The sequence below is a fragment of the Stegostoma tigrinum genome, chromosome 13, assembly GCF_030684315.1.
Source record: "Stegostoma tigrinum isolate sSteTig4 chromosome 13, sSteTig4.hap1, whole genome shotgun sequence".
NCBI lineage: Eukaryota > Metazoa > Chordata > Chondrichthyes > Orectolobiformes > Stegostomatidae > Stegostoma > Stegostoma tigrinum.
Window position 1 is genome coordinate 55,570,890 of NC_081366.1, and position 144,179 is coordinate 55,715,068.

At 44.9% G+C, this 144,179-nt stretch overlaps 1 protein-coding gene across 2 annotated transcripts; it reads right to left on the reverse strand.

The window, feature by feature from the left end:
- Positions 1 to 46,525: 46,525 nt before the first annotated feature.
- bod1 (biorientation of chromosomes in cell division 1) lies at positions 46,526 to 98,433 on the reverse strand. 2 transcript variants are annotated; one of them, XM_048543353.2, is made up of 4 exons: positions 98,298 to 98,433; positions 63,556 to 63,680; positions 53,655 to 53,842; positions 46,526 to 52,317 (listed from the first exon to the last, which is right to left on the reverse strand). In XM_048543353.2, the coding sequence occupies exons 1-4, from the start codon at positions 98,415 to 98,417 to the stop codon at positions 52,286 to 52,288; spliced, it is 465 nt and encodes a 154-aa protein (XP_048399310.1). In that variant the 5' UTR covers positions 98,418 to 98,433; the 3' UTR covers positions 46,526 to 52,285. The 2 variants fall into 2 exon arrangements, with proteins under 2 accessions (XP_048399310.1, XP_048399311.1); XM_048543354.2 differs by having other exon boundaries at positions 53,643 to 53,842.
- Between the last annotated feature and the right edge of the window lie 45,746 nt (positions 98,434 to 144,179).

Sequence of the window (144,179 nt, forward strand, 5' to 3'; positions counted from 1 at the left end):
GTGAGTTTTCAAGAAGGAGATAGGTATAGCCCTTGTGGCTAAAGGGATCAGGTGATATGGGGAGAGGGTGGGATTAGGGTATGGAGCTCAATGATCGACCATGATCATCATGAATGACGGAGTAGGCTGAGGGGCTCGATTGGCCTAATCCTGCACTATTTCCAATTTTTCTATGTAACATTAAGTGTGGCAGACAACAGACTCTGGGAGCTGGGTGCAATGACAGAGTTAGAGTCAGTTTGAAGTAGCCTAGAGAACATAGTGGCACTTATCACTGCAGAACATAAATGGTCATTAACCTTATTATGACTCTGCTGCATGTCTCTATGCAGATCTCACATCTCTATATTTTTGGGAGCAATGCAATAATGAAATACAAACTGTGGACAAAACAATATTCTACCATGTCTGTGATTGATTTAGCAACTTGTGGCGAATATACATCTATCCAACTCATGGTTGCCACTTAATTCACCAGTAATGTAGTTTTCTTTTGGAAATAGAACTTTTGAGAAAATGGACTTCACAATGGCAGTAATAATCACAATCAACAGTGAAAAACAGCTCACTGATCAGTTGACAGTATGTGCCAAAGTGGTTAGATCTGTCATATCTTGAGTGGATTTCAAAGTTGATGGGATGCAGATCAGATTGCCTCACAATGTTCTCCATCATATTTTGGCTCTAGGGCTTTAGAAACTATACATTATCACATTTTGTGTTTTTAGAACATGCAAAGGAGTCCCTAATCATTGTGAGATATTGCATTATCTCCAGTTCTTTTTTATATTTTGATCCTGGAGAAAAGAAATTTCTTTTAAGACAGTAGCTAACAGCTTTTCTTTAAGCAAGGAGTCAGCTACTGTGAATTTGAAAATTGATTTACCTTAATTTTCCACCTCATATTATGTGAAATGAGGTTTGCTCTTAGTGATTTTTATCGTTGGTCATGTAAGTGGCAGGTGAATAATTATTAAGTAGATTTTAATGGTAGAATATGGAAAAGCTACCTTGGCTTTATATTTTTTCCCAAAACAATTTTGTCATACCAATCCTAACATGGAAAACTACATAATCTGAAGGCACTCAATAAACAGTACTGAAGGCCATCCAAGAGACCTGTGTCAACTCATTCCAGCATTGAGCAAAAGTAGAAAGTATATACAGAGAAAAAAACAACAAAAAAAATCCAGTCAGGAAATAAATTTTGATTTTAGAATATTTGTCAAAATTAGGAAGATAGAATCTACCAAATGATAATTTGCTTTAACAACACTGTTACAGCCAGTTCACGAGAGAGATTCAGCCTCTCTCTTTTTAACCTCTTGGCTGGTCGCAACAAATTATCAAAATTTCTTTCCACGTTTAAATTAAAACACAGTTCATTAGAAAATGAGGGAGCTGATCACCAAGATTTTCTTGAGTGAATGAAAAAGAAACTTCATTATCTACTAATCCTGATGAAACTAATGAAAATACAGCATCAAGCATTTGCACAAGCACAGGTAATCGGTTCAAATTTAGAATTAGGTATTCTTTGTCACATGCACTCCTGTACAAAAGAACAGGACTATAATGAAAAGTGTTCTTACTTTCCATCAATTGCCCAGACTCAGTTTCCATAGGATAACATTTACTTAGTTTCTATATTTTTATAACAAAAGTTAACTATGATAACATTTACTTAGTTAACTTTTGTTATAAAAATATTTGTATATAAAAATAAACTCTTACTGTCTGTTTTTATATTTCTAGTTAGCTTTCTCTTGCATATTTAATTTTTCTCTCCACATTAATTTTTTTTAGATTTTCTTCTTTTTTTATATTTTGCCCAGTCTTTTGATCAACCAAACATTACTGAATTATTTATTAGCGCTCTATGTTTGATACCATCTTTAAAACTTTCCAGTTAACCACACGTGACAGCAATCCTCCTTGCACAGCTTCTTTCTTATTGGAAAATATCTATTGTGTCCTGAAATATCCCTTTAAATGTGTGCCTGTACATTTCCAATGATATATCCTTAAATTTATTTGCTAATTTAGTTCATGCCCTCATAATTGCCTTTATTTAAGTCTAAAATAAAAGAGTTGGACACACTCTCCTCTTCTATAAAGTGAAAATGCAGACGCTTCCACTGAACACAATTCATTGGTACAATTAAAATTTCTCTTATCTTGTAAAATGAACAAAGAGTTTCTGATACTCATGAAACTGCCATTTTTTTGATCTGATAAAAATTGATCAAACAGAAAAGTAATGCCACAGTTTCTATTACATGGCTATGGTAAGACAAAAAGAGTCAGCTTTTGGTGGCTATGAATATCAAATGCTGTCCAACTACCTCTATAACTTCTTAGACATTTCACTCACCTTCAGTTGTACGAGTTGCTGGCCTTCACCACAAAATGGGAACAAATGTGTGCAGCTCCTTCTTCCATCTCCAATTGCAAGGGATGGAACAAAATCACCAAGGGCAATACCGGCACCAACTGCCTTCTCCTCAGTTGTTTGCCCATCCATATGACCGAAAGGACTGGCAGCAATTCCAGCTGGAAAGTGAGGAGAGCCCACAAGAGAGCTGACAGGAAGAGAATGAATTTTCTAAACATGTTTGAACACCAGTGCCTCAGGAGGGTCACTCCCACAGCTTAAGGCTGTACACTGGTAGCCCCATGAAAAACCTGCTTCCGAGTAGTCTAGGTGGGCACGAAATGTCTGTGGATGATAAACTGTCTCTTGCTGGATGATTTTGGTTGCAGCAGTTATTCTCCTCTTCCCTCTACAAAAATCTTTTCCCTTTGCAGCCCCTCCAATCCTGCAGCAATGTTTTCAGGCAGAAGTGAACAGCCTTCCGAGGTTCCCTCTCCACTCTCAGAGTTGTTACTGCTTTTAAAAATTCAAGTTAACAGATATTATGATTGCTTCAGCAAGTACTCTTTCTTTTGAAAGCCTAACAATATCATCTTCCCTGCCTCATTACACTGATTGGCCAAAAAAACTGGAAGGCAGAGTGCTAATACTTCAGCTCATTTGAAAAGCCTCAGCACAGCCCACAAACTAATCAACAAATTCCTGAACTCCTAACAGTCCTTGATAAAACAATGAAAAAGTAAGAGCTTTCCTCTCACCTAAATAATTAGCGTTGTAAAGTCCATTTGCCTTCAATCAAAACATCAAACATTGCCTTCATTGTCAGCTGGGGTCAACTTCTGACCTAGACAACTGGCATCAAGTGTTAACTGTAATGATGGAACATTTTCAATAAGTAGGATAAGAATGATTTATTATATGAGGCCAAGAAAGTTTCCAGAATACTTTTTACTTTGGAAAAAGCATATAGCGCAGTTGATGTCTTCCTAATGAAGACTTATTGATTAAATGCAGCATTAAGCAATATAATCTGAAACTGATTAAATGGGTTTTCTGGGTGGCCCTACTTCAATATTCTACAAAAAATAGAATGTCTGGCAAAAAGAGTGAAAATAAAGATTATGCAATCAAAAATTCCTTATTGTCCTTGACCAGTCAGCTTCTTAACCTGGGAACACAGTTGTTTCAAGCTTGACTTGTATTCTCAGTAGCAGCTGAAGTGTAGGTATTTTGAGTTCTCAGTGAAAGGTTGTTTTCCTAATTTGCTTTTTCACTGGGCGCTAAATTCTAAAACAATGAGAGAAACAGGCAAGGAGAGAGTGGTGGATCTTGTTGCCTCAAATTCATATTTCTTTCCCTTTGCATTCCTACAGAAAAGTTACTGTTGAAATACAGTTCTGTTTGAATTCTGGTGTATAGCTCCATTGTCTTTCCAAGCTGGTAGGTGAGCCTTTTATCTCACAATATGAGAAATTATCAAACATGTATGAGCTTAACAGTAGATGTGAATGCCTGGACACTGTCTCAGTTGCCTGGTTTTGATATTTTTTAAATATAAATGGTCATTTTAATACAGACCGTTTTGTTTATTCAACTTGGGTCTCCTAAAGTTTGCCTTAATTTGTGGTCATGTGATTGAAGAAGCTACTTCCTTTTAAAAAAAATTAGTCTCTGAAATGTCTCAAGCATAAGAATAAAACGAGGGAAGATAAATGTAAATATTATTTTGTTTACATAAAGCAGGGTCGTGTGTATTTATATATGTAGTGGCTAGTATGCACAGTGCAACACACTGAAACCTGAGAGCTGATCTCACAGCGGTTTCCTGTGTATCTCTTATCATAGTCAAGATTATTTATGGAAAAGATTTCCAGTAACAGGATCATTTCTAATAGCGGATATACTTTTCTGAGTCTTGCAAGCAGGGGCTAGTTCAGCACTATCTGGAGGGTGCCAATTATCAATGCAAGAGTAGGAGATGTTGTTTGATATAATCTGCCCGTCATTGGGATGTACAGATATCTAGTGCCATCAGTTGCAGTGTGATGCTAGGTATGTACGCCATTGAATCAACCGAGGCTGAACATTATGCAATCAGCAACAAACATCACTTTTGATCTCATGATAGAGAGAAGATCTCTGTTGAAGCAGTTGAAGATGGTTGGGCCCAGCACATTATTGTGAAGAAGTCCTGTAGAGTTGACCTGGGCTGAAATGATTGGCCTTCAACAACCGTAACCACTTTCCTTTGTGCCAAGTATGACTTCCAGCAAGAGGAGTTTTCTTCACATTTCTATTGACTCTAGTTATGCTGTGCTACCTTTATGCCATAAAAACAGAAATTGCTAGAGAAACTCAACAGGTCCGGTAGCATCTGTGGAGAGAAAATACAGTTAACATGTCGTGTCGAGCTGCCCTTCTTTGGATTTGGAACTCCTTTATATCATACTCAACCAAACTTCACGCCAAGGACAGTCAATCTGACATAACTTTGAAGTTCAGCTTTTTCATTCATCTCTGGACTGAATGATGTTTAGAATTCAGTGGCCCTGGTAAAATGTAATATTAGTGAGCAGGCTACTACTTTGCAAATGCCACTCGACAGCATTGCTGATGATACATTTCACCTTTGCTGATGATGGAGAGTAGACTGCGCTGGCAGTAATTAACCTGATTGGATTTATTCTGTATCTTGTGGACAAACATGTCCAGGCTATTTTTCACATTATCAGGTAGACCTCAGTGCTGTAGCTGTGTTGGAACAGCTTGGCTAGGCCATGGCAAGTTCTGGAGCATAGGTCATTTACACTTTTGCTGGAATACAGCCTTTCCAATATCCAGTACCTTCAGTCATTTCTTGACATCTCATGGATTAGACTGGAATTGGCTGAAAATAGAACATAGAACAGTACTGCACAGGAACCGGCCCTTCAGCCCGCAACTAGAATGATACCATTCTAAACTAATCCCATCTGCCTCCACATGGTCCATATCCCTCCATTCCCTGCCTGTTCAAATGGCAGTCTAAATGCCTCTTAAACTTTACTAATGTATCTGTTTTGACTGCCCCCCAGCAGCATGTTCCAGGCACTTGCCATTTTCTATGTAACAAACTTGTCTCGCATATCTCCCATAAACATTTCCTCATGCAACTTAAACCTATATCCCCTTGTATTCAACATTTCCATCTTTTGAAAAAGACTTTGACTATCGACCCAATCCATTTGTCTCGTAATTTATATATTTCCACCTAATCAAAAATGAACTGCACACAATACTCCAAATGTAGCGTAGCTAAAGTCTTATACAGCTGCAACGTGACTTGTTAACTTTTATGCTCAATGTCCTTACCAATGTAAACACGCATGCCATATGCTTTCATTACCACATTATTCACAATCAGGAAGCCATGCACTTGGACTCCAAGATCCCTTTGTATCTCAATGCTCCTAGGGGTCATGCCTTTTACTACACACTTTCCTTTTGCATGTGACCTCCAAAAATGAATCACCTCACCTTGTCTGGATTAAATTACATCTGCCACTTCTCCTGCTGTATCCTTTGTTAACCCTCCTCACTAGCCATTATTCTACGAATTTTCACTTCGTCAGCAGACTTATTGATTAGACCACATATATTTTCACCTAAGTTTGTAATATATATATTACAAACAACAAATGTCCCAGCACTGATCCTTGCAGGTTCAAATCAAATCAAATCGGAAGACCACTGGTCACAGACCTCGAGTCAGAAAATCACCCTCCATAGGTGCCTCCTATGACCTAGCCAATTTGTATCCAATTTGTCAACTTATCATGGATCCCATGCAACTTAATTTTCTGGACACGCCTACCATGAGCAACCTGGTCAAATGTTTTATTGTCTACATGTCCATGTAGACAACGTCCACTTCCCTACTCTCATCGATCGCCTTCATCACTTCCTCAAAAAAACTCGATCAAGCATGTGAGACAAGAACTCCCTGCACAAAGCCATGATGATCTTCCCTAAAAAGTTATTTTTTTCTCCAAATGCAAGTAAACCCTGTCATATGATTCTTCTCTAATAATTACCATACCACTAACGTAAGACTCACTCATCTATAATTTCCTGAATTATTCCTATTGCCCTTCTTAAACAAAGAAACAATGTCGATTATTCTATAAAGAGGATACACAGGACTCTGTCAGGGCTCTAGCAGTCTCCTCCCTGGCTGCCTTTAGTATCCTAGGATATATTCCATCAGGCCCTGGCAATTTATCTACCTTAATATTCTTTAAGTCAGTCAACAACCCTCCTCCTTAATACCAACATGCCCCAGAATATTAACACACCACTCGTTAAACATACCACTATTGATGTCTTCCCTCTTGGTGAATACCAACGTGAAGGACCTCACCCACTTCCTCTGGCTCCATGCATAAATTCCCTCCTTTGTCCTTGAATGGGCCTACTCTTTCCCTAGTTACCCTCTTTCTCCTATTATATGTGTAAAATGCTTTGAGATTCTTCTTAATCCTACTTGCCAAATGCACGTCATGGATCCTTTTACCCTCCTAATTTACTGTGATAAGTTCTTTTCTGTCTCCTTTATATTCCTCAAGAGCTTTGTTTGATTTCCTAAACCTTGTGCATGCTTCAGTTTTCTTTTTGACTAAGCTTTCTGGATGCACTAGACAAATTCTGCCTCATCTAAGCCCTTGGCACTAAGGGAGTTCAAATCAATGTCAGGGAAGTTAAAGTCACCCACTGCAGCAACTCTGTTGTTTTTACATCTTTCCATGACTTGCCTACATATTTATTCCTTTATCTCACACTGGGTATTAGGAGGCCTAAAGTATAATCCCATCATGGTGATTGTACCTTACTTATTCCTGAGTACTCCAAGGTGTCCCCACTTAGAACAGCCATTACATTATCCTTAATCTGTAATGCAACACTCCTGTCCCTTTCAAATCCTTCTCTATCATGCCTGAAACAACTAAACCCTGGAATGTTGAACTGCCAGTCCTGCTCTACTTCAACCAAATTTCTGTAATGACTACCAAATCGTGGACCCGGGTTCAATTCCAGCCTTGGGCAACTGTCTGTGTGTGGAGTTTGCACATTCTCCCCGTGTCTGTGTGGGTTTCCTTTGGGTGCTCTGGTTTCCTCCCACTGTCCAAAGATGTGCAGGCTAGGTGGTTTGGCCATGCTAAATTGCCCATAGTGTTCAGGGGTGTGTGGGTTATAGCAGGATGGGTCTGGGTGGGATGCATCAAGGGGCGGTGTGGACTTGTTGTGCCGAAGGGCCTGCTTCCACACTGTAGGGAATCTAATCTAATCTAATCGTAGTCACATATACCAATTTAGACACTTAGTTCATCTGCCTTATCTTTTATACTGTTTGCATTAAAATAAATGCACCTCAGGCTTGCCAGTCTCACTAGCTTCTTCAAATTAGACTTAATTGACCTAACCTCTACCTTTTCCTCAAATACTCCATTTGCTGACCTTCTGCTCTGCTTCCCATCCCCCTGCCACTGTAGTTTAAATCCTTCTAAGCAGCCCTAGCAAATCTACCTGCAAGGATAGTTTAGTGCAACTTGTCCTTGTACTAGTTTATCCTGCTCTGTAAGAGATACAGATATCTGAAACCATTCCTCCTACACTTGCTCTTTAGAACAAGAAAACAAAGAACAAAGAAAATTACAGCACAGGAACAGGCCCTTTGGCAGCACCGATCCAGATCCTCTATCTAAACCTGTAGCCTATTTTCCAAGGACCTGTATCCCTCTGCTCCCTGCCCATTTATGTATCTTTCTAGATACATCTTAAATGACACTATCGTGCCCACTTCTACCACCTCTGCTGGCAACGTATCCCAGGCACCCACCACCCTCTGCTTTGCCACGTATTCATTTGTATTGTCTTGCTATTTCTGGCCTGACCAACAAATGGAACTGGAAGTAATCCTGAGGTTACAGCCTTCAAAGCCCTGCTGTGCAACTTCCTACCTACCTCCCAGAACTTCCTTTGCAGGCCCTCATCTGTCTTCCAGTTTGTGTAGTTGTTATCAATATGGACCACAACCACTGGCTGCTCACCCTCCCTTTTCAGAATGTCCTGTGCCTGCTCAGAGACATCCTTGACCCTGGCACCAGGGAGGCAACACACCATCCTCGAGTCTCACTTGTAGCCTCAGAAATGCCCATCTGTGCCCCTGAATATACAGTTCCCTGCTCACCGACACTTTGACCCTTCCTGCTGTACAACAGTGCCAGCCATGATACCACTAACCTGCCTACTGCTGCTGCTATCCCCTGAAAGGCCATTTCCTCCAAAGTATCCAAAACTGTATATGTGTTTGAGAAGGGAATAGCCACAGAGGACTCCTGCACTGCTTGTCCACGTTTACTCATCTTTCTGCTGGCCACCCAACTCTTCTCTGTCCGTGTTGTCCTTACTGGTGGTGAGATAATGTGCTATCCATAACATTCTCAGCCTCAGGGATGTTCCATAATGAATCCACCCACAGCTCCAAGTGCTGCATGTGGCAAATGAGGAACATCAGCTAAACACATTTTCTACATAGATAGTCACCATGAACATTGGAAGTGTTCCTGATTCACCACTTTTTTTTGCAGGGGTAGCATTTCATGGGACTGCGTTCTCCTGCCGTTTTGAACCATAACAGTTACAAACAATAAACTAGGAACAATTTACACAACCTAATCCACTGCTCACCAAAAGTAGATTTCTCACTCTTGTTCTCTGTTCCTAACAAACTACACATCAAAAAAACAGTACTTTACCCTCAATATCCCTCAAGACACTACTCACTCAGTGTCTAGATCTGGTACCTGAGCAGTGAATCCTACATCTTATTTTGAGAGTGACATCATGTCCAGAGGTCCACCCCGGATTCTGCTCCGCTGTACTCCCATTCACCCTTACATTCCCCTCCAGGGTGACTCTGTCCTGTTCCCGATCACCCCAGGTTCTCTCAGCTCTGTTTCCTGTATTGCCGCTGCTGTACTGTGAACTGCATCTATAATTTGGGGACCTCAGAAAGAGGCCAGAATGGATCACCCACTTGACACTTATGATTGAATATGGATCTAAAGTCTTCAGCCTTAGCTTTTGCACTGATATGCTGGGCCTTCTCATCATTAAGAATGGAAATGATTGTCAGGCCTCCTCTTACTGTTAGTTGTTTAATTGTCCATGACCTATCTTAACTGGATGTAACAGAATTTCAGAACTTAGATCAGATCCATTGGTTATGGGATCAATTAGCTATGTCTTTTGCATGCAAACAGTCCTGTGTTTATACCACTGCTAGATTGACAACTCATTTTCAGGTGTGCCTGATGCTGCTGCTGGCACATCCTCATGCATTCTTTGTTGAACCAGGGTTGATTCCCTAGCTTGACAGTAACGGTAGAATGGGGGCGATATGTCAGTTACATGAGGTTACAGATAGTGGCTGAAAACAATTATGCTGCACTTGGTAACGCATTATACCTCGTGGACAGCTAATTTTGTATTGCTAGATCTGTTCAAAGTCTGTTCCATTTTGCATGTGGTGATGGCACACAACAGGCTTGAGAGTATCCTCAACCTGAGATAGGACTTCATCTTCGCAATGATTGTATGGTTGTCGTTCCTACTAGTACTATCATAGAAGCATTTCTGACTGAGACTTGACATCGTCTTCATCGATCTAAGTTTTCCCTGTTTCGGTGATGATGCACCATCTGCTGCAGAACCAGTCCATCAGCTATATCCTTTAGGGTAGACATCATTATTACAGCATATAAAACAATCTCCATTTTTATCAGTTTGGTTCCCGTGATGAAAGGGCTGCAATCCAAAAGCTCACGGTTTCAAATAAACCTGTCGGATTATAACGTGGTGTTGTGTGACTTCTGCTTCTGTTCAAGTCTAGGCAAGCATTTTTCAAACAGACAAAAAGAGTCAGTGTGCAAAGGCTCAAATATTAAAATTCCCGGCTTCAAAGATGTTTGGTTTTTGAACAATTCCATTTCCGAACAGCTGGATTTAGAAGAGTGTTTCTGTGTATATAGTAGTGAGATGAAGAAGGCTAACGAGACTCAAAAAGTTAACTCTGCTTTCACTCCATAGTTTACCAGACCTGCTGAGTTTTCCCTACAATTGTGTTTTTGTATGACAATTAAGTCCATTGGAACATTTCCATGAATTTTTTGCAGAATCACCCCAAATCAACCAGCAACACCATACGCGACCAGGTACTCAATGTTTAATCACTTCTGCTGTGTTCTTGGACTTATTACAATATTTAATTAAGGAATATTTTAATGTATCACTTGACGCTAGTTTTCCAGCACTTGTGAGATTTTGATGAATCCTAAAAATTCTGTAAAAACAGCTTGTCCCTGATCAGTGATAAACTTCATGGAAAATTCTGGAGAAATGCAAAAACATGACTCACATTTAAACAGTATCATAAGCTAATCAGATTTCAGTCAGAGAATGATTCAGCACAGAAAGAGGCAATTCGGCCAATTATACCTGTACAAGCCAACAAAATGTGAGGCTGGATGAACACAGCAGGCCAAGCAGCATCTCAGTAGCACAAAAGCTGACGTTTCGGGCCTAGACCCTTCATCAGAGAGGGGGATGGGGTGAGGGTTCTGGAATAAATAGGGAGAGAGGGGGAGGTGGACCGAAGATGGAGAGAAAAGAAGATGGGTGGAGAGAGTATAGGTGGGGAGGTAGGGAGGGGATAGGTCAGTCCAGGGAAGACGGACAGGTCAAGGAGGTGGGAAGAGGTTAGTAGGTAGATGGGGATGTGGCTTGGGGTGGGAGGAAGGGATGGGTGAGAGGAAGAACAGGTTAGGGAGGCAGAGACAGGTTGGACTGGTTTTGGGATGCAGTGGGTGGAGGGGAAGAGCTGGGCTGGTTGTGTGGTGCAGTGGGGGGAGGGGACGAACTGGGCTGGTTTAGGGATGCAGTTGGGGAAGGGGATATTTTGAAACTGGTGAAGTCCACATTGATACCATTAGGCTGCAGGGTTCCCTGGCGGAATATGAGTTGCTGTTCCTGCAACCTTCGGGTGGCATCATTGTGGCACTGCAGGAGGCCCATGATGGACATGTCATCTAAAGAATGGGAGGGGGAGTGGAAATGGTTTGCGACTGGGAGGTGCAGTAGTTTGTTGCGAACTGAGCGGAGGTGTTCTGCAAAGCGGTCTCCAAGCCTCCGCTTGGTTTCCCCAATGTAGAGGAAGCCACACCGGGTACAGTGGATGCAGTATACCACATTGGCAGATGTGCAGGTGAACCTCTGCTTAATGTGGAATGTCATCTTGGGGCCTGGGATGGGGGTGAGGGGGGAGGTGTGGGGGCAAGTGTAGCATTTCCTGCGGTTGCAGGGGAAGGTGCCGGGTGTGGTGGGGTTGGAGGGCAGTGCAGAGCTTACAAGGGAGTCACGGAGAGAGTGGTCTCTCCGGAAAGCAGACAGGGGTGGGGATGGAAAAATGTCTTGGGTGGTGGGGTCGGATTGTAGATGGCGGAAGTGTCGGAGGATCCCCACCACACCCGGCACCTTCCCCTGCAACCGCAGGAAATGCTACACTTGCCCCCACACCTCCCCCCTCACCCCCATCCCAGGCCCCAAGATGACATTCCACATTAAGCAGAGGTTCACCTGCACATCTGCCAATGTGGTATACTGCATCCACTGTACCCGGTGTGGCTTCCTCTACATTGGGGAAACCAAGCGGAGGCTTGGAGACCGCTTTGCAGAACACCTCCGCTCAGTTCGCAACAAACTACTGCACCTCCCAGTCGCAAACCATTTCCACTCCCCCTCCCATTCTTTAGATGACATGTCCATCATGGGCCTCCTGCAGTGCCACAATGATGCCACCCGAAGGTTGCAGGAACAGCAACTCATATTCCGCCTGGGAACCCTGCAGCCTAATGGTATCAATGTGGACTTCACCAGTTTCAAAATCTCCCCTTCCCCAACTGCATCCCTAAACCAGCCCAGCTCTTCCCCCCCACCCACTGCATCCCAAAGCCAGTCCAACCTGTCTCTGCCTCCCTAACCTGTTCTTCCTCTCACCCATCCCTTCCTCCCACCCCAAGCCACACCCCCATCTACCTACTAACCTCATCCCAACTCCTTGACCTGTCCGTTTTCCCTGGACTGACCTATCCCCTCCCTACCTCCCCACCTATACTCTCTCCACCCATCTTCTTTTCTCTCCATCTTCGGTCCGCCTCCCCCTCTCTCCCTATTTATTCCAGAACCCTCACCCCATCCCCCTCTCTGAAGAAGGGTCTAGGCCCGAAACGTCAGCTTTTGTGCTCCTGAGATGCTGCTTGGCCTGCTGTGTTCATCCAGCATCACATTTTGTTGTCTTGGATTCTCCAGCATCTGCAGTTCCCATTATCTCTGATACCTGTACAAGCACCTTTTATAGAACCATCTCCAATGAATCCAACTTCCCTCACATTTTTTGAATTCATTCACAGGATGAGGACCAAGCCTGCATTTATTGCCCTTCTCTAATTACCCACGGGGTGCAATTTAAGAGTCAACCACATTGCTTTCAGTCTAGAGTCAGATGTAGTCCAGACCAGGAAAGGATGATAGTTTCCTTTCCTTAATGACATTAGTGAACCAGATGAGTTTTTAAAACAACTGACAATGGCTTCCTAATCATCATTAGAATTTCAGTTACAGATTTTTATTTCATTGAATCCAAATTCCACCAGATTCAAACCTAGGTCTCCAAGATATTACTTGGATCTCTGTACTAACAGTCTGGCAATAATGCTGCTAGGCCACCATCTCCCCTAACCTTCCCTCTGGCCTTGTAAAATTTTGTCAACTTCAATATTCATCCAGTTCCATTTTGAATATTTTTATCAGATGCATTCAACCCTGTCAAGCAATACATTCCATGTCAGAACCTTTTGGACAAAAGAGAATTTTCCTCATGTTTCTTTTTGCATCACCTTAAATTATTGCAGAACAGTTTTTAAATTATTTATATGCAAAAATAAAATCAATGACTTTTGAACAACTCGTTCAATACCCTAGAACCTTTTACATTCTACGGAGAACAAGTCCATCTTCTCCAGATAACAAAACAAAATACTGCAGAAATCTAAAACAGACAAAGGAGAAGTGCTGGAGAAATTCAGCAGGTCTGTCAACATCTGTGGAGAGAGAAAAGCGGTTAACTTTTCCCATCTGAAATGACTTGCTTGTACTAGGACATGAATCATCAACTGTTTCTGCCACATCTGTTGAATTTCTCGAGCATTTTCTGATTTTATTTCCAACTTCTCAGACTCTCCACATAACTGAAGTCCCCTTCCCCAGCACTATCCCAGCAAACCCATCTGGCCCTTCTCCAAGACTTGTAGAACATAGAACATAGAACATAGAACAGTACAGCACAGAACAGGCCCTTCAGCCCACGATGTTGTGCTGACCATTGATCCTCATGTATGCACCCTCAAATTTCTGTGACCATATGCATGTCCAGCAGTCTCTTAAATGTCCCCAATGACCTTGCTTCCACAACTGCTGCTGGCAACGCATTCCATGCTCTCACAACTCTGTGTAAAGAACCTGCCTCTGACATCCCCTCTATACTTTCCTCCAACCAGCTTAAAACTATGACCCCTCGTGTTAGCCATTTCTGCCCTGGGCAATAGCCTCTGGCTATCAACTCTATCTATGCCTCTCATTATCTTGTATACCTCAATTAGGTCCCCTCTCCTCCTCCTTTTCTCCAATGAAAAAAGTCCGAGCTCAGTCAACCTCTCATCGTAAGATAAGCCCTCCAGTCCAGGCAGCATCCTGGTAAACCACCTCTGAACCCTCTCCAAAGCATCCACATCTTTCCTATAATAGGGCGACCAGAACTGGACGCAGTATTCCAAGTACGGTCTAACCAAAGTTTTATAGAGCTGCAACAAGATCTCACGACTCTTAAACTCAATCCCCCTGTTAATGAAAGCCAAAACACCATATGCTTTCTTAACAACCCTGTCCGCTTGGGTGGCCATTTTAAGGGATCTATGTATCTGCACACCAAGATCCCTGTGTTCCTCCACACTGCCAAGAATCCAATCCTTACTTGTACATTCTGTTCATACTGCAATGCCCAGATTGAATATGATAGACCACTGTCTCATATGAGTTTAGATAGCGCCCTTGCTTTTGTGTTCTATCAATCCCTATATTAGTAGATCTAAAATTCTTATAGCTTCTTAACTCATTCTAAACCCATTCCGTCAGCTTCAAAGTTTTTTCCAAAATATACCTAGGGTCTGTTGTACAATCAGGTCATACTTTACTGCATTAAATTTAATTGCCCACATTTCTGTTATTTTTACCATTTCAGTCTATGTCTTTCTTAAGTATATTATTAATCTCCTCATTTTAATGTTACATTTATATGTTTTGAAACATTGGCAAGGTATGAAATTATGTCCAACATATCCAAGTCAAGATTATTGACAGCAATAATAAAACAGCATGAACCTTCATAATCACATTCCAAGCCCACTGTATAATTCCTTCCAGTTTGAAAAATATGTGTGCTACTACTGTCCACTCTGTCACATAGCCAATTTTAAATCCGCGCTGACTTAATCCATGCTTCTTAATTTGATGGGCTCTAACGTCGCTAGCGAGTTTATTATGGGGTATTTCATCAAACAAATTTTGAAACTTTTACATATCAGCTATGCTACCCTCTCTAACATTTTTCATTATTTTATCGAAGACTTGATCATGCCAGTCAAATGAAAATACAAACAAGGAACAAGAGTAGGCCCTCTTGTCCCCTTGAGCCTGTACTGCCATTCAATAAGATCCCTGTTGATAGAAGTTAAATGTCAACTCTACATTCCTGCATATCCCGATAATCTTTCATCCCTTTAGTAATCAAGAATCTGCACATTTATTTTAACAAACCCGTACTGACTTTTATTCATTATATCCAGACCCCCTCTCCATGAAGATACCCCTTTCACATAGGTAGGACAAATGTATGCTCATCAACACACTCAAAACCAGATCTGCTATCGTCACCTTGTCAGGTCTAGTCAAGTCAGTCGCTCCTGTTAGTATTCTGAGCATCTTTTTTTGAATGATCTCTCATGTTGTGCACTATTTATTTGTAAGTTAAAATAACAAAGTACTACCTTGTGAATTGAACTAGATATTCACATCTTTTGTACATCTGCTTCTTCAATCTCTCCAAAGACAGTCTTAGTAGCAAGTCATGAATCAATAAGTCACTTTATTTCACAGTGAAATGAACATATAAAACGGCCATTAAGAAGGCACTCATTTAATTCAAACCAGTACAACCAACCTTTGTGTAGTAATATAAAGAACACATCATGCTTTCCAATGTCAATGAGTCATATATCTTGAATTAAACAAAATGACTTCAAAATGTGTTCCTGCATTTCTAACATCTTAACCACTGCTATATTTAGGAACTGTAAACAAGGGAATTAGAATCACAGAGCCATACAGCATGAAAATGGACCTTTCAGTTCAATTTGTCCATGCTGGCCAGGATTCATAAACTGAACTAGTCCTTAGCTCAATTGGCTGGATAGTTGGTTTGTAATGTGGAGTGATGCCAACAAATGGGTTCAATTGCCACACAGCTGAGGTTACTATTAGGACTCTTCACCTCAAATTCTCCCCTCACCTAAGGAATGGTATCCTCAGGTTAAACCACCACCAGTCACCTCTCTCTAATGAAAGAGCAGCCTATGATAGGATTATGATGGCTTTGCTTTTTACTGAAGGAGGCATTGCCTTTTAGATGAAATAAATTGTCTTAGGTGAATATGAAGAAACTCCATGTCCCAGCTATGATAGGCAGTGGCCAACTTCTGTCCACAGTCCTGGACCATATTAATCACTCATCTAGCATCAATATCTAGTCAATAACACGTTGTTGTTTGTTGATCTAACTGTGCACAAAATTGACTGCATCTTTTCTGAAAACACTTTAAGATGTCATGAGTTTATTAAAGGTGCTAAATAAATGAATGTATTTCTTTATTTGTCACCACGACGGTACTCAGAGCTGTTTCTCATAAAATTTCATTGATTGTCTGTGGCAGTATCTTTCTCTATCTGAGCTCTTGGCTGAAAAGGAATAAAATATATTTCAACGCAACAAGTATGAGATGCTGGAGATCTGAAAAACAAACTGAGTTCCAAAGTAGTCATATTGCATTTGAAATGTTAACACTTCCTCTCTCACCACAGAAACAACTAGACCTGCTGAGTTTCTCCAGTCATTTCTGTGCATAAGAATAAAATTTGTATTAAAAACTAGAAGAAGAAAGTATTTTTTTCGCACTAAAGAGGGTCAAAAATAATTGCCAAACCATGACACCATGGAAGTTGTTTTATTCTCTATTATTTGATGGGATAGTGTAGGGGGATGGGCTTAGATTAGTTCACAGGTCGGCGCAACATCGAAGGCCGAAGGGCCTGTTCTGCGCTGTATTGTTCTATGTTCTATTTCAGTCAGATTCAGGAAATGTGGAGGAAATCACAAGTGAGGACAGCAAGAACTGCAAATGCTGGAGTCAGAGTCAATACAGTGTGGAGTTGGAGGAATACAACAGATCAGGCAGCATCAGAGGAGCAGGAAAGTTGACGTTTCGGGTTTACACCCTTCATCATTTCTCAGAAGTGAGGATACTTTACTAAGCAATCTCTATGGGAGAATTTCTTCTTTCCCAAAAAGCAATCTAAATCAAGGGCCAAGTCAACTTGGTGTGTATCAGGTGATGTTAGCAAGCAGTTAGAAACCAATTAAATTGAACTGTATTCGCACAGCAAACCAGGAAGAAAGCTTTATAAAAGTCAAAAGAACTGGGGATGCTGTAAATTAGGATCAAAAACAAATTTGCTGGATAAGCTCAGCAGGTCTGGCAGCATCTGTGAAGGAGAAAACAAAATTAATGTTTCGGGCCTGGTGACCCTTCCTCAGAACTGATTGTGGCTAGGAAAATGTCAGTTTATATGTAGAAAATAGGCAGGTGGGCAGGGTATGGAGTAAACGATAGGGTAGAGCCTGAAGAGAGAGAAAGACAGTTAGGCAGACAAAGGAGTTGCTAACGATGAGGCTGGGAGGGTGAGTAGTTGTTCATAGGGACTATTAGTGACTAACAACAGGGAGTGTATAATGGCAGGCTATGTGGTAACAAGGCCTAGTGTGTGGGGTAGAAGGGCTGGGGCATGGGAGAGCTTAGGCCCTAAAATTATTGAACTCAGTAAGGAGTCCAGAGGTCTGTAGGGTCCCCAAGTGGAACATGAGGTGTTGTTCCTCCAGCTTGCGTTGGGCTTCACTGCAACACTGTAGCAAGCCAGAGACAGAGATCTTGGCCAGGGAACAGGGTGGTGCATTAAAGTGGCAGGCAACAGGTAGTTCAGGGTCTTTTTTGCGAGCAGAACCTAGATGTTCTGCAAAGAGATTGCCAAGTCTACGCTTTGTTTGCCCAGTGTAGAGGAGACAACATTGAACATAGAACATAGAAAAGTACAGCACAGTACAGGCCCTTTGGCCCACGATGTTGTGCTGTGGAATATTCCTAATCCAAAAATAAAATAACCTAACCCACATTCCCCTCAATTCACTGCTGTCCATGTGCATGTCCAGCAGTCACTTAAATGTCACTAATGACTCTGCTTCCACGACTACTACTGGCAAATTATTCCATGCGCTCACAACTCTCTGGGTGAAGAACCTCCCTCTGACATCTCCTCTATACCCTCCTCCTAACACCTTAAAACTATGACCCCTCGTGGCAGTCAATCCTGCCCTGGGGAAAAGTCTCTGGCTATCGACTCTATCCATGCCTCTCATTACCTTGTACACCTTGATCAGGTCACCTCTCTTCCTCCTTCTCTCCAGAGAGAAAAGTCCGAGCTCAGTCAACCGCTCCTCGTAAGACAAGCCCTCCAGTCCAGGCAGCATCCTGGTAAATCTCCTTTGCACCCTCTACAAAGCCTCCACATCTTTCCTATAATAGGGCGACCAGAACTGGACACAATATTCCAAGTGTGGTCTCATCGGGGTTTTGTAGAGATGCAGCATAACCTCGTGGCTCTTAAACTCGATCCCCCTGTTAATGAAAGCCAAAACACCATATGCTTTCATAACAACCTTATCCACCTGAGTGGCAACTTTGAAGGAGCTATGCACTTGAACACCAAGATCCCGCTGTTCCTCCGCACTGCCGAGAATCCTGCCTTTAATCCTATATTCAGCATTTAAGTTTGACCTTCCAAAATGCATCACTTCGCATTTATCCAGGTTGAACTCCATCTGCCATTTCACAGCCCAGCTCTGCATTCTGTCAATGTCTTGCTGAAGCCTGCAATAGCCCTCGATACTATCAACGGCACCTCCAACCTTTGTGCCATCAGCAAACATACTAACCCACCCCTCAACCTCCTCATCCAAGTCATTTATAAAAACTACAAACAGCAGAGGCCCAAGAACAGAGCGCTGCGAGACACCACTCAGCACTGACCTCCAGGCAGAATACTTACCATCTACAACCACTCTCTGCCTCCTGTCAGCCACCAATTCTGAATCTAGACAGCCAAATCACCCTGTACCCCATACCTCCTGACTTTATGAATGAATTGTGTGCAGTGAATGCAGTAGACTAGATTCTGGGAAGTGCAGGTGAATTGTTGCTTCACCTGGAAGGTATGCTTGGGCCCTTGAATACTAGGGAGGGAGGAGGTAAATGGGCAGGTGTTGCACATTCGCCGGTTACAGGGGAAGGTGCCATAGGGTTGAGGGAGGGTGTTGGGCATAAAAGAAGTGTGGACCAGGGTGTCCTAGAGGGAATGGTCCCTGCAGAAGGCAGGCAAGGGAGGGGAGGGGAATATGTGTCTGGTGGTGGCGTCTCACTGGAGGTGGCGGAAATGGTGTCTGATGATCTTCTGGATGTGGTTGCTGGTTGGATGGTAGGTAAGGATAAGGGGAACCCTATCGCTGTTGCGGGAGGGAAGAGAAGGGGTGAGGGCAGTAGTGAGGGAGACCGGTCAGACCTGGTTGAGGGCCCTGTTGACAATGGAGCTGGGGAATTCTCGGTCGAGGAAGAAGGCGAACATTTCAGAGGCTCCCTTGTCGAAGTTGGCCTCATGAACATATGTGACAGAGACGGAGGAACTGAGAGAATGGGATGGAGCCTTTCTAGGAAGTGGGGTGTGAGGATGTATAGTCAAGGTAGTTGTGAGAGTCAGTGAGTTTGTGATGGATATTAGTGGCCAGTCTGTCCCCAGAAATAGAAACAGAAATATCGAGGAAAGGAAGAGTCAGAGATAGACCAGGTGAAAGTGAGGACAGGATGAAACTGGAGGTGAAATTGATTAAGTTTTCTAATTCCAGATGAGAGAGGGAAGCAGCACCGATGATATCATCGATGTATCGGAGAAAGTGTTGTGGGTGTGTGGGAATAGGACTTGAACAAGGAATGTTCCACGTACGCCACAAAGAAACAGGCATAACTAGGGCCCATGGGGGTACCCCTCTTACCTGAAGAAAATGACAGGAGTTGAAAGAGAAGTTGTTGAGAGTGAGGACAAGCTCAGCCAAGCGGAGGAGGGTGGTGGTGGGTGGGCATGGTTCAGGTCTTTGCTCCAGGAAGAAGCAGAGAGCCCTAAGACCCACCTAGTGGGAAATTGATGTGTAAAAGGATTGGGATGTGTAAAGAGGAGGTGGTTGGAGCCAGTAAACTGAAAGTTTTGAAACCAGCATAGGTAGGAAGCCTGATGAAGGGTCTAGGCCCAAAACGTCAGCTTTTGTGCTCCTGAGATGCTGCTGGGCCTACTGTGTTCATCCAGCCTCACATTTTATTATATAGGTAGGAAGAGATGAGTTCTGTGGAGCAGGAAACAATGGGTCTGCCCGGACAGTCCTGTTTGTGGATTTTTGGCAGGAGGTAGAAACGAGCTGTGTGGGGTTGGGGAACTATTAGCATGGAAGTGGAGGGAAGGAGATCACCGGATGAAATGAGATCCATAACCATAGTGGATACAATGGCTTGATGTGCCATAGTGGGGTCATGGTCCATGGGAAGGGAGGAGGAGGTATCGAAGAGCTGGTGCACAGCGTCTGCCAGGTAGAGGTCAGTACTCCCGACTACAACAGCACCACCCTTATTGGCAGGCTTAAATGACAAAGTCAGGGTTAGACCTGAGTGCATGGAGTGCAGTCAGTTCAGAGGGAGATAGGTTAGAATGTTGAGAGGGGCAGTGAAATTAAGGCAACTAATGTCACGCCAACTGTTCTCAATGAAAAGATTGAGTGCAGGTAACAGGCCGGAGGGAAGGGTCCAGGTGGATGGAGAGAGTTGGAGTTGGGCAAAGGGATGGAGAGTGGCCTCTTGTCCAAAGAAACGAGCAAAGAGGCAAAGATGGCGGAAGAAGAGTTCGGCATCACGTCATGCCCAAAATTTGTTATGGTGAGGACAGAGAGGAATAAAGCTGAGGGCTTTGCTGAGTATGGAGTGTTCAGCATCGGAGTGCAAAAGGTTAGGATGAATGGTGAACACCCGACAGCAGGTACGGGGAATTGGGGTAGGGAATAAAGTCAGAGGGAAGGTGAGGAGAGGTAGGTTCCAGAGGGTCATGGGTATTTTTGAGTTTTTGCATCTTGTGGGCTTTGATACCTGAAAGGAAAAGAAAAAGTTTTTGTTAGCGCGACGGATGAGCCGGAGGATGAAGTGAACTGCGGAGTGGTGCAGCGCTGAGCCAGTTTGTTGCGATGCTGTTGGAGAGAAATGTTGAGTGTGCATGTAGTGCTGCATAGCACTGAGTGTGGATCTCAGGATGCGGTGAGAGCAGCTGTCTGTGGAACATTGAACAGCTTAGAAATATCTGTCATCCTGGGAGGATTCAAAACACGAAGAAGAAAGCTTTGTATGGTGAGGAAGGAGATACCACATCCATAATGAGACCCAGCCGGAGCGAGTAAATAGTTCAGGGAATTTAGAGGCAATGTGTAAATAGAACTAGTAAATCTTTCTTTTCTCTATTTTTAAAGTTTAGTCTTGCAGTGAAAAGGTTAAAAATGTCAACTGAGGGATAGTAATCTGTCAATTACCTGAAGCTTGACTAGGGTCTTAATTACTTTGAAGCTTAACTAATGTGAGTCAGCTTCACAGCTCAGTTCATGAAAGTGCATGATTAGGAAGCTTCACACTGTCACGAAGAAGAGATTATGTTGGGAATGGGACACAGCTTGAGTGAGTACATAGATTGGGGAAGGGAAAAGAGGAGCTTTTTTTAAAAAAGACCATAGTTTGTGAAGTTTTTTTTAATTAAAGGATAAATTTGAGCCCAGAATCAGGAACCCAACATAAAAGGTGAAATCACAGAAAAAGCATAAGTTCATTGGTTAGAGATAGCCACTAATTTGACTATCTATTATACGTTACTTTCAGATTGAATGTAAATAAGGGGAATATTTACAGGTTAGTTAAGAAGCAAGTAGTTAAAACTGAAATATTAGACCAGATGTTGTCTTTAAATTGCATGATGTGGTGTGACAGCACTATAGCTATAAGAGGTGTATTCTATCCTTTTTGTTTTTGAAGAAAGGTTTCAAGCAATGAGCTGTCTCTATAGAGAGGTCATTTAAAAAAAAACTGCTTGTGAGGCCTTGGGGTTTTTTAAAAAGTTGGAAAAACAGAAGTAGCCTGAAGTCAGGGGCAATCTCCCATACAGCCAGGATTTTTTGTTTTACTTTTCAGTAGCAGCTGCTGTGATGTTGAAGCAAGGTTTGGAAGCTGCAGTACTTCCTGCTACATTCTCTCAGGATTTTCTCTTGATGGTTTTCCTCCCTGACTGGAGAATTGCCTTTGAGACAGTCTATTTTTCTAGCTTGCCTTTGTCAAAAATGTGTTTATGGGAAGTTGCAATATTGGAACAGTTACTGTTAAGTAGTTAAATAATCTATTATTCTGTTAAGTTTTCTAACAGTTAGGTTATCCAATTTATGTTTTCTTCTGTTGTACTTTAACCATTTTAACTTTGAACAAAGTGTGTTTTGCTTCAAATCTGGTAGTTTGATGAATCAAATTGTATCTGGAATGCAACACCTTGCACTTCCTTTAAAGGAAGAAAAAGTTAGGTTTTAGGCTATCCTCTGAATATATTTTAAGGGGGTTTGTTCTGGCCCATAAAAGTTGGCCAGTCTGTAATAAGTATTGGTTACTTGAAAAACTACAGCTCAGAGTTGTTGAGCTGGTGTCTGAGCTTCAAACACTGCAACACATCAGGAAAGGCGAGAGTTACCTGGATACCGTTTCAAGAGACAGTCGCTTCCCTTAGATGAGATTAATTTGGTCAGTGGTCAGGAGTAGTATGATATGATTACCAGTAAGGTAGGTAGAGGAATCCAGGAGGTACTACTGAAGGAGCCTGTCTGATAGGTTTGAGATTCTTGATCCCAATGTGGATGAGTAGAGGCCATAGGGAGGATGAGCAAATTGACCATAGCACTGTGGTACAAGGAGTCATTTGATTGGGGGAAGAAAGGAGAAATGTAGTTGTAATCAGTGATAATATAGCCAGGGGAATAGACACTGTTCTGTGTCCAGGATCGAGAGTCCCAAGGGTTGTGTTGCCTGCTTGGTGCCCAGGTTCAGGATATCTCATCAGGGCCATGGGACCACACAAGATCAGAATTGGGCCATTTAGCCCATAGAATCTGCTTTGTCATTCAATCATAGCTGATTATGTTTCTCAACCCCAGCCTCCTGTCTCTTCCCTGTAACCCTTGATCTTCTTGCCGATCAAGAACCTATCAACTTCTGTCATAAATATACACAAGAACTTGGTTTCTCTGTGGCAGTAAGTTTTACAGAATACTTGTTCTTTGTTGAACAAATTCCTCTTCATCTCAGTTTTAAAGGGTCATCACTGCACTCTATTCCCAGAGTTATCACAAAAGTTAAAGATGCTATAGAAGTACACAAGATTCTCCAATTTCTGTCTTTTAGATCTAGGTTGATAGAAAGCATGGACCAGGTTTCTCTACTTACAAGAATGACTGCCTATTATAAATTAGCAGATTCAAACTACAGCTAAACAATTACAAACTGTTGGCATTCTACTAGTTAAAACTCTAATTGCTTTCTAAAGTTTCTCTCTACACAAATAGTCACAAAATGATGGGTGTTATGGGAAGAAGGAAAGATTGGGAAGACAGTTCAGTTATCACTATCCATAGGGTTTGCAGATCAGAATATTGCCTTTTGATCCTTCTTCCCCTAATATTTATTTGCAGGAGGCACAGGGCATATTTGTAAATGTCTTTGATTCAATTGAAAGCCTTGGCTCTTAAATTGGAAGTGGAAATAAATCAGCCATCTTAAACTGGTGGCACGCTGGCTCAGTGGTTAGCACTGCTGCCTCACAGCATGAGGGACCTGGGTTTGATTCCACCCTTGGGTGATTAGCTGTGTGGAGTTTGCATGTTCTCCTTGTGGGTTTCTTCCAGGTGCTCTGGTTTCTTCCCACAGTCTAAAGACGTGCAGATTAGGTGGATTGGCTGTGCTAAATTTTACATCGTGCTCAGGGATGTGCAGATTAGGTGCTTTATAGGGGGATGAGTCCAGAGTGAGATGCTCTGAGGGTTGGTGTGGACTTGATAGGCCGAAGGGCCTGTTTCTACACTGTGGGGAGTCTATCATCTTTATTGCAGAGAAAAGGAATGGCTCCTGTATTAGTGGATCTCTGATAGCTCCTACCTTGAACATTCACATTCCAAAATATTCAGCTGTCTGGGACCCAATAAAATAGTTAACATACTAGAGGTCTTTGTCACTGGTCTGTGGATTAATGATCAGTTATCAATCAGCTACATGTTGCTAGTCAAAGCTCTATTTGTATAAATCCCTTAACTCCAGCTTGTCTGCAAACTAGGCTTCCACTATTGCTTAAACAAACAGCTTTGTAAATAGTACTTATGACAGTCAGGTTACTTGTTTCTTAACAAGGGCGGCAATCCTTGAACAATACTCAATTTTTAAAATGGTTCTTTTCCCATTACAGAACACTATCAAAAATACAGAAAACTAAAAAATATGATTTTTTTAGTGGCATATCATCAAATTCCTTCTGGAAGTGCATGTATTGTAAGTCTACAGGCTTGCTTTATGCACACTGCATGCTACTTCTTCAAAGAACTCTGATAAATTGGACAAGCATGATTTCCCTTTCTTATAACTAAGCTGACATTTTACAATTATCTGAAGTTTTAGGTGTGCAGTTATAAACCTCCTTAATGAACTGTGAACCTTCTACTCCCCACTCCCACAACCGACATCAAGCAGTTAACTGGCATATAGTTTCCTGTTTTCTGCCTCCCTCTCCTGAATTGAGGAGTTATACTTATTATGTTCTAGTCTGATAGAAACTAGCTTGAATTTTGGGAAATTAATACTGACACAACCGTTACCTCATCGGCTACTTCTTTTAAGATCCCAAGCTGAAGTCCATCAGGCCTCAGTAACCTCTTAAACTGCAGCTACATCAGGCTGTTTAGTATCATGTCCCTAATGACTATTATTATGCCATTATTCTTATTCCCTAACTCTTCTGATTTTCAGTTATTATCCTCTATCTGAAGGTAAGTGCAAAATATTTGCTTACTTTATCCATTTCCTTTGTATCTACTATTGATTCTCCACTCTAAAAGATTAACAATCATTTTGCATACTTTCATTTTTCTTTTCAAACACATGGTGAAATTCTTTCAGTTTTAGTATTTCTAGCTAGCTTTCTCTGTTTCTCATTACTTTATCCTGATTAATCTTTTAGTTATCCTTAGTTTATATTCACCCATCTTTGCACAAGTATATTCTTTAATCTCTAAGTATAATACTTTCCTTAACTTGTTTCATTGACCCATGAAGAGTGAATCCTCCCCTAGCATTATTTTCTTTATAGTACGAGTGTATTGTGGGTATTATAAAATATGTTTTTAAATGTGTGGCACTGTTTCTCTACGAATCTATTCCTTAGCGTACTATTACAGCTCACTTTAAATTTAAAATTTTGAACAATGAAGCAAATGATTATTTTATCATCATCTTAATAGAATGAAAAAAGAGACCTTTAAAACAAGGAAGGATTTTTTTTTAAATGTGGATTTTTTACTATTGAGAATGTGATGGAAAACTAACTTTGTTTGTTGACTAGAACCATCAAGGGCTTTTAGAATTAATTATAAGATTAGTACACTGTCAAACGCCCAGTTATTCTTCATTCAACTAGGTGCATCTTCTCCCAATGGTTTTTACAGTAACACTAAGAATACAAAAACTGGAGATTCACACCAAATCGTGATTGCATGGAATGCACCACTTCTGGCATCCTCTCCAGTTATAGTATCCTATGGAAGTTCACAGATTCACTGACAATGATTTTCAAATTGTAGTGTTAATGTGCCTCACTGTTGTTCAAATTCCCAAAGATTACTGGCTGTTTCAGTGGACTAAAGATAACATAAGCTCTTGGCTTGCCTGTCATAATGAGAGCAAACTCCAGGTCCATTTATAATAAGAGGTGTTCCAAAGAATTAATCAATGCAACAATTATTGGTCCAACTTTTCCGTGAGTGACAATCACTACATCTGCTCCTGCGTTTGTACACTATAACTGTGCCTTGCATTTCTGACCAGGACTTCCAAACTTGACCTCTTCAGAAGTGCACAGCATACTTGATACTGAATTCCTTCCTTGTAGTAAAGGATCATCGGGGGAAACCATGTGCGAATGATGTATGTGGTTAAGTGTGAAGGCTAGCAGGATAACGTGCCAGCCAAGTTACATTGTAAGATGGCAGAGTGGTGAGATTAGGTCAGGATAGAGGAATGAAGTGGGTATGGAGAGTTCAGGCTTGAATCGTCAGTGTTATCAGGGTAAGTGGGTCAGGGGAATTGCTGGTTTGGCGAGCATTGGGTGTTTGATGTAGTTGGATGTGGAATCATTAGAGAGTCAAGAGGATCAGTTGTATAGTTATCCAGGAGTTAGGCATGGCTTTAATCTGCCCAACATTTGCTGCATAACTATTCCAGTTTGGAGTTCCAATCTCTCCCAAGTCTGTCTCTAACTCAGAACTGAAAATATTTTCACAGACCTTCAGGAGCTGGCAAAATGCCCATTAGTATTTTAAACTTCCTGGACAATTCCAAAGGAATCTCCAACTATCTGAGAACAGAAAACAGTGAAGGTGACAGCCTAATGAGAATGACAGCCTAGTGAGAAAATTCATAAAGCAGAAGTACAAAGGGATCTGGGAGTGTTGGTTCAGGATTCTCTAAAGGTTAACTTGCAGGTAGAGTCTGTGATTAAGAAGGCAAATGTGATGTTGTTGTTTATCTCAAGAGAGTTGGAATATAAAAGCAGTGATGTGCTTCTGAGACTTTATAAAGCTCTAGATAGGCCCCATTTAGAATACTGTGTCCAATTTTGGGCCCTATACCTCAGGAAGGATATACTGGCGCTGGAGCGTGACCAGCAGAGATTCACACGGAAGATCCCTGGAACGGTAGGTTTAACGTACGATGAAAGGCTGAGGATCCTGGGATTGTATTCATTAGAATTTAGAAGGTTGATGGGAGATCTAATAGAAATTTACTTTCTATTTACTTATTTACTTTCTAAATTTACTTAATAGAAACTAGAAAGGGTGGACACTGGGAAGTTATTTCCATTAGGCGGGGAGACTAGGACATGTGGGCATAGCCTTAGAATTAGAGGGGATAAATTTAAAAAGGAAATGAGCAGACATTTCTTCAGCCAGAAAGTGGTGGGTCTGTGGAATTCATTGCCACAGAGCGCAGTGGAGGCCAGGACATTAAATGTCTTCGAGACAGAGATTGATAAATTCTTGACCTCGCAAGGAATTAAGGGCTATGGGGAGGGTGCAGGGAAGTGGAGTCGAAATGCCCATCAGCCATGATTAAATCGCAGAGTGGACTCAATGGACCGAATGGCCTTACTTCCACTCCTATGTCTTATGGTCTAATGGATTATCATTGCAGAAACCAAGGAAACATTGCAGTGACCTGGGTTTGAATCCCATCATGGCAGATGATGGAATTTGAATTCATTTTTTTAAATATCTGGATTTAAGCATCTAATGACCATGAATCCATTGATAAATGTTGCAAAAAAACCCATCTGGTTCACCGGCATACTTTTTATATCCTTATCTACGCTGCCCTACATCCGATTCCAGATCCAAAGCAATGTGGTTGATTCTTAACTGGCCTCTGGGAAATTAGGGATAGGCAATAAATGCTGGCCTGGTTGGCAAGGCCCTCATCCCATGAAGGAATTTAGAAAAATATCTGAGCTGTGGAATTTGCATGGTGGCAAACAACTCAGCTTTTGTACAAAAATATAATGTTATTTATGTAAAGTGCAAACTACCATTGTTTTCTGTCAGAACTTAAAATCTTTACTTATCGAGTGTATGTTTATTGAATTTGGAGAAGCTTTGATCTCCATTCTCTCCGATTTCCCTCTAAGGAAAGTTTTTATGATGTAAATACATGTCTCCCAAAGCACCACCCTATCAAAATGCACAGTTACTTCAAAGCAAATGCAAATTAAATACCTTCAAACAGAACAAAAGATACTTATGACTTTTACATTGCATAAGCATAAGCAAATGCTTTACCCTTGGTCCAACATAGTTGAAAGGGTATGTATCTGTATTTATGAGGGATGGAGAAAAGTACGTACATTCCAACTGTCAAGATGGTACAGTTTAATAATCCCTACCTTTTCGGAAATGTGTGCTTGCTGTTTCATGTTGTGGAATCCATCATTCCAGAGCTTTCCATAACCAGGGAACTGCAGCATTTTTTAAAAACAAAAGCATCAGAAAACACTTTCATAGCATCTCCAAAAAAGTCTGGACATCAACTAGACACTGAATTAATCACATCTCTTTGTAAAGGTTCTACAGGGCAGTTCTCGGACAATCTTAACATAAGATTATGTCATCCTAGTAAAACTTCATTGCAACATTTTTAAAGATGGGTATAACCTTGAATGTGCTAATGAAATGTACTTTACAAGTTGGATGTATACTGGTGTGTAATCACTGACATTTAGTGCTTTCCAAATGTGGTTAAATTCTATTTTAAGGCTCTCCACATTGAACTAAAAAGCACCGAGCCAAAACCTATATTGGAGTAGATTTTTTAAAAATGCTTTAGTTCAATTTTGTTTCAAATTTCTGATACTTAGTTTTACAAAATCAAGCTCATCTTCATTTGATCTCAATGAAAGATGACAGCTTGTACAAATTTATATAAATTGGCTGCCATTTATATTAGTTAGCGACCACTTGTCTGAAAGCAAGTGCAATGTGAACAGTCGAGAGTAATAATTTGTACGTCAGAATGTGAGATACATATTTGATTCTCAGAAAACATTTTCTCGTGAAATGTATCAATTAATTCATTACAAAGTGTATTGTTAGGGCATTTACGAAAGGATGCAATGTGATGCAATTGCAGCATGCCCATCTTGGGGCCAGAAGCTTTGCGCTTGAATCCCACATTGGGACTTGGTGACTATGGAAGATGCATTCCTAACATCACAATAGATTGATTAACAGCTAATAAATCCTTCCAACATAGCAGGTGCTGAAAGCAAGTGAGTTTCCTAATCAGTCATATTGCAGAACTTTGCCAATAAGCTTGAACCAATCCAATAGAAACCTTTGATCCAATCCTTGGACACTCAAATGAGAGAAAAGACAAAGCAAATCTATAGTAGTTTGATAGAAACCTACTGTTGTGAATTATGATACATGGTAGATACCAGGCAATAATATAGTCGTTATTCATCTATCAATTTATTTCCCTGCATGATTTTTTTCCCCAAAGTGACTTACTTCAGTTCTGAAAGCAGGACGCCCTGTTTAAGAATTCTCCACAATGGCCCCAATAAGCCAGTAAGCTTCTTTATTGTGGCCGTCCTTTTTAAGAATCATCAGTCAACTTCCCTCCAGCAAGGAGGCTCTGCTTGTTGAAGCACTCTAATAACAGGGTAATCATGTGCTCACAAAAACTTGTTACAACTGTGCCAAGCCTATTTGAATGGCATGCAGCCTACAGGTACATTTAATTTAATGTCAAGGCTTCATTTAATTTGCCTCTGTAGTTCACTCGTGGGTAGAACAGAAAGCATAACATGCTGGAGACAAGTTGTGGCTGAAAGCTCAGTTCAGCAATTCATACTAAAATAAATGATTTGAAAGTATGAGGGTGTATCTTGCATTCCTGAATAAATGATTTATTGCAGTCCTAATATTTTTGTAATTGATACTGGACATAATTTTCCAGCAATTAACTGAAGATTATCATTCAATAAATCTGCAGTAATTACAGTTGAACCCTTTGTATGAATGCCCTTGGATTGCTGTTGTCAGAACAAAGCCCAATTTAAAGCCTGAGTAAAACCTTCAAGGTACAAGAGTTACAAATAAATATCAACTACCAGGGAGGAAAATAACATAATTTAGTCGCAGAATTCAAAGCAACATGACCATTGTTTGTTGTTAATTTACATTGTTACCTCCATGCTATTCATTACTGTCATTGTGCACGGGTTTATTAAAATTTATATTTTTAAAGATTGGAATGGCTTTTAAATGTGCATAAATTTTATTGCAATGCCTTCCACAGAAATTTTGGTTTGAATTTTTGTCCCAGGTCAGAAGCAGCTCTGTGGCTCAGCGGGTCGTGCTGCTGCTTCACAGGGCCAGAGAAGCATTAGGTTTGATTCCTCCCTTGGGAGACCGTCTCTGTGGTATTTGCATATTCTCACTGTGCCTGTGTGCACCCCCCCACCCCGGGTACTCCAGCCACACTCCAAAAATGTGCAGACTAGGTGGATTGGCCATAATAAAATGCATGTTGTCTCCAGGGATTTGTAGACTACTTCGATTAGCCATGGGAAATGTAGGGTTATAGGCTAGGGCAGGGTCTGGGTGGTATGTTCTTTGGAGGATTGTTGTTGAGATGATGGGCCGAGTAGCCTGCTTCCACGCTGTAGGGTTTCTATCGTCCTATGAAGTGCAGGGTTGGCAGAACTCCTAGCTCTGCAAATCAGAAATGGAAAAACATGCCTAAAAGTTTAAATTTTTGTTTCCTTGGGTGAAATGGGAGTCGGGACCACTGACAGTGGAAAGAGTTTGGCGACTGCTAGGTGGGGAGGCAGAATTGGCAAAAGGACAGCCTTGTGGCACTTAGCACTTTATTGCAGCTATCAGAAAAACAGTATAAAAGTAAACATGAACTTCTGCACTCTGCCACTCACTTCCCCATCCATGCTAAGCTACGCACCTTTACACAACCACCATAATTTCTTTCACCTTGTGCTAAACTATTTCTCTCTAGCCACCCCACGGCAATGAGTGTGCGAAGTGTAATTCTCCACATTTGGGTGGGAGGATGAACTCTAAGGAGGAAGCAATGATATTTCTGTGTAACTTGGACAAGTTGACTGAGCAAATGTCTGGCAAATGGAGTACAATGTGGATAAATGAGGCTATCCATGTTGATAGCAAAGCCAGCAAGATGGATTATTTTCTGAACAGTGATAGATTGGGAAAGGGGGTGGTGTAATCTCACACCAGTCACTGAAAACAAGCATGAAGGTGTAGTAAGTGGTGAAGAAGGTGCATTGTACTGTATGGTGTCTCAGTGATTAGCACTGCTGACTCAGCATTAGAGGCCTAGGTTCGATTCCACCCTTGGGCAACTGTCTGTGTGGAGTGTGCACATTGACCCCATGTCTGCGTGGGTTTCTCCTGGGTGCTCCGGTTTCCTCCCAAAGCCCAAAGATGCGCAGGCTCGGTGGATTGGCCATGCTAAATTGTTTAGGGATGTGTAGATTAGGTAGATTTTAGGGGGATCAGTTTAGATGAATTTCTGAGGGTTGGTGTGGACTAGTTGGGCCAAACAGCCTGTTTCCACAGTGTAGGAACTTTATGGAACATTAATCTTCTTTGCGAGAGAATTTTAGTACAGAAACAAGGATGCCTTCCTGTAATTGTAGAGGGTCTTTGAGACTACACTTGAGTGTTGTGTGTAGTTTTGGTCTCTTATCTGAGAAGGATGTTCCTGCTATGGAGAAATTGCAACAGAGACTTACCAGACAGATTCCTGGGATGGCAGGACTGCTGTATGACAAGAAACTGGTTTGGTTAGGATTATGTTTATTAGAGTTCAGAAGAATGAGGGTGAAATCTCATAGAAACTTAACATTCCAACAAGACTAGACAGGGTAAATGCAGGAAGGATGATCCTAATGACCAGGGAGTCCAGACCAGGTGTCAGTATAAGGATATGGGATAGGCCACTTAGGACTGAGATGAGGAGAATTTCCTTTACCGAGAGTGGTGAGCCTATGGAATTCTGAATGTTTTGGTCGCAGTGTCTCTGTTTTCATGAAGGAGTTAGTTAGGAGTTCTTAGGACTAATGGGATCAAAGCGCATGGAATAGAAGAAGGAACAGGGTACTGAATAAGATGATCAGCCACAGCCATATTACCTGTTCTTAAAGAAATTGCCTATGGGAATCTGGTCTTCATATCGATATTTGTAGGAATATGCTAAGGTCCTGCTTTCACTTTCAATAATCCTATGCAATTCACTAACACTCTCTGTTACATGATTATTCAAAAACTCCTATTGGTCCAAAGGTACTAATTTAATTAAATGCTGAAGTTTGCCTACCATCTGACATGTGTAACCTGTTTTACGGAACTGAACCACATTCTTATGAAGTCGTGGCTATGTAAAATACCCGTTTCTTTGCCTTGTCTTCTGTATTTCTTTGTGTCATATCAGAGGAGTTTCACATGCTACTCAAAATATTTTCAGATGATATCACAAAACTGCAGATTCTGGTGATCTGAACAAAAACACAAATTGCTGGAGAAACTTAGGAAGTCTGGCAGCATCTGTGGAGGGAAAACATGCAATGTTTCGAGTCAGGTAACCCTTGTTCAGAACTAGGCCTGAATGTTAATGATTTTCTACCTACAGATGATGCCAGACCTCCTGCGTTTCTTTAGCAATTTCTTATAACGGTACTGCCCAGAAATCATTCAATGGACAATTTTTCATTCTTCATCTACAGATCTGTTAGACAGCAAGAACTGCAGATGCTGGCAGTTGATATAGCCTAGAGCTGGAGGAAGACAGCAGGTCAGGCAGCTTCAGAGGAGCAGGTGAGTCGATGTTTCAGGTCTAGGCTCTTCCTGATGAATATGCTGTGACAAAGAGTCTAGGCCTGAAACGTTGACTCTCCTGCTCCTCTGCTGCCTGCCCTGCTGTGTTCCTCCAGCTCCATACTGTATTGAATACAGATCTGTGAGGTTGTCTCCACATACTCATTAGTAGTATGCTCTGATATAATAACACTCATTGGCAATCCTTCAGCTAACTTATTTAAATTTGAATCTGCTTCCTGGGTCTCTGTTGGCACAGGCATTTCAAATGCTTTTTTGAACTATCCTCGTTCTAAAATAGAACATTTAATTACTCTAACATGTGCTTGAAGTATCATTGTGACTTATGATGATGGATTTTGTTTAGTCATTTGGTCTGGTCACTACCGTAAGGTGGGCCAGAAATCCCAATCAGTTTTTGGACATACCCTGGACTGAACTTCTCCCTTGAAAGAGTTTTTATGGGAATTATAGTATATTAGATTAAAGTCACTGGGACTCCAGGAACCAGGGCTGCAATTGAGCCAGGAAAAGGCTGGCTAGAACAGACCGGGGGATATACACACCCAGGGGCAGATGTCTAGGACCGGGACTAGCTAAGTGAAACCAGAAGAAAAAACTTCTTAATGATTCAGCTAATACAATGCAAGCCGGTCTAAAGAAAATAAACAACCTCTACAATTTCAGACCCTTTGGAGCCGACACAGGTATCAACCTAGAGATAATGAGAACTGCACTGTGCTCCTAAGATACTCCTTGGCCTGCTGAGTTCATCCAGCTCCACACTTTGTTATAACAGGTATCAACCCATTCACTTCCAAATCAGTGCTCAGGCACAAAAGTTACTGAACATTCCATGCCATTGTGTTATGTGACACCTGTTTCACCTTGGAACCTGGAGAATCTGAGATAAGGTGTAGAGCTGGACAAGCACAGCAGGCCAAACGGTATCATAGGAGCAGAAAAGCTGATGTTTCGGGCCTAGACCCATCAGAAATGGGGGAGGGGAAGGGGGTTCTGAAATAAATAAGGAGGGGGTGAGGCAGATAGAAGGTGGATAGAGGAGAAGATAGGTGGAGTTGCAGTGGGAGAGAGATCCACTGAGGGTTTTTGTTTTGGAGGGAGGAGGGTAACTTCTTCAGGGTAGGCATCCTTAGAAGAGGCTTCAGTGAGGTTAAAATTGTTTCAGAGATAGTAGGATCTGCAGATGCTGGAGAATCTGAGATAACAAAGTGTAGAGCTGGATGAACACAGCAGGCCAAGCAGCATTATAGAAGCAGGAAAACCTCAATGGATCTCTCTCCCACCGCAACTCCTCTCCACTTACCTTCTCCTCTATCCATCTTCTATCCGCCTCCCCCTCTCTCTATTTGTTTCAGAACCCCCTTCTTCTCCTCCATTTCTGATGAAGGGTCTAGGCCTGAAGCGTCAGCTTTCCTGCTCCTAACATGCTGCTTGGCCTGCTGTGTTCATGCAGCTCTGCACTTATTATTTCACCTTGGAACCTTTACACCACTATGCAAACTGAACAGATGCTCATCCAAACAAAATGCCAGACATTCCAAACCCATCAAAACCATTCTTTCAAAACCATTCTTTCTAATAGAAAAACGATTATCTCTCACTCCAGTGCTAAGGAAACCCTTTCAGCCCTGAAAGGAGGAACAATAGCTCACAGATTTGGTGGGAGATAAGTTGCGATGGGGGTGGGGGTTGCGCTGCAGTGAGGTACAACTAGAGATCCCGAGCCCAGCACAGTGTGTGAAGTGGAAGGTGCTGTACAAAGCGAAGGAAAGGGAGCGAGAATCCTGCACTGTGAGTGGGGCACCGCAAAACCAATACAGCAAGACCACCTACAGAAAACTAACTGTGAACCTTTGCTCGACGTCTGAAGGCGTCCCGAGACATGAGACACCAACCGGGGCAAAACCAACATTCTCCACCAGTTACAACAACAACCCACTTGCAAAACTACCAGGAGGAGGAGAAAAACAGGGTACTCACCAGGCCAGCCCCACGTATCCAACTGCATCGACAGACACTGCCAGACTGACTATTATTGATACCTGTGGCCCTTTGCAGAGTGCCAGCTACGGCAAGCGACTACGGACACAGCCAGTCAAAATCGTGGTTTACCCAGCTGGACTAGTCATAGACAGCAAAGGGGGTTTGGGGTCAACGGTGTAGGGCACCTCCTAAGGAAGGGAAGTGGATTAGAATTATTTGTTTCTCTCTCTCTCTCTCAGTAACAGTCATCCATTGTATTTATTCTACCCATTGTATTAATTAACTGGGAGACAGTCTTAGTCAGAGACTAAGGGGGTTAGGGTTTCAATTTGATATTCACTTAATTGTTTTGTAAATATCTTAATTTTGTTTGTTCAATAAAATCAGAGTTTTCTTGGCATCTGAAACATCAGCCTCCAGTGTTTTTCCACCACCCCACATTACACACAGCCTGGTGTCAGAACCAAGGAGCACTCCCGACGCTACACATGATGGGAAAATACCCAGAATGGGTTTTTTCAATTGTTCCATCTCTTTTGCCTCAACTGAACTTTCCATCACTGTAGGCAAAACTATAACTTTCACTCCTGATCAATTATTTTCTAGAATTAGATCAACTCCATCCACAGGCAATTCCTCAACTTCCACAACAGCTACTAGTCCAGACAACAAGTCACACTCCAATTGGCTTTTATACAATGGAATCAAGATAACCTCTCTACCTCTCCCATTTGGTCTTGCCCTACAGCAGATGATGACAAGGGGCAGAGCTGATTGGTGAGCAGCAGGTAAGGAAGGTAAGTCCTTACTACTTCTATTGTTTAGAGTACTTGTTTTGGCTTCTAATCTATAAGGATAGTACACAGACCAAGAAAGCAGGGCCACAGATAACTGGATTTGATCAAATGTAAAGTACTCTCCAAGGTATAATCTAAAGGTAAGCCATGGCAGGGGAGCTCAAAGTCTTGGTTTGCGGCTCTTGCTCCATGTGGCGGGCTGGGAACATTTCCAACCCCCTGAGTCAGCACGTGTGCAGGAAATGTCACCAGCTACGACTCCTTAAGCTCAAGTCTCAGAGCTGGAGTGGCGGCTGGGGACACAGTGCAGCATCCACAAGGCACAGAGTGTTGTGGGTAGCATGTATAGAGAGAGGGTCACACTGCTGGCTCAGACTCTGCAGGTGGGAAGGGAATGGGTGACTACTAGACAGAGTAAGGGAGATAGGCAGGTAGTTCAGGAATCTCCTATGGCCATTCCCCTGCAAAACAGATAGACCATTTTGGATAACGTTGAGGGGAATTACCTCTCAGGAGAAAGCAATGGCAGCCAAACTTGTTGCATCATGGTTGGTTCTGCTGCAGAGGGGAGGGGTGAAAATTGTGCCAGGGCAATAGTTATAGGGACTTTATTGTAAGGGAACAGACAGGCATTTCAGTGGCCTCAAAACAAATATTTTTAAAAAACTGTTAAGAAGGCATACAGTGTTTTAGCTTTTATTAATAGAGGGATCAAGTTCCAGAACCAAGAGGTCATGGTGAAGCTGTACAAAACTCTGGTGCGGCCACACTTGGAGTATTGTATACAATTCTGGTCACCGCATTATAAGAAGGATGTGGAAGCTTTGGAAAGGGTGCAGAGGAGATTTACGAGGATGTTGCCTGGTATGGAGGGAAGGTCTTACGAGGAAAGGCTGAGGGACTTGAGGTGTTTTCAGTAGAGAGAAGAAGGTTGAGAGGTGACTTAATTGAAACATATAAAATAATCAGAGGGTTAGATAGGGTGGATAGGGAGAGCCTTTTTCCTAGGATGGTGACGGCGAGCACGAGGGGGCATAGCTTTAAATTGAGGGGTGAAAGATATAGGACAGATGTCAGAGGTAGTTTCTTTACTCAGAGAGTAGTAAGGGAATGGAATGCTTTGCATGCAACGGTAGTAGATTCGCCAACTTTAGGTACATTTAAGTCGTCATTGGATAAGCATATGGACGTACATGGAATAGTGTAGGTTAGATGGGCTTGAGATCGGTATGACAGGTCGGCACAACATTGAGGGCCGAAGGGCCTGTACTGTGCTGTAATGTTCTATGTTCTATTTGCTAATACTCTGGCTTTCACTGAATTCTCTGGGAGGAATTACAAATCCTCCAGCAATAGAGTTTAAATAGCCTCTGTATCTTTCATTATAGTTAGGAGCTTGATTGCTTCCTCTGAAATAAAAGGGTTATCATCCCTGTAGATTTAAAAAAAACTTCCTATCTCTCCATCTATACCATCTCCTTCTCCTGCACTCATAGCAGACCTTTGTTGTAATTAAGATTACAATCTGATCCATGGCACTTTATTTCAAATGTTTTCATGTTATGACCAACAATAAGTCCTGTGGGTTTCCCTCACAATGTCCAGCATTTTGAACACGAGTTCCATATTGTTACAATAGAAACATCTTTGCTCCTCAATTTCACCTCAATCCCTTTCCCTTCTGATCTGAGCAGGGTGTTCCCAACTATCTATTTCCCTACTTGGCTACATGCATTTCTCTTACTCCCTGCATTTTTTCAATCCATTTTCAATTTGAGGGTGACAGGAAATAAAAAATGTTCATTTTTATGGGATAGGTCATCATTGTCAGCCATTACTGCTGGCTGCCTAGCAGCTACAACACTCTGGTATTCAACATGGCTTCCTGTTATGGAAGGAGGAGAGTTAAGTTTCTGCAGGAAAATAATTTCTCTAACAACTTCATATGTAGTTTCAGCTTGTAATGTTCATATCCGCTTTTCAAAACTAACCCTGCTGAATACTTTAAACTTACTCCAACATTTTCCTTAAATTTTGGAACCTCTGCCTATATGGTTCAGGTCCTAACTCATGGGCAGGTAACTTTATTTTTAGTGCCAAGCATCATGAAACCTCCTCTGACAATGAAGCCTGAGTATTGTACTCTTCATTTTGTCAATTTGTGCTGCATTAACAATGTCAAGTCCTCTTTTCTGAAGAAGGGCCTTGACCCGAAACATTAACTTTCCTGCTCCTCTGAAGCTGCTTGGCCTGCTGTGTTCACACCGTGTTATCTACTGTTTTACCATTTCACTTTTTTCCAGCTGCTTTATCAACTGAAGATTTCCTTCACATTTTTTTTGTAGGTCATGTGCAAACTTAAATATTTACTTACTGGACTTCAATTTATGACACATGGCCTACATAAACTTCTGATATCTCCCTACCAAGGCAGCCTCATATTCCATGGCTTTGTCTTCTTTTTGCAAATCTAATTAGTTTCCTTATTTTCATTTCCTTCAGTTTTATTACTGTTTCCTTCTTAATTTGAGTTTTCCCTTCCTTATCTTCTGCTCTGTCTATTCCTGCCATCTTTTAGTTTATTTATCCTCTGCCTATGCTCAATCTGCTTTGACTTTGATTATCACCTGATTCTGATACTTTGACGGAGTAGCCGGTCATGCTTGTATTTCCTCTAAACACAAGTGTTGGGTGCAACAATGTAAATGCCAGAATCTTAATTACACTTCATGGGTAGAAAAAAAATCAACAAGGATAATCAGTTACACATGGAAAGACTCAACTATAACGCTTTCTGGATAAATTCTTTCTTCAGATGAAAGGGACAAGGAGAAACAATTATAAAGGAATAAAAACAATATACAAGTTAACTATCTCTTGGAAGAAACAACAAAATCAAACTGTTTGCTGGATGAGAGAAGATAACTATTGCTTGATAATCTGCTGCCTGTGACAAATGAGAAACTACTTCTGCAGGTAGATGAAAAGGCAGGACAGGCTGTATTTTAAACAGACCGCTAACCCCAATATAACAAGGAACAGGGGAGCTACTTTTGACAAGAAGGTAAGCTACAGGCTGAGGTCTCTAGAAGCATAATCAGTTTGGGATGAAAGAATCAATTGAATCATCAATGTCACACTGAACATGAAAGAGAAAACTGTATAATGACCCTAACATGGGAACAATTCAGGGACAGAATTTTGAAGAACAACTTTGCCTAAGGACCATAGACTGAAGACTTCCAGAAACGAGATACTGTTGGTTGGAATCCTGGCCAGACTCTACCACTAATTGGGTAATAGCCAAGTTGAGTTGTGAAGCTTAATCTGCTTACTTGAATAGTCTTATTTTGTTTGCTACATGCAGTAAAGTTTAAATCACGGTTTCAGTACTTGACTGTGAGATTTCTTAAAAAGCTGAATCAGAGGTAGCTTGTGGTGATTTAACCATGGCAAGCTGGAGCTTAAATTGTCTCTGTCATTCTAGCTCTGTCTCTGGCTCTGCAAAGCAGTGACACTTTCAGTTTGCCCACCAATTAAATCAACCTAGATTTTGAAAGTTCCCTTTAGATTGTCAGGGCCAACTTTACCACATGCAGGGAGTTCTGTGCCATCTCCCACGCCATGCCTCAAATGTAGTTTTCATTCACCTATGTTATCTACAACTAACAATGCCTCTTCATCCTGAGGTGGCTCAGGAAATTTGACACATCCATAAGGTCCCTCACTAACTTTTACAGATGCATCATTGAAAGTAAATGGCCTGGTGTAGCAACTGCTCTGCTCAGGATCTTGAGAGTCCATAGAAGGTAGTGTGCATTGCCCAGGCCATCACAGAAGCCAACCTCCCACTCATGAACTCCGTGTCCATGGCTTGCTGCTCTGAAAAGGCTGTCAACATCACCTAAGACCCATTGCAGCTCGGTAATGATTTCCTATGCCCTCTTCCATCGGGCAGAAGATACAGAAGCCTAAACACAAGAACGAGCAGGTCCAGAAACAGTTTTGTGCCAGCCATTATCAGGCTGATGAATAGACTCTCAAGCCTCATATAATGCTGATCTTGCTAATGTTGCCTAGCACACACCCTGTCAATGTAACCTGTATGCTTCCTGTCTGAGTCTTTTTGATGTTACATCCTTTGCTTACTATGATCTGCCTGTACTGCTTGTAAACAAAGCTTTTTGCCATATTTCAGTAGACACAACAATGAATCAATCAATAATAAAACAACCAAATCCTCATTGCATCTGCTTCTTTTTTGAAACAATCACAGACAAGCCCCTAAACTTTGTTATTCCTCACTGGGTATCATACTGAAAATCAATCTATACCCATCCTGGAGATGTCAATAAAGTGAAAGATTTTAAAAACTGCACAGAATTCCCCAATTTTCCTATCTTTTAGACCTAGGTTGACAGAAAGCATGGACCAGGTTTCTGTACTTGACAAGAATAGCTATTTATTGAATATAAATAAATTCCATGTACAGCTAAACACATATGAAACATAAACACAATTCACTATTAATTAAAACTCTAACACATTTTTAAACTCCTCCTTTATACCCACACAGAAATGTTGTTGAAATAGGTGGGGTGAAAATGGAAAGGTCGTGGTCCTTGCCCTCAAAGTTTGCTGAACAGAATGCTGCTTCTTGATCTCCCTTATCCAAGTGCTTTCAAGGGGTGACTCATTCACACTTGTAAATGTCTCTAGATTATTAGTTAAAAGTCACAGTGATGTGGGGAAATTGGCTATTTTCAGACTTAAGGTGCCTTTTACTACAGAGCTAAACAATTCCAGAGGACTGATGGCTTCTTCCCCAAACTTTTACACTTCCATGCTGGTCAGTCAGCTGGGAGCCTCTCACATAGTTGTTGGCAGGGAGAAAAAGTTCATCATTGATAACTGGTCACTATTTCACAGCTGCTTGCGCCAGCCAAATCTCCATTCATTCCCAGCCTCCTCGCTCCAGGTTGTCTGTAACTATGCCTTTTTCCCACTGCATGAACTGACAGCTGTATAAAAAACACTTACAATAAGTATAAGATAATTTGCTTTTAAAAAGTATAGGAACCCTTGGTATTTAATCCAGTTCTTTTTCAATTTCAGTCCACAATCAAAATTATACAAAATAAAAATGTATACTATTTACAACATATTGCCCCTTATTCTCTTAACCATTTATAACTCTTATGTCAACTCATGCTGACTATTTACTATTCCATAATACTATTCAAACCAACCCAACAATTGTCTTTCCTTCCCTCATAACCCATACTAAAATGAAATAAAGTTTTTAAGAACCTATTGATTGAATTTACAGAACATTCATTTTTTAAAAACATCAATACATTTAACTTCCTTTACTCCTTTATGAAAACAAGCACTTGTTTTCATAGTTCCACTTGAAAGACTTTTGGAGTTATAAATAATACTGAACTGACAAACACCCCAATGTGACAAGCCGTGGAAATCAATCACAACACCAATTCTTCAAACATAACCCTAAGGTTTATTTCAACAAACGCTGAAATAGTACATGGCCATTTTACATGGCAGTTCCATTTTTCAAATATTTAAACAGGAGTAATTTTAAAAGCCACGGCAGCTCCTTTTGACCATCCGAATTAGCTTGGTAGTTTCTGAGTATATGTATGTTTTAATGCAGAATCTTGTTCACGTTAACATTCCCAAAGATTACCTTTTCCAAGACGTGTCTTACAACCTTATTCAAATTGTCTTTACCTCCCCAAAGGACTCTGGCAGCTACGATCTTCTGTATCACATATAAAGCAGCCAAGTCATATTTTGGGCATTCTACTATGAAAAACATGTTTGACTGAAGCAACTGCACTTTGGCATTTGCAGTCCCCTTCATGAATGACAGATGAGAAAATTGAAACACATTAGTCATTAGTAAAATGGAAGGGACCAGGTTCAGGGGCAGAACTTGACGGTTGTGCTTTTGCCAACTTAAACTTTAGCTCACTGTGCAACATTAAAACTGTTATAAACACATTAGGAGTTTTAGTACATTTAATGGAAGAGTTAAAGTAAATACAGATTTAGGGTTAATTTTCAAGCAATAGTGATATCCTTATTCAAATTAAACAATTTTTCTTTATACTTCAGTCTTTTCTCTAGTGAATTTCATCGCTGTGTATCTTTTGCTCTCGTAGTTTCCATCTGCTTTTTCATTTCAATTTTTCTATTGAAACCCAGTTACAAGCTAGCAATCACCTCAAAGTATGTTGTCAGAATTGGTGAACATAGTGGGGCATTGATTATTTTCAAGATTACCAGCTAAAGTAACAAATCAATAAAACCTCTTCCTAATCTGCAAATAATTGAATATATTTCTAAATATAGAGGTGTTTCTATGGCTACACCAGTGAATCCAGAACAGTGTGTTGCCAAGGTTAAAATATTACTGAACAGAAGCAAAACACTCTGCTGGGGGAGGGTGAAAAACCTGCAATCATGGTGCATATTGGCATGAATGGCAGGCAGCAAGAGAGAATCTACTTTGTTAAAGCTAATGACTATAAAACAATTATACAAAGGTTGCAATAGGGTTCTTAAACTATCGGAATAGAGACAACGATAGCAGTAGTGTAAAAAGCAGAAGCAGCAAGTTATCCTAGAGTGTTTTCAGGAATATGATCTACAGTTGTATGCTTCTAGTTTAACGAGAAAGCAGACGTTGCTTGACCTGGTTCTCAGGAATGTGTTGCCAAATGAATCAAAGCATCACTATTTGCGCATTTTGGGGCTAGTTTCTAATGTATTATAATGATTTAGATAGGCAATGGAAGTGTGCCTTTACTGACAAACAAGCTAATAGCCCTTGCGCTATTATGGTTAAAAAAGAGTTAATTCAGTCAACAGGATTTGTAAAAAAGCAAAAATACTGCTGATGGTGGAAATCTGAAACTTAAAAAAAATGGGATCAGTAGTAGAAATTCAGTAGATCTGTTAGCAAACATGGAGTGTGTGGAACACAGTTAATATTTCAAGCCCTAAACGACTCCTCTTTTTCCACTTCAGACTTGAAACATTGACTGTTTCACTCTCCATAGATGTTGCTAGATCTGCTGAGTATCTTCAGTACCTTCTGTTTTGATAATAAAGATTTAAAATTGGTGAAGTGGTGGTAGTGGATAGGCTGACCATATTTCAAGTTTATAAAGCACTTGGACTGGATGAGATGCATTTTGAATTGAATGTGAACACTGGGGGCATAATTTGGCTGTAATTTACAATCTATCTTAAGCTCCGGGGTGCTATCAGAGGACTAGATAGTCTCAAGTATATTTCCCTTGCCTGAAAATAAAGGTATAAAGAGAGGTGCAGCAACCACAAGACCAGTCAGTTTAATTTTGAGGGTGAGGAATTTTCTAAAAGTGATAATGTAGGCCAAAATTAGTTATCGTTTTGACAAATACAGCTTAGCTAACAAAAGCATGAATTCCTCAATGGAAAACCATGTTTTTGGAAGAGATAACAGACAGTATTGATGGGGCAATGATATAGATGGATGAGGAGTTTAAAAAAAATATTTAATACAGCGTTACACAATAGCATTGTGAACTAAATTACAGCTCACAGAATAAAAAGATTCAATAGAAACATATAAAATATGTTTTATATACATATATAAAACATTAGAAAATATAAATTTGTCTGGGGGTAATAGGAAACAGTAGGTGTTATTGGAATTTTTTTTCTCTCTCCAGATTAGATGATTTATTGTAAAAGCTCTAAGGGCGCAGTATTTCGACAGTAGCTCTTCTTAATATTGAGATGTACAACATGGAAACACAACCTTTGGTCCAACTCGTCCACGCCGACCAGATATCCTAAATTAATCTAGTTCCATTTACCAGCATTTGGTTTATATCCTTCTAAATCCTTTCTATCATGTACCCATCCAGATACATTTAAAATGTTGTAATTGTACCAACCTCCACTATCTCCTCTGGCAGCTCTTTCCATAGCACACCACTCTCTGCATGAAAATGTTGCCCCTTAAATCCCTTTTAAGTCTTAACTCTCACCTTAAACCTATACCCTCTAGTTTTGGACTTCTATATTTGGAAAATAGCTCCAGCATATTCAGTCTCTCCTATGGCTCAAACCCTCCAACCCTGGCAACATGCATGCAAATCTTTTCTGAGCCCTTTCAATTTTCACATCTTTCGTTTTGCAGGGATACCAGAAGTGAATGCTGTATTGCAAAAATGTCCTGTACAACTGCAGCATAACCTCCCAACTCCTATACTCAATGGCCTTTTTCATTACCCAATCTACCTGCGATTCCACTTTCAATAAACTATGAACGTCCACCCCAAGATCTCTTTGTTTGGCAACACTCCTGAGAACCTCACCACCAAGTGTGTAAGTCCTCCCCGATTTGTCTTCCTAAAATGCACATTAATGAAAAAAATGAAATTGAGATCTACTCCAATGGTACCATGAAGCTAACTGAGTCTTTTCACTATTGGCCCTTACGGAATCTGCAGTCATTGTTGCTCTGATCTGCAAGGACTGCAGATTCACAGCAATGTAATTAGCTGTAAATGGCCACTAAGTGAACAAATGAATTAACTTTATGGTCTCATATACTCAAATAAGCGCAGTGAAACGTTTCCAAGTAAGCACTTATGGCCACATCTTAGGTACAAGTCCCTAGGTATAGATTCTTTAGTACAAGTTCTTAGGGGGTGGGGAAATAAATAAAAAAGCCCAGCACGACAGGTCATAAAAATGAATTAGAAAAATAGAGAAATAAAAAGATGACAACGATAGTCCTTCTAACCTAGTCAATGCCGGATGACAAATACTGGCAGTATTGGCAATGCCTAGATCCAATGAAAGAATATAAAGATTAATGACCTGACCTGGAGCATGATGTACAGGACACAAGTTCAAAATTTGTACATGAAAGTTAACTTGGAAACACTGAACTATGAGGAGAATAGTGTAGAACCTCAAAAATAGATTGCCAAGTCAGCAGAATGGGAAAGGAGGTGGCAGTGAAGTTCAATGTGTTGAAATGTGCAGTGAACTTATTTGTTTCAAAGAACATGGAGACACAAGAGAAAAGGATACAACTCTAAAGAGAGGCAGTGGCATTAGAACCCAAGTGTATGCATCTAAGCCATTAAAAGTGCAGGATAGATTCTGAGAGTTGCTTTAAAAATAATACAATATTGTAGGCTTTATTAATAAGGGATAGAATATATGAGCAAGTTTACACCGAAAGGTATAGACACTAGGGAACTTAGGGTAATAAATAGTGATGTCTCGAAATGTGTCCATGTTACAGAAGTGGAGGAACTCGAAGTCTTAAAATGCATTCAGGTAGGTAAATCCCCGAGACCTAATGAAGTGTATCCAGGACTTTGTGGGAGGCTAGGGAGGAAACTGTGGTGCTCCTAACAGAGATACTTGTATCATCGACAGCCACGGGTGAAGTACCGGAAGATTGGAGTGGCTAATGTTGCACCATTATTTAAAATAGGCTGCAAGGAAATGCTTGGGAACTACAGACCAGTGAACCTTACATCTGTGGTGTGTAAGTTGTTAAAGGGGATTCTGAGAGACAGGACCGACAGGCATTTGGAGAGGCAAGGACTCATTTGGGATTGTTAGCATGGGAAATAATGTCTCACCAATTTGATTGAGTGTTTTGAAGGGATTACCATGAAAGTAGACAGATGAGGGCAGTGCAGTAGACTTATTTAGTTTACACAGGCTTTTGTACTCCATTGCAGGTTGTTAAGTAAGGTTAAATCTCACAGGATCCACGGGGAGCTAGCCAATTGGATACAAAATTAGCTTGATGGTAGGAAACAAAGGGTAGTGGTAGAGAGTTGTTTTTCAAACTGGAAACCTGGGACTGGCGGCGTGCCATTTGAATCAGTGCTGGGTCCACTGTTATTCGTCATTTGCATGAATAATTTGGAGATATGGTTAGTAAGTTTGCAGCTGACTGCAAGATTGACGTACAGTGGACAGTGAAGGAGATTATTTAGGAATGCAGCGAGATCTTGATCAACTGGGCCAGCGGGTTGAGGAATGGCATATGAGTTTAAAGAAGTGCAAGGTGTTGCATTTTGGTAAAGCAAACCAGGGTAGGATTTACAGAGTCAATGGTAGGGCCCTGAGGAATGTTATAGAACAAAGAGGTTTAGGGGCACAGGTTCATAGCTCCTTGAAAATGAAATCAGAAGTCATACATCACCAGATTACAGTCCAACAGGTTTATTTGAAATCACAAGCTTTCGTAATGCTACACCTTTGTCAGGTGAAGGAGCAGCACTCCAAAAGCTCGTGATTTCAAATAAACCTGTTGGATTATAACCTGGTGTTGTGTGACTTCTGACTTTGTCCACTCCAGTCCAAAACTGGCATCTCCACATCTTGAAAATTAACTCACAGGTAGACAGGGAGGTGAAGAAGACTATCATCAGAGCACTGAGAATAGGAAACGAGACATCTTGTTCCATCTTGAGGCCAATACATACTCACATGGACCATGCCTTCTTTCTCTAACCCTTGATCCCCCTTCTATTCAAGAACTCATCTTTCTCCATCTTAAATACACTCAATGAATTGGTCTCTACAGCATTTTGTGACAGAGTTCCACAGAGAGGACAGTCATTGGGTCAAAAATCCCATAACACCTGAACTGCACTGCTCCTTACTTATATCACCTCAGCAGTTTAAAATTACCTTTTCAAGATCAACAAATGCAGACCCGGTCAACAATGACCTTAGCCAACCAACTGATTAATAAAATTAAGATGAGCCACCTATATGAGTACTAACAGGCACTCTCTCTTAATTCTCATAAGTACTAATTCCCAGCAATCTTTCCTAAAGGTCCACTGGTCTCCATCGATTACTTTCCCAGTAACGAAGAGGGTTACGGTTCATATTCTGTCCGAGAAACTGCAGGTGTGAATAACATCCAGTCGATGTCGAATGCAACATTCTCAAAGAACCACACTGTGCCCCACCACGTTAATTTGAAGCCAAGCAATGGCATGTTTATTTAAACATGATTCATTTTTACATTGTTATAGTGCAGCCGACATAAATTGTGAACATACATTTCAGAGGAAGGAATTGCAAAGTGTTACTTTCCAAATTTGGTGATCCATGAAGTCACCTTCTTAAAATACAGCATTTGGATGTCAAACAAGTGTAACAGGGAACTTAGATATGCAATACAGAAAATACATTGAATGTTAACTTTTTAGAAAATCCTTCCAGATTGACGAATTAACTATTTTTAAACAATGCAGTTAATTAAACATTTGAATTATGCTTACAGAATCAGTCTCCTTTCGAATTACCAACAATTTTCCTGGGCCTACTTCCATAATTTTATTTGTTCCATTGAAATGAATAGTGCCAATGATCCTCATTTAGAGTCTGACCAGCGAAGTAGACATGAGGGAGCAGAATTAACAGGATTGATGCTTCACCATCTTTGGGTTTATTACTATATCTTTAGTAACAATAATACAGCATAATCTACCTGAGTAAATCCATTTTATTCATTAACATCAAGACATCAGTACAGTGTTTGATTTTTACTTAACTTAGAAATTGACAGACATGAAGTCAACATTTACTTAGGCGAGTTTTTTTTTTAAAAAATCCACAAGTTATCAAAAATAAACTGTAGTGACTCAAAGATTTCAAATAGTTTGGAAATTGTACCTATAAATCAAACTGTAAAATGCAAGAAAAAGTTTTTTAAAATTTTGTTGCTTCTTTTTCTGTTGCTCAAATCATTCGCAATTTGCAGATTTTCTGTTCAATTCTTACATGTTTGTGCATAATCTGGGGATTATCATTTCAGAGAATGATGACCACAATCCCACAATGCAACTTAGTTTTCAAGATGTGGTGGAAATCCACTAAATTTTAAACACAATCATGGAGATATTTTGGCCAATTGTAAACTTTTGTCCAAAGGATACTTTCTAAATTACAATACTAAAAGATAGGGTCCATACTAATGACATTTCTATAAATATATAACTCAATAGTTTTTGTCCACAATAAAAAATAAACATCAATTTTCATATCTTGCAGTAAACAATTTGGTAGAAAGGAAGACGTTACAATGTTCAATTTTATTGAACTTGCCCAAAACTTACAATTTGCACTTCAAGTATAACATTAATTCAAAATCATAATTGGATATCATTTGCACTACTTATGAAAATGTTGATTAGACATCTCTAATCTAGATTCAAATCTATATTATTAAATGAAAAATATACAGTGCGATTAAATTTTGTAAGTCTTCCACTTCACAGGCAAAACAAGATTTTAAAAATTTTATTTTAAAATCACATGATTAGGAAAGGATATCTTGAAATTTAATGAAAGAGTATAACAGGAAAAAATATGCAAAGAAAAGACTTCAGTATTGCAGAACAGCTAAGTCACAACTGTCAGAAGTGTGACCTCAAAATTTTACAATCTGTTGGAACCAATTACTCTGTAAATGGATTACACAAGCATACAAAAGTGAAGCAAACTCTGTCCAGAAAAAGGCCTTTGGCAATGTTGAAATCTAATTTAGAAAAATAATGAAAGGTGTGGATTAAGGTTAAGACATTCAAGGTATCTAGGAGCCAGCATACACATTACGTGACAATAAAAGTCATTTGGTCAATCAGACCTGGTGAGCAACTCAATTTAGGATTCTACCACAAATAATCTTAGATATTGAATGCTAGTACAACGGATGTTTCTGTGCACTTCTACAGGACTAAAGACATGTAACCATACATTTGCAAGGGACCAGCCTCGCAATTAGTTCACAGAACCAACAATTCTACAACATTGCTACTATAAAGGATATTCTGTTAACTCTTAGTCTAGACAGAAAGATATTTATGGCTTTCAGTAATTTAAAAACATGGCCTACTTAGCACAGAGTTCTCTGAAATCACTCTTGGTAATCCAGTGATTCAACTACAATTTGGGAGCTGTGCAAAAATATTTGAAACACTAAAGTTTCTAACTTGATACTTGACAAAATGTGATCCTTTTATTTAACCTAATTGGTTTTCAAGGTGGAAAATACATGTCTTTAAGGATCGCTATGCAACATAAATGACTCAAACGGCCTCAAAATAAACAGGAAAAAAAGCAAACAAAACCCTGAGCACTTTGAGATTTTACTCTCCCATATTTTACTTCACATTAAATGTTCGAGCATTAAGATAAATTATTTTGAGATGAAAATAACTAAATTAACTCCTGAAATTATATGGTTAATAAAATGTGGGGTTGGTACAAGTGAAATAACCCAATCAGGATGAAACATATATTTGGGTTCTCCACAAGTTTTATACCATTGGCCAAATCATACCCTGCTGAGTCAACCTGAACCACTAATCCATTTTCATTTTCGTAATAATTTTCTTCCCTTCTCTCCTGAAATAACTGATTTCTCAAGAGACCATTGTACAGTCTAGCCTACAAAATTGAGAGCTTGGTGGGTACTTGGTCCTGGAGACAGACATGATTCTGCATAGCAGCCTAAACTTTGCCACTTCAACTTATCAAGGGAGGCTTTCAATTTTAAGTAACCAAGTCCAAGCAATCATGTTTTTGCTGTTGTTGCCCAATGCTTAATTACAGCACACATCTAGTGATCCAAAGTTTGGTTTTAGATTTTAGTCACTTGAATTTCATTGAAACAAAAATTAAGGTAAAAATCTTAACTTCAGAAATTTCACCTCCCTGATTCAAACAATTAGAACATCTTCTATGCAATTTTAGGTGAAATTAACTACACGGTAAAATTAACTACAAGTTATGCTTGATTATTCGCTTTGAAATTCAAACCAATGATCGAGGTGAATACGTGCAACAGCCATGAGGTACTGTCATTCCCAGTCTCTTTCAGTGATACTTTCCGAAGGAGAACCCAAATATTATAGTAAAAGGAAAATGCAGAAATCATTTAGCAAATGTGCTAAGTAATATAGTTTGTTACCTGTGGGAAGGAGGTGGGGTAGGTAGATGGGGGCAGGGAAGGAGACAAAAAACCCTTCTATCTAGCAAAGTTCAGATATAGTCTAAAAACTATCCTGGAAAAATTAGCTTTACACACAAAAAAATCCCCTTGAATTTTTATGTGAATTTAGGTCTTCTTCCATTCTCAGACTGCTTTAAGGCAATTCAAACAACTCTATGGAAAGCCAGCAGCTACAAAATCAGAAACAACTTGAATAGTCTGAGCCAATAAGCTATACATTCAGTTGAGGGAAGTATCATTATTGAGTTTTGCCCTAGTACATCAGTAAAAAATCCAGTTACAACTGTTGTCAAGAGTAGGAACAGCCAACTTAGCATTGACTTCAGATTGAATCCAAAGTCTTCAAGTTGTGTTATTCCTGATAGACCTCGAATTCTATTACCATGCAATGTCAATTGTTTGTCACTTGGATAAGGAAACAGAATTTAACAGTGCAAATACAGGGAGCTGACCCAAATGCCAGGATAAACGAACTGGAGCTAAAAGGTTAATGACAACATAAAAATGACAGAGATATAGTCCTGTCTCCCCATAACTCTAACCTACTGGAACTATGCACATGTAAGCTACACACTAGACAGCCTGGCACAGTTAGGAGGGCAAGTACAATATTAGCATTCCTTTCAAGAGGGCCAAAATACCACAGGAGACATACAGCTGAGGCTGTGTGAGATTCTGGTCAGACCATATTTGGAATATTGAGATTTTTGGGCCTCTTATCTAAGCAAGGACATGCTGGCCTTTGCAAGGGTCCAGAAGAAGTTTACAAGACTGTTTCTGCAATGGAGATCTTGTCATATAATGAGGGGTTTAGGACTCTGGGTCTGTAATGGACAGAGTTGGGAAGGATGAAGGTATTTGATTGAAACTTACAAAACACTGAAGGACACGGAAATGATATTTCCAATAGGAGAGACTAGGACCCGAGAGCACAGCCTCAGAGTGATGGGATGATCCTTTACAACTTAGATGATCCTTTACAACTGAGATGAGGAGGGTTTTCTTTAGCCAGAGGGTGGTTAATCTGTGTAACTGTGTTATAATCTGTAACTGCCACAGAGGGCTTTGGAGGCCAAGTCATCGAGTGTATTTAAAGCAGAGTTGTACATGTTCTTGGTTAGTGAGGGGATCAAGAGGTATAGGGAGAATGCAGAAGAATGGGATTGAGAAACATATTAACCATGATTGAATGGTGAAGCGGTCCCAAAGGGCTGAATGGCCTAATTCTGCACCTATATCTTAAGGTCTAAGTGCAAGATTGCTTCATGGATCTCATCCATCATTTCTTGCCCAAGTGGAGCTGCATTCAAACCATGAAACTGAGTGTAGAAATATATTACCCGTTTTACTTTGTGTACACAAAACCATTTTGAAATTTATATTATTACAAATGCAATTCTGTAAATTGATCTGCATTGCGAGGGTCTTGGAGTACTACTTTTAAAAGAAGTTAACAGAAAATCTGAAAGAACAAATTCACCAGGCAGTTTTTTTTTGTTTAGAATTTCTCATGCTCAGTCACACCAACAAAATTCCCAATGTTCATATACATAACTGGTAATTAGACAACAGCACTTCAGCCACGCACAGAACAAAATACGGAGAAATATCCAGCATTGCTTTTATAGCATCAGACAGATTCCACGCAAATGACATTTTCGTAGACTCAATTATATGGCAAGTAAGCTTCTTTCAGTCAATTTTCTTGAAGTTTTGATATAGTGCAATACGTGGCTATGTCAATGCCAAAAACAGAAAGTCTAGGAGTCAGTACACCAAGATAGCATCTCTTGTCCCACAATAAAGGCTATTCTGAGAACATATGAGACAGAAGAAAACAGCAACTGCAAAACTAGACAAAATATGTGGCTGGCTAATTACCAGAGTTTTCAATGGACAATGATCTGATTTAATTGCAACAATATATAAATTCAGCAGTATAAATTATTTAGAACAAATAGAAGCTTTCAATACATTATTTCTAAAGTAACATTTAACAAAAGAATTCTTGGAAAATTATTTAACCCATTCGCTACTGGATTTACATAGCCAACCTTAAATTACTGACATACAGGGTATTCAAATTATTACTCCATAAATAATTGAGTGCTATATATTCTAAAGATGCTAACGTAAGCACAGATCTTTTGTCTACCGTCAGTATTCTCTGAACCACTCCCATAAAGCAAATGTTATATTTTGGTGCAAAATAGTTCATTCCTCAAAGGATTAATACACAATGTAGTGACTTCTAGAAAAGGGAGCTGCCTTTTAGATAAGCAGGCTATCTTGCATGGAATAAGAAATTGGAAATTTTTAAAAAATCCATCTCCTCAGTACATGTCCTTCTTCAATTGAAGTCACAATTTGTCCATTTATAGCATAACATTTTCTTCATTTATCCTGATCACTTAATATTTATTCAAGTTTGAAATGTTACTCAAAGCATCAACGCATCTGTTCACATTGGATTCCTGAAGTCCCCAAATTCTGTCTGCAATTGCAATCAATCAACTTCCATGTTTTCTTCAGTGCCTATTTCCAAGAACTTCCTCTATTTGACATAATGATGCAGCAATGCTGCTGTAAACAGTTGACAACATTTAAATTGGTTTGTCCTAGAAATGGACTTTGCCCCCGAGTAAAATTTATTCTTATCTGATCATGCAACTGCAGCTGAAGATGATGCTGCTCAGGGTAGCAAACAGTCATTATCATGCTGGTGCTAGGGCATTTGAAGAGCTACCTGAAAGAAAAAGAATTTTTTTTTAAAAATCTCAAAACGCAAATAGACCTTTAATGTAAACTTTATACATCTCAAAAGATCCTAATGTTTTCTAAATTTAGGATAATACACACTAATTGTTTCAAATTTGTCAAAAGGAGCTATGGTAGCTGAGTTAAGCCTTACTCATCCGTCACTGTATTCTCATGCACTGATACGAGCCACTTATGCTCCAGCATATTACAGAATCTATTTCCCAGTCATCAAATACATCTATGACTTTGTTCATGTTATTGCTCCAACCTAGTCCAAAATTGCATTTGCTCTATATTCTTCACTTCAAAGACTTTGGCCTTTATGCATTCCCCCTTCCCTGCATTGAACTTCAACTGCCTAAACTGTACTCAACTAAGTTGAAGAACACCACACAAATTCCTCTACTGTGCGAATCCTTACTCTACCTTTAAAAATATCCTCAACATTTTTTTCACCATGTTTTCTTATCCATCCAAATTCTCAATCCATTTTGTTTCATTTATCATTTCTCCAACTTTTCATTGAAAGCATGCTAGAAAATGTTACATGATAAACAGACAATACATTCAAGATAAATATTGAATAAATCTTTCAATGTCTGCTTTTGTATTTAGAGATGATGCAAATAAATGGTGATAAAAATTTATCATTGTCACTTAAATAGCTGTTTCATAGGTCATCATCGGACTCTCAATTCCACATGTTACTGAATTCAAATTCCATAATCTATAATGGTGGAATTCAAACAAACACAAATCTCCAGAACATTATCTGGGTCTTTGGATTGATAGTCTAGACATAATAATACCAGGCCATCGCCTCTCCCTGGTTTTCTTGCAATTTTAGTCCAAGGACTGCAAAATGAAACACTTCAACAGCATGCATCTTTTTTCATGAATGCTCAATTTCTATACTACCAAGCAAACACTTCACAGATTATTAAATTGTAGACAAAATTGATATCCTGTCGATAGATGGGATGGACAGGCCAAATATTTTTTCTTGCTCAAAACTGTTACTTTACAATTTCTTTAAAGAACTTTACAATTTCTTTTTGAATCTGACATGGTGTACTCAGTGCTGTATTGGGTATCTAAAGTGTACTGCAGACCCAGGCAGTTTTATTCTCTGTGAATCATTGACCCTTTGTTTATATGAATTCATGAGCAACTTGAAAATAAGCCTACAATTTTTTATTATACATGATAATCTTGAAATGAATTTAAACATTTTTGTTTTCTCATAATGAAACTGATGGACTGAAAAATGAATTAATGTAAAAAGAGAAAAATAAAAAGATGATACAAGACCTCAGGGTGTACCTGAAGTTGGAGCTGAGAGCTCTTGTTTCTCAGGCTCTTGAGGTGGATTTGGCACAACATCTTCTTTCATTTCTGTAGCCATAAATTCATGGACCGCCTTCTCTATCTGTGGTTTGAAAATGTGATACAGCTTTGGGTCCACTACCTGAGAAATAATTCTGTCAACGCCCGATTCCAACATGCCTGATCTGAGGTATAAATTAAGATAAAATGATTTAGTGTCTGTTTTTCTGTTAAGGTAATTCCTTAGAACAGAGCTAAGTTAGTTTGTCACAATGCATTAAAAAGGCTAAAAGTATAATTTGCATGCATCATATGAAAATTCCTAACTTTAACACCTCAATGAAGGTAAAACTGAAATTAATAGTTGTAAAAATGTTCCTGTGAATATGGTTATATAAGGAAACTACAGAAATAAATTTTAGTGATCACAAGACAGTGGACATTTTTGTAAACTAAAACATTTTATTTTTAAGTGGCATGTGCTTATTTGTTACCAATGAAAATGTTTTGCCTTTATCATAATCCAACTTGCTGCAGTGAATCTTCTATTAGAAATGACACAAAGTACTTGTACAACAGCATTAGAGACTTGAATTAACACTTGAGAGAATTCCATTTATTCCTTCATACAATCAAATAGAAAAAAAAAATTTCAAGAGACAGAAGCCTGTATAATTAATATCGAAGGCACATTGGGGAAGTTAAGGAAAAATTAGTTTGCTCAACGTTTTTTTTAAAAATGCTTAGTTCAATAATTAGTAAATATTCAAGTTAAGAAAGATCACAAAAAGAGCCAAAGAGAAAGATTATAACATGCACAAATAAATACTTTCCTTTGTGAATCAGAGAGAAGATACAGTGCAAATACCACATTTGTTACTGAGGTCACAATATGTTTTACACATTAATTTAGAAATATTATTTGGTCATACAGCAATGGAAAACAGATCCTGCGGTCCAATTAGTCCATGCCAACCGTGTTCCTAAACTAAGCTTGTCTAACTTGCCTGCATTTGGTCCAGATCCCTCCAAACCTTTTCTATTCATGTACTTATCCAATGTCTTTTAAATGTTGTAACTGTACCACTTCCTTTTACAGCTCATTCTTAACACAAACCTCACTGTGTTGAGTTATCCTTCATGTTCTTTTTAAGAACTCTACTCTCACCTTAAAAATATGCCCTCTATTTATGAACTCCCCCAGCATAGGGAGAAGACTCTTTCCATTCACATAATCTATGCCCCTCATAATTTCATAAACCTCTATAAAGGTCATGCCATAATCACCCATGCTCCAGTGAAAAATGTCCCAGTCTACCCAACATATTTTTATAACTCAAACCCTCCATTCCCAGTAACATCCTGATAAATCTTTTCTGAACTCTCTCTGATTGAATAACATCCTTCCATCAGCAGGGCGATAAGAAGTATTCCAGAACAGCTCTCACCAACATCCTGTACAACCTCAACATGGCATTCCCAACTCTCATACTCAAAGGTCTGAGCAATGAAGTATGCCAAACACCTTCTTAACCACTTGTCCACCTGTGATGCAAATTTCAAAGAATTATGTACCTGACCCCCTAGGTCTCTTTGCTCTACAACAGTATCCAGGGCTCAATTATTAAGTGTATAAGTCCTGCCCTTTTTTGTTTTACTAAAATGTAATATCTCGCATTTATCCAAATTAAACTCCATTTGCCACTCTTCAACCCAGTGACTCAATTGATCAACATCTCTTTGTAATCTTAGATAATCTTCTTCATTGTCCATTATATGACCAATGATAGGGTCATCCATAAACTTACGAACTATGCCTCCTATATCCTCAACTAAAGCGTTTGTATAAATAACAAACAGAAATGGACACAGTACCAATCCAAGAAACAATTCTCCATCACCATCCATAGTCTTCGTCCACAGACTAGCGCACTTTCACAAAGATAATAATTTAGTTCACCAACACAAAGACAATGATTGCAATGTAGACAAAGTAACAAATCTACTTGCTAATACTTCTATGAGCAATACTCAAAAACAGTCAAAACAGTGAAAGTAAAGAAGAGAGAAAAAGATGTTTAAGATTGTCAACTATTTTTATAAAGGATGAGAAATTATTTTTCAGGAATGATTTCACAACCAGGATTTGTAAACTAATGGACATTAAAATTATTACAGCCAAGTTATTTTGTTGGCAATTAGTATAAAGTACTACCTGCCCTTATTTCACTTATCCAAGTTATTAAACTTTCACAGAAATCCAACAATGAAGCAAAATCTTTCAATATAGCTAGCCCGTTAAACTTAATACTATTGCTAGCAACCTTTTTACTTGCCTTAAGTGTAAGGCTGATTAAAACAGGTTAGTTTGCATGTTTAAATGGGAGAACATTTGTAAAGAGGTTAGTTTACAAACAATCCACAGGCTATTAACTGAAGCATGTAACTATCCCCTAAGATTCAGTAACACTTCACTGCATAAGCTTCTAAACATAAAATACTGAAAAGTATGCACATGTATGTTCTTTCAACTTTAGAAGGTCTAAAGGTTGTATACTTTAGCAAAAAAGGGTTAGTTTTAGATCAAAGAAAACTGCTTCTCTACATCTGACTTTTCAAATATTTTCAATATTTTAACCATCCCAATTACCCCTCATGCTTTTATGTTCATGGACCACAACAACTATTCATATAGCACCTTTAATGTATTAAAATGACTTGAGGTGCCCCTTCAAGGCATTATTAAGCCAAAAAATAGACACTGGAACAAGAGAATATTAGGACTGAGGACTAAAACCTATAGCTTTAGCCAAGCATTTGGAGAGTGTCTTAAAGGAGGAAAGGAATTTCACAGCACAGGGTGTAGGCAACTGACAGTATAACCATTAATGACGCAGCAATTAAAGTATTTGAATGCTCAAAAGTCTGGAATTAGAGGGGCTCAGATGTATTGGAGAGCTGAAGGAAATTAGAGATATGGAATAGCAAGGTCCTGGATGGTATTCAAAACAAAGACGAGGGGAATGCAAGCACACAAGTTGCCACAGTCTGCAGAGGGATATAGATATAGGTTAAGCAAATGGGCAATAACTTGGTAGATGGAATATACTGTGGGAAAATGTGAGGTTCTGCACTTTGGCAGAAAGAATACAGGAATTGAATATGATTTAAATTGATGACAACAGAAATGTGCAGGACAGAGGTATGTAGGAATCCTGTTGCATGAATCTCATAAGAAAGCTTACAAGTTTGGCAGGTGACAGGAAAGGCAAATGGAATGTTGGCCTTTATTTCAAAGGAAATGGAGTACAAAAATAGGGAAGGGTTGCTAAAACTATAACTGGAATAATCAAAATAATTTTGAGCCCATTACCTAAGGAAAAATATAGTGAAATTGGAGGCAGTCAGGAGTAGGTTCACAAGGCTGATCCCAGCTGTGGAGAGACTGTCTTACAAGAAGAAGTTGAGTAGGCTGGGCATGGACCCATTGGAGTTTATGAGAATGAAATATAAACTCACTGAAACCTTCTTCGGGATTTGACAGGTTAAATGTAGAAGGGTTGTTTCCCCTTCTGGGAGACTATACGATCAGACACTAAGGGCTTGCTCTTAAGGCAAAGATGAAAAATTATTCTCTCAGACAATAGTGAATGTGGAACTCTTTACCACTAAAGGCTTTGGCCCTTAAGCATTTTTGAGGACAAGATAGTAAAGAAATCATAGGCTATGGGGAAAAGGCAGGAAAATGGAGATGTGGATTACCAGATTAGCAATATTCTTATTGAATAAACAGCAGACTCAAAAGTGTGAATGGCCTACTTTTACTCTGTATGATCTAACGAGAATTTAAAAAATTGTATTGTCACAAGCACTGTAGCACTGCGGTGATTAGTGCAAGCTGAACATGGGAGGAAGTTTTAGATTAGCTTAATATGACACACAAGTCTATTAGACTAATTAAGCATGGAGGTAACAAAAGGATGGAAAAGCATTTCAGCAGAGAAGCTGAGGCAGGGTGGAGATTCAGTCCATTGTGTCCGTGTGGGTCAATGAATCTACTACACAAATCCCATTCTCCAGCTTTTGGCCCTTAGCCCTAGAGGTTGTGGCGACACAAGTGAGTACCTTAAATATTGCTTAGATGTTCCAAGTGCTTCTGACTCAATCATCCTTTCAAACAAGGAGTTCCAGACCTCACCATCCTCTGTGAAGACATTCTCAACTCTCCTCTTAGCATTTCACCTCTTACCTTTAATCTATGCCACTGGTTATTTATTTGTCTACTAATGGAAAAAAGTGCCTTCCTATCCATTTTATACACACAATTCATAATTTATACACCTCTCTCAGGCCCAGTTTCAACCTTTACTGCTCTGAGGAAAGCGACCCCCACCTATCCAATCTATCTTCATACTCAGATCACACCCAGTGCAAGCAGCATTCTGATAAGTCACAAAAAGAAAGTTTCTAAAAAAGCTCAGCAGGTCTGGCTGCATCTATGAAGAAATGGGTTCTGAGGAAGGGTTACCGGACCCAAAACGTTAACTCTTTTCTCCTTCACAGATGCTGCCAGACCTGCTAAGCTTTTCTAGCAACTTTGTTTCTGTTCCTAATTTACAGCGTCTACAGGTCTTTCGGTTTTTATTCTGATAAGTCACCCTTGCAGCCCCTCTTGAGCAATTACATCCTTCTTATTATAGACCAGAACTGCACACAATACTTAGCTTGTGGCCATATCAGCACTTTCTACGATTCCAGCATAACCTTGCTCTTGTATTGTGTGTTTCAGCTATTAAAGTCAAGTATACCATATACAACAATAACAATAACAACAACAAAAACAAAAGTTGTTGGAAAGCTCAGCAGGTCCCGAAGCATCTGTGAAAGAAAAAAACAGAGTTAACGTTTCGGGTCCGGTGACCCTTCTTCAGAACTGATGGTGGCTGGGAAAACGTCAGTTTATATGCAGAAAATAGGGAGATGGGTGGGGTAGGGAGTAAACGATAGGACAGGGCCCAAAGAGAGAGGAAGACAATTGGACAGACAAAGGAGTTGCTAACGATCAGGTTGAGAGGGTGAATAGTTGTTAATGGGGACTGTTTGTGACTAACAGCAGGGGGTGTGTAATGGTAGGCTATGTAGTAACAAGGCCTGGTGTGTGGGGTAGAGGTCTGGGGCATGGGAGAGTTAGGCCCTAAAATTATTGAACTCAATATTGAATCCAGAGGGCTGTTGAGTCCCCAAATGGAAAATGAGGTGTTGTTTCTCCAGCTTGCATTGAGCTTCACTGCAACACTGCAGCAAGCCAGATAGGGAGGCCAGGGAGCAGGGTGGTGCATTAAGGTGGCAGGCAACAGGTAGTTCAGGGTCTTTTTTGTGAGCAGAACCTAGATGTTCTGACAAGTTTACGCTTTGTTTCCCCAATGTACAGGAGACCACATTGTGAGTAGCAAATGCAGTAGACCAGATTCTGGGAAGTGCAGGTGAAGTGTTGCTTCACCTGGAAGGTATGTTTGGGCCCTTGGATACTGGGGAGGGAGGAGGTAAATGGGCAGGTGTTGTAGCTTCACCGGTTTCAGGGGAAGGTGCCATAGGGCTGTGGCGAGGTGTTAGGGGTGAAGGAAGTGTGGACCAGGGCGTCCTAGATGGAACGGTCCCTGCGGAAGGCATACAAGGGAGGGGAAGGTAATGTGTGTCTGATGGTGGTATCTCACTGGAGGTGGCGGAAATGGCGTCTGATGATTTTCTGGATGTGGATGCTGGTGGGATGGTAGGTGAGGATAAGGGGAAACCCTATTGCAGTTGTGGGAGTGAAGAGAAGGGGTGAGGGTTGCGTGCGGGAGATGGGTCTGTCCTGATTGAGTACCTTGTCGACAACAAAGGTGGGGAATCCTCGGCTGAGGAAGAAGGTGGACTTTTCGGAGGTTCCCTTGTCGAAGTTGGCCTCATCTGAACATATGCAACGGGGACAGAGGAACTGAAAGAATGGGATGGAGCCTTTACAGGAAGCAGGGTGTATAGTCCAGATAGCTGTGAGAGTCAGTGAATTTGTAATGGATATCAGTGACCAGTCTATCACCAGAAATGGAAACAGAAATGTCGAGGAAGGGAAGAGAGGAGTCAGAGATAGACCAGATGAAAAAACGAGGGCAGGGTGGAAATTGGAGGACAAATTGATGAAGGTTTTTAACTCCAGATGAGATAGGGAAGCAGCACCGATGATATCGTCAATGTAATTGGAGGAGGAGTTGTGGGTAGGTGCCAGAATAGGACTGGAACAGGGAACGTTCCATGTACCCTTCCAAGAGACAGGCATAACTAGGGCCCATACGGGTACCCCTTCTAAACCTGAAGAAAATGAAAGGAGTTGAAAGAGAAGTTGTTGAGGGTCAGGGCAAGCTCAGCCAAGTGGAGGAGGGTGGTGTTGGGTGGAGATGGTTCAGGTCTTTGCTCCAGGAAGAAGTGGAGAGCCCTAAGACCATCCTGGTGGGGAACAGGCATGTAAAGGATTGTACGTCCATGGTAAAGAGGCGACATCTGGAACAGGTAAACTGAAAGTTTTGAAACCAACGTAAGGAGTCAGAGGAATCACGGATATACGTAGTAAGGATTGGACCAGCCGGAAAAGACCGAGTCAAGGTAGGAAGAAATGAGAGATCCTCACTGATGAAGGGTCTCGGCCCGAAATGTCAGCTTTTGTGCTCCTGAGATGCTGCTTGGCCTGCTGTGTTCATCCAGCTTCACACTTTGTTATTTAGGAAGAGATGAGTTCTGTAACCTTCTTTATTACCTTTTAGGGTCAGTGAATATGCACATCAAGGTCCCTTGGATCTTCAGTAGTTTGGCGGGTCCAACTGTTTATTCAGTAATTACTTCGCTTGTTAGGCCTGTCAGAGAACATTACCTCACACTTTTCTGCATTGAATTGTGTTCACTACTGCTCTGTCCAGCTGATAGTTGATATTCTCCTGCAGTTTACAGCTAATCCTCCTCATTCAGTTTTTCTGCCATATGTGAACTTCTTGATCATATCCCTTACATCTAAGTTCAAATAATTCACGTACATCACATACAGCAAGTGTCTTGGCACAAGCCTTGCAGAACTGGAATGGAAACAGACTTTCAGTCACAGAAGTATTCCTCTACTGCTACCCTCTGCTTTCTGGCATTTAGCCAAATGGTTTCCATGGACTCACTTTCTGGACCCGTCTGCTCCAAGGGACATGATTAGAAGCCTTTCTAAAGTCCATGCAGATCACGTCAAACGATTTACCCTCGTTCAACATTCCCAATTTCCTCCTCAAAAGTTTGATCAAACACAATTTTCCTTGAACCAATCCATGCTGTCAACTATTCCTGATTAATCAGTGTTCTCCAGGTGGAGATATTGTCTCTGTTCCCCACAATTCTTCCTAATAATTATCCATTACTGATTTTAGACTGCTTTAAATGAGAGGCAAGAAGTGTGGAATAAGAAGAGAGGTTCTATAGGAAGAGAAAGCGCTACAGAAAGAGAAAGTGTGTGTACAAGGTCAGCAATAAGAACACTGGACAAGAAGGAGATTGACAAGTTCACCCTCTAGCCAGTGCACTGATTAGGAAAGTTAGTGATGACTCAGATAGGGCAGCTGGGGCTGCTGGTCAAAAACAGACAATAACAATTGTTTCAATGCTTTGGAGAAAGTTAAGTTATAGAGGTAAGTCGTAGGTTTATCTAAGGTGGAGGGGGGGGGGGAGGAGCTCACAGAGTAGAGTCACACAGACCCTTTGGTCTGTTTCATCCACATCAACCAGACATCTGACTTAGTCTCATTTGCCAGCATTTGGCCCATATTCCTCTTAATCCCTTCTTAGTCACATGTCCATCCAGGTGCCTTTTAGATGTTGCAATTGTGCTCACCACAACTTTCTCTGGCAGCTCTTTCAATACACTTACCACCCTCTGCATGAAAAAGTTACCCTTCAGGTCCTTTGTAAATCATTCCTCCTTCACCTTAAACTAATACCGTCTAGTTTTGGACTTCCCCACTTTACCAAGGTCTTTTTCCTATTTACCCTATCCAAGCCTCTCACTATCTTATAAACCTCTGTAAAGGTCACCCCTCAGCCTCTGATGCTCCAACGGCAAAACGTACCAGCCTATTCAGCCTCTCCCCTCAACTCAAACCCTCTTGTCCTGGCAAGATCCTTGTAAATCTTTTCTGCATCCTCCCAAGGTCAACATCTTTTCTACTGAAAGGCACCTAGAATTGTATGCAGTATTCTAAAAGGGGCCTCACCAATGCCATGATGCCCCAGCTTCCATCCCCAATGTTTTGGCCAATGAAGGCAGGCGTATTAAAGGCCTTCTTCACCAACCTATCTGCCCGTAATTCCACTTTCAAGGAAGTATGCACCTGCACTCCAGGTCTCTTCATTCGATAACACTCTCCTGGGCCCTACTATTAACTGATAAGCCCTGCTCAGCTTGCTTTAACAAAATGTAACATCTCACATTTGTCTAAACTCCACCTGAGAATCCTTGGCTCGCTGGCCCATCTGATTAGGTCATAGAACAAAGAACATAGAACATTACAGCACAGTACAGGCCCTTCGGCCCTCGATGTTGTGCCGACCTGTCATACCGATCTCAAGCCCATCTAACCTACACTATTCCATGTACGTCCATATGCTTGTCCAATGACGACTTAAATGTAGCTAAAGTTGGCGAATCTACTACCGTTGCAGGCAAAGTGTTCCATTCCCTTACTACTCTCTGAGTAAAGAAACTACCTCTGACATCTGTCCTATATCTTTCACCCCTCAATTTAAAGCTATGCCCCCTCGTGCTCGCCGTCACCATCCTAGGAAAAAGGCTCTCCCTATCTACCCTATCTAACAGGTACATATTTATTTAGGACACACAGGAGCTTTTCCTTGAATAAGCTCCACATTTCTAATGTGCCAATCCCCTGCAGTTTCCTTCCCCATTCTATGCTCCCTAAATCTTGCCTAATCTCATCGTAATTGCCTTTCCCCCAGCTATAACCCTTGCCCAGTGGTATACACCTATCCCGTTCCATCACTAAAGTAAACATAACAGAATTGTGATTGCTATCACCAAAGTGCTCACCTACTTCCAAATCTAACACCTGGCCGGGCTCATTACCCAGTACCAAATCTAATGTGGCTTTGCCCCTTGTTGGCCTATCTACATACTGTCAGGAAGCCCTCCTGCACACTCTGGACAAAAACTGACCCATCTATAGTACTCGAACATATTGTACTCCAACATAACCTTCCTTCACTACCTACTACACCATCTATTTTGGTGTCATCTGAAACTTACTAACCAAGCCTCCTATATTCACATCCAAATCATTTATCTAAAATGACAAAAAGCAGTGAACCCAGCATCAATCTTTTTGGCAATCTAGCACAACAGCAAAAGAGCGTGAAGTTTGAGAACTAGTGAAGAATTATTGCAGAGCTTTGGGAAAAAGATTACATGAGAGGGTAGAAATTAGAAAAAGGCACAGCAATAGAACAGTGAGGTGAAAATATAATGTAGAGTCATGTTTATGCAACTGTGCTAATACGTTGAAAACCTCAGTATCTTGGTGAATCTGCATTACACGGCCATCAAGTCAAGCCTATGCCTCCTAAGGTACTATGTCCAAAACTGAACAGTAATCTACAAAGCATCCAGCCAGTTATTTTTAAAATCTAGTTCTAAAAAATTCTGTCACTAAAAGTAATACTGTGGTAAAACCCTAATAAAATAATTTGGGTCATTAACTGAACAGAAAAGTTGCATTTCAACACTTGATGGAAATGCGAATCAGAAATTACAAAAACTTCCAGACTAAGGGATAAAAGCACTGAAGCTGTAAAAATATTTAAATAATAGCATACTCACTTACAGACCCTCTGTCGAAGCTCATTACGCAGCTGATTTTTGTTAAGGCTTGGATTCCACTCGTGATTAGCCAAGTGATTGGACACAAAATTGTCAACTCTCTGTCTAAGATTCTGATAGGCTGGCTGTAAATATTAACAATGGATTAAAATAAGGCAAATAAATTTTAACAATTTAAAAATAGTGAACAATATCTTTTCTAACTTGAGCATAATTAAAATCTAATTTATATTTACTTCATACAAATAGCACACTTTTTGAGCAGCACATTACTGTACATGGACACTAATTCATTGACCCATGGTTAGTGCATCGTTTGATCTAGCACCTTCAGCTGGGTCACAAAATCTTAGAAAAGTGGGCAAACCTTTTCCCTCACCACCTCCGAAACAACTAAGTACATGTCCAAAAGCAAGTAATATAGTTATCTCCTTAGCCACACAAGAAGGCAATGCAGAAGTGGAATGAAGATTACAAAATAAAAGACTGCAGAAGGACTGTCGAGAATAACAGCCTACAATCATCTTGGGAGAAAAAGAATTATAAATTCACCTCAAAGCTTCCTGACCAAGTCCACCAACTCTGGAACATTTCCAAATACTAGTAACCCTCATTTTGTTGCCATGTTTATCACAGTTTTGCCTTCACACTATAAAGTTAATGGGCCTACAGTCTGAGCATCAGGAGGAGATTAATATTATGTTGCTTCCCACTCACATCCTCTCGAATTCTCTAACTCTCCAACTTACCAGCACCTGAAGCTGTCCCAAACAATGATAAATAAAAAACTGTAAAAAGAATGCAACACAAATAACTCATTAGACCCAACAAATCAGTCTATTTTACATATGTTGTATTTTTAGCATTACCGATTGAAATACTATTACCTCCCAGTAAACCATAACGAAAACTCCTGACGCTAAAGAAAACCAAGACACGAGGAACAATGATTTAGGAGTTAGTTTTCTTCTGCTTCATCTCCAAGTTCAGTGGTTCTTCTGGATAGTTTATGAGAAAGATTTTGTAAAGCCATATGGACGCAAAGTAAAAAGAACAGCTGGCACTAAATTTAAAGGTAGTATTTTAATCTTTAGGCTCTGCTGAACAGTTTATATAGGTGAATTATTGTTTGTGAGGTATGTCTGCCCTCTGCAATATTCAATGTGCAAACACAACAGCCCAAACCCCAATAACCATGCTTGACACCCTTTATAAAAATCTACACTTAAAGTAATTCTATTGTTACAAACAAACAAAAAAAAATTAGTTAACTCTCTGGGAAATCAATTTTCTCTGAAAGTTCTCATTTTCTACTTGTGTTAAAAATGTGCAAAATATACCATTTTGGATCAATTAAAGATTTTGCACCATTTGCTGAGAAACTACTATCTACGTTCACATTCCTGGGTTCAATACTTAAAAAACATATCTGACATTTATAGAGTATACTGGACTGTTGTCAGAAAATTGCAACTTAGCATTTCAACTCAGTAGCTTGGAGGATGATAAATCATAACTTCGAAGCTCAAAACAGTTTATACAGAATCACATAGCAGAGAAACAGACCCTTCAGTACAACCCATTCCTGCTGATCGAGTTTCCAAAACTGAGCATGTCCCATCTATCTGCATTTGGCCCATATCCCTCTAAACCTTTCCTATTCATGTACCTGTCCAGATATATTTTCAATGTTGTAACTGTAACTGCATCTACTGGTTCCTCTGGCAATTCATTCCACATATGAACCACCCTCTGTGTAAAGGAGTTGCCTCTCAGGCTCCTTTTAAATCTTAAAAGCATGCTCTTTAGTTTTAAACACCCCTACCCTAGGGAAAAGGCCTCTGCTATTCACCTGGTCTATGCCCATCATGATTTTATAAGCCTCTGTATGGTCACCCCTCAATCTCCTACACTCCACTCAATGCACAGTAAATGTCAGCTGAACTCCCTATTGGATTACTAATTCCAATTCACTGATAGCAGTTCAACACTATTTATGCTTAAACTGTGAAGTTTAAACAAACAGCATTACTGCTGTAGGTTTGCTGTCACAAGCTATGTGATTGAATATAAATTCTTTAATTGCTACTTTCATACCATCCTGCTTTGTGCAATTGGCACATGAGCGATTTTCAGTTCTTGTTAAATTTCTCTCCATTTACAGGGCATCAGTAATTGCTCTTAACTCCAACGTCATTCCTCATTCCAAATAATCTTTGCCGACAATAAGAACCTAAGCTATGCAAAGGCTCCGCACCCCACTCCCCTCTTGTTTTCTCTCTCTCTCGCTCTATCTGTCTTGTCAAGAGTCTAGACATGAAACATCCCCTCCTGCCTATCTCCCTCTCTAGAGCAGAACACCAGGTCAAGGGAAAGATTCTTGGTAGTGTAGATGAGCAGAGGGATCTTGGTGTCCATGAACATAGATTCCTGAAAATTGCCACCCCGGTTGATAGTGCTGTTCAGAAGTCTGATGGTGTTTTAGGTCGCATTGGTAGAGGGATTGAGTTCCGGAGACGTAATGTCATGCTGCAACTCTACAAAACGCTAGTGCAGCCTCACTTTGAATATTGCGTGGTTGCTCCATTACAGGAAGGATGTGGAATCATTGGAACAGGTGCAGAGGAGATTTACCAGGATGTTGCCTGGTCTGGAGCAAAGGTCTTATGAAGGAAGGCTGAGAAACTTGGGTCTGTTCTCATTGGAGAGAAGGACGCTAAGAGGGGATTTAACAGAGACATGCAAGATGATCAGTGGATTAGATAAGGTGGACAGTGAGTCTTTTTCCGAGGATGATGACTTCAGCTTGTACAAGGGGGCACAGCTACACATTGAGGGGTGATGGATTTAAGACAGATGTCAGAGGCAGGTTCTTTACTCAGAGAGCGGTAAGGGCGTGGAATGCCCTGCCTGCCAATGTAGTTAACTCAGCCACATGAGGGGCAGTTAAACAGCCCTTGGAGAAGCATATGGTTGACGATGGGATAGTGTAGGGGAATGGGCTTAGATTAGTTCACAGGTCGGCGCAACACGGAGGGCCGAAGGGCCTGTTCTGCGCTGTGTTGTTCTATGTTCTATCTCTCGGCTCCTTCTCTCTGGACCAGAAGCATCCACTCTCACTCTGTCTCGATCTGGACCAGACACCTCAATCATTTCCTGCCTCTCCCTGGATGAGTGGTGTCCTGCCACTCTCTCCCTCTTGATCAGAGAGCCCCTGGCGTGCTTTCCCCCTCTCTGGGCCAGAAGGATCATTTCTCACCCCTCCCTCTCTCCTTCTCCACTCAGCCCCCTTGCCTGGATCAGAGGCGTCCTGCCTCTCTCTTGCTCTCTCTCTCTCTCTCTGTATCAAGAATATCCTCTTCCACATATTCTCTCTGGATGAAAGGCATCCATTCTCGTGCTCCCTTTGGATCAGTGGGATCCTTTGTCTGTCTCTCTAGAACAGAGAGCACCTAATCTCTTTGGACCAGAGGGATCCTCTCCCTCATCCTCTCTGCATTGACCAGAGGCATCCAATCTCTCTTCTGTACTCGTGTATTCTCCCTTTCCGCGGACTCTCTCTGGACCAAATGAAATCTCCACAACTGCCACCACCACCACCATGACTTTCTCACTCTCTGGGTTCGAGGGATCCACTTTCTCTCACCCTCTCTGCCTAGAACAGTGACTTCCTGCCTCTCTCATCCAGTTTCTCTGGAACAGAAACGCTTCAATTCACATACTTTCTCACTCTGCAGCCGAGGCATCAACACTCTCGCCATCTCTCTGTGGACCAGAAGCATTGCTTCTTGTACTCCAGACAAACAGACAGAGAACAGTCATTCACTCATGCGATCGGTCTCTAGACTAGAGGCAGCCACTCTTACTCTCCAGAGCAGAGACATCCCCTTTTGCACTGACCAAATACCCACACCCTCTCCTGCCTATCTTTTACTCCCTATCATTCCTGGCTCTTCTGCTCTCCCTCTGGACAACAGGAAGCACCACTGGCTCTCCCTCTGTCTGCAGCAGAGGAATCCCTTCCGTTTCTCTCTGGATCAGTGGTATCCCTCCCTGCTCTATGCCTCTGGACCAGAGGCATCCCTTCTCGTGTACTGTCTCTCTCTCTCTCCGGGCCAGGGGCATGCCTTCTCGTGCGCGCGCTCTCTCTGGACCAGAGGCATCCCTTCTCGTGCACAATCTCTCTCTCTGGACCAGAGGCATCCCTTCTCGTGTACTCTCTCTCCCTCTCTCTCTGGAACAGTGGCATCCCTTCTCATGCACTCTCTCTCTCTGGGCCAGAGGTATCCCTTCTCGTGCACTCTCTCTCTCTCTGGACCAGAGGTATCCCTTCTCGTGCACTCTCTCTCTGGACCAGAGGTATCCCTTCTCGTGCACTCTCTCTCTCTCTCTCTCTCTCTCTGGACCAGAGGTATCCCTTCTCGTGCACTCTCTCTCTCTCGCTCTCTGGACCAGAGGTATCCCTTCTCGTGCACTGTCTCTCTCTCTCTCTCTCTCTCTCTCTGGACCAGAGGCATCCCTTCTCGTGCACTCTCTCTCTCTCTCTCTGGAGCAGAGGCATCCCTTCTCGTGCACTGTCTCTCTCTCTCTGGACCAGAGGCATCCCTTCTCATGTGCGCGCTCTCTCTGGAGCAGAAGCATCCCTTCCCGTGTGCGCACTCTCTCTCTCTCTGGGCCAGAAGCATCCCTTCTCGTGCGCTCTCTCGCTCTCTCTCTGGACCAGAAGCATGCCTTCTCGTGTGCCGTCTCTCTCTCTCTGGACCAGAGGCATCCCTTCTCGTGCACTCGCGCTCTCTTTCCTTCTTGACCACAGGCATCCCTTCTCGCACGCTGTCTCTCTCTCTCTCTCTCTCTGGACCAGAGGCATCACTTCTCATGTGCGTGCTCTCTTTGGAGCAGAGGCATCCCTTCCGGTGCGCGCGCTCTCTCTCTCTCTCTATCTGGGCCAGAGGCATACCTTCTCGTGCGAGCGTTCTCTTTCTCTATGCCACAGGCATCCCTTCTCGTGCGCTCTCTCTCTCTCTCTGGACCAGAGGTATCTCTTCTACTGCACTGTTTCTCTCTCTCTCTCTGTCCTTGAGGCATCCCTTCTCGTGCGCTGTCTCTCTCTCTTTCTGCACCAGAGGTATCGCTTCTCGTGCGCACGCTCTCTCAGGACCAGAGGCATCCCTTCTCGTGCGCTGTCTCTCTCTCTTTGGACCAGAGGCATCCCTTCTCGTGTGCGCGCTCTCTCTGGACAAGAGGCATCCCTTCTCGTGGGCTGTCTCTCTCTCTCCCTCAGGACCAGAGGCATCCCTTCTAGTGTGCTCGCTCTCTTTGATCCAGAGGCATCCCTTCCTGTGCGTGCGCTTCTCTCTCTCTATCTGGGCCAGAGGCATACCTTCTCGTGCGCGCGTTCTCTTTGTCTATGCCACAGGCATCCCTTCTCATGCGCTGTCTCTCTCTCTCTGGACCCGAGGTATCTCTTCTACTGCACTGGTTCTCTCTCTCTGTCCTTGAGGCATCCCTTCTCGTGCGCTGTTTCTCTCTCTGATCCAGAGGCACCCCTTCTTGTGCGCTGTCTCTCTCACTCTCCGTCGCAGAGGCATCCCTCTCAGTGCGCTGTCTCTCTCTGTCCCAGAGGCGCCCCTTCTTGTGCACTGTCTCACTCATTCTCCGTCGCAGAGGCATCCCTTCTCGTGCACTCTCTCTCTCTCTCTCTGTCCCAGAGGCATCCCTTCTCGTGCGCTGTCTCTCTCTCTCTATCTGGGCCAGTGGCATCCCTTCTCGTGTGCTCTCTCTCTCTGGGCCAGAGGCATCCCTTCTCGTTCGCTGTCTCACTCTGGACCAGAGGCATCCCTTCTAGTGCTCTCTCTCTCTCTCTCTGTCCCAGAGGCATCCCTTCTCGTGCGCTCTCTCTCTGTCCGAAAGGCATCCCTTCTCGTGCGCTGTCTCTCTCTCGACCAGAGGCATCTCTTCTCATGAGTTGTCTCTCTCTCTCTGGGCCAGAGGCTTCCCTTATCGTGGGCTGTCTCTCTCTCTGGGCCAGAGGTTTCCCTTCTCGTTCGCTGTCTCTCTCTCTCTCTCTCTCCGGGCCATAGGCTTCCCTTCTCGTGCACACGCTCTATCTCTCTCTCTGAGCCAGAGGCATCCCTTCTCGTGTGCTGTCTCTCTCTCTTTCTGCACCAGAGGTATCGGTTCTCGTGCGCACGCTCTCTCAGGACCAGAGGCATTCCTTCTCGCGCGCTGTTTCTCTCTCTCTCACTCTCTCTGTGGACCAGCGGCATCCCTTCTCGTGCGCTGTCTCTCTTTTCTCTCTCTCTCTGTGGACCAGAGGCCTCCCTTCTCGTGCACGCGCTCTCTCTGGAGCAGAGGCATCCCTTCTCGCGCGCTGTTTCCTCTCTGTCTCTCTATGGAACAGAGGCACCCCTTCTCGTGCGCTGTTTCTTTCTCTCTCTCTCTCTCTCTCTCTCTCCGTGGACCAGCGGCATGACTTCTCTTGCACAGTCTCTCTCGCTCTCTCTGGGCCAGAGGCATCCCTTCTCATGCGCTGTCTCTCTCTCTTTGGACCAGAGGCATCCCTTCTCGTGTGCGCGCTCTCTCTGGACAAGAGGCATCCCTTCTCGTGGGCTGTCTCTCTCTCTCCCTCAGGACCAGAGGCATCCCTTCTAGTGTGCGCGCTCTCTTTGATGCAGAGGCATCCCTTCCTGTGCGCGCGCTCTCTCTCTCTATCTGGGCCAGAGGCATACCTTCTCGTGCGCGCGTTCTCTTTGTCTATGCCACAGGCATCCCTTCTCATGCGCTGTCTCTCTGATCCAGAGGCATCCCTCTCAGTGCGCTGTCTCTCTCAGTCCCAGAGGCACCCCTTCTTGTGCGCTGTCTCTCTCACTCTCTGTGCCAGAGGCATCCCTTCTCGTGCACTCTCTCTCTCTCTGTCCCAGAGGCATCCCTTCTCGTGCGCTGTTTCTCTATGGGCCAGAGGCATCCCTTCTCGTGCGCTGTCTCTCTCTGGGCCAGAGCAAACCCTTCTCGCGCGCGGTCCCTCTCTGGGCCAGAGGCATCCCTACTCGTGCGCAGTCTCTCTCTGGAGCAGAGGCATCCCTTCTCGTGCACTGTCTCTCTCTCTTTGTGAGCCAGAAGTATCGCTTCTCATGCGCGCGGTCTCTCAGGACCAGCGGCATCCCTTCTCGTGCGCTGTCTCTCTCTGTCCCAGAGGCACCCCTTCTGGTGCGCTGTCTCTCTCACTCTCCGTCCCAGAGGCATCCCTTCTCGTGTGCTCTCTCTCTCTGTCCCAGAGGTATCCCTTCTCGTGCACTGTCTCTCTCTCTCTCTCTGGACCAGAGGCATCCCTTCTCATGTGCGCGCTCTCTCTGGAGCAGAGGCATCCCTGCCCGTGCGCGCGCTCTCTCTCTCTCTCGATCTGGGCCAGAGGCATTCCTTCTCATGCGTACTCTCTCTCTGGGCCAGAAGCATCCCTTCTCGTGCGCTCTCTCTCTCTCTCTCTGGACCAGAAGCATGCCTTCTCGTGTGCCGTCTCTCTCTCTGGACCAGAGGCATCCCTTCTCGTGCACTCTCTCTCTCTCTCTGGACCAGAGGCATCCCTTCTTGTGCACTCTCGCTCTCTCTCCTTCTTGACCACAGGCATCCCTTCTCGCACGCTGTCTCTCTCTCTCTCTGGACCAGAGGCATCCCTTCTCATGTGCGCGCTGTCTCTGGAGCAGTGGCATCCCTTCTCGTGTGCGCGCTCTCTCTGGACCAGAAGCATCCCTTCTCGTGGGCTGTCTCTCTCTCTCCCTCAGGACCAGAGGCATCCCTTCTCATGTGCGCGCTCTCTTTGGAGCAGAGGCATCCCTTCCCGTGCGCGCGCTCTCTCTATCTGTGCCAGAGGCATACCTTCTTGTGCGCGCGTTCTCTTTCTCTATGCCACAGGCATCCCTTCTCGTGCGCTGTTTCTCTTTCTCTCTCTGTGGACCAGAGGCATCCCTTCTCGTGCGTGTGCTGTCTTTGGATCAGAGGCATCTCTTCTTGCACGCTGTTTCTCTCTCTCTCTCTATGGAACAGAGGCATCCCATATCGTGTGCTGTCTCTCTCTCTCTCTCTCTCTCTCTGGGCCAGAAGCATCCCTTTTCGTGTGCGCTCTTTCTCTCTGTCCAAAAGGCATCCCTTCTCGTGCGCTGTTTCTCTCGCTCTCTCTCTGTGCCTGAGGCATCCCTTCTCGTGCGCCGTCTCTCTCTCTGGACCAGAGGCATCCCTTCTCGTGCGCGCGCTCTCTCTCTCTCTCTATCTGGGCCAGAGGCATACCTTCTTGTGCGCTGTCTCTCTCTCTCTGGACCAGAGGTATCTCTTCTACTGCACTGTTTCTCTCTCTCTCTCTGTCCTTGAGGCATCCCTTCTCTTGCGCTGTCTCTCTCGCTGATCCAGAGGCACCCCTTCTCCTGCGCTGTCTCTCTCTCTCTCTCTGTCCTGGAGGCACCCCTTCTTGTGCGTTGTCTCTATGTCCCAGAGGCATCCCTTCTCGTGCAGTCTCTCTCTCTCTCTGTCCCAGAGGCATCCCTTCTCGTGCAGTCTCTCTCTCTCTGTCCCAGAGGCATCCCTTCTCGTGCAGTCTCTCTCTCTCTGTCCCAGAGGCATCCCTTCTCGTGCACTCTCTCTCTCTGTCCCAGAGGCATCCCTTCTTGTGCACTCTCTCTGTCCCAGAAGCATCCCTTCTCGTGCACGGTCTCTCTCCCTCTGGACCACAGGCATGGCTTCTCGTGCACTGCCTCTCTCTGGGTCAGAGTCATCCCTTCTTGTGCGCTGTCAATCTCTCTCTCTGGGCCAGAGGCATCCCTTCTTGTGCGCTGTCAATCTCTCTCTCTGGACCAGAGGCATCCATTCTCATGCGCGCGCTCTCTCTGGACCAGAAGCATTCCTTCTCGTGGGCTGTCTCTCTCTCTCCCACAGGACCAGAGGCATCCCTTCTCATGTGCGCGCTCTCTCTGGAGCAGAGGCAACCCTTCCCACGCCCGTGTTCTCTCTCTTTCTATCTGGGCCAGGGGCATCCCTTCTCGTGCACGCGCTCTCTCTGGACCAGAGGCATCCCTTCTCGTGCACAGTCTCTCTCTCTGGACCAGTGGCATCCCTTCTCGTGCACTCTCTCTCTCTCTCTCTGGACCAGAGGCATCCCTTCTCGTGCACAGTCTCTCTCTCTGGACCAGCGGCATCCCTTCTCGTGCACTCTCTCTCTCTGGACCAGAGGCATCCCTTCTCGTGCACTCTCTCTCTCTCTCTGGACCAGAGGCATCCCTTCTCATGTGCGTGCTCTCTCTCTCTCTCTCTCTCTCTCTCTCGAGACCAGAGGCATCCCTTCTCGTGCACTGTCTCTCTCTCTCTGGACCAGAGGCATCCCTTCTCATGTGCGCGCTCTCTCTGGAGAAGCATCCCTTCCCGTGCGCGCGCTCTCTCTCTCTCTGGGCCAGAAGCATCCCTTCTCGTGCGCTCTCTCTCTCTCTCTGGACCAGAAGCATGCCTTCTCGTGTGCCGTCTCTCTCTCTCTGGACCAGAGGCATCCCTTCTCGTGCACTCTCGCTCTCTTTCCTTCTTGACCACAGGCATCCCTTCTCGCACGCTGTCTCTCTCTCTCTCTCTCTGGAGCAGAGGCATCCCTTCTCGTGTGCGCGCTCTCTCTGGACCAGAAGCATCCCTTCTCGTGGGCTGTCTCTCTCTCTCCCTCAGGACCAGAGGCATCCCTTCTCATGTGCGCGCTCTCTTTGGAGCAGAGGCATCTCTTCCCGTGCGCGCGCTCTCTCTCTCTCTATCTGGGCTAGAGGCATCCCTTCCGGAGCGCGCGCTCTCTCTCTCTCTCTCTATCTGTGCCACAGGCATACCTTCTCGTGCGCGCGCTCTCTCTCTATCTGGGCCAGAGGCATCCCTTCCGGTGCGCGCGCGCTCTCTCTCTCTCTCTATCTGTGCCAGAGGCATACCTTCTCGTGCGCGCGTTCTCTTTCTCTATGCCACAGGCATCCCTTCTCGTGCACTGTCTCTCTCTCTCTGGACCAGAGGTATCTCTTCTACTGCACTGTTTCTCTCTCTCTCTCTGTCCTTGAGGCATCCCTTCTCGTGCGCTGTCCCTCTCTCTTTCTGCACCAGAGGTATCGCTTCTCGTGCGCTGTCTCTCTCTGGACAAGAGGCATCCCTTCTCGTGGGCTGTCTCTCTCTCTCCCTCAGGACCAGAGGCATCCCTTCTCGTGTGCGCGCTCTCTTTGATGCAGAGGCATCCCTTCCCGTGCACACGCTCTCTCTCTCTCTCTATCTGGGCCAGAGGCATCCCTTCCTGTGCGTGCGCTTCTCTCTCTCTATCTGGGCCAGAGGCATACCTTCTCGTGCGCGCGTTCTCTTTGTCTATGCCACAGGCATCCCTTCTCATGCGCTGTCTCTCTCTCTCTGGACCCGAGGTATCTCTTCTACTGCACTGTTTCTCTCTCTCTGTCCTTGAGGCACCCCTTCTCGTGCGCTGTCTCTCTCTCTGATCCAGAGGCACCCCTTCTTGTGCGCTGTCTCTCTCACTCTCCGTCGCAGAGGCATCCCTTCTCGTGCACTCTCTCTCTCTCTCTCTGTCCCAGAGGCATCCCTTCTCGTTTGCTGTCTCACTCTGGACCAGAGGCATCCCTTCTCGTGCTCTCTCTCTCTCTGTCCCAGAGGGATCCCTTCTCCTGCTCTCTCTCTCTCTCTCTCTCTGTGTCCGAAAGGCACCCCTTCTTGTGCGCTGTCTCTCTCTCGACCAGAGGCATCCCTTCTTGTGCGCTCTCTCTCTCTGTGTCCGAAAGGCATCCCTTCTCGTGCGCTGTCTCTCTCTCGACCAGAGGCATCTCTTCTCGTGAGCTGTCTCTCTCTCTCTGGGCCAGAGGCTTCCCTTCTCGTGCGCTGTCTCTCTCTCTCTCTCTCTCTCTGGGCCATAGGCTTCCCTTCTCGTGCGCACGCTCTCTCTGGGCCAGAGGCATCCCTTCTCGTGCGCTGTCTCTCTCTCTCTGGACCAGAGGCATCCCTTCTCGTGTGCGCGCTCTCTCTGGACAAGAGGCATCCCTTCTCGTGGGCTGTCTCTCTCTCTCCCTCAGGACCAGAGGCATCCCTTCTAGTGTGCGCGCTCTCTTTGATGCGGAGGCATCCCTTCCTGTGCGCGCGCTGTCTCTCTCTATCTGGGCCAGAGGCATACCTTCTTGTGCGCGCGTTCTCTTTGTCTATGCCACAGGCATCCCTTCTCATGCGCTGTCTCTCTCTCTCTGGACCCGAGGTATCTCTTCTACTGCACTGTTTCTCTCCCTCTGTCCTTGAGGCATCCCTTCTCGTGCGCTGTCTCTCTCTCTGATCCAGAGGCATCCCTCTCAGTGCGCTGTCTCTCTCCGTCCCAGAGGCATCCCTTCTCGTGCACTCTCTCTCTCTGTCCCAGAGGCATCCCTTCTCGTGCGCTGTTTCTCTATGGGCCAGAGGCATCCCTTCTCGTGCGCTGTCTCTCTCTGGGCCGGAGCAAACCCTTCTCGCGCGCGGTCTCTCTCTGGGCCAGAGGCATCCCTGCTCGTGCGCAGTCTCTCTCTGGACCAGAGGCATCCCTTCTCGTGCGCTGTCTCTCTCTCTTTGTGAACCAGAAGTATCGCTTCTCATGCGCGCGGTCTCTCAGGACCAGCGGCATCCCTTCTCGTGCGCTGTCTCCCTCTGTCCCAGAGGCACCCCTTCTGGTGCGCTGTCTCTCTCACTCTCCGTCCCAGAGGCATCCCTTCTCATGTGCTCTCTCTCTCTGTCCCAGAGGCATCCCTTCTCGTGCACTGTCTCTCTCTCTCTGGACCAGAGGCATCCCTTCTCATGTGCGCGCTCTCTCTGGAGCAGAGGCATCCCTGCCCGTGCGCGCGCGCTCTCTCTCTCTCTCTCTCTGGGCCAGAGGCATTCCTTCTCATGCGTACTCTCTCTCTGGGCCAGAAGCATCCCTTCTCGTGCGCTGTTTCTCTCGCTCTCTCTGGACCAGAGGTATCCCTTCTCGTGCGCCGTCTCTCTCTCTCTCTCTGGACCAGAGGCATCCCTTCTCATGTGCGCGCTCTCTCTGGAGCAGAGGCATCCCTGCCCGTGCGCGCGCTCTCTCTCTCTCTCTGGGCCAGAGGCATTCCTTCTCATGCGTACTCTCTCTCTGGGCCAGAAGCATCCCTTCTCGTGCACTCTTGCTCTCTCTCCTTCTTGACCACAGGCATCCCTTCTCGCACGCTGTCTCTGTCTCTCTCTCTCTGGACCAGAGGCATCCCTTCTCATGTGCGCGCTGTCTCTGTAACAGTGGCATCCCTTCTCATGTGCGCGCTCTCTCTGGACCAGAGGCATCCCTCCTCATGTGCGCGCTCTCTTTGGAGCAGAGGCATCCCTTACCGTGCGCACGCTCTCTCTCTCTCTCTATCTGTGCCAGAGGCATACCTTCTCATGCGCGCGTTCTCTTTCTCTATGCCACAGGCATCCCTTCTCGTGCGCTGTCTCTCTCTCTCTCTGGACCAGAGGTATCTCCTCTACTGCACTGTTTCTCTCTCTCTCTCTCTGTCCTTGAGGCATCCCTTCTCGTGCGCTGTCCCTCTGCCTGATCCAGAGACACCCGAAGGTGTCCTGCGCTGTCTCTCTCTCTCTCTGCCCCAGAGGCACCCCTTCTTGTGCACTGTCTCTCTATGTCCCAGAGGCATCCCTTCTCGTGCGCTGTCTCTTTCTCGACCAGAGGCATCCCTTCTCGTCAGCTGTCTCTCTCTCTCTCTCTCACTGAGCCAGAGGCTTCCCTTCTCGTGCGCTGTCTCTCTCTGTCCCAGAGGCACCCCTAATCGTGCGCTGACTCTCTCTCTCACTGTCCCAGAGGGATGCCTTCTCGTGTGCTGTCCTCTCTCTCTATCTGGGCCAGAGGCATCCCTTCTCGTGCGCTCTCTCTCTCTGGGCCAGAGGCATCCCTTCTCATCCGCTGTCTCTCTCTGGGCCAGAGGTATCCCTTCTCGTGTGCTGTCTCTCTCTCTTTCTGCACCAGACATATCGCTTCTCATGCGCACGCTCTCTCAGGACCAGAGGCATTCCTCCTCGTGCGCTGTTTCTCTCTCTCTCACTCTCTCTGTGGACCAGAGGCCTCCCTTCTCGTGCACGCGCTCTCTCTGGAGCAGAGGCATCCCTTCTCGCGCACTGTTTCCTCTCTCTCTCTCTCTGTGCAACAGTGGCACCCCTTCTCGTGCGCTGTTTCTTTCTCTCTCTCTCTCCTTGGACCAGCGGCATGACTTCTCCTGCGCAGTCTCTCTCGCTCTCTCTGGGCCAGAGGCATCCCTTCTCGTGCGCTGTTTCTCTCTCTCTGTCCCAGAGGCATCCCTTCTTGTGCACTCTCTCTCTCTCTCTCTGTCCCAGAGGCATCCCTTCTTGTGCACTCTCTCTCTCTCTCTCTGTCCCAGAGGCATCCCTTCTCGTGTACTCTCTCTCTCGCTCTGTCCCAGAGGCATCCCTTCTCGTGCACTCTCTCTCTCTCTCTCTGTCCCAGAGGCATCGCTTCGCGTGCGCTCTCTCTCTCTGTCCCAGAGGCATCCCTTCTCGTGCGCTGTTTCTCTATGGACCAGAGGCATCCCTTCTCGTGCGTTGTCTCTCTCTCTCTGGGCCAGAGCGAACCCTTCTCGTGCGCTGTCCCTCTCTGGGCCAGAGGCATCCCTGCTCGTGCGCAGTCTCTCTCTCTTTGTGAACCAGAAGTATCGCTTCTCGTGCACGCGCTCTCTCAGGACCAGCGGCATCCCTTCTCGTGCACTGTTTCTCTTTCTCTCTCTGTGGACCAGAGGCATCCCTTCTCGTGCGTGTGCTCTCTTTGGATCAGAGGCATCTCTTCTTGCGCCCTGTTTCTCTCTCTCTCTATGGAACAGAGGCATCCCATCTCATGTGCTGTCTCTCTCTCGGCCAGAGGCATCCCTTCCCATGCGTGCGCTCTCTCTATCTGGGCCAGAGGCATACCTTCTCGTGCGCGCGTTCTCTTTGTCTATGCCACAGGCATCCCTTCTCATGCGCTGTCTCTCTCGCTCTGGACCCGAGGTATCTCTTCAACTGCACTGTTTCACTCTCTCTCTCTCTGTCCTTGAGGCATCCCTTCTCGTGCGCTTGTCTTTCTCTCGGTTCCAGAGGCACCCCTTCTCCTGCGCTGTCTCTCTCTCTATCTCTCTGTCCCAGAGGCAACCCTTTTCCTGCGCTGTCTCTCTCTCTGTCCCAGAGGCACCCCTTCTTGTGCGCTGTCTCTCTCACTCTCCGTCCCAGAGGCATCCCTTCTTGTGCGCCGTTTCTCTATAGACCAGAGGTATCCCTTCTCGTGCGCTGTCTCTCTCTCTCTGTGGGCCAGAGCGAACCCTTCTCGCGCGCTGTCCCTCTCTGGGCCAGTGGCATCCCTGCTCATGCGCAGTCTCTCTCAGGACCAGCGGCATCCCTTCTCGTGCGCTGTTTCTCTTTCTCTCTCTGTGGACCAGAGGCATCACTTCTCGTGCATGTGCTCTCTTTGGATCAGAGGCATCTCTTCTTGCGCGCTGTTTGTCTCTCTCTCTCTCTCTCTCTCTATGGAACAGAGGCATCCCATCTCGTGCGCTCTCTCTCTCTATCTGTGCCAGAGGCATACCTTCTCGTGCGCGCGTTCTCTTTCTTTATGCCACAGGCATCCCTTCTCGTGCGCTGTTTCTCTATGGACCAGAGGCATCCCTTCTCGTGCGCTGTCTCTCTCTTTCTCTCTGGGCCAGAGCGAACCCTTCTCGTGCGCTGTCCCTCTCTGGGCCAGAGGCATCCCTGCTTGTGCGCAGTCTCTCTCTCTTTGTGAACCAGAAGTATCGCTTCTCGTGCGCGCACTCTCTCAGGACCAGCGGCATCCCTTCTCGTGCGCTATTTCTCTTTCTCTCTCTGTGGACCAGTGGCATCCCTTCTCATGTGCGTGCTCTCTTTGGAGCAGAGGCATCCCTTCCCGTGCGCGCGCTCTCTCTCTCTCTCTCTCTCTCTATCTCTGCCAGAGGCATACCTTCTCGTGCGCGCGTTCTCTTTCTCTATGCCACAGGCATCCCTTCTCGTGCGCTGTCTCTCTCTGAACCAGAGGCACCCCTTCTTGTGCGCTGTCTCACTCACTCTCCGTCCCAGAGGCATCCCTTCTCGTGCGCTGTTTCTCTATGGGCCAGAGGCATCCCTTCTCGTGCGCTGTCTCTCTCTGGGCCAGAGCAAACCCTTCTCGTGCGCTGTCTCTCTCTGGACCAGAGGCACCCCTTCTTGTGCGCTGTCTCTCTCACTCTCCGTCCCAGAGGCATCCCTTCTTGTGTGCTCTCTCTCTCTGTCCCAGAGGCATCCCTTCTCATGCACTCTCTCTCTCTGTCCCAGAGGTATCCCTTCTCGTGCACTGTTTCTCTTTCTCTCTCTGTGGACCAGAGGCATCCCTTCTCATGTGCGCGCTCTCTTTGGAGCAGAGGCATCCCTTCCCGTGCGCGCGCTCTCTCTCTCTCTCTATCTGTGCCAGAGGCATACCTTCTCGTGCGCGCGTTCTCTTTCTCTATGCCACAGGCATCCCTTCTCGTGCGCTGTCTCTCTCTGTCCCAGAGGCACCCCTTCTTGTGCGCTGTCTCACTCACTCTCCGTCCCAGAGGCATCCCTTCTCGTGCGCTGTTTCTCTATGGGCCAGAGGCATCCCTTCTCGTGCGCTGTCTCTCTCTGGGCCAGAGCAAACCCTTCTCGCGCGCGGTCCCTCTCTGGGCCAGAGGCATCCCTGCTCGTGCGCAGTCTCTCTCTGGACCAGAGGCACCCCTTCTTGTGCGCTGTCTCTCTCACTCTCCGTCCCAGAGGCATCCCTTCTCGTGTGCTCTCTCTCTCTGTCCCAGAGGTATCCCTTCTCGTGCGCTCTCTCTCTCTGTCCCAGAGGTATCCCTTCTCGTGCGCTCTCTCTCTCTGTCCCAGAGGTATCCCTTCTCGTGCACTGTCTCTCTCTCTCTCTCTCTGGACCAGAGGCATCCCTTCTCATGTGCGCGCTCTCTCTGGAGCAGAGGCATCCCTGCCCGTGCGCGCGCTCTCTCTCTCTCTCTCTGGGCCAGAGGCATTCCTTCTCATGCGTACTCTCTCTCTGGGTCAGAAGCATCCCATCTCATGTGCGCGCTGTCTCTGGAGCAGTGGCATCCCTTCTCGTGTGCGTGCTCGCTCTGGACCAGAAGCATCCCTTCTCGTGGGCTGTCTCTCTCTCTCCCTCAGGGCCAGAGGCATCCCTTCTCATGTGCGCGCTCTCTTTGGAGCAGAGGCATCCCTTCCCGTGCGCGCGCTCTCTCTCTATCTGGGCCAGAGGCATCCCTTCCCGTGCGCGCGCTCTCTCTCTATCTGTGCCAGAGGCATACCTTCTCGTGCGCGCGTTCTCTTTCTCTATGCCACAGGCATCCCTTCTCGCGTGCCGTCTCTCTCTCTGGACCAGAGGCATCCCTTCTCGTGCACTCTCGCTCTCTCTCCTTCTTGACCACAGGCATCCCTTCTCGCACGCTGTCTCTCTGGACCAGAGGCATCCCTTCTCATGTGCGCGCTGTCTCTGGAGCAGTGGCATCCCTTCTCGTGTGCGCGCTCTCTCTGGACCAGAAGCATCCCTTCTCGTGGGCTGTCTCTCTCTCTCCCTCAGGACCAGAGGCATCCCTTCTCATGTGCGCGCTCTCTTTGGATCAGAGGCATCCCTTCCCGTGCGCGCGCTCTCTCTCTCTCTATCTGGGCCAGAGGCATCCCTTCCCGTGCGCGCGTTCTCTCTCTCTCTCTATCTGTGCCAGAGGCATACCTTCTCGTGCGCGCGTTCTCTTTCTCTATGCCACAGGCATCCCTTCTCATGTGCTGTTTCTCTATGGACCAGAGGCATCCCTTCTCGTGCGCTGTCTCTCTCTTTCTCTCTGGGCCAGAGCGAACCCTTCTCGTGCGCTGTCCCTCTCTGGGCCAGAGGCATCCCTGCTCGTGCGCAGTCTCTCTCTCTTTGTGAACCAGAAGTATCGCTTCTCGTGCGCGCGCTCTCTCAGGACCAGCGGCATCCCTTCTCGTGCGTGTGCTGTCTTTGGATCAGAGGCATCTCTTCTTGCACGCTGTTTCTCTCTCTCTCTCTCTCTATGGAGCAGAGGCATACCTTCTCGTGCGCTCTCTCTCTGTCTCTGGACCAGAAGCATGCCTTCTCGTGTGCCGTCTCTCTCTCTGGACCAGAGGCATCCCTTCTCGTGCACTGTCTCTCGCTCTCTCTGGACCAGAGGCATCCCTTCTCGTGCACTCTCGCTCTCTCTCCTTCTTGACCACAGGCATCCCTTCTCGCACGCTGTCTCTCTGGACCAGAGGCATCCCTTCTCATGTGCGCGCTGTCTCTGGAGCAGTGGCATCCCTTCTCGTGTGCGCGCTCTCTCTGGACCAGAAGCATCCCTTCTCGTGGGCTGTCTCTCTCTCTCTCCCTCAGGACCAGAGGCATCCCTTCTCGTGTGCGCGCTCTCTCTGGACCAGAGGCATCCCTCCTCATGTGCGCGCTCTCTTTGGAGCAGAGGCATCCCTTACCGTGCGCGCGCTCTCTCTCTCTCTATCTGTGCCAGAGGCATACCTTCTCGTGCGCGCGTTCTCTTTCTCTATGCCACAGGCATCCCTTCTCGTGCGCTGTCTCTCTCTCTCTCTGGACCAGAGGTATCTCCTCTACTGCACTGTTTCTCTCTCTCTCTGTCTGTCCTTGAGGCATCCCTTCTCGTGCGCTGTCCCTCTGCCTGATCCAGAGACACCCCTTCTCCTGCGCTGTCTCTCTCTCTCTCTGCCCCAGAGGCACCCCTTCTTGTGCACTGTCTCTCTATGCCCCAGAGGTATCCCTTCTCGTCAGCTGTCTCTCTCTCTCTCTCTCTCACTGGGCCAGAGGCTTCCCTTCTCGTGCGCTGTCTCTCTCTGGGCCAGAGGAATCCCTTCTGGTGCGCTGTCTCTCTCTGTCCCAGAGGCACCCCTAATCGTGCGCTGACTCTCTCTCTCACTGTCCCAGAGGGATGCCTTCTCGTGCGCTGTCCTCTCTCTCTATCTGGGCCAGCGGCATCCCTTCTCATGTGCTCTCTCTCTCTGGGCCAGAGGCATCCCTTCTCGTGCGCTGTCTCTCTCTGGGCCAGAGGCATCCCTTCTCGTGTACACTCTCTCTCGCTCTGTCCCAGAGGCATCCCTTCTCGTGCACTCTCTCTCTCTCTCTGTCCCAGAGGCATCCCTTCTCGTGCGCTGTTTCTCTATGGACCAGAGGCATCCCTTCTCGTGCGTTGTCTCTCTCTCTCTGGGCCAGAGCGAACCCTTCTCGTGCGCTGTCCCTCTCTGGGCCAGAGGCATCCCTGCTCGTGCGCTGTCTCTCTCTCTGGACCAGGGGCGTCCCTTCTCGTGCGCTGTCTCCCTCTCTGGGCCAGGGGCGTCCGTTCTCGTGCGCTGTCTCCCTCTCTGGGCCAGGGGCATCCCTTCTCGTGCGCTGTTTCTCTATGGACCAGAGGCATCTCTTCTCGTGCGCTGTCTCTCTCTGGGCCAGAGCAAACCCTTCTCGTGCGCTGTCCCTCTCTGGACCAGGGGCGTCCCTCCTCGTCCGCTGTCTCACTCTCTGGACCAGGGGCGTCCCTTCTCATGCGCTGTCTCTCTCTCTGGACCAGGGGCGTCACTTCTCCTGCGCTCTCTCTCTCTCTCTCTCTGGACCAGGGGTGTCCCTTCTCCTGCGCTGTCTCTCTCTCTGGACCAGGGGCATCCCTTATCGTGCGCTGTCTCTCTCTCTGGACCAGGGGCGTCCCTTCTCGTGCGCTGTCTCTCTCTCTGGACCAGGGGCGTCCCTTCTCGTGCGCTGTCTCTCTCTCTGGACCAGGGGCGTCCCTTCTCGTGCGCTGTCTCCCTCTCTGGGCCAGGGGCGTCCCTTCTCGTGCGCTGTCTCTCTCTCTGTCTCAGGGGCATCCCTTCTCGTGCGCTTTCTCTCTCTCTGTCCCAGTGGCATCCCTTCTCGTGCGCTATCTCTCTCTCTGGACCAGGGGCAGCCCTTCTCGTGCGCTGTCTCTCTCTCTGTCTCAGGGGCATCCCTTCTCATGCGCTGTCTCTCTCTCTCTCTGTCCCAGGGGCATCCCTTCTCGTGCGCTGTCTCTCTCTCTGGACCAGGGGCGTGCCTTCTCGTGCGCTCTCTCTCTCTCTCTGGACCAGGGGCGTCCCTTCTCGTGCGCTGTTTCTCTCTCTGGACCAGGGGCGTCCCTTCTCGTGCGCTGTTTCTCTCTCTGGACCAGGGGCGTCCCTTCTCGTGCGCTGTCTCTCTCTCTGGACCAGGGGCGTCCCTTCTCGTGCGCTGTCTCTCTCTCTGGACCAGGGGCGTCCCTTCTCGTGCGCTGTCTCTCTCTCTGGACCAGGGGCGTCCCTTCTCGTGCGCTGTCTCTCTCTCTCTGGACCAGGGGCGTCCCTTCTCGTGTGCTTTCTCTCTCTCTCTGGACCAGGGGGCGTCCCTTCTCGTGCGCTATCTCTCTCTGGACCAGTGGCGTCCCTTCTCGTGCGCTGTTTCTCTCTCTGGACCAGGGGCGTCCCTTCTCGTGCGCTATCTCTCTCTGGACCAGTGGCGTCCCTTCTCGTGCGCTGTCTCTCTCTCTGGACCAGGGGCGTCCCTTCTCGTGCGCTGTCTCTCTCTCTGGACCAGGGGCATCCCTTCTCATGCGCTGTCTCTCTCTCTGGACCAGGGGCGTCCCTTCTCGTGCCCTGTCTCTCTCTCTGGACCAGGGGCGTCCCTTCTCGTGCCCTGTCTCTCTCTCTGGACCAGGGGCGTCCCTTCTCGTGCGCTGTCTCTCTCTCTGGACCAGGGGCGTCCCTTCTCGTGCGCTGTCTCTCTCTCTGGACCAGGGGCGTCCCTTCTCGTGCGCTGTCTCTCTCTCTGGACCAGGGGCATCCCTTATCGTGCGCTGTCTCTCTCTCTGGACCAGGGGCGTCCCTTATCGTGCGCTGTCTCTCTCTCTGTCTCAGGGGCATCCCTTCTCGTGCGCTGTCTCTCTCTCTCTCTCTGTCCCGGGGCATCCCTTCTCGTGCGCTGTCTCTCTCTCTCTCTGTCTGTCCCAGGGGCATCCCGTCTCGTGCGCTGTCTCTCTCTCTCTCTCTGGACCAGACGCATCACTTCTCGTGCACGGTCTCTCTCTCTGGACCAGGGGCATCCCTTCTCGTGCACTGTCTCTCTCTCTGGACCAGGGGCGTCCCTTCTCGTGCGCTGTCTCTCTCTCTGTCTCAGGGGCATCCCTTCTCATGCGCTGTCTCTCTCTCTCTCTGTCCCAGGGGCATCCCTTCTCGTGCGCTGTCTCTCTCTCTGGACCAGGGGCGTCCCTTCTCGTCCGCTGTCTCTCTCTCTGGACCAGGGGCGTCCCTTCTCATGCGCTGTCTCTCTCTCTGGACCAGGGGCGTCACTTCTCCTGCGCTCTCTCTCTCTCTGGACCAGGGGTGTCCCTTCTCCTGCGCTGTCTCTCTCTCTGGACCAGGGGCATCCCTTCTCGTGCGCTGTCTCTCTCTCTGGACCAGGGGCGTCCCTTCTCGTGCGCTGTCTCTCTCTCTGGACCAGGGGCGTCCCTTCTCGTGCGCTGTCTCCCTCTCTGGGCCAGGGGCGTCCCTTCTCGTGCGCTGTCTCTCTCTCTGGACAAGGGGCGTCCCTTCTCGTGCGCTCTCTCTCTCTCTGGACCAGGGGCAGCCCTTCTCGTGCGCTTTCTCTCTCTCTGTCCCAGGGGCATCCCTTCTCGTGCGCTTTCTCTCTCTCTGTCCCAGGGGCATCCCTTCTCGTGCGCTTTCTCTCTCTCTGTCCCAGGGGCATCCCTTCTCGTGCGCTATCTCTCTCTCTGTCCCAGGGGCATCCCTTCTCGTGCGCTGTCTCTCTCTCTGGACCAGGGGCATCCCTTCTCGTGCGCTGTCTCTCTCTCTCTGGACCAGGGGCGTCCCTTCTCGTGCGCTATCTCTCTCTCTGGACCAGTGGCGTCACTTCTCGTGCGCTCTCTCTCTCTCTGGACCAGGGGCGTCACTTCTCCTGCGCTGTCTCTCTCTCTGGACCAGGGGCATCCCTTCTCGTGCGCTGTCTCTCTCTCTGGACCAGGGGCGTCCCTTCTCGTGCCCTGTCTCTCTCTCTGGACCAGGGGCGTCCCTTCTCGTGCCCTGTCTCTCTCTCTGGACCAGGGGCGTCCCTTCTCATGCGCTGTCTCTCTCTCTGGACCAGGGGCGTCCCTTCTCGTGCGCTGTCTCTCTCTCTGGCAAGGGGCGTCCCTTCTCGTGCGCTGTCGCTCTCTCTGGACCAGGGGCGTCCCTTCTCGTGCCCTGTCTCTCTCTCTGGACCAGGGGCGTCCCTTCTCGTGCCCTGTCTCTCTCTCTGGACCAGGGGCGTCCCTTCTCATGCGCTGTCTCTCTCTCTGGACCAGGGGCATCCCTTCTCGTGCGCTGTCTCTCTCTCTGGACCAGGGGCGTCCCTTATCGTGCGCTGTCTCTCTCTCTGTCTCAGGGGCATCCCTTCTCGTGCGCTGTCTCTCTCTCTCTCTCTGTCCCGGGGCATCCCTTCTCGTGCGCTGTCTCTCTCTCTCTCTCTCTGTCCCAGGGGCATCCCTTCTCGTGCGCTGTCTCTCTCTTTCTCTCTGGACCAAGGACATCCCTTCTCGTGTGCTCTCTCTCTCTGGACCAGGGACATCCCTTCTCGTGCGCTCTCTCTCTCTCTGGACCACGTCATCCCTTCTCGTGCGCTCTCTCTCTCTCTCTCTCTCTCTCTCTCTCTGGACCATGGCATCCCTTCTCATGCGCTGTCTCTCTCTCTCTCTGGACCAGACGCATCCCTTCTCGTGCGCTGTCTCTCTCTCTCTGGACGAGGGGCATCCCTTCTCATGCGCTGTCTCTCTCTCTGGGCCAGGGGCATCCCTTCTCGTGCACTGTCTCTCTCTCTGGGCCGGGGCAGCCCTTCTCGTGCGTTTTCTCTCTCTCTGGACCTGGGGCAGCCCTTCTCGTGCGCTGTCTCTCTCTCTGGACCAGGGGCAGCCCTTCTCGTGCGCTGTCTCTCTCTCTGGACCAGGGGCATCCCTTCTCGTGCGCTGTCTCTCTCTCTGGACCAGGGGCATCCCTTCTCGTGCGCTGTCTCTCTCTCTGGACCAGGGGCATCCCTTCTCGTGCGCTGTCTCTCTCTCTGGACCAGGGGCATCCCTTCTCGTGCGCTGTCTCTCTCTCTGGACCAGGGGCGTCCCTTCTCGTGCGCTGTCTCTCTCTCTGGACCAGGGGCGTCCCTTCTCGTGCCCTGTCTCTCTCTCTGGACCAGGGGCGTCCCTTCTCGTGCGCTGTCTCTCTCTCTGGACCAGGGGCGTCCCTTCTCGTGCGCTGTCTCTCTCTCTGGACCAGGGGCGTCCCTTCTCGTGCGCTGTCTCTCTCTCTGGACCAGGGGCGTCCCTTCTCGTGCGCTGTCGCTCTCTCTGGACCAGGGGCGTCCCTTCTCGTGCGCTGTCTCTCTCTCTGTCTCAGGGGCATCCCTTCTCGTGCGCTGCCTCTCTCTCTCTCTCTCTCTCTGTCCCGGGGCATCCCTTCTCGTGCGCTGTCTCTCTCTCTCTCTCTCTGTCTGTCCCAGGGGCATCCCGTCTCGTGCGCTGTCTCTCTCTCTCTCTGGACCAGACGCATCCCTTCTCGTGCACGGTCTCTCTCTCTGGGCCAGGGGCATCCCTTCTCGTGCACTGTCTCTCTCTCTGGACCAGGGGCATCCCTTCTCGTGCGCTGTCTCTCTCTCTGTCTCAGGGGCATCCCTTCTCATGCGCTGTCTCTCTCTCTCTCTGTCCCAGGGGCATCCCTTCTCGTGCGCTGTCTCTCTCTCTGTCCCGGGGCATCCCTTCTCGTGCGCTGTCTCTCTCTCTGTCCCAGGGGCATCCCTTCTCGTGCGCTGTCTCTCTCTCTGGACCAGGGGCGTCCCTTCTCGTCCGCTGTCTCTCTCTCTGGACCAGGGGCGTCCCTTCTCATGCGCTGTCTCTCTCTCTGGACCAGGGGCGTCACTTCTCCTGCGCTCTCTCTCTCTGGACAAGGGGTGTCCCTTCTCCTGCGCTGTCTCTCTCTCTGGACCAGGGGCATCCCTTCTCGTGCGCTGTCTCTCTCTCTGGACCAGGGGCGTCCCTTCTCGTGCGCTGTCTCTCTCTCTGTCCCAGGGGCATCCCTTCTCGTGTGCTGTCTCTCTCTCTGTCCCAGGGGCGTCCCTTCTCGTGCGCTGTCTCTCTCTCTGGACCAGGGGCGTCCCTTCTCGTGCGCTGTCTCTCTCTCTGGACCAGGGGCGTCCCTTCTCGTGCGCTGTCTCTCTCTCTGGACCAGGGGCGTCCCTTCTCGTGCGCTGTCGCTCTCTCTGGACCAGGGGCGTCCCTTCTCGTGCGCTGTCTCTCTCTCTGTCTCAGGGGCATCCCTTATCGTGCGCTGTCTCTCTCTCTGGACCAGGGGCGTCCCTTATCGTGCGCTGTCTCTCTCTCTGTCTCAGGGGCATCCCTTCTCGTGCGCTGTCTCTCTCTCTCTCTCTGTCCCGGGGCATCCCTTCTCGTGCGCTGTCTCTCTCTCTCTCTCTGTCTGTCCCAGGGGCATCCCGTCTCGTGCGCTGTCTCTCTCTCTCTCTGGACCAGACGCATCCCTTCTCGTGCACGGTCTCTCTCTCTGGACCAGGGGCATCCCTTCTCGTGCACTGTCTCTCTCTCTGGACCAGGGGCATCCCTTCTCGTGCGCTGTCTCTCTCTCTGTCTCAGGGGCATCCCTTCTCATGCGCTGTCTCTCTCTCTCTCTGTCCCAGGGGCATCCCTTGTCGTGCGCTGTCTCTCTCTCTGTCCCAGGGGCATCCCTTCTCGTGCGCTGTCTCTCTCTCTGTCCCAGGGGCATCCCTTCTCGTGCGCTGTCTCTCTCTCTGGACCAGGGGCGTCCCTTCTCGTCCGCTGTCTCTCTCTCTGGACCAGGGGCGTCCCTTCTCGTCCGCTGTCTCTCTCTCTGGACCAGGGGCGTCACTTCTCGTGCGCTCTCTCTCTCTCTCTCTCTGGACAAGGGGTGTCCCTTCTCCTGCGCTGTCTCTCTCTCTGGACCAGGGGCATCCCTTCTCGTGCGCTGTCTCTCTCTCTGGACCAGGGGCGTCCCTTCTCGTGCGCTGTCGCTCTCTCTGGACCAGGGGCGTCCCTTCTCGTGCGCTGTCTCTCTCTCTGTCTCAGGGGCATCCCTTATCGTGCGCTGTCTCTCTCTCTGGACCAGGGGCGTCCCTTATCGTGCGCTGTCTCTCTCTCTGTCTCAGGGGCATCCCTTCTCGTGCGCTGTCTCTCTCTCTCTCTCTCTGTCCCGGGGCATCCCTTCTCGTGCGCTGTCTCTCTCTCTCTCTCTGTCTGTCCCAGGGGCATCCCGTCTCGTGCGCTGTCTCTCTCTCTCTCTGGACCAGACGCATCCCTTCTCGTGCACGGTCTCTCTCTCTGGACCAGGGGCATCCCTTCTCGTGCACTGTCTCTCTCTCTGGACCAGGGGCATCCCTTCTCGTGCGCTGTCTCTCTCTCTGTCTCAGGGGCATCCCTTCTCATGCGCTGTCTCTCTCTCTCTCTGTCCCAGGGGCATCCCTTCTCGTGCGCTGTCTCTCTCTCTGTCCCAGGGGCATCCCTTCTCGTGCGCTGTCGCTCTCTCTGGACCAGGGGCGTCCCTTCTCGTGCGCTGTCTCTCTCTCTGTCTCAGGGGCATCCCTTATCGTGCGCTGTCTCTCTCTCTGGACCAGGGGCGTCCCTTATCGTGCGCTGTCTCTCTCTCTGTCTCAGGGGCATCCCTTCTCGTGCGCTGTCTCTCTCTCTCTCTCTCTGTCCCGGGGCATCCCTTCTCGTGCGCTGTCTCTCTCTCTCTCTCTGTCTGTCCCAGGGGCATCCCGTCTCGTGCGCTGTCTCTCTCTCTCTCTGGACCAGACGCATCCCTTCTCGTGCACGGTCTCTCTCTCTGGACCAGGGGCATCCCTTCTCGTGCACTGTCTCTCTCTCTGGACCAGGGGCATCCCTTCTCGTGCGCTGTCTCTCTCTCTGTCTCAGGGGCATCCCTTCTCATGCGCTGTCTCTCTCTCTCTCTGTCCCAGGGGCATCCCTTCTCGTGCGCTGTCTCTCTCTCTGTCCCAGGGGCATCCCTTCTCGTGCGCTGTCTCTCTCTCTGTCCCAGGGGCATCCCTTCTCGTGCGCTGTCTCTCTCTCTGGACCAGGGGCGTACCTTCTCGTCCGCTGTCTCTCTCTCTGGACCAGGGGCGTCCCTTCTCGTCCGCTGTCTCTCTCTCTGGACCAGGGGCGTCACTTCTCGTGCGCTCTCTCTCTCTCTCTCTCTGGACAAGGGGTGTCCCTTCTCCTGCGCTGTCTCTCTCTCTGGACCAGGGGCATCCCTTCTCGTGCGCTGTCTCTCTCTCTGGACCAGGGGCGTCCCTTCTCGTGCGCTGTCTCTCTCTCTGGACCAGGGGCGTCCCTTCTCGTGCGCTGTCTCCCTCTCTGGGCCAGGGGCGTCCCTTCTCGTGCGCTGTCTCTCTCTCTAGACAAGGGGCGTCCCTTCTCGTGCGCTCTCTCTCTCTCTGGACCAGGGGCAGCCCTTCTCGTGCGCTTTCTCTCTCTCTGTCCCAGGGGCATCCCTTCTCGTGCGCTTTCTCTCTCTCTGTCCCAGGGGCATCCCTTCTCGTGCGCTTTCTCTCTCTCTGTCCCAGGGGCATCCCTTCTCGTGTGCTATCTCTCTCTCTGTCCCAGGGGCATCCCTTCTCGTGCGCTGTCTCTCTCTCTGGACCAGGGGCGTCCCTTCTCGTGCGCTATCTCTCTCTCTGGACCAGTGGCGTCACTTCTCGTGCGCTCTCTCTCTCTCTGGACCAGGGGCGTCACTTCTCCTGCGCTGTCTCTCTCTCTGGACCAGGGGCATCCCTTCTCGTGCGCTGTCTCTCTCTCTGGACCAGGGGCGTCCCTTCTCGTGCCCTGTCTCTCTCTCTGGACCAGGGGCGTCCCTTCTCGTGCCCTGTCTCTCTCTCTGGACCAGGGGCGTCCCTTCTCGTGCGCTGTCTCTCTCTCTGGACCAGGGGCGTCCCTTCTCGTGCGCTGTCTCTCTCTCTGGCAAGGGGCGTCCCTTCTCGTGCGCTGTCGCTCTCTCTGGACAGGGGCGTCCGTTCTCGTGCGCTGTCTCCCTCTCTGGGCCAGGGGCATCCCTTCTCGTGCGCTGTTTCTCTATGGACCAGAGGCATCTCTTCTCGTGTGCTGTCTCTCTCTGGGCCAGAGCAAACCCTTCTCGTGCGCTGTCCCTCTCTGGACCAGGGGCGTCCCTCCTCGTCCGCTGTCTCACTCTCTGGACCAGGGGCGTCCCTTCTAATGCGCTGTCTCTCTCTCTGGACCAGGGGCGTCACTTCTCCTGCGCTCTCTCTCTCTCTCTCTCTGGACCAGGGGTGTCCCTTCTCCTGCGCTGTCTCTCTCTCTGGACCAGGGGCATCCCTTATCGTGCGCTGTCTCTCTCTCTGGACCAGGGGCGTCCCTTCTCGTGCGCTGTCTCTCTCTCTGGACCAGGGGCGTCCCTTCTCGTGCGCTGTCTCTCTCTCTGGACCAGGGGCGTCCCTTCTCGTGCGCTGTCTCCCTCTCTGGGCCAGGGGCGTCCCTTCTCGTGCGCTGTCTCTCTCTCTGTCTCAGGGGCATCCCTTCTCGTGCGCTTTCTCTCTCTCTGTCCCAGTGGCATCCCTTCTCGTGCGCTATCTCTCTCTCTGGACCAGGGGCAGCCCTTCTCGTGCGCTGTCTCTCTCTCTGTCTCAGGGGCATCCCTTCTCATGCGCTGTCTCTCTCTCTCTCTGTCCCAGGGGCATCCCTTCTCGTGCGCTGTCTCTCTCTCTGGACCAGGGGCGTGCCTTCTCGTGCGCTCTCTCTCTCTCTCTGGACCAGGGGCGTCCCTTCTCGTGCGCTGTTTCTCTCTCTGGACCAGGGGCGTCCCTTCTCGTGCGCTGTTTCTCTCTCTGGACCAGGGGCGTCCCTTCTCGTGCGCTGTCTCTCTCTCTGGACCAGGGGCGTCCCTTCTCGTGCGCTGTCTCTCTCTCTGGACCAGGGGCGTCCCTTCTCGTGCGCTGTCTCTCTCTCTGGACAAGGGGCGTCCCTTCTCGTGCGCTGTCTCTCTCTCTCTGGACCAGGGGCGTCCCTTCTCGTGCGCTGTCTCTCTCTCTCTGGACCAGGGGCGTCCCTTCTCGTGTGCTTTCTCTCTCTCTCTGGACCAGGGGGCGTCCCTTCTCGTGCGCTATCTCTCTCTGGACCAGTGGCGTCCCTTCTCGTGCGCTGTTTCTCTCTCTGGACCAGGGGCGTCCCTTCTCGTGCGCTATCTCTCTCTGGACCAGTGGCGTCCCTTCTCGTGCGCTGTCTCTCTCTCTGGACCAGGGGCGTCCCTTCTCGTGCGCTGTCTCTCTCTCTGGACCAGGGGCATCCCTTCTCATGCGCTGTCTCTCTCTCTGGACCAGGGGCGTCCCTTCTCGTGCGCTGTCTCTCTCTCTGGACCAGGGGCGTCCCTTCTCGTGCCCTGTCTCTCTCTCTGGACCAGGGGCGTCCCTTCTCGTGCGCTGTCTCTCTCTCTGGACCAGGGGCGTCCCTTCTCGTGCGCTGTCTCTCTCTCTGGACCAGGGGCGTCCCTTCTCGTGCGCTGTCTCTCTCTCTGGACCAGGGGCGTCCCTTCTCGTGCGCTGTCGCTCTCTCTGGACCAGGGGCGTCCCTTCTCGTGCGCTGTCTCTCTCTCTGTCTCAGGGGCATCCCTTATCGTGCGCTGTCTCTCTCTCTGGACCAGGGGCGTCCCTTATCGTGCGCTGTCTCTCTCTCTGTCTCAGGGGCATCCCTTCTCGTGCGCTGTCTCTCTCTCTCTCTCTGTCCCGGGGCATCCCTTCTCGTGCGCTGTCTCTCTCTCTCTCTGTCTGTCCCAGGGGCATCCCGTCTCGTGCGCTGTCTCTCTCTCTCTCTCTGGACCAGACGCATCACTTCTCGTGCACGGTCTCTCTCTCTGGACCAGGGGCATCCCTTCTCGTGCACTGTCTCTCTCTCTGGACCAGGGGCATCCCTTCTCGTGCGCTGTCTCTCTCTCTGTCTCAGGGGCATCCCTTCTCATGCGCTGTCTCTCTCTCTCTCTGTCCCAGGGGCATCCCTTCTCGTGCGCTGTCTCTCTCTCTGTCCCAGGGGCATCCCTTCTCGTGCGCTGTCTCTCTCTCTGGACCAGGGGCGTCCCTTCTCGTCCGCTGTCTCTCTCTCTGGACCAGGGGCGTCCCTTCTCATGCGCTGTCTCTCTCTCTGGACCAGGGGCGTCACTTCTCCTGCGCTCTCTCTCTCTCTGGACCAGGGGCGTCCCTTCTCCTGCGCTGTCTCTCTCTCTGGACCAGGGGCATCCCTTCTCGTGCGCTGTCTCTCTCTCTGGACCAGGGGCGTCACTTCTCGTGCGCTGTCTCTCTCTCTGGACCAGGGGCGTCCCTTCTCGTGCGCTGTCTCCCTCTCTGGGCCAGGGGCGTCCCTTCTCGTGCGCTGTCTCTCTCTCTGGACAAGGGGCGTCCCTTCTCGTGCGCTCTCTCTCTCTCTGGACCAGGGGCAGCCCTTCTCGTGCGCTTTCTCTCTCTCTGTCCCAGGGGCATCCCTTCTCGTGCGCTTTCTCTCTCTCTGTCCCAGGGGCATCCCTTCTCGTGCGCTTTCTCTCTCTCTGTCCCAGGGGCATCCCTTCTCGTGCGCTATCTCTCTCTCTGTCCCAGGGGCATCCCTTCTCGTGCGCTGTCTCTCTCTCTGGACCAGGGGCATCCCTTCTCGTGCGCTGTCTCTCTCTCTCTGGACCAGGGGCGTCCCTTCTCGTGCGCTATCTCTCTCTCTGGACCAGTGGCGTCACTTCTCGTGCGCTCTCTCTCTCTCTGGACCAGGGGCGTCACTTCTCCTGCGCTGTCTCTCTCTCTGGACCAGGGGCATCCCTTCTCGTGCGCTGTCTCTCTCTCTGGACCAGGGGCGTCCCTTCTCGTGCCCTGTCTCTCTCTCTGGACCAGGGGCGTCCCTTCTCGTGCCCTGTCTCTCTCTCTGGACCAGGGGCGTCCCTTCTCATGCGCTGTCTCTCTCTCTGGACCAGGGGCGTCCCTTCTCGTGCGCTGTCTCTCTCTCTGGCAAGGGGCGTCCCTTCTCGTGCGCTGTCGCTCTCTCTGGACCAGGGGCGTCCCTTCTCGTGCCCTGTCTCTCTCTCTGGACCAGGGGCGTCCCTTCTCGTGCCCTGTCTCTCTCTCTGGACCAGGGGCGTCCCTTCTCATGCGCTGTCTCTCTCTCTGGACCAGGGGCATCCCTTCTCGTGCGCTGTCTCTCTCTCTGGACCAGGGGCGTCCCTTATCGTGCGCTGTCTCTCTCTCTGTCTCAGGGGCATCCCTTCTCGTGCGCTGTCTCTCTCTCTCTCTCTGTCCCGGGGCATCCCTTCTCGTGCGCTGTCTCTCTCTCTCTCTCTCTGTCCCAGGGGCATCCCTTCTCGTGCGCTGTCTCTCTCTTTCTCTCTGGACCAAGGACATCCCTTCTCGTGTGCTCTCTCTCTCTGGACCAGGGACATCCCTTCTCGTGCGCTCTCTCTCTCTCTGGACCACGTCATCCCTTCTCGTGCGCTCTCTCTCTCTCTCTCTCTCTCTCTCTCTCTGGACCATGGCATCCCTTCTCATGCGCTGTCTCTCTCTCTCTCTGGACCAGACGCATCCCTTCTCGTGCGCTGTCTCTCTCTCTCTGGACGAGGGGCATCCCTTCTCATGCGCTGTCTCTCTCTCTGGGCCAGGGGCATCCCTTCTCGTGCACTGTCTCTCTCTCTGGGCCGGGGCAGCCCTTCTCGTGCGTTTTCTCTCTCTCTGGACCTGGGGCAGCCCTTCTCGTGCGCTGTCTCTCTCTCTGGACCAGGGGCAGCCCTTCTCGTGCGCTGTCTCTCTCTCTGGACCAGGGGCATCCCTTCTCGTGCGCTGTCTCTCTCTCTGGACCAGGGGCATCCCTTCTCGTGCGCTGTCTCTCTCTCTGGACCAGGGGCATCCCTTCTCGTGCGCTGTCTCTCTCTCTGGACCAGGGGCATCCCTTCTCGTGCGCTGTCTCTCTCTCTGGACCAGGGGCGTCCCTTCTCGTGCGCTGTCTCTCTCTCTGGACCAGGGGCGTCCCTTCTCGTGCCCTGTCTCTCTCTCTGGACCAGGGGCGTCCCTTCTCGTGCGCTGTCTCTCTCTCTGGACCAGGGGCGTCCCTTCTCGTGCGCTGTCTCTCTCTCTGGACCAGGGGCGTCCCTTCTCGTGCGCTGTCTCTCTCTCTGGACCAGGGGCGTCCCTTCTCGTGCGCTGTCTCTCTCTCTGGACCAGGGGCGTCCCTTCTCGTGCGCTGTCGCTCTCTCTGGACCAGGGGCGTCCCTTCTCGTGCGCTCTCTCTCTCTCTGGACCAGGGGCGTCCCTTATCGTGCGCTGTCGCTCTCTCTGTCTCAGGGGCATCCCTTCTCGTGCGCTGCCTCTCTCTCTCTCTCTCTCTGTCCCGGGGCATCCCTTCTCGTGCGCTGTCTCTCTCTCTCTCTCTGTCTGTCCCAGGGGCATCCCGTCTCGTGCGCTGTCTCTCTCTCTCTCTGGACCAGACGCATCCCTTCTCGTGCACGGTCTCTCTCTCTGGGCCAGGGGCATCCCTTCTCGTGCACTGTCTCTCTCTCTGGACCAGGCGCATCCCTTCTCGTGCGCTGTCTCTCTCTCTGTCTCAGGGGCATCCCTTCTCATGCGCTGTCTCTCTCTCTCTCTGTCCCAGGGGCATCCCTTCTCGTGCGCTGTCTCTCTCTCTGTCCCGGGGCATCCCTTCTCGTGCGCTGTCTCTCTCTCTGTCCCAGGGGCATCCCTTCTCGTGCGCTGTCTCTCTCTCTGGACCAGGGGCGTCCCTTCTCGTCCGCTGTCTCTCTCTCTGGACCAGGGGCGTCCCTTCTCATGCGCTGTCTCTCTCTCTGGACCAGGGGCGTCACTTCTCCTGCGCTCTCTCTCTCTCTCTCTCTCTGGACAAGGGGTGTCCCTTCTCCTGCGCTGTCTCTCTCTCTGGACCAGGGGCATCCCTTCTCGTGCGCTGTCTCTCTCTCTGGACCAGGGGCGTCCCTTCTCGTGCGCTGTCTCTCTCTCTGGACCAGGGGCGTCCCTTCTCGTGCGCTGTCTCCCTCTCTGGGCCAGGGGCGTCCCTTCTCGTGCGCTGTCTCTCTCTCTGGACAAGGGGCGTCCCTTCTCGTGCGCTCTCTCTCTCTCTGGACCAGGGGCAGCCCTTCTCGTGCGCTTTCTCTCTCTCTGTCCCAGGGGCATCCCTTCTCGTGCGCTTTCTCTCTCTCTGTCCCAGGGGCATCCCTTCTCGTGCGCTTTCTCTCTCTCTGTCCCAGGGGCATCCCTTCTCGTGTGCTGTCTCTCTCTCTGTCCCAGGGGCGTCCCTTCTCGTGCGCTGTCTCTCTCTCTGGACCAGGGGCGTCCCTTCTCGTGCGCTGTCTCTCTCTCTGGACCAGGGGCGTCCCTTCTCGTGCGCTGTCTCTCTCTCTGGACCAGGGGCGTCCCTTCTCGTGCGCTGTCGCTCTCTCTGGACCAGGGGCGTCCCTTCTCGTGCGCTGTCTCTCTCTCTGTCTCAGGGGCATCCCTTATCGTGCGCTGTCTCTCTCTCTGGACCAGGGGCGTCCCTTATCGTGCGCTGTCTCTCTCTCTGTCTCAGGGGCATCCCTTCTCGTGCGCTGTCTCTCTCTCTCTCTCTGTCCCGGGGCATCCCTTCTCGTGCGCTGTCTCTCTCTCTCTCTCTGTCTGTCCCAGGGGCATCCCGTCTCGTGCGCTGTCTCTCTCTCTCTCTGGACCAGACGCATCCCTTCTCGTGCACGGTCTCTCTCTCTGGACCAGGGGCATCCCTTCTCGTGCACTGTCTCTCTCTCTGGACCAGGGGCATCCCTTCTCGTGCGCTGTCTCTCTCTCTGTCTCAGGGGCATCCCTTCTCATGCGCTGTCTCTCTCTCTCTCTGTCCCAGGGGCATCCCTTCTCGTGCGCTGTCTCTCTCTCTGTCCCAGGGGCATCCCTTCTCGTGCGCTGTCTCTCTCTCTGTCCCAGGGGCATCCCTTCTCGTGCGCTGTCTCTCTCTCTGGACCAGGGGCGTCCCTTCTCGTCCGCTGTCTCTCTCTCTGGACCAGGGGCGTCCCTTCTCGTCCGCTGTCTCTCTCTCTGGACCAGGGGCGTCACTTCTCGTGCGCTCTCTCTCTCTCTCTCTCTGGACAAGGGGTGTCCCTTCTCCTGCGCTGTCTCTCTCTCTGGACCAGGGGCATCCCTTCTCGTGCGCTGTCTCTCTCTCTGGACCAGGGGCGTCCCTTCTCGTGCGCTGTCTCTCTCTCTGGACCAGGGGCGTCCCTTCTCGTGCGCTGTCTCCCTCTCTGGGCCAGGGGCGTCCCTTCTCGTGCGCTGTCTCTCTCTCTGGACAAGGGGCGTCCCTTCTCGTGCGCTCTCTCTCTCTCTGGACCAGGGGCAGCCCTTCTCGTGCGCTTTCTCTCTCTCTGTCCCAGGGGCATCCCTTCTCGTGCGCTTTCTCTCTCTCTGTCCCAGGGGCGTCCCTTCTCGTGCGCTATCTCTCTCTCTGGACCAGTGGCGTCACTTCTCGTGCGCTCTCTCTCTCTCTGGACCAGGGGCGTCACTTCTCCTGCGCTGTCTCTCTCTCTGGACCAGGGGCATCCCTTCTCGTGCGCTGTCTCTCTCTCTGGACCAGGGGCGTCCCTTCTCGTGCCCTGTCTCTCTCTCTGGACCAGGGGCGTCCCTTCTCGTGCCCTGTCTCTCTCTCTGGACCAGGGGCGTCCCTTCTCGTGCGCTGTCTCTCTCTCTGGACCAGGGGCGTCCCTTCTCGTGCGCTGTCTCTCTCTCTGGCAAGGGGCGTCCCTTCTCGTGCGCTGTCGCTCTCTCTGGACAGGGGCGTCCCTTCTCGTGCGCTGTCTCTCTCTCTCTGTCTCAGGGGCATCCCTTATCGTGCGCTGTCTCTCTCTCTGGACCAGGGGCGTCCCTTATCGTGCGCTGTCTCTCTCTCTGTCTCAGGGGCATCCCTTCTCGTGCGCTGTCTCTCTCTCTCTCTCTGTCCCGGGGCATCCCTTCTCGTGCGCTGTCTCTCTCTCTCTCTGTCTGTCCCAGGGGCATCCCTTCTCGTGCGCTGTCTCTCTCTTTCTCTCTGGACCAAGGACATCCCTTCTCGTGTGCTCTCTCTCTCTGGACCAGGGACATCCCTTCTCGTGCGCTCTCTCTCTCTCTGGACCACGTCATCCCTTCTCGTGCGCTCTCTCTCTCTCTCTCTCTGGACCATGGCATCCCTTCTCATGCGCTGTCTCTCTCTCTCTCTGGACCAGACGCATCCCTTCTCGTGCGCTGTCTCTCTCTCTCTGGACGAGGGGCATCCCTTCTCATGCGCTGTCTCTCTCTCTGGACCAGGGGCATCCCTTCTCGTGCACTGTCTCTCTCTCTGGACCGGGGCAGCCCTTCTCGTGCGCTTTCTCTCTCTCTGGACCTGGGGCAGCCCTTCTCGTGCGCTGTCTCTCTCTCTCTGGACCAGGGCCAGCCCTTCTCGTGCGCTGTCTCTCTCTCTGGACCAGGGGCAGCCCTTCTCGTGCGCTGTCTCTCTCTGGACCAGGGGCATCCCTTCTCGTGCGCTGTCTCTCTCTCTGGACCAGGGGCATCCCTTCTCGTGCGCTGTCTCTCTCTCTGGACCAGGGGCATCCCTTCTCGTGCGCTGTCTCTCTTTCTGGACCAGGGGCATCCCTTCTCGTGCGCTGTCTCTCTCTCTGGGACGGAGGCATCCCTTCTCTCTAGGCTAGAAGCATCCCTTCTCATGCGCTCTTCCCCCCCCCCCCCAATCTTGGTTTGTGGACAAGAGCCATCCCATCTCGTATGCTGTCTCACTTTCTCTCTCTCTCTCTGGACCACAGGCATCCCTTCTTATGCGCTGTCTCTCTCTGTCTGTGGTCCAGAAGCATCCCTTTTTATGCTCTCTTTGTGTCTTTGGACCATAGGCATCTCAGCTCACACGCTCTGTGGACCAGAGACATCCCATCTCAAGCTCGTTCACTCTCTTTTTCAGCACCAGATCATCCCCTTTCACTGTCCGGACTAGAAGCCTCACTCTGTGGGTGGATCAGTTACTTCCTGCCTCTCAACCTCTGTCTCTGGAACAAAGAATCCCAATATTGTGCAAACAGGCCATTCGGCCTATCAGTGACACCAGCCCGCTGAACAGCCACCTTCTCCTATTCTGTGGCTAATCCACCTATCCCAAGCATCGATGGACACTACGGGTAATTTCTCATGGCAGACACCTAACCAGCACATCTTTGGACTGTGAGAGGAAACCGCTGTAGGCGGGGGAGCTCATGCTGACAGAGAGGTTGTGCATTCTTTCCCACTGTCTCTGGACCAGGCGCCTATTGCCTCTTTACCTGAACGAGAGGTCTCCTGCCACAGTCTCTTTCTTTTTGTACCGGGTATCCCCTTTCACGTTCTTTCTCTGGGCCAGAGGGCTCCCTTGCTTTTCTCTGGGTCAGAGAGCTTACCTCTGTGTCTCTCTCTCGTGCTGGATCAGGAAACTCCTCTTTCTGCCTGCCTTTACAGGACGGGAATCAGGGACGCTACACTTCTCAATCTCTATGGGACGGGGTGAGGATTTCGTTTTCGGGGTCGGATTCCTATAGAAAAGCCACGCTCGGTTCGCAATAGTGTCCCGAGAGGCACAAACTGGCCTAACACAGTCTGCTCTGGTTCTCACAGGGCGACAGAATACCCGGTGTTGATAGACAGGGCTGGGCTGAAAGCCGTCGCCATCTCTCACCTTGGTGTCAACATCAGCCAGGCAGTCTCTACGAAATTCATCGAAAAGGCCGCGGTTCTTGAGGTGGTCGACGATCATGGCGATCAGGTTCGGATCGTCCGCCGCCAATTTCTTCGCCATGGCACTCAAGCGGGGCAGCGACAGGAAGGCAGCAGTGCGCGTGCGTGAAGAGCCGACGCTGGGCCTGCTGGGAACTAGCGTATCCGCCTCCTTCGTCCGTGGTTCCGCACTGCGCAGGCGTAACCAGCGATGCCCTGAATATTACAATGTGTAGAGCTGGATGAACACTGCGGGCTTGGAAGCATCATGGGAGTAGGAAGGTTGACGTTTCAGAAGGCCTAGACCCTTCAGAAATGGAGGAGAGGAAGGGGGTACTGAAATAAATAGGGAGAGAGTGGGAGGGGGATCGAAGATGGTTAGAGGAGAAGATAGGTGGAGAGGAGAGTATGGGTGGGGAGGGGATAGGTCAGTCCAGGGAGGACGGACACGTCAAAGAGGCGGTGATGGAGCCAGTAAAGGTGAGTGTAGTTGGGGAGTTAGGGAGGGGATGTCAGTCCAGGGAGGACGGACACGTCAAAGAGGCGGTGATGGAGCCAGTAAAGGTGAGTGTAGTTGGGGAGTTAGGGAGGGGATGTCAGTCCAGGGAGGACGGACAGGTCAAGAGGGCAGGATGAGTTTAGTAGGTAGGAGATGAGTGTGGGGCTTGAGGTGTGAGGAGGGAATTGGTGAGAGGAAGAACGGGTTAGGGAGGTGGGGATAAGCTGGGCTGGTTTTGGGATGCGGAAGAGGGAGGGGAGATTTTGAAGCTTGTAAAATCCAAATTGATACCATTGGGCTGCAGGGTTCCCAAGCAGAATATGAGTTGCTGTTCCTGCACTGTTTGGGTGGCATCGTTGTGGCACTGCAGGAGGCCCAGGATGAATGTCATCTGAGGAATGGGAGGGGGAGTTGAAGTGGTTTGTGACTGGGAGGTGCAGTTGTTTATTGCGAACCGAGCGTAGGCGTTCTGCAAAACAGTCCCCAGGCCTCCGCTTGGTTTCCCCAATGTAGAGGAGGCCACAACGGGTACAGCAGATGCAGTATAAGGCATTAGCAGATGTGCAAGTGAACCTCTGTTTGATGTGGAAAGTCTTCTTGGGGCCTGGGATGGGGGTGATGCAGATGGCCTAAAGGCCCTCTGCTTCATCCTGTCGCGCAGGCCTGACCAGTCCCCCTCCACTGACACCCTCATCCGCTTAGCTGAACTCGTCCTCACCCTCAACAACTTCTCTTTCAATTCCTCTCACTTCTGACAGACAAAGGGGCTGGCCATGGGCACCCTATTGGGCCCAAGCTATGCCTGCCTCAATGTAGGTCATGTGGAACAATCCCTCTTCTGTAACTACACTGGCCCTAAACCCCACCTTTTCTTCCGTTACAGAGATGACTGTTTTGGTGCCGCCTCGTGCTCCCGCGACCCGCTTGAACAGTTCATCCACTTCACCAACACCTTCCACCCAAACCTTAAGTTCACGTGGACTATCTCTAACACCTCCGTCATTTTCCTGGACCTCTCTGTCTCCATCTTGGGCAACCACCTCGAAACCGATATCCATTTCAAGCCCACCGACTCCCACAGCTACCTAGGATACGCCTCCTCCCATTCACCTTCCTGCAAAAAATGCCATCCTCTAATCCCAATTCCTTCGCCTCTGCTGCATCTGCTCCCAGGATGATGCATTCCACTCCCACACATCTCAGATGTCCTCGTTTTTCAAGGACCGCAACATCCCCCCTGCCGCAATGGTCGAGAATGCCCTCGACCGTGTCTCCCATATTTCCCGCAACTCATCCCTCATACCCCCTCCCTGCAATAACAACCAAAACAGAATTGCCCTCGTCCACACGTTCCACCCCACCAACCTCCAGATCCAACGCATCATTCTCTGACACTTCTGCCATCTGCAATCCGACCCCACCACCAAAAACATTTTTCCCTCTCCACCCTTGACTGCTTTCCGGAGTGATCACTCTCTCCATGACTCACTTGTCCACTCCACTCTCCCCTCCAACCCCACCACACCCGGCACTGCACCCTGCAACCGCAGGAAGTGCTACACCTGCCCCCACACCTCATCCCTCACCCCGATCCCAGGCCCCAAGAAGACTTGCCACATCAAGCAGAGGCTCACTTGCGCATCTGCTAGTGTTATATACTGTATCCACTGTACCCGTTGTGGCCTCTACATCGGAAAAACCAAGCGGAGGCTTCGGGACCGCTTTGCAGAACACCTACACTCGGTTCACAGTAAACAACTGCACCTCCCAGTCGCAAACCATTTCAACTTGCCTCTCATTCCTCAGACAACATGCCCATCCTGGGCCTCCTGCGGTGCCGCAGCAATGCCACCCGAAGGTTGCAGGAACAGCAACTCATATTCCGCTTGTGAACCCTGCAGCCCAATGGTATCAATGTGGATTTCACAAACTTCAAAATCTCTCCTACCCCACCGTATCCCGAAACCAGCCCAGCTCATCCCGGCCTCCCTAAACTGTTCTCCCTGTCACCTCTCCCCTCCTTCCCCCTCAAGCCGCACCCCAATTTCCTACCTACTAACCTCATCCCGCCCCCCCCCCCTCACCTTGACCTGTCCATCCTCCCTACCTCCCCACCTACACTTTACTGGCTCCATCCCCGTCTCTTTAACTTGTCTGTCTCCTCTCCACCTATCTTCTCGATCCATCTTCAATCCACTTCCCCTCTCTCCCTCAGCTTTCCTTTTCGTGGGTTAGGAGTGGGCGAAGTGTAACTGTGGTCCCATAGAGGAGCTGGTTGACGAATGTAGTCAAGCTGATGAATTTAAGAGTCCGTTGATTGGAACCGATCATATACTTCAATACAAATTAAAATGTTTGTCCCACAGCAGGAAGATGGCCACCAAAACACAAAAGTGCACGCGCATTTTTAACAGTGACGGCGTCCCTGGAGTTGTCAGGTTTTGGGGTAAACACTGCAACATTTCTCATGAGTTTGTAAATTTTTTTGGTGACGTCTCTGGTTTCAATGAAAACAAGGCTGATATGTAGTACCTTTATAGATACCAGGCTATTTTACAGTAACCAGAAGCACCGATTTCTAAATACTTTTTCAGGCTGATTGCAATTGTTTTCCTGGATTCATTTTAAAATTTAATTGAAGAGATTGTTGCTGTTTCCTTTCTTGGAAACACATTTCTGCTCAACTGACACAGCCGTTTTTGCCACATTCAGTCAGTCAGCTTTCGAACTTCAAGGTGCAATTGTTCTTATCTCAGGATTCCTCTCAGGAGTCAGTATAACCCCTGCAAAGAGATTTTTTGACCATCACTAAATTTAGCAACAGCTACTTTGGATTACTAAAGGTGATATCATGTTTGACTAACATGATGGAAGTTTTGAAGAAGTAAAGGTTGATGAGAATGTTGTTGATGTAACACATGGACTTTTAAAGTTGTTTGATGCAGTGCTGCGCAGCAGACTTGTTAGCAAAGTTATATTTTATAGAAAACAGGGATAGTAACAAAATAGATACAAACTGTCTATGAGATGGAAAGCCGATAGTAGTGGTTACTGGACATATTTTGGGTTGGGGAAGGTGTGTCTTGTTTCCACGGGGCCAGAATTGAGACCTTGCTATTCCTGATATGTATTAATAATCTGGATCTTAGTGTGCAGGGGCTAGTTTCAAGGTTTGGGGATGATATTGTGAACTGTGAACAGGACTCTAAAATGACAGACAAATTGACAAAATGACAGACAGATGATAAATGAAATTCAATGCAAAATCCAAAACTGGAATCTCTATAAAAATGGACAGGCAGCATAAAATAGGGGTACAAAACTTAAGGGGCTGAAGGAGCAGACCAACTTGGGTTTATATGTCCACAAATTAATTAAGTTTGCAGGACTGATGGAGAAGAGCAGTTAATAAAGGATATAGTATTCTATTAATAGGGCATAGAGCACAACAACAAGATTATTCTAAAGTTACACAAGATATTTGTAAGACCTCAGCTGAAGTATTGTATACAGTTCTGGCACCACACAATGTGAAGGCTGTGGATGCATTGGAGAGAGTGCAGAAAAGATTTACAAGCATTGTGCATGATTGAGAAACTTCAGTTATGATGATAGGTTGCAGAGATTGGGATTCTTTGCCAAGTGTCTAACTTGATAACTTGAAGCGGTCTTCCAGAATATATTCTCTTAACACTAGGAAAAATAGCTGACCTTTGGCTCGACGACTGTTGATCTTAGTTCTAGCCTTAATCATGTGGCATTTGTAAATCTCTTTGAATTGGGAGACCTTAAGGCAGTGCCTGTGGCCCAATCATCTTCAGCTACTTCATCAATGACCTTCCCTCCATCAAAAGCTCAGAAACAGGGATGTTCACCAATGATTACACAATATTCAGCACCACTTGCAACTCTTCATACACTGAAGCCGTCCATGTTCCAACGCATAAGATTTGGACAATATCCAGGCTTGGGCCGACAAGTGGCGAGTAACATTCACGCCACATAAATGCCAGACAATGACCAATCTCCAATAAGGGACAATGTAACCATTACACCTTGAAGTTCAATGATGTTATGATCACTGAATTCCCCCACTGTCAACATCTGTGGGGATATCATTGACCAGAAAGTCAACTGGACTGCCTACATAGAGACAGTGGAAACAAGAGCAGGTCAGAGGCCAGAAATACTGTAGCAAGTACTTCACCTATTTCACCAAAGCCTGTCCATCATTTACAAAGTACAAGGCAGGAGTGTGATGGAGTAGTCCCCACTTGCCTGGATGAGTGCAGCCCCAACAACATTCAAGAAGTTTGACACCATTCAGGACAAAGCAGCTGTTTGATTGACACCACATCCACAAGCATTCACTCTCTCCACCCCGATGCTCAGTAGCAATAGTATGTACTATCTATTAAATGTGTATGCAGAGATTCACCAAAGATCCTGAGACAGCATTTTCCAAACCCCACGACCACTTCCATTTAGAAGAACAAGGAAAGCAGATGCATGGGAACATCACCACCTGCAAGTTCCCATTCAAGCCACTCACCATTTTGACTTGGAAATCTATCTCCTTTACTTCACTGTCGCCAGACCAGAATCCTGGAATTCCTTCCCTAGGGCGTTATGCATTGATCTACAGCATGTGGACTGCAGCACTTCAAGAAGACTCACCACCAACTTCTTAAGGGTAAAAATGGATTGGCGATAAATACTGCCCAGCCAGCGAAACACATGCCCCACAAGTGATTTTTTAAAAAAAATACCTTGGATATCCTTTGCAGAGGACATCATTCCTGCTGAGCTTCGAATCGGTCAATTACTCAACCAGAGGTCCCTCAATTGTCTGGATTTTTTTAGAAGAGGGATGGTCTCCTGCTGAAAAAAGTAATTGCCTTATAACATCATCAAGGGACCTTTAATATCATTCATGTCCTTTTTGGAAAATGGCTAAACTATTGAAACAGAATATTCTCATCCTTGCTGTATTCTAGATTTTTGCAGCAGGAAATTTGTTCTTGACTGTATTATAAATCTGTTGACATTAGTCACCTAAGCTTCAATGGTGGCTTTCATGCAGCCATAAGCAGACCGTCATTCATCTGTTTGAACAACAATTTATTCTTATCCTGTAGCCAATCTGCTGAAGTATCGGAGACAGTAAGAACTGCAGATGCTGGCGTCAGAGTCAATCCACTGTGGAGCTGGAGGAACACAGTAGGTCGTGCAGCATCAGAGGAGCAGAAAAGTCGACATTTCAGGTCAAGATCTTTCATCAGGAATGGCCTTTTGAATCCGCTCTGCCATTGTAGTTAAAGAATTTTGCTTGCTTGTTATGAACTCAGTCAATGACACTCATGATACTTCCTTGGAAAATGAAGGACTAAAATGTTCCGCTTGGACTTGTGCTGCCTCATCATGATATCAAATTTGAATTAGCCAAAATTGCTTTTTTGGTCAGACTGTGTTGCTGTCCGAACAATGTCAGTTAACAAATGTGCATCAGGGGCACCATGAAGTTAACTTTATCTTCAACTTAAAATCTTTGGTGGAGAAGGGAAAACCTTGCAGTTACAGGTTGAAATGGCCAAAAGAAAAACATGCTCACAAATCAAAGCAAACATTGCCATAATGAACAGACACCATGTGGCAAAGCTACAACAGGGGAAATCAAGGAACATAGCATTGCTGTAAACAGAGGTTGCAGCATCAGGAACATAACAAAGCCAGAATTAAAACTATAAAAGGACAATTTAGGAGTCTAAACAGATAGATTCTAACAAAGGAAAGAAATAAGGAGACCATTGAGGCCACAGTAAGAGTGGAAGACCAATAATTGAAGCTGTGGGTCATTAGGAAGAGTTTACTAAAACCACGGAAACTAAGATTAATTTGGATGAGCCATTGATGAGTATGGGAACCGTTATTAAGATTGGAAGGCAAAGGACATTATTAGCAGCACCGCAGACAGTGTGACTCATCTAAAGAATTTTTTTAAGCAAAATGGGATTCATCTTTAAAGCCTCAAGCAACAGTGTTTATTTAGTAAAGCTATTAAAGAAGTTGGAATCATTTATTAAGCCAGAAAAGCTAGGAAATTGTCCATTTTTTTATGAAAAGGAAGAGCCCTCCATCTAAGCTGTAAAGATAAGAATCTTCTATTTATAACCACAAAAATATAGAAGCAAAATAACAGCACAGACAAGACAACCATACTGCAGAATTAATTGCATTTAAAGCAAGGAGAATAAAGCAAAATCACTATACAGCACCTTTGGAAGTTTCTCGGGCAAACAAAACAAAGCATATTAAAATAGTGCAGAACTGAAAAGCTTTAACATAAGATGAATAATAATGACATTATGAAGATGTGGTAGCAGAAATAATAATGCCAGGAAAGTTTAATTTCAGAAGTGAGTAAATAGAACACAGAAGATCAAGACTCAAAACATTAGCTTGCTGTCAATCCATGAATGCTGCCAGACCTGTTGTGATTTCCAGCATTTTTTGTTTCAGTAATGATTATAGGAATTGCAGTAATTTGCTCCTACAGAATTGGATTTCTTGGAATGGGTGGGCTAAATAAAATGTAGATTGCACATTTTGGAAAAAGACAGATCTTAAGATACAGAATTGTTTCCAAGCTAGATACTAAATCAGCTGCTGAACAAATAAATTTTATATTCAACTAGGACTATTGTTAATGGCATTTTAGCTTGCTAAGTTATAAAATATGACACATACTTTTGATAAAGTTCTACAAGCTTTTGACAATTAGTTTAATATTAGAACAAATAAAATTCTTGATAGCAGGTTTTTAGCAGAAGAGTTCATATCTAGGGAATCACTGGTAAATAATGTGGGCAGCATGGTTGTTCAGTGGTTAGCACTACTGCCTCATAGCACCAGAGACCTGGGTTCAATTCCACACTCAGGTGAAAATGTGGAGTTTGCACATTCTCCCCATGTCTGCAGTCCTCTGGATGTTCCAGTTTCCTCCCACAGGCCAAAGGTGTGCAGGCTAGATGGATTAATCATGGAGACATGCAGGATTACGAGATAAAAACTAGAAGAACTGCAGATGCTGTAAATCAGGGACAAAAACAAAGCTGCTGGAAAAGCTCAGCAGGCCTAGCAGCATCTGTGAAGGAAAAAACAGAGTTAATGTTTCACATCAGTGACCCTTCCTCAGTGTGTGCGCAGGATTACAAGGACAGGGTAGTGAGGTGTGTGTGGGTGGGCTGCTGTTCATAAGGTTGGTGTGGAATTCAATGGGCCAAGTTGACTGCTCCAACACTGTAGGAACTCCACGATAATAACCACTCCAGACTGCTGGAGAAATGTGATATTGAGGCTTTGAAATTGGAACTCACAGGAGACAGAATTGCTGATGGAACAAACATAGAACATTACAGCACAGTACAGGCCCTTCGGCCCTCGAAGTTGTGCCAACCTGTCATACCAATCTAAAGCCCGTCTAACCTACACTATTCCATGTACGTCCATATGCTTATCCAATGATGAGTTAAATGTACTTAAAGTTGGCGAATCTACTACCATTGCAGGCAAAGTGTTCATTCCCTTACTACTCTCTGAGTAAAGAAACTACCTCTGACATCTGTCCTATATCTTTCACCCCTCAAAGCTATACCCCCTCGTGCTTGCCATCACCATCCTAGGAAAAAGGCTCTCCTTATCCACTCTATCTAACCCTCTGATTATTTTATATGTCTCAATTAAGTCACCTCTCAACCTTCTTCTCTCTAATGAAAACAGCCTCAAGTCCCTCAGCCTTTCCTCGTAAGACCTTCCCTCCATACCAGGCAACATCCTAGTAATTCTCCTCTATACCCTTGCCAAAGCTTCCACATCTTTCTTATAATGTGGTGACCAGAACTGTACGCAATACTCCAAGTGCGGCCACACCAGAGTTTTGTACAGCTGCAGCATAACCTCTTGGTTCCAGAACTCGATCCCTCTATTAATAAAAGCTAAAACACTGTATGCCTTCTTAACAGCCCTGTCAACCTGGGTGGCAACTTTCTAGGATCTGTGTACATGGACACCGAGATCTCTCTGCTCATCTACACTACTAAAAATCTTACCATTAGCCCAGTACTTTGCCTTCCGGTTACTCCTACCAAAGTGCATCACCTCACACTTGTATTACAGTTGAGACTTTGATTTATTACAAAGCAAAGAAGATTTGTTTTTGAAGACAGCCATTCAAATGGATAGTGAAGCAGAAGAAACACACAGCAATCTTGAGGGGAGAAAACCTCAAAAGTCAACTGGTTTTGCCAAGCTTGTTCAAAGAGATACCAATGAGGCAATAACTGGGTAAATAGCTGCCAGTTATAGGACCACAGGTCACAGAATTGCTAATTATTGAACAAATGGTTGTTAAACAACTGATCAAAGGACAACTGTAGAAGCTTTCATTGATATCCTAGACTCATGGTGAAACCCAAAATCCAGAAAAAAATCTATTAAAGTTACATATATTGGCACAAAACAATTGTTTCATACTGTCAACAGGAGAGAAATCTGTGATTATATAGGATTTTCAGAAGTGTATCTCATTCCTATCATCGTTGAAGGAAGTTCAGATGACAAATATCAACAAAGTTTACGAGAAGCACAAGTGATGAGAAAAATAATTAACAGTATAACCATTTGAGCTCATTGATGACTCTGGCATTGTTCAGGCAGCAATGCAGTCTGATGAGCCTTTGATCGGGACTGTTTCCATGGTTCATTGGTGCCTGAATCAGTCTGTAGTTGACAAGTGTGACTCATGTGCCAGCTGCATGTAATTTCTAGTTCACACATGCTTCTGTGCTACAATGTCTGAAATGATTTTATTATTGTCTAACAAAAAGGGGTTGTTTTCTTAACCAGATGTCGCTTGTTGCATAACAGCATTAAGCTACAGGTTATATTGGTTTGACAGAAATTGTACAAAGACTATGAGGACATCTAGATGGTAGATCCATCTCTTTTGAGATCCAAACCCAAATTTTGTTTCCCCACCTTATTCCTTATGACATTATCACATTGCATGAAGCGTAATACAGCCTTCGACAATAACCCTTTCAGAACCATTACTTTACGAATCAGTTGTGGATTTCGGAGAAGCTGTTTAGCGTGAATTAATGCACTCCATCTTTTATATGATACACACTGCTGACACTGTATGTCAGTGTTTAAGGTGATGGAAGGGAGGTCTGCCAAGTTTGCTGTTTTAACCTGGATGGTCAGTATTGGAGCTGTACACATTTAGGCATGTAGGGTGTGTTCCATCTATGACATACCCTTATGGATGGTAGATAGACATAGCCTTTGGAGAGATAGGACATTGGTTACATGCCACAAAATTCCCAACCTCTGGCCTGTTCTCGTGGCCATGGTATTTGTGTGACTCATACAGCCCAGTTTCCTGTCAGTGACAAACCCTCAGGACTCAGTGGCCACTTCCTGCGCCATATAGATTCTATGTTGACTGTAACGGTTTAAGAAGGTGGCTCACCACCACCTTCTCATAGGCAGATAGAGAAGTATGAAGAGGCTGGTCTTGACAATGACACCAATATTCTATGAATGAATAGTAAAAAAAAACTGTTTGAAAATTTACTTGCCCTTTATTTTTGCTATATGTTTCTCATTTTATACATTCAATTAATTCTCATGATGCTTTCCCATATTTTCATAGACTGAAGCTCATTTGTATGGAAGTATTCCAGTAACTAATGTAAAGTCTATCTTTTTACTTTTCTGTATGTTTGATAGTGGACTAAAATAACTGTCCTAGTAATGGTTTTACACATATTACTGAACAGTCTACATATCTGCTCCTTTATTTAGGATTTATAATGCACTCGCAGCAGTGAGTCGATCTTTTTATACCTAAGTTCTCCTCACAAAGCCTCAGTTGAAGACCCTTACAGGATATCATTGCTCCTTACTGTAGTACCTAACTCCTTAATTGATAATGCAACACCACTTCCTCTTTTACACATTGCCCTTCTTGCCTGAAGATGCCATATCCCAGAATGTTGAGTTGTCAGTCCTGCCCCTATATCAATCATGTTTCAGTGATAGCAACAACATTGCAAATCCTCATGTCAACCCATGTCGTTAACTCATCTGTCTTACCTATGAAACTCCTGGCATTAAATTAGAGGCCATCCAAACTAACCTTACTCCCTTGACATTTAGCATGTTTGAACTTCCTCTGATTTGGTTCTTTATTGAAGTGCGCTGTCCCCTATCATACTAACACTTGCCCCTCTGCCTGCTGAACTAGTTTAAATTCCACCAACAGCACTAGCAAACTCACCCATAACGATCTGGACAGTCTTCCCGACCAATAACATAAATCAGTTAAGATAAAGGCATGATTTTTGCATTTTAGGAGACAGGAATGTTTAATTTCTGAGAAAATCCACTGGAAACATTTACAAAATAACTACACTTTTGACCACTTGGTGGCAGCAGATCATCTTGCATTCCAGGACATTGTCAGGCAAAATCACTTTCTGGTCCTATTTCGTTGTTATCTTACATAAAAGAGGATGATCAAACCTTGTTAGTGACTATGAGTCAGAGTTTATTTTTCACTGAGACTTAGGAGAAAAATACAGTTAACTGAAATCAAAATAGATTCCAAATCTGTCAACATTGCAAGTGAATTTCTCTTTCTAGACAGCTAAGTGATGAGCATAAGACAGAAAAACAAATTTAGGCTCGATTTTAACTCAATGAAACTGGGTAAGTTTTGAACTGATCGAATTCACGTCCTTATTGTAGTCTTACACTGTCTCTAGCATCAGAATTAATCAAGATTCTAGCTCTGGACTATTTTCCAATGATCGATGCAAGGATCAGATGGACCGATGGGCCAAGGAGTGGCAGGTGGAGTTTAATTTACATAAATGTGAGGTGCTGCATTTTGTAAAGGCAAATCAGGGCAGGGCCTATATACTTAATGGTGACGTCCTGAGTAGTGTAGCTGAACAAAGACCTGGGAGTGCAGGTTCACACTTCTTTAAAAGTAGTGTTGCAGGTAGACAGGATAGTGAAGAAGGTGTTTGTTATGCTTGCCTTTATTGGCCAGTGCATTGAGTAAAGGCATTGGGAGGTCATGTTGAGACTGTTAATGACATTGGTTAGACCACTTTTGGAATACAGCATTTAGTTCTCATCTCCTCGCTTCAGGAAGTATGTTGTGAAACTTGAGAAGGTTCAGGAAAGATTTACAAGGATGTTAGATAACAAGGTGCAGAGCTGGATGAACACAGCAGGCCAAGCAGCATCAGAGGAGCAGGAATGCTGACGTTTTGGGTCGAGACCCTTCTTCAGAACAGAAATTTTCTTTTCTGAAGAAGGATCTCAACCCAAAATGTCAGCTTTGCTACTTCTCTGATGCTGCTTGGCCTGCTGTGTTAATCCAGCACTACATCTTGTTATCTCAGATTCTCTAGCATCGCCAGTTCCTACTATCTCTTTACAAGGATGTTCACAGGTTTGGAGTGTTTTTGATGTAGGGAGAGGCTGAATACGCTGGGTCTAACTTTCCTTGAGCGTCGGAGGCTGAGGGGTGACCTTTATAAAATCATAAGGGGCATAGATGGGTGAACAGCCAAGGTTTTTTACCCAGGGTAGCAAAGTCCAAAACTAGAGAGCATAAGTTTAAGATGAGAGGAGAAAGATTTAAAAGGGACCTAAAAGGCAACTTTTATCACACAGAAGATGGTATGTACATAGAATGAGCTGTAAGTGATGGAGGCTGGTAACAATTACAACATTTAAAAGGTACCTAGATGGGTACATGAATAGGAAGGGTTTCGAAGGATATGGGCCAAATGCTGGCAAATGAGACTGGATTAATTTAGGATATCTGATCAACATGGATGAGCTGGACTGAAGGGTCTGTTTCGATGCTGTACAGCTCTATGACTCTATGACTCTAAATGTGGATGGATGCAGAAGTTATTGGGTCATTGAGTTATAGAAATCTATAGCACCAAAAAAGGCCTTTGGCCCATCATATCTGCACGAGTTAAAGACAACCATCTAACTATTCCATCCCATTTGCATCTTCAATGTAGGCTGAGTTGATTTTGTCATGATTAGTTGGTGGGCTGGCCCTCACTGTGAGTGCCTCTTACCATGCACGTTCTTTTTTAATCAACCTGTTCAGATCTGTTATTACATACCTCTAAAGCAGGTGGTGCTTGCACCCAGGCTTTTGGGTGGTACGATGGCTCAGTGGTTGGCACCGCTGGCTTACAGTGCTAGGGACCCAGGTTCGCCTCCACCCTCGGGCAACTGTCTGTGTGGAGTTTGCCCATTCTCTCTACGCCTGTGTGTGTTGCTTTTGGGTGCTCTAGTTTCCTTCCACAATCCAAAGATGCACGGGTTAGGCAGATTGGCCATGCTAAATTGCCTGTAGTGCCCAGGAATGTGCAGGCTAGATAAGGATGTGGAAGCTTTGGAAAGGATGCAGAAGAATTTACTAGGATGTTGCCTGGTATGGAGGGAAGGTCTTACAAGGATAGGCTGAGAGACTTGAGGCTGTTTTTGTTAGAGAAGAAGGTTGAGAGGTGACTTAATTGCGACATATAAAATAATCAGAGGGTTAGACAGGGTGGATAGGGAGAGCTTTTTTCCTAGGATGGTAACGGCGAGCACGAGGGGGCACAGCTTTAAATTGAGGGGTGAAAGATATAGGACAGATGTCAGAGGTAGTTTCTTTACTCAGAGAGTAGTAAGGGAATGAACACTTTGCCTGCAATGGTAGTAGATTCGCCAACTTTAAGTACATTTAAGTCATCATTGGACAAGCATATGGACGTACATGGAATAGTGTAGGTTAGATGGGCTTCAGATTGGTGATCAGCACAACATCGAGGGCCGAAGGGCCTGTACTGTGCTGTAATGTTCTATATATATCTATAGATTAGCCATGGCAAATGCAGGGCTACAGGCACAGGGTGAGGTGTAGGTTTGGGTGGGATGCTCTTTGGAGAGTCGGTGTGGACTCAATGTGCCAAATGGCCTTCTTCCAAACTATAGGGATTAATTGATTCTGACCCAGAGGTACAGGCTCTCCTCTGTGCTACAGGAGACCCTCTTAATGTGCAAATGACACATTTTCATTTCCCACAACTGCTGTCCTTCAGAGAATGCAACTAGCTTGTCTCATGAGCAAAAGAGAATGCCAAGAGATGAAAGAGGAATAAATGAGGTATGTAGACAATTCATTTTCAATAGGTGTTAGAGCAATATTGAATATTTCCAGGAATGAATTTTCCATGAAATGCTTAGAGCAGCAGGAGAAATAAAAGACAGACTAAAAACAGCAAACAGCATGTTCTCAAAGAAATGTTTATACTGCATACATTTACCAACTGAATGGTTGGCAATCTGTATAACTATGTCCAAACAATCATAAACTGTGAGATGAAAAAGTCAGTTCTTCTGTACTGATTATAACAGCTTTACTACACCATTTATTTTTGAATGGATATTTAGAAGAGGTAGTTCCGGCCAGGAACATTATGTGCTGCCAGGCAACCTGAATACTAATTGACAGCTAGCAAACCAAATTGGAATGCGATCATTCAAATGTTGTGTTATGTACATGTGGGCAGTGAGTGAAATTGGGACCTTTACCATTTATAATTACTTTTCATTCTGATAGTCTTTACCAGGAGTTTCTAAAACGCTGGTATTCATTTGAACTATCACTTGTTATATATTCAATGAATGTTGATTGTTCATTGTTGTGCAATGATCATACAATGTTGTTTTAGAATGCAGCAATTTATTTTTCAATGTTTTCATTTCTCTTAAATAGATAGCTTGTATGTTTCAGATAGCAGGCTTGAAAGCATTTGAAACAGAGATTAGAGAATCTGAGAAGACAAAATGCCTTTGTGCATTTCGGAGTAATTTAAATAACTGAATGCTTTTATCTTATAGTAATGAATTGCTAGGTCTGCTTACAAATAAATTCTCATCCTACCTCTGCAGACAGAACATAATAAACTTTTGAGCTCTCTGTGAGTGTGCTGGCAGCTATTTCTCATCCTTATTGCACAGTTGAAATTTGGTGGAAGTTGGAGTGCTAGCCAGTTTATGGCCCTGAAAGTAAGTTCCAGGCTCCACCACCACCCAGCCCCCATACTTGTGTCAATGTTCCTGTCAAATCCTGTGGCTTTAAGGCTGCTGTGTTCACATCCACCTTTTTTTATTGGACAATCGATATCCTGTTTATTCCTTCTCAGTCCCAGACTTCTGCATCACCATGTCCACTATTGCTATCCACTAACCCTCACTGAACCCGAGCTAGTGATGAGTTGTGAAACCAGTACCCTCCCACAATATCTCATGCCTGCCTAGTCCATATCAGATTCTACCCTCATTGTTGGGGTTGGCCACTTTAGTTATCATCCCCTCCACATCCCAGCATAATGCCTCTAATCTCCAATCTGGAGTTTCCCATTTTCTTCAAAAGGGTATGGTCTGCCCTTGTTAATCCCATCTAAATGTTTTCTATCCAAACCCCTGGACTAACTATGTCCTCTGACTGCACCAAACCCTGGAATGACATGTGAGGACAGCCTCAATGAAGAATTGACCAGCCCTCTGACTGATTTCTATGCAGATCCTCAGCTGACTTACCTGTACTCAGAGATAATGGGAATTGCAGATGCTGGAGAATCCAAGATAACAAAGTGTGGACCTGGATGAACACAGCAGGCCAAGCAGCATCTCAGGAGCACAGAAGCCCGAAACGTCAGCTTTTGTGCCCCTGAGATGCTGCTTGGCCTGCTGTGTTCATCCAGCTCCACACTTTGTTGACTTACCTGTACTGCCTGGATTGGTTGGGCTTGATCCACAGGACTGAGAGTGGCATGAAACCCCAGGATTGAAGAACACAAATCTCTGAACCCTGATCTTATCAAACATCTGGCTGACCATGGCCACGCCACTGGACTGTGATTTTACCGTGCCTTTGACTGACTGGCTGTACTCTGTAACTTAACCATAGTCTTCCTTCACTTCGCTAAGGATTATTCCTTTTAGAATTTCAAACATGGTCTTATGGTTGATGCTCATTCAGTATGTTTTCAGCAAAAGCTGATCGGCCATGCAAGAAGTATGACATTGACATTAGCACAGTGCTGTACAGCAACATGTCCACCCACTTGACTGTACTATCTTGGCAAGCATGCCAAGCCACCTGGCTTTCAGTCTGCCCTAAGAAGTAAGTTAAGTCAAAGCTGCTGTGAGCCTGTAACTTCTCAACGAAAGTGACAATGCAGTAAAGAAATACTGTGAGCATGTAAATTCTGAATGAAGTGGCAATGCTGAAAAAGACAAAGCAAGCCAGTTATGCTGTGAGCATCCAAGGAAGCAGAAAGTGGGTGAGTACAAAGAAAGCAAGCTAAGACACCTGAGATGCATCCTGTACAGTTGCTCGGAATCAGTGTTTCCCTGCATGCAGACAAACCTGACAGAAGCATTACAATGTGAAGTGTGTGTGAGCTCTAATGAAGTGTATTGAAGGGCTGAAGTATCTTCAGAATTGATCTGAGATCGGCCCCGGTGATGTGATATTGTGTTTTGCCGATGCTGACCTTGTGGAAGAAGGAGGAGGTAGTCTTTGCTTATTGAGCATGCCCTGAGATGTTACTGAATGAAAGTGAACATGGAAATTCGGAGACGTAACTATAAAACATAGAAAATAGGAGCAGGAGTACACCCAATTGGCTCTTTGAGCCTGCTCTGCCACGCAATATAATGATCATCCAATTCAGTATCTTGTTCCCACTTTCTCCTAATACCCTCTGATGCCTTTATTTTTAAAAATTATTTCTAACTCCTTGAAAACATTTAATGTTTTAACCTCAACTACTTTCTGTGGAAGAAAATTCCACAGACTCACCACTCTTTAGGTGAAGAAATTTCTTCTCATCTCTATCCTAAATGGCCTACCCTGCATCCTTTATACTTGTAGCACCTAGTTCTGATCTCCCCAATCATCAGGAATATTGTTTATGTATTTACCCTATCTAAATATATTAGAATTTTAGAAGTCCTGTTCTACATCTGTCTTTCTCAATCTATTGTCATTCAGATAATAATCTGCCTTTCTGCTTTGGCTACCAAAGCAGAAAGCTTCACAGTTATTCACATTTCACTTTATCTGCTTTTCATTTACCCACTCACTCAATTTCTTCAAATCGGACTGAATCATTTCTGTATTCTCCTTGCAGCTCTCTCTCCCACCCAGCTTTGAATTGTCTGTGAACTTGGAAACTACATTTCATTCCCTCATCCAAATTGTTAATATAGATTATTAATGGGTGGGACCCAAGCACTGATCACTCTGTACGCCACTATTCACTGCCTGCCACTTGGAAAAAGACCCATTTATTATTACTCTTTATTTCCGGTCTATAGCAAGTTCTGTATCTAAGTCCCTGCACTCCCCAATGCCAATTTCAGTGTTGGACCTTAAACCTTCTTAAAATCCAAGTAAATAACACCCACTGACTCCCACTCCTCCAGATACATCTTTGAAAAATTCCAATAAATTTGTCAAGCATGATTTTACTTTCGTACATCTATGCTGATTCTGCCCAATCCTATCACTGTTTTCCAAGTGCTATGTTATTAAATCTTTTATAACTGACTCTAGAATTTTCCATACCATTGATGTTAGGTTATTGGTCTATTTTCTCATTTTTCTCCACCTCCTATTTAAAATAGAGGGGTTACATTAGAAACCGATCCAATCCACAGGAAGTATTACAGATGCTATAAAATCTTGAAAGATAACCACCAACACATCTGTTATTTCTAAGTCTATGTCCTTAACCATTGAGCTTCATCCAAGGGTAACTGCTCAGACATTCAAGTCAAGAATCAGCCACTGTCTTTTTTTCTCACTAGTGCTTGGGAGAATAATATGTGCATATAAATAAGGCGAGATTAACTAATAATGAGATGAGAATTACAATTTACTTGTAAGATTCTCAGCTACCTGTTGAAACTTTAAGAGGAAAAGCAAATTTTTCTTTTTAACATTGAAGATCTCAGTTCTCCACACTCTGTATATTCTCTCAAACCTCATGCTGTTGCCCATGCTGCAGAAGGGCTGGGAATGATCCCCCTGCTGTCTCCTTCCACAGCCTATATTACACATCAGGTTGGAGTCAATGTAACATAAATATTAGTCCCTTCAGAACCGTTACCTCACACAGCATTGCTAGGGATTAAGAATGTTGTTAGTGCCAATACAATAGTGCACTTTTATGTACATGGAAGAATGCATAATATTCTCTGATAATCTATTAGTTCAACCTGGCTTCATTTTGCATCATTACCTGCATATAAAAATACTTCTAACATCCTTTCATTTATTCTTTGACCAGGTAAGAAGGACAAATCTTCTCTTTCTCTTTTTTAACTCCTCTCTTAGTCAGTTGCAATAAATATTTTTAATTCTATCAGTACACAGCTATAATGTGTATTAATTAAAGAATAATTATTAGATCAAAATGTAGGAACCAATTGCAAGCTTTTCTTGCATGAAAGAAAGAGGAATTTTCTTCCTCACTACGCTGAAAAAAACAACAAAGACTCAGTATCAAACACACACATACAGCCTAAGTAATAAATTTAAGAGTGAATGGCTGGTACAGAAAGAAAGAGATGGGTCATGGCACAGATATAGAAAAAAAATGAGTAGACTTGGCACAATTTGGGACTGGAAGTGAAGCAAACTTTGTCATAATTTAGCAATGAGATTTCATGTGAAAAGGCCTAGCTGGAACTCAAACAAAAAGAGCTGAGTTTGATGACCTGGAACAGAGAAATAGAGAAGCTTCTCATCAAACCAGGGCTACTTGTGAGATGGATTGCAAAACTGAGTTCAGCACAAGCCATGAGATAAAGTCCTAAAGTTGTTCATTTGTAGCACTTTATCCTCAGCGCTTAATAACTTGAAAAGTAGGTGGCAGGTGAGGTTCAATGCAGAGAAGTGTGAAGTGATGCACTTTGGCTAGAAGAATAAGGCAATAAATGAGGAGAGATACAATTCTAAAGGTGGTGCAGGAGCAGAGTGATCTGGGTGTGTATGTACACAGATCATTGAGGGTGGCAGGACAAGTGGAGAGAGCAACAAATAAATCATACAGTCTTCTTGGCTTTATAATAGGACCATTGAGTGCAACAGCAAGGAGGTTAGGTTGAGCTGGTACAAGACATCTGTTATACCTCTATTGGAGTATTGTGTGCAGTTATAGGCACCACATTGCAGGAATGATGCAGATACATTGGTGAGAGTGCAGGGTTGTTTGAGGAAAAGCTTTTTCACACAGCGAGTTAGGTTTGGAACATATTGCCTGAGGCATCAAAGAAACTCAAACAATCAGCTATTTTCAAAGATGATAAAATGTGAGGCTGGATGAACACAGCAGGCCAAGCAGCATCTCAGGAGCACAAAAGCTGACGTTTCGGGCCTAGACCGGGTCTAGGCCCGAAACGTCAGCTTTTGTGCTCCTGAGATGCTGCTTGGCCTGCTGTGTTCATCCAGCCTCACATTTTATCATCTTGGAATCTCCAGCATCTGCAGTTCCCATTATCTCTGATGCTATTTTCAAAGTGCAGTTTCTGCAGTTTTCTATGCTTGACAAGTAGAACATAATGATTAGCATATGCAACAATATTAAATAACGATAATACCTGAAGGAACACATGATGAACAGAAATACGGCTTAATAAGCTTTATTTTGTTACAATCCTTTCTTGTTACATTTTAATTAATTTAACTGTTTAATATCATAAAATAGCACTGAAGTTGTTATTGGCATTGTCTTTTCTGGTGCACTAAATTTTCTGGCAGACATATTGAGATAATGTACAATGTCCTACAAATGACAAGCTTGATCTGCCACTTGGATAGTTTAGCTGTAATGCTGTGCTTTATATGTATTATTATAGCATATGTTGGTGGACAGTATCATCCTGCCAGGAAAAAAATCTAGTCCAGACTTTCCAATTATAAAGTATGACAGGATGCAAATGTACTCTGTTAAGGTCCCCAAGGAAACAGCCATCTTCAAAAAGGGATATGTATTTCCCAATGACCATCCCAAGCCAATGTTCCACATTTTAAGATTTCCACTGCAGCAACCTAAAATTAGCATACAGTAACATGACCTAGTGGGCAACTAATCAGGTCAAGCCAACATAGTCTTACCAGACCTTGAGGTTGTTCTCTCAGTAGAGAGACAACTGGTAGTGACTTAACCTGAGGGCCACCATACCTCAAGCAAGTGGAGGGGTTGAGAAGGAGAGTCTTTCATGGTAACCTTAGCCACTGATGGGAATTAAATCCACGCTGCTTCATACTGCTTCATAAAATAACTGTCCAGCAAACTGAGTTAAACTGGCCTCCAGGCAATTAAAGTTCAAGGTGATTGATGAATAACTAGAATTCTCGATGACGTTTTAACAGATATTGTCATTCTTTGTAGACTAGTGAAACAGGGGCCCAAAATCCAAATGCATGAGCTGAGGTAATAGAATTTGATTTCTAGGGATGTATTTCCTTGGCTGCATGTGAAGTTAAAAAAATTGAGCCTAAAACATCATTCTCCTTTAGAAACTAACTATGATCTATTGTGCATTTCTGATATTTTCTGACTTTGACTATGGATACTTTTAATTATTATTTAAAATGACTAGAGATAGTTAAAATTAATTATTCCATTGATTTCTCATTTATGTGCAGTGCACATACTGTGCTTAAGTTGGATACTTTATTCAGGTAAAATAATGCATTAATATTCTACAGTGGCCACCACAGTTCCCATGGAAACTGTAATTACTTCCAAGCCAATTCTGGACCAAAGGGTGCAGCAGAAATGAGACAAAGAGCCTGGTGGATATTGAAATTCAATAATCTCTTTACATACATGAGGACACTAAAAGTTAATTAGCTATTTAAACGGACTTGCTGCAATAAAACTGATGAGAGAGAATACGTTTTGTTAGATTGAAAGAAAAAGGGAATGTAGACAGATGCAATTTAATATTTTTAATTCAGTAACATTTTGATTGAGAAAAGAACATAACCCGTGAAAAATAAGTGCAAGCACAGTTTTTAAAAATTCCACAAAGTTAACAGAGAGGTGTAAATTATTTGGGTTTGGCAGGTGACAAAATTTATCCAAATTACTGTTTTTAATTCCAGCAAGCTGTTGAAGATCATACAAATGTCTAAGCTGGCAGTGCTCCATAAAGAACAACTGCTGAGGTCACATATATGCAAGCAAAGAACAGTAAAATATAGTTGATCTCCTAGCCTTGACTCTTTGTGACTGTGGAAAAAGCCACTTGCCTGCAACTTTTCAAGGGGTGGCTCAAGGGTATGTTCCTTGTTCAATTAAGGATGGCAGGCAGGCTCATTAACATGGAGAGCCAGTCAGAGGGCTTTCATCTTGAAAGGAACAGTAAGCTATATTTGAAGGCCAATTAGACAGAAGCAGCATCAAGATGGAGGGGCTTTCTCTCCAATGCTTCAAAATTCTTTGTTAAAAAAAAAACAAGATACAACAACTGGACCACTACTGTTGGAGCAGGGAGAGGAAATCCCCGGACAGGTTAGTCAGGGAATGGGTATTGATTTGCTCCTTTAGGAAGCCAGCACTTATGTGGCAGGCCAAATGGCCTCCTTTATGCTGTAACTATACAGTAATTTGCATAAAAGGTTGCTATGAGAAATTTGGCATGTGCATTTTGATGAATGGCCCTTGATGTCCTGTTAAACCTTTCCCTCAGCTACCTTAGCATTCCCAGTTTTCAATAAGGAAAACAGACTCCATCAAGTGCCTAAATGATCATCATATCATATATCCTGCATTAATTAGGTAGATCTTTTGTGTTCTCCACACATTTAATTCAATAAAAATATAAATACATTGAAATAATCATATCTATGTACTGCTGAAGAGTGAGATGCTATCAAAGTTTTTCACCTAGGTCTCATCAGCATAGATGCAAGAATGCCAGGTACTTGCATCAGAGGCAGCCAGTTCCCAAGTCGGACTGGAGAGAAAACCTGCCTCAGGGCTCCAGCACTGGTTAAAGTTTAAAAATAAAAGATTGTAACAAAGAAATCTCTCCTGCTCACTCCCCCTCACTCCAATGCACTCCAATGCCCTATCCATGGAAGCCTCAGTACCTATTCCCATGGCCCTATATCCCCTGCATCACACTATGCTCATTTGCCCATATCTCATAGCTGTTTAAAGTCCTTGTGCCCATAAGTTCATCTCCCCATCCCCATTCCTCTCCACCTGGTTGTTCTCAGATATTGCAGTGCTTTCAGAACCAAATCAGATTTGAAACCAAAAGTCGTAGGAACTGATGGTGCTGGAGAATCTGAGTTAACAAGGTGTACAGCTGGATGAACACAGCAGGCAAGGCAACATCAGAGGAGCAGGAAAGCTGACGTTTCGGGTCTGGACCCTTCTTCAGAAATGGGGGAGGGAAAGGAGATTCATGAATAAATAGAGAGGGGGGGGAGGCTAGCGGACGGTGGATAAAGGAGCAGGTAGGTGGAGAGGAGACGGACAGGTAAGGAGTTGGGGATGGAGCCAGTTAAGGACAGTGTAGGTGGGGAGTTAGGGTGGAGGTTGGTCAGTCAAGGGAAGATGGACAGGTCAAGGAGGCGGGGATGAAGTTGGTAAGTAGGAGGTGGGGTTGGGGCTGGGGTTTTGTCAATGAGGTGGGAGGAATGGATAGGCAGGAGAAAAGATGGACAGATCAAGGAGGCGGGGACGAGCTGGGCTGGTCTTGGGATAAGGTCAGGGTTGGGGAGATTTTGAAGCTTGTTAAGTCTACATTGAGGCCATTGGGCTGTACATCTGCTAATGTGGTATATTGTATCTGCTGTTCCTGATGTGGTCTCCTCTACATCAGGGAGACCCAGTGGAGTTTGCGGACAACTTTGTGGTCTCAGTTCGCAACAAACGACTACACCTCCCAGCCACAAACCACTTCAACTCCCCGTCCCACTCCTTGGACAACATGTCTATCCTGGACCTCCTCCAGTGCCTCCTGAAGGTTGCAGGAACAGCACCTCATATTTTGCTTGGGAACCGTGCAGCCCAATGGTCTCAATGTGGACTTCACAAGCTTCAAAATTTCCCCTCCCCGATCTCATCCCAAAACCAACCCAGCTCGTCCCGCCTCCTTGACCTGTTTGTCTTTTCTCCCACCTATCCATTCTCCCACCTCACTGACTAACCCCCACCCCCACCTCCTATCTACCAGCCTCATCCCTGCCTCTTTGAACTGTCCGTCTTCCCTGGACTGACCAACCCCCACCTTAACTCCCCACCTACACTCACCTTTACTAGTTCCATTGCCAACTCCTTGACCAGTCCGTCTCCTCTCCACCTATCTGCTCCTTTATTCACCTTCCATCTGCCTCCCCCTCTTTCTCTATTTATTTCAGAATCCCCTTGCCCTCCCCCATTTCTGAAGAAGGGTCCAGACCAGAAATGTTAGCTTTCCTGCGCCTCTGATGCTGCTTGGCCTGCTGTGTTCACCCAGCTCTGCACCTTGTTATCTCTTGAAAGCAAAAGTGCTGGGATCACAATGGGTCAGGCAGCATTGATGGAGAAAAACAAAAACAAAGTTGCTGGAAAAGTTCAGCAGATCTGGCAGCATCTGTGAATGAAAAAACTGAGTTAACATTTTAGGTCCAGTGATCTTTCCTCAAAACTGGACCTGAAACATTAACTCAATCAGAGATAATGTGAACTGCTGATGCTAGAGTCAGAGATAACACAGTATGGAGCTGGAGGAACAAGCAGGCCAGGCAGCATCGGAGTAGCAGGAAAGCTGATGTTTCGGGTCAGGACCCTTCTTCAGACCCTTCTCCCTACAGTGTAGAAGCAGGCTATTTGGCCTATTAAGTCCACATTGACCCTCCCAACAGTCTCTCACCTATGCCCAAAACAACTCCCACCCTGAATCCTTACATTTCCCATGGCTAATACTCCTAACCAACACTTCCCAGGACACTATGGACAATGTAGCATGGCCAATCCCCCTAATCGTCACATCTTTAAACTGTGAGAGGAAACCCACACGGATGTGGGGAGAATGTGCAAACTTCACATCGACAGTCGCCCAAGGTGGGTCCTTGGCACCGAGGCAGTAGTGCTAATCACTGAGCCAACAAATCACCCCAATGTGTTTTCAATAACAATATAATTCAACTGTTAGCAATGCTGATGCCTCTTTCACGAGTTTTTTTTATTTCAAATGTCTTTATTTGTCTATGGGGTTGAATGTTCATGTCTTATAGCTTGTGGAAACAAGTAATTACATGAAGATGGGGCATATGACTGACACATGCCATCAAGGGGAGGATTAATGACAACTCCTATGGAGTTATGCCTGCATTTTCAAAATATATGTAGCTTGCTTTTATTTGGTGAATACTGATGAATTTATCACTTTGTTGCCACCATTATGGTGCTGTTGGCATTTTTCCGGGGCCCTCAAAGTCAAGGCTAAAGAAGGATCCCAGCTGACTGGATATTTAGATTGAAGTTCTGTGTGCCAGTAGGACTCTGAAGCCTTATGTACTGAGCAGGGTTGGCATATTGCACCTTGTAGCCAGTATCAGCTGGACACTAGGCCAAAGAGAACCTTTGAGTAAGTTCATTTTCATTTTTCTGAAGTCCAGCACGTGCAGGAGAATTCCAAGTTCTGAGAAAATCAGCTGAGTTACAGTAGCTCTGGTTCTGAACTCCTCCTGTGTGCCGGCTCTTCATGTTGCTTGATTTCCATGCATTGATTTCATGCAAAGCCTGACTCGATGGCTCGATTCCCACCAAGATTGCTGAGAACTGAACGACATGTCTTACCCTAGAGAAAGCTTACCCTTGGAGCTGAGACATTCCACAACTGCATGTAGACTTTCAGTGCAAGCAGCAAATAGTCATTTGTCATGTAAGCCAAGACAGACTTGCCATTTAAGCATAGAGGGCAGTAGCAGAAAGGTCCAAAGCTTTGTTCAGTCACTACCTACAAACACCATCTGCAGCAGGTCAAACTGAACACCACAAACCATGGCAGATATTTGTCCTTTCTTGCCTGAGAAAAGAGAACATCAGACTTCAACATTGTCAGCTAAATCCAGAAAACAGAACTGGGACACGCCATCAAGGGGAGGATTAATGGCAACTCCTATGGAGTAACGTCTACATTTTCAAAACAGATATATCTTACCTTTATTTGATGAACACTGATGGATCTTAGACAGAACTAGTCCAGTTCCTGCCCAGAACATCGATGACTAATTTCATCAAGGAGCTTTCAACAGAAGCAAGGCTGCTTCATTTCCATATTTCAAATAGTTAATGCATTTAGGCAGCCACCTGGGATACTTACAAACCAAGTAGTAGCAATGTGTACAGTTGATCCCTGCTAAAACTGTCAGTAATAGCCTGCTGCTTCTGATTGGTTGGCAACTCTTGGGTGATCCATTTGTACTTGCTGGCCTCTTACATGCCTGAGAACCATTTAATGTCAGCAAGCTTTTGTGAAAGGAGGCGATGTAGAATCTATGCCAACACTCCATTAAGTAGCATCCTCTGAATGCCAACATTTTATGGCATTGATGAATGAAGAAGAAAACAGTTCTTTGAACACGTCTTTTGGAAAATGATTGTCTTTCACATTTTATTCACCATACCTGTTTCTGCCGATATTAATATGACAGAAGAAAACTGAAGCCATGTTTTAGACATTTCTTCAAACCCAAAAAAAACACACAAGCATGGGGAAAGGCATGTGTTTCGCCCATGCGTTTGAGCTATGCTAGGCAACAAGTAATTTATGCTGTCTAAACAATCCACAGAAAAAAAAAACAGAAAACTTGCAAACAACATATATTGCTCTAATTTGTCTTGTGTACATCAAGGTGGAGCTCCAGTATGACCAATACATTCGCTTCCAATTCTTTCTTGGTTTTTTACTGTTTTTTTTCTCTGTGTAGTACGAATCATTCATGCAATCAGTTCTATTCATGGGCTGCATGTTTCCAATTCCAATTTCTTTCCATTACATGGCTGACCAGGAAGTGCTCCCATACTTCCCACTTGTTTTATGACAGAAGTTGGAGAGGTCAACTGCATTCTTTCTGATTTCCACCACTCCAATAATAGCACTTTGAAATTAAAATGGAGGTGATATTGCCGCTCAGATAAGCGTCAACCGAAATTTATTTCAGTCAGTGAAATAAGTCAGCCAGGCTTCTTTCATTAATAAACAATAACAATATTACTTCAAATAGAGCTTACTCAAGCAAAGGTGAAAAGATTATTAAAAATACAAAGTTTAATTCTTGTGATACAGCGGTAATGTCCTTATCTTGAAATTGGAAGTCTATGCTCATCTATCACTTCAGGCCTTCAAAGTCAATGAAGGCAAGTTCAAACAGTTTGGTAATCAATTTGTAACTTCTTTCAACAAAGTCTATGGCAAGTGTGATGAAGTCTGTTTGTGCTGTGTAAGCTAGCAATCTGTAAATAAAGTAACATTCACAGAACAGTGTGTTCTACTGTTAGTTTTTATGCTTGGTCTTGCATTGTGATAATGTGGAACTTAAGAAGTTTTCAATTAGTCAATCAGAACACTTTAAGAGTGGCCAGACAGTGGGTGTTAGAGTTAATTCAGATTTTATTTAACTTGCCGAAGGAATTCTTTTGTCCTCTTGATTTTTCACTGAAACTCAACTTATCAACACATGTGCAAGGTATACACTGAATGGAAACTCACACCATTTCCGGAGAGTTCCAAAAGACATTTTCAGAATCTCCTGAGATGCTGCTTGGCCTGCTGTGTTCATCCAGCCTCACATTTTATTATTTCAGAATCTACTTCCCTGTTTCCAGAAGGGAGAATTTAGTCAGTCACAGATGATCCACACCTCAGGACTAACAGTTTATCTATGAAAAGGGACTTTGGCTATAGATTGACTTTTGGGATAATTTGTGAATAATCCTCTTCTCCTGAGTTTAGCAATTACATAGCTACAGTACTTTTGAGATAACACTCTTCAGAAGTTTTTTTCTCTCAGATGTATGTACTATAGAAATACTTACAATATGATACCTGTATAATTGGCATTGTCACTTGCCCTTTTAAATTCAAACTATGACTAGTAGAGGACCGAGACTTGGAAAATAAATTAAACTCTCCAACTTCTGTTGTTATACAAGAATGTCATGCAAGAATGGGAATAATTTCTGACACACTGTTTGATGGAAAGCCTAGATTGTGTAGTGTAAAAGGAGAACTATACCTTTACACTAAGAATAGCTGTTGAGTATGTGCATTAGGAACAATATCATTCTGATGATATATAAAGTGAATCTATAACCTGGGTCTGTAAGGTTCCAGAAATATCTTCCCATCATCATTTGTATAAAAAGTCCCCGTAGTCTTACCAGATCATTGGGTTGTTCTCTCGTTAGAGAGGGATGACTGGTGGTGATTTAATCTGACATTCACCATGCCTCAGGTGAGGGGAGAGGTTGAGAAAGAAGGTTCTTGATAGTAACCTCAGCAGGAATTGAACCCACACTGTTGGCATCACTCAGCTGTCCAATCAACTGAGCTAACTGAACCTCAGCCTCCATCCCAACCCTCCTGTAGCTATGTTCCATAAAACCTGTTAATGTTCACTTACTTGAATGTAGTCCTGATCCTACTACATGATGCACCTCCTGCCTGCCTTTCTACAATAGAGATAGTAGGAACTGCAGATGTTGGAGAATCTGAGATAACAAGCTGGATGAGCATAGCAGGAAATTTTTTCTGAAGTAAGGTCTAGGCCCAAAACATCAGCCTTCCTGCTCCCCTGATGCTGCTTGGCCCGCTGTGTTCATCCAGCTCTACACCATGTTATCTCTGCCTTTCTACAATGCTGCCTTTTTGGGAGAATAACTATAAAAACAAACAGAGCTGTGTTATACTAACGTAAAGTAGCAGGTCATCCACTTTATCAGCTATTAAGTCAGATGTTGTGTGCTCCAAAAATTGCTTGGAGACTTTAGTACCAGCACTCATATTGGCAACCCACTGATTCCTATTACCCATATTGCCTTTTGAAAGAATTTCCTGATGTCTGAGCTCAATAATATAACGTTTTCACCAATGTATGATCCCACATAATCTGCCAGTCATTCTTAAGTGGCTGTAACATGTAAATTTCCTATCCTGTGATTGGTTGCCTCAAGGTCCCAGATCTGCAGTCACTAAGTGTGTGACTTAATGTAGTTTGAAACACATGTATGGAGAGAGAGAGAGAGAGAGAGAGAGAGAGAGAGAGAGAGAGAGAGAGAGAAAAACAGGATGACAAGATGAAATCCAATGATTTTGGCATGAGGCCAAATCAGGAAACGTAATGCCCAATGTAGTCTGGATGCAGTTTTAGCATCTATTCATCAACTTTTCACCCTCTGCAAAATGAAATCTTATATATTCTTTAGAATATTTTGTCATCTGTGCCCTGAATTATAGATACAAATTCTATTCTGGGCCAAACATTGATCTAGGTGCTTTCTAAATAACTTTATCAAAACATTTAGCATTCTAGTTGTTTGTCTATTTCACCTACTATTCTATCTGGCTCTATGTGTTTCACTGGGGCTGGCACAACAGTGCCCTAGGTTTGTGCAAACTACCTAATGGCACTAATCTGAAACAGGCAATCAACCTAACATAACCTCTGACTAAATATTCTCAATGAATTTGTGTTCCTGAAAAACCACACTCCCACTGTGAAAATTTAAACTCATATTGCTGTGAAATAATTCCATTTAGGTTTGAGCTTCTCAAGTCCTACTGCATGTACACTATGTTCAGCTAGACTCCTGGAGGATCTGAACTAATAGGACAGTTACTGGCTTTGTAGCTAGCCTAGCCATAGGAAACTCCTGCTGACAGTGCGACATTGCTCAGAATTTAAAGCAGTGGCTTTGCCAGAGTGGAATAATGAATAGCACAGCACAAGAACAGGCTCTTTGGCCCACCAGAGACTCACCAGAACACGATACCTTTCTAAACTAAAAACCTTTTGCCTCTATGCTGTCCTTACCCATCCATTCTCTGCCTATTGATATATGTCAAGATGCATCTTAAACATTGCTATTATATCAGCTACCACCACTTTCTGTGGCAGTATATTCCACACACTTACCACTCACTTTGTAAAAATCTTGACTGTCACACCTTTACACTTTTACCCCCTTTTACCTTAAACCCATTTTCTCTCGTCATTGGCATTTCCAACCTCAGAAGAAGACTGGAACTGTCCATTCCTTACGTGTCTCTCAAAATTTCATAACCTTCTATCAGGTTGCCCCTCATCCTTCAACATTCAAGCGAAAACAAACCAAATTTGTTCGATCTCTCCTCTTAGCCAACACCCTCTAAACTAGGCAACATCCTGGTGAACTGTTGTGGTATCCACTCCAAAGCCTCCACATCCCTCTGGTAATGTAGTGACAAGAACTGTACATAATCTTCCAAACGTAGACTAACTAAAGTTCAATACAACTGCAATATGATTTGCTAGTTTTGAGACTCTATGCCCTGACTGATAAAAGCAAGTGTGCATAACCCTTCTTGGCCACCTTATCCACTTGTATTGCCACTTTCAGGTAACTGAGAACCTGTATGCCTAGAACCTTCTGTATTTTGATGCTGCTAAGGGTTCTGTCATTTACCATATACTTCCCTCCTGCATTAGATCTCCAAAAATGTACCACCTGGTCTGGAATAAATTCCATCTTCCAGTTTTCCGACCAAATCTCTAGCCTATCTACATCCCACCATAACAATTGGCAATCCTCTTCACTATCCGTCACTCCCGAAATCTTTGTGTTGTCCACGAACTTGCCAGTTAGGCCATCTACGTTCTCCTTCATACCATTCAAGCACTGATCCCTGCAGAATTCCACTGGTCGCAGACCTTCAGTCAGAATAACATGCTTCCACCACTTTTCTCTGTCTTCTTTAACTAAGCCACTTCTGTATCCGTCTTACCAGCTCACCTCGGATTCCATGTGACTTCAACCTTTTGTATCAGCTTGCAACCTTGTCAAAGGCCTTGCTAAAGCTGATATAGACAACATCTACTGCCCTGCCCTCATCAATCATCTTTGTCACTTCTTCAAAAAATTTGATCAAGTTTGAGAGATATGATTTTCCCAGAACAAAGCCAGGCTGCCTATCACTAATAAGGTCATATTTTTTCCAAATGTGTTGTAAATCCTATCCCTAAGTACCTTTTCCAATAATTTCCCTATCACCGGTGTAAGTCTAATCAGTCTGTGATTTCCTGGATTATTTCTGTTTCTCTTCTTAAACTAAGGAACATTTTTTTGGTTATTCTCCAGTCCTCTGGGACCTCTCCTGTGACTAAAGAGGATACAAATATTTCATACAAGCACCAGCAATTTCCTCACCTGCTTCCCTCAGCATTCTGGGATAGATACCATCAAGTCCTGAGGACTCGTCCACCTTAATTTTTCCTCTTTTGTAAAATTGGCAGGCCTTGGAATATCGATATACCCCTCCCAAGACAAATCATCCACCATGTCCTTCTCCTTTGTGAATACCAATGCAAAGTATTTGTTAAGGAGCTCATCTATTTCCTCTGAATCCACGCATAAATGCCCTCCTTTGTCCTTAGGTAGACCTACCCTTTCCTTAGTTACTATCTTGTTCCATGAAAATAACTTCAAACATGCCAGGTCAACTTTGAATTAACAGCCCAAATAGCAGAAAAGCTAAGCCTTTTCTTCATAATTTCTCCATTAAAACCTTTATTTTGTGTTTACGAAACTTAGCTAAGATTTTGCTTTCTCGCCTCCTGCTAATCATGCAACCTTATAGATTCTGTGACTCCTTCCCTCCTCGCCCCAAATTAAAAGCAGCCACCCTGACATAAAATAGTATCAGAGATAATGGGAACTGCAGATGCTGGAGAATTCCAAGATAATAAAATCTGAGGCTGGATGAACACAGCAGGCCAAGCAGCATCTCAGGAGCACAAAAGCTGACGTTTCAGGCCTAGACCCTTCATCAGAGAGGGGGATGGGGAGAAGGAACTGGAATAAATAGGGAGAGAGGGGGAGGCGGACCGAAGATGGAGAGTAAAGAAGATAGGTGGAGAGAGTATAGGTGGGGAGGTAGGGAGGGGATAGGTCAGTCCAGGGAAGACGGACAGGTCAAGGAGGTGGGATGAGGCTAGTAGGTAGCTGGGGGTGCGGCTTGGGGTGGGAGGAAGGGATGGGTGAGAGGAAGAACCGGTTAGGGAGGCAGAGACAGGTTGGACTGGTTTTGGGATGCAGTGGGTGGGGGAGAAGAGCTGGGCTGGTTGTGTGGTGCAGTGGGGGGAGGGGACGAACTGGGCTGGTTTAGGGATGCAGTTGGGGAAGGGGAGATTTTGAAACTGGTGAAGTCCACATTGATACCATTAGGCTGCAGGGTTCCCAGGCGGAATATGAGTTGCTGTTCCTGCAACCTTCGCGTGGCATCATTGTGGCACTGCAGGAGGCAGTGATGGACATGTCATCTAAAGAATGGGAGGGGGAGTGGAAATGGTTTGCGGCTGGGAGGTGCAGTTGTTTGGTGTCTCCCCCTCCCATTCTTTAGACAACTGATGTTCTGGACTAACAGTTGAGTGACAATACCTCTAAGCCATCACCTCATCAGTTTGTTTGGGATACTCTTCTAATTATCACAAGGCATTTTAAAAACATTGCCAGTCACTAGCATTAACAAGCAGAGATTCTGTTACAGTGCTGACACCCTTGGAATTTTATTTTCACATTTTTATCCTATAATATACTCTCAAAAATGAGCCATCATTTTTTTCAGACAGATAATATGGGAAAAATAGTTTTCTGGTGGAGCACTTTTAAGAGGTTATAATTTATCTGCATATTTCTTAATCTCTCAGTGTGATGCAAGCAGCAGCCTGTAATATCCAGCTCCTTAACCAAAACACTACAGAGACAGTAGCAGAGGTCACCTATCAGTATGCACAGAGAAATTGTAGATCAAAACATTTTTAACCCTTTGTTCTCTTCTATTACACACATTTAGCTCCTTGGCTCAGAAAACACTTCTCAACTAGGCTGGAGAAAGAGTGAGTTGGAATAGTTAAACATGATTGAAATATTTAGAAGTATGGGATTCATTTATAATGTTTTTATTTCCTAATTTATCATCCAAATTCTATAGCAAATTTAAAAGTAAATTTTAAAACTCAGATTGACAGGTTGTTTAAAACAACTCTTGCTCATAGACTAGATATTATCTAGAGAAGATTAACACACTCTATGGTAAGCTTTTTCATTTTCCACAGTAATTAAGAAATTTGGAATTCTGTTCACTTTGTGCAAGCTTTAATCAGAGCAGCACAGCAAGAGTTGTTCATGCTTTTGGAAAATTTTGACATTTATTCCAAAAACATACAACAGGTACTTGAGCTGCTGCTCCTCATCCAAGAACACTGCAGAAAAAGGAATAGTGAAATTCCACACATTAATTCCCTGTTAGGGTGTGCCATTTTCTGTGACTCTATCCATCATACATGGAAGCAGAGGTATACAGTTTTTTTACCAATTTTCTTCCCTTTTGATCTAAAGAGTCTCCCTCGTTGGATACACAGTGTCAAGTAGTCTCCAGTACTTCACCCAGTGACTGCCAATATTTGATGAGTGAAACCAGACAAGGTGTCAGTAGGCTTTATCACCATCAGAGGGCATCATAGGTTAGCTTGAATTGTTCTCAACAATATCCGGGAAATACAATTTCATTGGCATGGGGAGTCTGTAGTTTTCATTTTCCTTGCCCTAGTCATTGAGCCACAGTTATAGCATTCCAGTTGCAATATCAGATGGTAAGGGAATCGAACACGTATCAGGAATGAACTTGAGATCCTGTGATCAGTATGGCAACAATGCATGAACATTTAGAGCAGTTGTTAACTGGAGAATTAACCGTAATTTTGTGAACTAAGATTACTGTGGCATCTGGCATGGGAAACCATGGAAACTCTCTCACTAATAACCTTTCTCTGTTGCTAACTTCCAGGGTCAAATGCAATCAAATGTCTTTTTGTTGCAGTCTTTGAAATGCTGTACAGGATGAAATGGATGTGATAATTTTTATGTTCTGCCTTTATTGTTTCAAATATGTGGTTTGAGTTCATCAAATGACTATTGTTCAAAATATAAAGCGATCTGGTGATTTCAACTTCTATATGCCTGGTGGAAACTGACCTCTTAAAATGTATTTTTACCAGCTCTAAAGCCGCTTGAATCATAATGACCGAGGCTTTAGGACCAATATTTTTGGCAGATAAGTTACAAAGAGGTGATTTGGATATAAAATAATTTCAGAGAATGCTGGATAAATTTACCAGGTCTTGCAGCATCTGTGGGGAGAGAAACAGAGTTAACATTTCAAGTCCAAATGAGACTATTTAGAGTTGATGAGGGGGAGGAGGAGCAAGTGGAACGAATGGTAAGGGTACCAAGAGCAAAAGAGGAAGAAATGCTAATGGTAGTAGATGAGGGATATGGATGTGAAATAGTTGTTATTGTAGGAGTGAATAGTAGAATTAGGTCAGCTTTGCTAAGAGTAAACCCATGTAAACAAAACACTGGAGGTGGGATTTGTGAAGGCGATGTAATGAAATCAGAGGGCAGTTTTCATGCTGTAAAGATGTTGAACACAATGCTGAGATCAGAAGGCTGTAAAGTGCCTGAGAAGCGAATGAAGTGCTATTCATCCAGCTTGTCTTCAGCTTCTCTGGAGAACTGCAGCAGGTCTAGGACAGAAATGTTAGTGTGAGAGGAAGATGGTATATTGAAATGGCAAGCAACTGGAAGGTTAGGGTCATCCTTATGAACACAACACTGGTATTCATCAATACAGTCATCTAGCCTGCATTTGATCTCACTAATATAAAGAAGATCACATTATGAGCAGTGGATACAGGAGACTAGACTGAAATCACACTTCACCTGGAAGGTGTATTTGTTGTGTTGGATAGAGAAGAGATAAGAGGTGTTTGAGTGAGTGCTATACCTTCTCTGATTATGTGGGAAGGTGCAATGATGGGGTGAAGAAGTGTTAGAAGTGGAGTGATAGATGAATGGACCAAGGTGTTACAGAAAAAAGGGTCCCTGCAGAATGCTGACAGTGGCGGAAAGGTGTAGGTGAGTTTAGTGGTGGCAGAAATGGCAGAGGATAATACTTTGAATAAAGAGGCTGGTGGAATGGAGAGTGAGAAACCCGGGAACCTGATCATGGGAGGGAAAAGAACAGGTGAGGGCAGCAGTGTGGGTAATGGGTTGGACATAGCTGACGCCTCTGTCAATCATAGTGGGAGAGATACTCGGTTGTGGTTATTTAGGTGTGTTTCAACAAGGAGAGTTGAAGCCTGACCTGGCCTGAGTGTTCCACTTCTCTCCAACAGATGATGGTGTAGTAATTTTCCAGAAATCAGCAGCTGAGTCTCACCTACCTCTTATTAATTCAAATTCCCACCTGTCCGAAATGCACTTGGAATTAAAATCAAGGTCTGAGTTATTTTTTGTAGGTCATGTATGACTCAGAGATTTGAATTGTCAAAATATAATCAACAAAAATGAAAGAATTTCTGTTTGCCAGATAAACTTTTGAGCTGTCCATTCTACTGGTCCAAAAAACCTGCTTATTTATGATCCTAGCACAGCACAAATGATTTCATATTTGTTTATTTCATGTATTGATTTTAGGCTTTGCATTTAAACAGCTGTTTGATAGCTACTTGTGAATTGATGATGCATGTTTTTTAGTGTTGACCAAGAACTATGACTTTAAGAGAATTGCACATTAAAAACTATGACTCTGAAAGCAGGTATTCTTGGTGAGTTCTGACATTTGAAGAATTTGAATCTTTAATCCCTACTTAGATTAGACTTTTACAGTGTTCTAATAGTGTAAGTGGCCCTTGAAAATAAAACTACTGAACTCGCTCTCGCAGTAATCAGAAGTTTGCTGCTCAGAATGAAATGACTTTTCCTCCATAAATAATACTTATGAAGGTAGTCCATTTATTTGTGTTTTTTTAATGTTTACAATTTACTGTTAACATTTATAAATGTTTAACTTGCAATATTTCCATTTGGTGGTAAGTAAATATTGACTTTTTAATATGTAAATCTTGATCTATATTTAATATCCACCATACAGAATCGTTGATATTACAGCATAACACAGCATGTAATCAAGTAAACTGTAAACAGAGGAATAGTTCATTTATAACAAACTTGCATGATGATTAATAAGATAGCACTGCTTGCAGAATGCGAACAGGTCATACAAAATGTCATACACGTGTAAAATTTAGAAGTTTAAAAAAATTGATTGTGAGCACTAAAAAGACAACATCAGGAATATGTTAAAAAAATCAGAATGAAAATTGTAGTGGATTGTGTTTGGACCAGGGAGATAAGTGTTACTGTTCAGGCCAAATGATAACATAGGATGACAGATGTAGTGCAAAGGTTTAGCAAGTAGAACAGACAGAGCCAGAAATAACTTTGTGAAGATGAAGAATGTATTAACAACCAGTTGAATCAACCTTGTACCAAGGTGGGTAAAAAATCTGTAAGGTGCTACTTTCTATCTGCTTCCCTAAAAAGCCTCAGAAAGCTGGACAATAAATAAAAATCTACAGAAGAAAATGGAAGCCTTTGAAACATAAGTGCTAAGGCATGTAAAAAAAATTCAATTCCTAACCATAAGACAAATAAAGAGGTATTTGAAATTGCTCGAGCAAATTAAACCGCTGAAAAGCCACATCCACAAAAGGAAATGTCAGTATCTTTTGTTTAAAGCTGAAAAGCCTTAGAGAGATCTTCTGGAAGGCAAAGTGGGGCAGCAGGAAGAGGGATTGATGTCGGTATCATTGTAGGTGTAATTGGTCTAGGATGATGGATCTCACAAAGGATTGCAGATGAGTCTTGGTGGGTGTGAGGACAGTGTGCAACAGAGAAGCATGGAAGACATGACAGTAGATCAGGAGTTGCTAAAGCAGCAACAATTAATTCTCAGCTCATGAAACTCTGTAAAGACTTTTATTTATTTAAGAAAAGTGCTATTAGCATTGAAAGAACACAATCTATTTCCAGAGATTGATTTGCAGGGCAAGAAAAAAACAGCTCAATAGAAAAACAAAATTATAATATTTCTGCTGCCATTAATAGATAAAATGTATTCTCTTCTCTTTTCCAGACTGCCTGTCTTCAATCTCCCACATAGTTTCTTGCGGAATTTGACTTTTAGTTTGCATTTCATTTTGTCACTTGTCTGATAAATATCAAAAAGACTTGAAAATAACGTAGATGTTACATTCATTGACCATTCCTGTCATTTCCATGTCCTTCAGGGAATTTCATTGCACAGTACATAATACCAGAGTAAACTAAGAATGAACAAGTCCTGGACTACTGGGCTGAAAATTGGCTATTTAGTTTAATTTTTTGACGCATTATTTTAGGTCTCATTCAGAGATTTTCTTTGTTTGCATCGTTTATTACAATGGGCTATAGTTGTCAAAAGAAAAACAAATTGCACCAGACAGCAAAGCAGCTGGAGATTGAAAACAGCTTAATATTTTGGTCATGTACCAGTCTGTTAGCTTGGCTTGGAACCGCCACAGGAGTCTCACAAACGTGCAGATCTGAATTTGAAATATACGCAGCAGAACAGTTTTGTTTTATATATGAGTGATAGAACAATTTTAAAATACATTCTTCAGTGCTTGTAATCAGTTAATATTAGCCTTTGTTTGAACATCAAATCGTATTAAATATCATGATTCCTAGCCATTATAAGTATTTGATTCTATTCTAGTCTAGTTCATGCACGTTATTTTTAAAACATGTAACACCAACTGTGTTCAGGATAACCAAGTCCGTATACGTGATCTGACTGGTGGGACCTGTCATCAAAAAAGTAAGTTCTCAGAAAGACTTTATGTTGCTGCACAGAAGTTTTAAATATTGTTCTCAGCGCTCACTCAGCCTTTTGCTAATATCTCTTGATGGACTCTGAGAGACATGTCTTTTCTGATTGCATGCCTCCTTTTCCAATCATAGCCCCACCTTTTAAATTGCCCCATTCCTCCTGATTTGCGCTTCTACAAGTTGCCCCCATGCCCCCCCCCACACACACACACACCACACACATATCTTCCCAGATCGCAACAGTATGAAGTTTATGCCCTCTTCTCTAGCAAGCTGCTTGGGATATATGGCAAGTGGCTGTGGCTTGCTGGTCTGACTTAAATAAGTCTAATATTGACTGTGTCTCAGCCTGTCTATATTGGTACAAACATCATTCCCTGTCCCCGTTTTTTTAATCTCAAGTGTGAAAATGCCCTAGCTAACTATCATGACCGTCATTCTTTACTAATATAAAATAAAACTAAATGACCAAAAATAAAAAAATTTAGGCTGCTGGATATCTGAAACAAAAACAAATTGCTCGAGATATTCTCCATGTCTGATAGCATCTGTGGCAAGAAACCAGAGTCAAAAAATAAATCTTTTAGGTGCAAGGTCCCTTCTTCAGAGTTACTGTTCTGAAGAAAGGTCACTAGACCTGAAAAAAATGTTTTGACTCTGTTTTCTCTCCACGGATGTTGCCAGACTTGCTGAGTTCCTCTAGCTATTTCTATTGTTGTGACCCATCTATCTGCTGTTCCCACAATGGCATAGATGCCAAGTGAATGATTTGGAGGAGAATGAGACAGGAGAAACAAAAGGTGCATAAACTCCCTGTGTCTTAGACAAAACTAACCCTGAACTAATGCCGTAATAAAGTAACCAAATGATCATTCATCTCTTCCTGTGGTCTTGCTTTATGAAAGATACTTAACCACAATCATTTTACTTCAAAGTAAATTAGCATAGGTAGAGTATTTTGAGACATGTCTGACATCAAAGTGTGCAGTGATTGGAACTAGGGCCAGGTGAGTCTCATTGACTATGAGATCCTTGATTGGGGTTGTTAATTTGGGGAAATCAAATTGATAACAAGTTTTATAAGTCCAAACCTGTCAGTAAGACTGTGAAATATGCCCTTCCCATCTAAAGATTATTTTGATGTTAAAAGTGATTACTGTTTTAGTAAATGGTGGGCCATGAGTGCACACATTAAGTCAGGGCACCAAGAAAAGCATTATCAATTAAAATATGTTTTTACAGCGGTGTCTCTTTGTTTTATCAAACTGATATTTAAATAATTCAGAAGATAAGTTAATTTTTTAAATTAAGACTACTCTGTGCTTTCTCATTAATGTAAAATATTTCCAGTAATCTGCAGAATTAGAGGGCGTGGTGGCAACCATTAAATGTCCAGTCAGTTAATCAGTCCCTTTATATGACATATTTTAAAGTAAATCTTTAATAGGAAGAACTCCTATGACAGTGAAAGTATCAATCAACTTGTCAGAGACAATGCCTTCATAAAAGTCCTTTCCTGTCCTTACTGACATTAATTAAGATGGTATCAGAGATAATGGGAACTGCAGATGCTGGAGAATTCCAAGATAATAAAATGTGAGGCTGGATGAACACAGCAGGCCAAGCAGCATCTCAGGAGCACAAAAGCTGACATTTCGGGCCCGAAACGTCAGCTTTTGTGCTGCTGAGATGCTGCTTGGCCTACTGTGTTCATCCAGCCTCACATTTTATTATCTTAATTAAGATGGTGCCGTGTTTCTTTCAGTGAAGCAGTCAAAGACTAAAGAAAGCAAATTAAGTTTAGACAGAATAAGGATACATTTTACAACTTGTAAATGTACCCACAATGAAGTCAATGCTACAGAGCCTGCTTAAAGGGGAATCAGGGTCAAACTTCAGTCTAGGAGCTATTATCTTAGAACTTGTGCCTAATTTTCACCACTTTGGCTACTGAGGAGAAAAAAATTAAAACCAGGACAATTGAGATTAGCTGAAACCAAAATTTAAAATTAATATTGTTATTTTAGAAAGCATTAAAATGCATTTACCTGGTGCTGAGCACATGATCTCATTGCACGTCCCATTGTTTTTGTCATAACATTTTCTATCCAGGAATAAAAAACATTTACCCACATGTACTAAATAATTTCTCAGGTTATTCCATATGATAGCTAATACAACGTGCATGTGCAGACTTTACTGTTTAAAATCAGTGATTCATCTTTTGCATCTGCGGAAAGATCTCCATTTTTGTGTTCAAATTTTGTTTGACAGCTCCTGTCAATCACCAAGTTATAACATTCAAGTGTTATTTAAATACAAGTTTCATTGTCATTGTTCCTTTTTCAGGCAGGGAGGAAGTGGTCAAGTGAGGGAACTGTGGGTTTACGAAAGAAGTTGAATCTCTTTTCAAGAGGAAGAAAGAAGCTTATGTAAAGATGAGGCGTGAAAGCTCAGTTAGGGCACTTGAGAGTTATATGTTAGCCAGGAAGGACCTAAAGAGACAGCCAAGAAGAGCCAGAGGATGTGACATGAGAAGTCTTTGGCAGGTAGGGTCAAGGAAAACACTAAAGCTTTCTAAGGGTAAGTCAGGAATAGAAGAATGACTAGAGTAAAATTAGGGCCAGTCAAGGACAGTAGTGGAAAGTTGTTCGTGGAGTCCAAAGAGATAGGAGAGGCACTAAATGAATATTTTTCGTCAGTATTCACACAGGAAAAAGACAATGTTGTCGAGGAGAATACTTAGATACAGGCTATTAGACTAGATAGGATTGAGGTTCATAAGGAGGAGGTGTGAGCAGTTCTGGTAAATGTGAAAATAGATAAGTCCCCTGGGCAGGATGGGATCTATCCTAGGATTCTCTGGGAAGCTAGAGAGGAGATTGCAGAGCCTTTGGCTTTGATCTTTATGACATCATTATCTACAGGAATAGTGCCAGAAGACTGGAAGATAACAAATGTTGTCCCCTTGTTCAAGAAGGGGAGTAGAGACTGACTTCAGTTGTGGGTAAAGTGTTGGAAAGGATTATAAGAGATAGGATTTATAATCATCTCGAAAAGAATAATTTGATTAAGGATAGTCAGCACGGTTTTGTGAAGGGTAGGTTGTGTCTCAAAAAGCTCATTGAGCTCTTTGAGAGGGTAACCAAACAGGTGGATGAGGGTAAAGCGGCTGATGTGGTGTATATGGATTTCAGTTAAGCATTTGATAAGGTTCCCCACGGTAAGCTATTGCAGAAAATACAGAGGGATGGGATTGAGGGTGATTTAGCGGTTTGGATCAGAAATTGGCTAGCTGTAAGAAGACAAAGGGTAGTGGTTGATGGGAAATGTTCATCCTGGAGTTCAGTTTACTAGTGGTGTACCGCAAGGATCTGTTTTGGGGCCACTGCTGTTTGTCATTTTTTATAAATGACCTGGATGAGGGCGTAGAAGGATGGGTTAGTAAATTTACGGATGATACTAAAGTCGGTGGAGTTGTGGATAGTGCGGAAGGATGTTGCAGGTTATAGAGGGACATTGATAAGCTGCAGAGCTGGGCTGAGAGGTGGAAAATGGAGTTTAATGCAGAAAAGTGTGAGATGATTCACTTTGGAAGTAGTAACAGGAATACAGAGTACTGGGTTAATGATAAGATTCTTGGTAGTGTAGATGAGCAGAGGGAGCTCGGTGTCCATGTGCATAGATCCCTGAAAGTTGTATCCAGGTTGATAGGGTTGTTAAGAAGGCATACGGTGTGTTAGGTTTTAATGATAGAGGGATTGAGTTTTGGAGCCATGAGGTCATGTTGCAGCTGTACAAAACTCTGGTGCGGCCGCACTTGGAGTATTGCGTACAGTTCTGGTCGCTGCATTATAGGAAGGATGTGGAAGCATTGGAAAGGGTGCGGAGGAGATTTTCCAGGATGTTGCCTGGTATGGAGGGAAGGTCTTATGATGAAACGCTGAAGGACTTGAGGCTGTTTTCGTTGGAGAGAAGAACATTAAGAGCTGACCTAATATAGACATACAAGAAGATCAGAGGATTAGCTAGGATGGACAATGAGAGCCTTTTTCCTCGGATGGTGATGGCTAGTAAGAGGGGACATAGCTTTAAATTGAAGGGTGATAGATGTAGGACAGATGTCAGCGGTAGGTTCTTTACTCAGAGAGTAGTAAAAGTGTCGCATGCCCTGCCTGCAACAGTAGTAGACTCGCCAACTTTAAGAGCATTTAAATGGTCATTGTGTAAACTTATGGATGATAATAGAATAGTGTAGGTTAGATGGGCTTCAGATTAGTTTCACAGGTTGGCGCAACGTCGAGGGCCGAAGGGCCTGTACTGCACTGTAATGTTCTATGTTCTACGTTTTATGTTCTTTTTATTTCAATGGTTTATTGTTGCAGTACAGTTACAGATGGCATATCTTCTGAAAATATCATACCTGAGTTAACATTACAAATGCATTTGTGAGAGCAACACATGCTGGTGTACTACGGTATCACATCCAAATTTTCAATCTGTCATCATTTGTACACATGAATGTTCTGATAAGTGTAACTTAGCAATCAGTGGTAGGAACTCTGTGTCAGGCCTGGGGTGTTTGAAGGCCAGTTGCAGGGACACCAGTGAAAGGTAGAATGAAATTGGCTGTGGTATTTTTGCTGTCATACGGCTTGAGATTGAATATTTGAACATGCTTATTTTGCTTAGAACCCAGGGTTGAATCTTGCTTTTCTTTTGGATGTGTAAATTTCATCATCGAGTTTCATTGAGGGTTTCTCTTCTCAGGGCCAAGCAAGTTCCCTCACAATAAGTCCTAAGCCTCATAAGTGAAGATCTCGTCCTATGGTGCCCCTGTCATCTAATGCAGGCCCAATTTTCATCATTCATCATAGACAGAAAAATATGCAAGCACCAAGACACCCCAGAATGAACCAGCATCCCTGGTGGCACTTGTGCACCCAGCCAAGCTTGAAGCTGTCCTGCGCAGTGTGTGACATTTTGTTCCAGACATGGCAGATAAGAGGAAATTGAAACCTCACTTTGTGGACATATACCTGGTAGGTCCTGGTAGATGGTTGATGACAGAAGGACCATACCTTTTCCCAAAGATTAGCAGAGCAGACCATGATACTAGACTCTGCCAATCTGGTTTCAGGATGCCACTCAGGTCAGTAGTGTAGTCTCAGGTGCCTGGAGAAGGTGAATGACCTTTACCCTTTCACCAGGGTAAGCCACATCTTCTCTCTGATACCTCACACTTACTTTCTGATATTGTATCACCTCCCACTAAGGTTCATGCTCCATCATTCTCACTATTGCATACAATGTCTTTCCTCACTCACTCTCAACTTCCTCCCCACCAGCGTGATTCTTCTAAGCATCTTGCCATAACCTTGGTTTTTCAGGCCTATTAGATTCCACTTAGGTTTAACCACTGGGACAGGTCACTCTCTCTTTTAAAACCAAAACAACAACTTCTATTCACAAAATTTTAAGAATGTAGAAAAGGTTCCTAGATGCCTCACAAAAAACAAAACCAAACTGGGTGCCAAGCCGAAGTTAGCTAATAACTTGGCCAGAAGGTGATTTTAGCATCGTAAAAGGGAGCCAAAGTGTAAGAGGCTTAGAGAGGGAATTACACATCATAGGGCCTTGATGGAAGAAGGTTTTCCATGTGAACAACTGTACTTACTTAAAATAGTGGATGAAAATTGTGTCATGACCTATTGAACTTTTGAGTAACACAGTTATTTTTCTAAAAAAAATTTAAAAATATATACTAGTCAAGGATGGCAGGGAATATATATTCTGAGAATGTAATTCAGTGATTATCCGGAACATTCCAGTGTCGGTTCACAAGCGAGGCTATGGAATATCATGCCTGGGGTATATCAAGGAACTTCAGAGAGAGAGATTTCTAAGGCAGAGACACAATGCAAAACCTGAACTTTAAACTTCTGTGCTGTAGAGATATTGGAGGGGCAGCAGAAACCTGACCCTGTGAATGATAACTAAGACTTTGAACATGATGTGAGCAATTCTGGGTAAATGATATGTTTGTGTTTCCAGGAATACACAAGAAAAAAAAATTAAAAACCAACTACAATCTATGTTTTGCACTCATCTGGTATTCTAGTTCTACGTGGCTAGTGTATGGTGTGAAGGTCACAGCTGAGGAACAACCATTAGGCATCTCTGAACTTCTAGATAAAATAAATCTCATGGATACCTGAAGCAAGTCAACACAGGAACGTATTCTAAGGAACTGCAGCACTCATGAGTCATGAGGAAAGTTTTGACAGAGTAAGTAAAGAGAAAAGAGTCTCCACAAATAATAAGGCGTAGAGCTGGATGAACACAGCAGGCCAAGCAGCATCAGAGGAGCAGGAAAACTGACATTTCAGGTCTGGACTCTTCTGCAGTAAATCAGGATTTTCTGAAGAAGAGTCTAGGCCTGAAATGTCAGGCTTCCTACTCCTCTGATGCTGCTTGGTCTGCTGTGTTCATCCAGCTCTACACCTTGTTATCTATGATTTTCCAGCATCGGCAGTTCCCACTATCTCTCTCCTCTCCACAAGTAATATGTTCATATTGGTTAAAACTTAAAAATAATTGACAAATTAACCAGAGTAGTGATGAGACAAATTTCCTTTACACAACAAATCTTTATTAAATAGAATGCAATGCCTTAAAGGGTGCTGGAAATTGGCCTAACTCTGAGCTGGGAGTCCCGGGTTCAGGTCCCACCTGCTAAAGAGGTGCGTAATAAAATCTCGAAAGAGGCTGATAAGAAAATAAAATTAACTTGCACCAAGCAGTTAAAGATATAATTGGGCAGGAAAGGATAGTATGGTCATTGGGTAAGAGTAGTGGACAGTGAATATTTGAATAGCACTTTCAAAGATCTAACATAGGCAGATGAGTTGAAGGACTTCCTTTAGCACATTATGACTCTGATTCCAGAAAAGGAACAGAGAAAGCCTGGGACTAATTGTTAAAGCCAGATTGAACCAATAAATTTCAGCAAAACTCAAAATAAGAAAACAAGATCCAAACATTTCATGAAATACCGTTTAATGACAATGTATAGAAAATCATTAGTTTCGAATCTTGGTCCAGGAAAAAATGATGTGCATGACCAAATCCAATTATAAGTTTAATATTTTCACATACAAATTAGAATATGATTTTCCAGAAAATAGAGATATGGTAGAATTATACAGTATGGATATCTATGTACGCATATATCAAGCACGCACATTTCATTGTGACGCATATTGCTACTTGTTGTTTGTTCCTCCTGGTCACACATAGACAATGAAATTGCAAAGGGAGCAATGTTTCAAATTTAATAGTGGCCATGACTGGTGTAAAGAGATCCAAAAAAGTTATCTGTAAAGAAGTCTAGAACAGAAAACAGGGGATACTTTCAGGCTGACGAGCTTGATCTTTCAAATTCTGTATGTGTTGATGGGATCATCAAATGGTAAATATAACCTTTTTTGCAGATTCCCTGCTGGTATTTGTCTATTACACTTGTCTGAAAATCTCTGTCATAAGTTGTCCTTTGAGTAGTTTACACCTCATAGCTTTCTTAAGTTGTTCTACACCATGTTCCTCATCTATATGCAGAATGCTGAAATTTTCTGACTCCTCCCACCTAGCTTGTTGTGTCTGAAGGTATGTAATGAGGGTTGCACTTGGAGGAAGGCTACCACCTCAGCATCTGTTCAAGTTGACTGCAGGGTTGCAAACTTGGAGCTGTATGATTGACATAAATTGAATATTGTAAATTTAACCTGTAATTCCAAGTGTAGTGAAGCACCTAAATGCACCATCTATCACATAGAAAGAAACCAATCCAGTCAACACCTGATGTAATGGTAAATTTGAACTCTTACATTCATATATATTCAAAAATATCATTGGATAAAGTGATTTTGGGAATGGCAGCCCCCTTTTACCAAATTTGTCCTATTGATGTCAGTCATACTAGGTTCTTGGTGGTTTGATTTGATTTGATTTATTACTGTCATGTGTACTGAGGTATGGTCAGAAATGTTGTCTTACACAGGTACATCATAGTATACAGTGCAATAGGGTACAGAACAGAATGTAGGATGCACTGTTATATCTACTGAGAAGGTGCAAAGAGAGATCATTAACAGTAAAGAGGTCGAATCAAAAGTCTGATAACAGTGGAAAAGAAGCTAGTCTTGAATCTGTTCATACTCGTAGACAAACTTTTATGTCTTCTCCCCAATGGAAGAGGGTGGAAGAGAGTATAACCTGAGGTGAGAGGGGTGTTTGATTATGTTGGTTGCTTACCAGATGCAACAGGAAGTAAAGATGAAGTAAATGGTTGGGAGGCTGGTTTGCAGATGGACTGGGCAGTGTTCACGACTCTCTGTAGTTTCTTTCAGTCTTGGGAAGAGCAGTTGCTATACCACACTATGACGCATCCAGATAGGATGTTTTCTACAGTGCATCTATAAAAATTTGAAAAAGTCTATATGTACGTGCTGAATTTCCTTTGCTACCTGGGGAAGTAGAGGCATTGCCTTATTTTCTTGACCATAGTGTCAACTTGGTGGAATAGGGCAGATTGTTGGTGATTGTCACTCCCAGGGCCTTGACACTCTCTACCAACTTCACCTCAGCACCATTGATGCAGATAGGGCCATGCCCTCCACTGTGCTTCCTGAAGTCGATGACCAGCTCCTTTGGTTTGGTGACATTGATAGAGAGATTGTCTTTAAACCAAGCCGCTAAACACTATCTCCTTCCTGTTGTCAATAAGTAGGAGCCTGACGTAAATATCCTAGTTATCCAGATTGTCCAGGGATGAGTGTAGAGCTAGGGAGATGATGGCCAGTTGCTTTCTGTGGGTTCACTCTTAATAATGCCGATCTAACATCTGTGGTTTTCAATTTTGCTTTGTAAAATGTTATGTCGGCGTTATGTAGTTTGTAATGAAGGCGATGGCCCAGTGATATTTTTGCTAGACTATTAATCCAGAGACGCAGATAATGTTCTGAGGACCCAGCTTTAAATTCCACCATGGCAGATGGCAGAATTTGAATTCAATTTTAAAAAGTCTGATACTAACAATCTACTGATGACCTAGGCACAGACAGAAGCTGGTGGGGTAAACATGAGGAATCACAAGTTTCCCCAGGGTATTATATTATTTTCCAGGAAGCACAATCTAACTCTGCCA

What these genes read in the sequence shown, in the direction of transcription:
- bod1 (XM_048543353.2), bottom strand. Translation starts at nt 98,417, where the DNA reads ATGGCGAAGAAATTGGCGGCGGACGATCCGAACCTGATCGCCATGATC. An exon ending in TGGCTGATGTTGACACCAAG is followed by an intron (nt 63,681 to 98,297) that starts GTGAGAGATGGC and finishes TAATATTTACAG; the next exon opens with CCAGCCTATCAGAATCTTAG. An exon ending in GCTCTCAGCTCCAACTTCAG is followed by an intron (nt 52,318 to 53,654) that starts GTACACCCTGAG and finishes TTTTTCTTTCAG; the next exon opens with GTAGCTCTTCAAATGCCCTA.